Source organism: Cyprinodon tularosa, unplaced genomic scaffold (genome assembly GCF_016077235.1).
Source record: "Cyprinodon tularosa strain WSP-4 unplaced genomic scaffold, ASM1607723v1 ctg46, whole genome shotgun sequence".
Lineage (NCBI taxonomy): Eukaryota > Metazoa > Chordata > Actinopteri > Cyprinodontiformes > Cyprinodontidae > Cyprinodon > Cyprinodon tularosa.
Genome location: NW_024039185.1, coordinates 2,473,348 through 2,617,526, shown reverse-complemented (window position 1 = coordinate 2,617,526; position 144,179 = coordinate 2,473,348). Strand labels below are relative to the sequence as shown.

The following is a 144,179-nucleotide window of genomic DNA, read 5'->3' as shown; positions in this document are numbered from 1 at the left end:
ACATCTACCCAAAACACCAGTCATTTTACCTTTTAAAAATGTTTAATCTACTAACTGCCAATCTGAAGTAAGCTATTGTTATTCAATGCCCCCTCCCCCTTTATTTACCATTAACTGTTCATAAAAAAAAAAATAGCTTATGATATTTCAGTATGCATAACATTTCAGCTGTACTTCAAACCGGCCCAAGGTTAAACGCCTGTGCTGAAGCCAATAACTTCACCGCATTGCAGATGGGTGGGAAAACCGCCTGATGGTGGAACTTGATACAACTCAGGTTTTATGGAATCAATAAAACTATTCAATACTTACAGCGATGGTCTGAAGCAGAATCCGACCCCCTCTGGTGTTCTGGTATTCCAGCAGCTTCTCAGCCTGTTCTTTCTCCTTCACAGAGCGCTCCAGGAAAAACTTGGAGAAGTGTGGCAAGGCAACATCATCCCTGTCAAAATACATGCCCTGAAATACAAAGAAAGAAATATTTGTGACTACAGCACAGAAAACAGAATTAAATCCAATGAGTCAGCAAAAGGGTTAAATTAATAAGTTGTTTTAACAGTTAAGAGTAAAATAGACTTACTAGGGCAAGGTAGGTGTAAGAAGCAGTGAGTTTCAGATTGATGAGCTTGTTGATGTCTCCTTCAGTCTCCGCATGATAGTTTTGTTTCACGGCAGTCTGCATTTCTAAAAGACAAGCAAAAGAAAAAGCGACCTTGTGTTATGTAAAACCCAAAACAACTGGTTAAACACTATAATAATAGCAAACAAAACAGAATGATTTAAGTAATATTTTTCTGTAAAAATTTCTTAGTCTCTATGTGAAAATGAATAGGTTTACCTAAACGTCTGGTCCGTTTCTACCTGAAGCCAGTTGACCAGGCTTTGACAGCATCAGTATTTAAAGGCTCTCTGTGATGCTCCCACCCAACAGGAATCATGTGTGCTTGATTGATAACGATTTTAGCAATGACGTAACGTTAGCATACACTGCTAACTGTCCTTTTGAGCTAGACTAGGCTAACGCACTCTACTTTCAAACTTACAAGTGGGAGTTTAAAATAACATAAAATTAACATTATACTAAATCAACATTTGAAGCAACTCTAGACAGTAGCTCAAGCTATCAACGTTAGCACAAACAAAAGGCTAATTCAGTTTGTGAATATTTTAAGCAGATAGTTCACTAAATGAATTACAGACGAATTTTCGTTTAACAACTGGCAAAACTATCGTAAGTAAAGACGATACTTTTATTCTCTATAGAGCTGAAAAAATACTTACTTTCTGGCGTCTTGTTTACCTCACAATACAAAGCAAGCTAGCTTCTTCTTTTAAAGGTTACGGCTGATTACATACCGTTGCCGCCCTCTAGCGTTCGTACTTGTCCATGAACATTCCAATAGTTCTTCTTCTAGAATTTATTGACGGTTGGCAAACAGCTATATGGTGCATTACCGCCACCAACCAGTAAGGAGTGTGGATCAGGACAAACATGCTCAAAAAAAAAAAAAAAAGTATTATTTTCGCTAAGCCTGTTACCAATATATAAGTGCTTGATATGTGCATTTCCATAAAATATGTATAAGACAATACTGCTCTTTAATCTTTTCAAGACTCCCTATCAACTGTGTTCTTTGTCTTTGATATTTCCTACAGTTATTACATAACATGTTCTATCAATGTGGATTCCCCATATACATTGCAACTTCCTGTTTCATGTTTTCTCATTAACTGTAATGTTGAATTAAGACCTGTATGTCCCAACCGTAGTCTTGTTATTATCCTTTACTGTATTCTGTTCCTCCCAATTTTCCATCAAACTTCCCCAACATTTTTTTGTCTTCTGTAAAGCATCCCTTTATATCTTCTTCCCACTGTTTCTACCATTTTTCTTGAATTTTTCTTTTAATAATGCTTTTAACCTCTGATTTACTCATGTTAATTCTTATATCACTCTAACTTTTGTTTATCGACTCTTTAGCTCTCTTATCAGCCATTTCATTACCTTTTACCTCTATATGTGCAGGAGCCCAAAGAAACACTTCTGTTAACCCCATCATTTGAATATGATACAATATTTGTTGAATTTCTAATTAAATATTTGGACGGCTTTCTGAATGATTTCTTTGTAAATGATTAATGAAGAACTCTAATCTGAACATATAAAAGCTCTCAGTGGTATTTACAATAGTTTGAATTAGCGATCCGATAAGGTTTTTTTTTTTTTTTTACATTAAGCATACCTTCTTTAAACGATAGCCTTTAACATCCCAGCTAAAAAAGGGTACTTTATCACCAATCCCTCTTAGATAAGATGAGAGAGAAGGCGTACATTTGTACAAGCTGCTCTTTTTCTTTATATCCATACAAACATCTTGTGATTTATTTTACATTGTTGATTGGACTTTAGATTACAGCATAAACGATGGGGAAAAACATAGTCAAATTACTTTTTTTTGCACTCAAACAAGATTATGCCCAATACATTTGATTCTGATTTGTATCATATAATGTAATAGAATCGTTTGGACACACCTTCTCATTCAAAGAGTTTTCTTTATTTTGTATAATCACCCTGAAGGCATCAAAACTATGAATTAACACACTTGGAAATATATACTTAACAAAAAATTGTGAAACAACTGAAAATATGTCTTATATTCTTGGTTCTTCAAAATTGCCACCTTTTGCTTTGATTACTGCTTCACACGCTCTTGGGATTCTCTTGATAAGCTTCAAGAGGTAGTCACCTGAACCTGAAGATAGTCCTTGAAGGAGTTCCCAGAGATGCTTGGCATTTGGGTTAAGGTCCCTCACTGTCTGTTCATTGGCAGTGCTGGGCACCCTTTCTCACAAATCGTATTTCATGCTTTATAATAACATGTCTATGCATTAACCTCTCTGGTTTTGTTCATCTTATTCTCACAGACTGTGTGATTACTTAAACTGCTTGAGGAAATGAGTCTTTAAACGTAAACCTCTGTTGTTACATTGATAACTGGAACATGTTTTACTACACTTATGAAGTCCATCTGATAGCACAGTTCAACTTGACATATTTTAAGGTTTGTAGTTCCTTATAGCTTCTTATCACAAGGAAGTCATAAAACTGTGACCAGGCATAAAACAGCAGAAAAAAATCTTTGGTAAAATCAGTTCAAACTGTGATTTTAAGTGACAAAATTAAAAAGAAAAATATCTATGTTACAAGATGTATAGAAAAAAAATCCATGTTTATAAAAATCCAGGAAAAACATGTTTTCCTTAATTTAGTGATTTCCTCAATATTTCCTTAATAGACATAAGCGCCCAGCCAGTCACAAGCTGAACTGTGACCATATAATGTTATAAACACTAGTAAATAAGCGTTGATAAGGAAGTGTTACTTTTGTCAACAAATGGGCCAGACTAGAAGCAGACAGTTTAGGTTTATCTGAGAGCAGAAAAGTGTCTCTGTGTGGTTCAACATTTGAGATTTCTCTTGAGTATAACCTGGCCTCCACAATTCTTCCTCAGTGTATCAGTAAGTACAACTCTTTCTTTGACATATTTTGTACAACAGAAGGTACATTACCTTGTTAGAAGTCAGTCTTGGTTTATCTACTGAGAATTGTTTCATTGTTTCTTCTTGGCCGATTTATTAAACTGTCGCCGTATCCTGAACCTTCATCAGCTGTTGTACTTCATTTGGGGCACACCCAGGTTTTACGGGCCTGTTGTTGTGTTGATACGCCATTGTGTATGTAGGTTAGGAATCAATAACAAAGATGAAGCTTTTATCCTTCAAATTCACATTGGGATCCCTGTTGCTGTGTGTTTCCTTCAGCCTTCTTTGGGTAAGTGCTTTTTATATTTCAACGTAAACTATAAAAACATGCTTAACCACATTTAAGGCCGAGCTCATAATAGTCATCGCTGTACTGAAGTCCAAAGAGGAGCTGCTTAAAAGTCAGTACAGACAGAAAGTAGCACCAAGAAAAAATATTTTATACCTCAGAAATAAGGACTTTCTCACATTGTGAGAAATTAGTCAATGTCAAATGGGTTGATATAATTATTACTGCTTGCTTAAAAGAAAAAATAAATGCATAAATGACATAAATAACATAAAAAGGTTTGTTTTCTTTTAATTTTCTTTTATTACAGCGATCTTACTCATGTTTTCTAAAGTATTATAGGATTATTGAGAATGTTGCCTGTATCTGTTGTTTACTGAGACTTTTTACTAAAAAATCTGCAATATATAGTTTGAATTTGACTTCATGATTTCTGTGTTTCCTGCATATCAATCTCAAAATGTTTAAGGGCTTCGAAGTTAAACGATGTAGGCGTGATTTAGATTGTAGCAAACAAATGATCCTATGTGCTACGGAAAAATGTTAAGGTAGAGAAGAAATTACATCAATATTAAGTAATAGATTGCACCATGATGTTATTTTTAAAGCATAAAATATAATATATTGTGTAATGATAAAGTTTTAATCCTGTTTCAGATTGTAGCAGACTGTAATAACATGTTAGAAATAGAAACAACAAATAAGACAGAACTGACATTGATGGAAGCAGCATCCGGTTAGTATGAACTGCAGATTTATCTTTCCTTTTTTAAAAGAAATAATAATAGCTCAGTAACTAAAATGCTTTATGTTATATGACATTTTCTGCTTTTTTAACAGCCCCCCCTGCGAATGTAAGACAAGTAAATGTGGTGAGACAGAATGAGTACTCTATAACTTTCGAGTGGGACAAAGTGGATAACATCCCGACATACAGACTGAAGATGAATGATGGTGATGCTATAGATGTAACTGGCACTGTTGATGATATAATACACTATGTGGTCTCTGGTCTGACTGCTGGGACAAGATACAGTTTTATTCTTTATACTGTGTTACATGGAATCAGCAGCTCTGGATATAATTTCACTGCTGTGACAGGTAGGTGATCTTTTAGTGCTCATAGTCATATGTATCAAAATAAGACAGATAAGAAGGATCTTAGGATGTGCGGAAGATTTATTATTTTGATTACATTTTCAGTTTATATTTTCACACGTTAACACTGTGGGCTTGTAAAATAATTCAAATCATTTAAATTGAGAAAGCTATATTTATAGTAGTAGGAGATTTTTTTTAAATGATGAAATGCAATAAATTAAATGTTAAGTGCAATGAAAGGCTCTTTTAATTTGATAAGAAATATCAGAACCAGAGGCACACATTTAATCCTTTATTTTTAAAATTATTTCTATGAAAATATTATATATCTGTTGTCTGTAATGTTAGCTGACATTGAAGGACTGTTTAATTATATCACTTATTCTTTCAGTTGAAAACATTTTCCTTTTCTTTTAATTGTTAAATAAGTAAGTAAGGAGGTGGGGAAGGAAGGAAGGAAGGAAGGAAGGAAGGAAGGAAGGAAGGAAGGAAGGAAGGAAGGAAGGAAGGAAGGAAGGAAGGAAGGAAAATAAAATATGTGATTGTGTTAATATTTCTTCTCATTCTTGTGTAGCTCCTTCTGATACTGAAATGTTTGAACATATCAACCAAACTGAAACCAGCATAACTCTGCAATGGACCAAAGTGGGAGACAACAACAATTATACCCTTTCCTACAATGGAAAGGAGGTCAGCATAACTCACTCTGAAGGAAATGGAAAACGCACAGTCCCAGATCTGACTAGTGGCACTAGATACAGCTTCACTCTCTTTACTGTGTTTTATTATGCCAGAAGCAGAGGAAAAAGCATCACTGCAGTCACTGGTAAGATGATTGTTGTCTGTTTATTCATAATTGTGCTCCATAGCCACAGTCTATACAAAGTCTGCCAGATTCATTCATATTCTAATTAAATTTTTTTTTTTTGATTGTTCAAAAATAAGTTATAATAAACCTCAAAAAATGACAACTCAAATATGTGCTGTGAAATATATCTATTGTACTGTTGTCTCAAATCTCTTTGCAAAATTCTGTCTTCAGATAATTTTATACCTCGTTGCTACTTCTAAACATAACAAAAATAATTTATATCGCTTAAGGACGCCCTAAATGCAAACCACTTTACAATGGCATCAATAAATATTTGGGGTTCTTTCTTTTAACTCCTCCTATTAGATGCTTCACCCAAATCTAGCAAGTGTGATTAGTTTCACTACATTAAATCTCTACCTCAGTTACTCAACCATTGTTAACGTGTTTGCTTTTAATTTTGTTTTGATTTTTCCACTTTATATGAAAAATTTATAATAATTAAATAAAGATTTATTGTAAACTTGTATGAGATAATTATGCATGTAGCCTTCTGACATGGTAAAATATGCAGTATAGTGGAAAAAATTATTAGATCATCATTGTTTTTTTTATTTTCTAGTTCTAAAGGCAAAATTACTTAAATAAAATGCATCGAAAAAAAGAAACAAGGGTGGTCTAATATTTTTTTCCAGGGCAGTATACATTTTTAAAAATATTTCTTCTCATTCTGGTGTAGCTCCTTCTGATGCTGAAAAGTTTGAACATATCACACAAACTGAAACCAGCATAACTCTGCAGTGGACCAAAGTGGGAGACATCGACAGTTATACCCTTTCCTACAATGGAAAAGAGGTCAACATAACTCACTCTGAAGGAAATGGAAAATACACAATCCCAGATCTGACCAGTGGCACTAGATACAACTTCACTCTCTTCACTGTGTTTGATTATGCCAGAAGCAAAGGAAAAAGCATCACTGCAGTCACTGGTAAGATGATTGTTGTCTGTTTATTCATAATACTGCTTAGGTACGATTTTTTTTAAATATAAAAAAGACAACCCAAAAATGTGTTGTGAAAAATATTTATTGCAATATTTTCTCAAATCTCTTTGCAAAATTCTTTCTTCAGATCATCCTATAAGTAATTTCTACTTGTAAACATACAAAAAGTTATATAAGTTAAGGACACCCTCCTTGCAAAAATAATTTTACAATAGCATCTATATATGGTGCTCTTTCTGTTAATTCTTTTAATATTGTAATAATTATAGACAATATAGATACAGCTGAAGTATGACACAAATAACTTTCAAAGTAGGGAAAAGACTAGTGAAAATGATTAATATGTAAAAGAATATAATATAAAATAAACAAAGAAACAAGACAAGAAGGAATTAATTATTATTGCAGTACTTTAGTGAACATAAACAACAGTTAAGTTATGAAAACAGAGAAAATGAAGGACCCTGCAAAACATTACAATTAAAGGTCAATATACTGTGCTGTCCATTCTGTTTGTGTAGAAACTGTATTATCTTGTTGCATTTTTGTTTTGTTCTCTTTAACATGTTTTACTGCTGTTCTAACTGCTCAAGAAGAATGATTGGTTTGATTAATAGAATTAATGTGACGATAATGCTATTCAGTTTGTTACCAATGTAATTTTTTCTAAAATTTTCTTTTGTTTCTTATGGGTTTTTTTGAGCCAAAAAGTAAAATTAGACCAATTTTATTGCAAACCTTATTTCATTAATCATGCAACTAGCCTGTTTTCAGGAGTAAAACATGTGCTAATATTTCTTCTTGTTCTTGTGTAGTTCCTTCTGATACTGAACATTTTGAAAACTTCACACAAACTGAAACCAGCATAACTCTGCAGTGGGCCAAAGTGGGGGACATCAATGATTATACCCTTACCAACAATGGAAAGGAGGTTAATATAACTCACTCTGAAGGAAATGGAAAATACACAGTCCCAGATCTGACCAGTGGCACTAGATACAGCTTCACTCTCTTCACTGTGTTTGGTTATACCAGAAGCAAAGGAAAAATCATCACTGCCGTCACTGGTAAGAGGACTGTTGTTTGTTTATAATAATCAGTTTAGATCATAAAGATCAAGCTGAAGTAAAAGTTTTTAAAGTAGGGAAAAAGTCTCACAAAAAAACTGAGAACCCAGCAGGGTTAAAGTCAGCTGGACAGACTGAGACCAGTATAACTCTGCAGTGGAAAGGAGTAAAAAACATCCAGGAGTACACAGTTTCCTTTAATAAAAGGACAATAACTGTTACATTAATTAAAAATGTTACAAACACTTTCTCACACCTGGAGAGTGGGATGTATGTTACTGTATGGTTTACTGCTCATCAGTGTGTTTGATTATATAGGAGGCAGTGGGACACACATAACTGTACCTATTGGTAAGATATTATGTTATATGGAATCCCCACAGAGGAATACTGTCATGCTGCAGGTCTGGTGTCTGTGTCTCTCTCTTCTCTGCAGGGTGTGATGGGCAGGTGCAGCTCATCTCGGTTAATTTTGGAGCCTACTTAAGGAGCTGGGACCAGGAGGAGGGCGTCAGTTCTTTCTCGCTACCAGCGTGGTATATGACCGACCAGCTTCCTAGATTTGTGTTCAAACCTGATCTAATCCTGTGTCTCTGTTTTTCCCTCCTAGCCACCAACCCAGCCAGTTTGCCGCAGCCCTCCTCCAGGAGCCCACCTGCCTGTCCACCCTCCTACAAACCATCACCTGAGGAGTGCAGAGTCAGTTGCCCCTGGACCCTGGACACATCCTTCCTAGCTCAAGACAACCTCAAGCCCCGTGAGTTCAGCATCCTCCGCCTTCCCTCCACCTCAGACCAGTTGTTCACCATCACCCATCTTTTCCCTAGGCTGTACCAGGAAGATCCTGCCAGACTCCATTTTCTGTTCCCTGTTTCAATAAACATTTTCTTAAACTGATCTAACTGTCTCCGTGGTTGCCCTGATTCAGAGTCGTTCTTCTCACATCATGACAAATACAGCGTCAGGTTTACAAATACTAACATTTATTCTTAAGGATTGTAAAAAAAAAAAAAAATGCTAGATAATTTATTTATTCTTATGTATTGAGAATTATTTTTAATTAATAGGGCACAAGAAAACCAGAACTCCTTACTAATACAGTGTCTAAACTTACCTTTCATTTTTATCACTGCAGGTGATTAAAAATTATGTTTCTGTCTTTTTTTCTTTTCCTCAGTTCCCAGACAGGTTTCCTCAGTCAGTGTTACAGAGCGCTTTGAGGACAGGGTCACTCTACAGTGGGATAATCAAAATACAGAATGGGAATACCAGCTAAAAGTTAATGACATTGATACCGAAATTATTCCAAATGATCAAAATATTGTATCATATTCAGTCACTAATCTGAAGCCTGGAACAATGTATTCATTCAGCATCACCACCATCTTCTCTGGACTCCAGAGCACTCCTTATCATGTTGACACAGTGACAAGTAAGTAAACCGGTCTGTACCTTAATAGACTTTTAAAAACTGATGTTATACAAAAAAAGAATTAGAATAATAGAAATGCATGGCCTGTTTCAAATGTGTGTTATTACTGTTTTGTTAAATGCATAAATTCAAACCTCTTTAAAACATTTTTATTTTCCTTTAAATTTCAGAAATCAACTGTAATAGTGTAACCTGGCATGTTACGAATTCATCAATAAAAGGAACAGTTGAAGGCCTGTTTACTAAAGCAACTGCCTCCTATGAATCTGAAAAGCATAACAGTACAGAAGGGAAAGACGTGTCATTTACTGGTCTCTATCCTGGTGCAACATATGAGATTTATCTTGAGTATAACCTGGCCTCCACAATTCTTCCTCAGTGTAGCATCAAAATACCAATCAGTAAGTAAAACTCTTTCTATGACATATTTTCTACAACAGAAGCTACATAACCTTGTGAGAAGTCAGTCTTGGTATATTTCCCTACATTGGTGGAAAGAGGTAGACTCCAAATTATGTTATAATTTTTTCATTGCCCACATATTTTGTTTAAAGAAGTATTTTTCATATTTTGTATACATAAAGGTTCTTAATTTGAAAGCGTTTTAATTTAGCAGAGCTATCAATGCAATTTTCAGACCCTTGTGCATAACATGCAGCTGAATATATTCAGTTGTTCTAATAATTTTATTAATAACTTTTTGTACTTTATATTTTGATAAGCTTTATGATTCTTTCATCCTCAGTTCCTCCTTCAGTAACTGCTGACTGTAGCTACTGGGCCTCTGGTTATGGTGCTAAGATTAACATGAAACGACTCGATGGTGTGCTGACGGCTGTTGAAGTTATAATAGATAAAAAAACTTTAATAATAAAGGAAACAGATATTAAAACTGGACTCATTGTAAAGGGACTTCAACCCGCCAAAAGATATGAAGTCTCTTTGGTTTCACTCCTGAAAGCAGAAAATTTGATCAGACAATCTGAACCATCAGTTTTTTTCTGTTCGACTGATAACAGAGGTGAGCTTAAGTATTCTAGTATTTTATTATTTTATTTAGTATTTTAAAAAAGTATATTTTAAGTTTTTACTCTATGAAGGAATTATTTAGCTAAGCTAATGGATTGATCCTTTCAGGAGTCATTGCAGGATCATTGGTTGGTGTGCTGCTATTTGTTGTTCTGATCTGTTTGATCGTATTTATCGTCCGTAAAAGACCAGATTTTATCCGGTAGGTGATTCCTCTTTCATCGAATTACAATGGAATTTTGCTATTAAAATTCAACAGCAGTGGTGATTGAATCAACTAAGCACCATTTTTTATTTTAATAGAAGAAAGAAATCCTTTCTTTCTAAATCCCAAAGGTCAGAGTCAAAGTGAGTCTGAAGTTTTTTATCTCCAAATAAACTGTCAGTTAATGTAAATGAAAGACTAAAATAATGTACATCTCTGTCGTGAAGTATTTATCAGTTCTGAATACTGTATTTTTTCTGTTTTTGTCCAGAATAATTTCTGTAGTGGAATTCCCAAAACACTTCTATCATCTTGGATTGGATGAAAACAGAGGTTTCAGTCAGGAATATGAGGTGCACAAAAATAACTAACTTAAATCTTTTCTTCTTGTACATATCTTTATGTAGGTTATAATCGAACAATGCAGATAATTGAGTTATAGATTCTTATATTGTGTGTCATATTTCCCATTCATTCAGGGCCTTGCGTCTGTTGGCACAAAGCAGACATGTAAGGCAGCTGTTCTACCAGAGAACAAAGAGAAGAACAGTTTTAACATCTTGCCCTGTAAGTGCAATCTTATTCTTGACCCACGTTTTACTGAAAACATGAGCTACTGGTGTTTTTAGGACATTTTTACCTTTCTATCTGCATTGAAAGCTTCTCTCTATTTTCAATAGATGACTGGTGTCGGGTGAAGCTAAACACATCAACTCCCAATGAGACCTCAGACTATATCAATGCCAGTTACATACCAGTAAGTGTCCACCTGCACAGAGCAGGAGCTGTTTTTCTCCAGGACTTAAAGTAGCCAAGAGATGTTCATTGTTTAAACATATTTCAATTCTCACTCTATTTAATTAAGTCTAACACATACTTATAAATAATACGCACAATAAATACACAGAAAATTTACCTTATAATAGTTCATGTTTCTTAGGTTCAGATTCAGGATTTTGGTTGAGTTTCTCTCTTTATGTCTAGATATTATATGTAGTTCCTTTTTTTTTTGTTTTATTTTGCTCATACTAAACCTAATTTCTTGGGAACAAATGTATTATTTAGGCAAAAATTCCTTTGAATAAATACATTTTTTATGAAATAAGACAGATGTCCACTGAAATAGCAATGAAAGAAAGCTTCACATTTGGGTCTTTACTAGAGGATTGCAAAAATCTGGCTACCTTTTTTTTTTAATATGGAAAGTCCCTCCATTTGTTGTTTAGATGTTTTTCCTCTTATTTTTCTATCCCTTCAAACCAACAAAAATTACTAGAATTTAGATATTAGCATATTGAGAAGAAAGCTTTGTCTGTATTTAAATAAGTTGAACAGATGTTACTGGAGCAAGAGAAGGAAGCTGTTTTTTCACAAAATCAACATAGTCTCTGTAGCTTCAATTTCTTGGTCTTGCTTTATCTACCTCCTTCTTCAATGAGCTCCCTTCCCCCTTCATCTCCAGACCACCACCAGTGTCCAGGCCCTGGGGGGGGGGGAAGACATCTCTATTCTCATAAATCTGCCCATTTTATCAATGTCAGCGACACTCAGCTCTGTATCTTCTCTAATTACCTCCTAACTAAACTCTCTAATTGCCGCCTTGTGAGTCTCTCCAGGTTGAAATTCCTCTTAAATTTATATCGAGTTAAACACCTGCAACATGAAGTGCGAAAAAGGTATTTATCTTGTTCCTGAACATCATATAACCTGACTAAATATGGAGCCTTTTTCTTTAGGGCTACAGCAGCAACAGAGAGTACATTGCCACTCAGGGTCCCCTGCCTTCCACAGTCAGGGAATTCTGGAGGATGGTTTGGGAACAAAGAGTGAAGTGTATCGTCATGGTTACCAACTGCATTGAAGGAGGACGGGTAGGTTTTTAAAAATGAAAGTTATTTCATTGCCAGATTTTTTAAAAAGTATTAACAAACCTGTATTTTTAAATTGTCATCAGAAGGAACAATAAAGTAATGCATATCTTTTAGAAAATAACTTAGCAGTTAGTTACCCATCTGTTGAAGCACAACATGGATAAAACCAGATGCTTTGTGTTGTTTTTTTGTTTTTTTTCACAGACCAAATGTGAGCGATACTGGCCTGAACGGACCAAGTCGCTTCATTATGGGGACGTGTTTGTCACTGGAGTGTCTGAGCTGAAGCAACCTAAGTGGACTCAAAGGGAGTTCAGACTGAAGCATGTACATAACATCTCCTATATTTCAAAAATAAAACAATCATACATCTGTCCATACACAACTAGCCAATCAGCATTTAAGGGGATGCTGCCGTCTAACTAGTTTATGAGCAACAGCAGGCTATAGGAGAAACAATATGTGTCCTTCAAACTTCCAATAAGAGGAATGTTTTAACTAGACATGTTTATATATTTTAATGACAATAATTTTAGCTCACCTTTTTTCTTTACAGGTATTAAAGTTATGAAGCCCATTTATGAGGCCAAGGCAAACCAACCTAGTACTTTGTACTTTGAAGAACAAAGCTGCAAGCTGTTTGGAGTATGTCTATCAGCTTTGCACATCGAGAGACTAAAATTTTTGCCCATTCTTCCTGCAAATCAGCTTGAGCTTAGTGCAGTGGGATGGAGAATGTTTTCAGCAGTTTTGAGTTCTTTTTGAAGAATCTCGTTTGGATTTAGATCTGGATGTTGGCTTGGCCATTTTAACACCTGAATATGTTTATTTGCGAACCATTTCATTGTAGATCTTGCTTTATGTTTTGGTTCATTGTCTTGTTGGATGATAAATCTCCCTCCCAGTCTCAGGTTTTTTTGCAGACTCCAACATGTTTTCTTCGAGAATGGTCCTGTGTTTTTCTCCATCCATCTTTTCATCAGTTTTAACTATCTTCCCTGTCCCTGTTGAAGAAAGGCAGGCCCAAACCATAATGCTGCCACCATGTTTCACAGTAGAGATAGTGTGTTCAGGATGATGAGCTGTGTGCAAACATTATGTTTTTTATTGTCGGCAAAAACTTTGATTTTTATTTCATCTGGCCAGGGCACCATCTTTAACATTTTTGCTGTCTCTTAGGTGGCTTGTTGCAAATGTTAAACTAGACTTTTTATGGATATCTTTAAGAAATGGCTTTCTTCCATAAAGGTCATATTTGTGCAGTATACAACTGATTGTTGTGCTATGTACAGAGTCTCCCACCTCAGCTGTAGATCTCTGCAGTCCATCCACAGGTTTCATTGGACTATGGCTGCATCTTTGATCTTCTTGTTTAAGCTGAAAGTGTAGATGGACGGCCGGGCCTTCATAGATTCACAGTGGTGAACTTGGGAAATCTTTTTGTATCCAAATCTGGCTTTAAAATCTCCACAACAGTATCTGGGACCTGCCTGGTGTGTTCCTTGTTCTTCATGATGTTATCTGTGCTTTAAACAGACCTCTGAGACGATCACAGAGCAGGTGCATTTGTATGGAGACTTGATTAGGTGGATTTTATTTATCAACATCAGTCATTTAGGACAACATTGGATCATTCAGAGATCCTCACCAAACTTCTGGAGAGATTTTGCTACCCTGAACTTAAAGGGGCTGATTAAATTTGCACACCCCACCCTTCTGTTTTTTTATTAGTTAAAACAGTTTAAAACATCCAATGGGTTTTGTTCCACTTCATTAATTTATCCTACGTGTTGTGGATTCTTCACAAAGGTGTAAATTTTATATCTTTATGTTTGAAGTCTAAAATGTGGCAAAAGGTTGAAAAGTTCAAGGGGGCCGAATACTTTCTCATTAACTGTATTTGGGATCGGGGCTGAAATGACCTCATACATAACACTCAAACATTTTTAAAACACATATGATTTAATGAATTGTTGTGGCCCTGATAAGGCAACCAGGCAAAAGGCATTCGTAAGCAATTAAGCTGTTTTCTAAAAGGCTACCTTTAGTGTTGCCGCCTTCCTCATATGACCGTGAACTTCTCCGGGATGTTGTGGCAGAAAATTTTGCAACCACTAAATTAATATTAATACAGTTATTATTGTTTGGAGATGCTTTATAGTTACTCTTAAATATTTGTTTAACCTATTATTTTATATTTTTACTGCTTCAGTGTTTCTGTGAAGCTAGATGTTTTACAAAATGTTTTTCTTTTTTTATATAGAGGAGCAGCTCAGTGGAAACAACAGTCAAGCATTTCCACTTCACTGTCTGGCCTGATCGTGGAGTTCCACAAAGCACAGAGGCCCTGATCCGGTTCAGAGGAATCATTAGATGGCACATAGAGAAAGACAGGTCTGAGGGACCAACTGTGGTTCACTGCAGGTACACAAAAAGGAATGAGTATCTTGGAGAGAAGTTTACATCCATCATAGGGGCTGTTCTAATATATGTTCTATATGTCTGATATTATCAGATTCTGCTACTCATGGTTAAAGTGATTATCTAAAACTGATAATAACATCATTTAAAAGACAAAAAGGAGTTGGAAAAACTTTTACACAGAAATGTAACAATTCCATTAGCATTAAATCTCAGATTATTTTAAAATGCTATGCTTTACTCTCCATTACTGTGGTTTTCTAATATTACTGCCACCTTTGGCCAAAACACAAAACTGCAGCACTCTTTTGCTAATTCTCATAGCTCCTGCTTAAAGTTGACAAGGTTTCCTTTTTACTTTTTTTTTTTTTCCTTACACAAAGTTGTTATTGGTATCTGACTTGAGGATGGATACTGTTCACTTCTGAGTATCCACAAAATACATCTTAAATATAATGCTTCCATTGTTTGCTAAATTTTATCCATTTAACATGGAAGCGCTTAAAAACATCACCAGAACAGTGCAGGAACTTCCAAATTGAAGTAAATGCAAGGAAACATGATACAGGCTTATTGATGCATCTATGCTGATCTACTGAAGCTGCTCATCAAACAATGTTTATTCATAAATGTAAAAAAAAAAAGTCTATTTTAAAGATATTTTTTCCTTAAAAACTTACAAAATGTTTTTTAATAGGTACATTTTAAAAGTGAGCAAATGTTCATAACCGTTTTCACTCAGTAACAGTTCATTTAGTTTTATTTTTAAGGCAAAAGATAAATATTTATCTCATTATCCAACTCATACCTCCAGATTTGTGGCGTTACCTTGTCCTGAATCCCACAAAAAGCATAAAAGAATCAGTGAAGGCAATATAATTTAGACTTGGACACACTTTATTGTCATTTTGTAGATGCAAACAAAAGCTGCATTCTGTCTTTGCAGTGACGGAGTAGGAAGGACGGGTACTTTCATCGCCCTGGACGTACTGCTTCAGCAGGTGGTGAGAGAACAAGCAGTCAACATCAAGGCCTTTTTACACAAAATGAGAGAACATCGACCACACATGGTGCAGACAGAGGTGAGCCGGTTTTTATGCTGAAGCATGCCAATTGTTTTGCCAGGAAAACAGACTTTTCAACTGTTAGGGGCTGAAATTTAACCAGAAAACAGTATTGAGATTTCTTTCAACCAAAATTCTGATTTTCATTTATTAATCAATAATTTTATCTTGTTTTGTATATAATCTGCTTTTAGTTTTTTGTCACTTTAATTCATTAGTGTCCAATTAACATTGCAATTAACATTTCTTTTCTTTTTTTTCTCATGCACAGCAATGAAATGTGCTGTGTAAATGAGCCTCCCTCGCCTTGTTTTCATAGCTTTGAATGCTGTCTTGTTCAGAGTTGACTGTAATAAGACTACCTGCTTGCATGCATGGACCTAAGCTAGCTACAATTTTCTCTTCCCCACTTATTATGGAGTGATTTTTATGCCAAAACGTTCACTCCATAAAAAGTCTGGTGCTTCTGTGATTTGGAAATTACACATATGTAAGTTGTGATTATATTGGAAATGTTAATTGTCCTGCCCTAATAAGTTTTGTAAATAGCTCTTCTACTTATGAGCAACTTTCAATCAGTGACTAAATTAGCACATTCCGTTTTAAATATGGATTCTTTTTAAATATCTTCACAGTCCCAGTATGTTTTCCTGCACCAGTGCATCCTGGACAGCCTTCAACCACATGTGACCCAAGAAGAACACATTTATGAAAACGATGACGACTTGATATACCAAAACACCATCCCACTTCAAGAGCTTCCTTAACACAAAAATAATTTCAGTCCTGCAATAAATCCAGTTCATAGTCAACTTTTTCTTGCATCAATATGGGATAGTAATATACCAAACTTTACATTTGTTTACCCAGTTTGTCCTTGTAGGCTACCTATGCAGCACAAAAAGGCCTTTTTTCTTAGATTTGACTTTATATTCTCTTGTTTTTTTATTAGTTCTTTACTCTATAGAGCACATAAAGGAAAAGTACTTCAGATATGCAGAAAAATACTTGAATTTTATTAAATCAATTTTAATTTTAAACTAAATATATGAATTTAATATCCCCATATTTATACCACAGCCATTAAAACAAAAGTCCGGTCATATTCAGAATTCAAACATCTGAAAGTACTTTATAAATGAAAGTATTACATATTGTTCAATAAATGATAAGTGTTTTTAATTGAGAGTAATTTAATTTGAATGTGCTTTACCGGAGACATCCGTGTAAAGGTGAAATAACTAATTCTTTTTCACTTTTTCCCGATGTTTTAAAACATCCAACTGCCTTCCACTTGGGCATTGTCAGTTTAACTAACTATAGCTCTCACAAATTTAAAAGGTGAAGTCCTCTCAAAATATTAAGTAATTGTTGTTGATTGCAGACATGTTTAGTAGCTCCCATTGATTTTGCTTGTGAAGTGGGGAGACTGGCGCTAGGCTTACCGCACTAGACGTCACTGCTGGAAGATGTCAGGAGTGAGGTATAACTATATTTGGGCAGTCCAAATAGTCCCAGACTCAGTGAAAATTGTTGTTTTTATTTAAATTTTGTACTGATTAATGCTTAATTTATTAAAATCACTGCAAACGTGTTAGTTTTAGCTATAGATAATGATCCATTGATCATTCATTACTGACCACACTTTTCCTTTAAAGCAAAACTCAGTGAGGCAAAGGGCATAATAAAATGTAAATGTAATAAAATAAGGAGCCATTGACTCAAAATTAATTATGCATTCTCATTTCAGAGTAAAATGATTTCACTCTCTTAATTACCCAACTGTACATAGAAATTAACAAAAAGCAGGAATAAATGTCAGCATATCCAAGGCTAAAATAACACAAAAACCCATTGCCTTTTACTGGAATTAAAACTTTTGTCTGATATAAAAGAGCAATGCCTGTGGTTATTTACTGTCCTCAACAAAGTCAAACAAGTTTGAAATATAAACTTTAACTTGTGTAGAGACTAAAATATAATGCAAATGTTTTGTAAGTTGAAGTTTTGTGCAATATACTGTCTGAGACAGAAAGAGGGGTAATGGTATATATATATATATATATATATATATATATATATATATATATATATATATATATATATTGTTTACGGTTGTAGGGGTAGCTTCTCTCTGGAAATGTCAAATATGTTTCAATTTGAATTTGGTTTTTAATTGTAATTCAAATTGACAGATCTATCTTCAGGCCTCTGATGCTGCAGCATCAGATCCTCTTCCACCAGGATAAAAATCCCATTTGGAGTTAAGATCCTATCCAGATCCGTCTGACATTACTGCTGCGAAACAAACATGAATGATGCACATTCCATAACTAGATATAGTGACTTAATGTCAAGTTCAATTTTTTTTATCACTGCTGCTTGCCTTGTCGAGGCTGCACTTTGAAGAATGAGACTGTATATAGAGCTGTTCTGAATTAAATTTATTTTTGTTAACACTTGTATATACAAAATGACGAAATAAATCTGTTTAAGTCTAAGTTTGTTATCCATGTTAATGTTGAAGTTCCGCATTCAACAATATAGAAAAATAAAAGTTAAAAATTTACACAACACTGTTTCAAGACTGAAAATTATTATATTAATTCACGGGTTAAAAAAAAGGATCAAATAAACTTAGGAAAGCCATAGTACTTCTTTTAAAGTTCCACTTACAAGTAGGCCAAACATTAAAATTGTGCTACTCTCTGTTGTTTGTCAACTTTAGATAACCCTAAGTTTAAAACAATCATTCCTGATGTTGTGTTTCAGACCTGCTTATTTTCCCTAATTTCATATTCAATGATTGATTCATTTGTGGAACCTCTTAAAGTATTTTCAAACTATCTGGGATTACACAAAGCCTCAATGTTTGCATCCAGATAGATTAGGATAACCTTGAAATTACTTGCTATCTTGTCTGCTACTATCTCATAGTTTAAAAAAAAATTCTGCATGTGGCCCATCTTTTTGTTACCCCCTGGGAATTTTGGAGAAAAGTTTTAGGTTTAGATATGTGCTGGTTATGTTCAAGAAATGTAAAATGAATGGAATTCAATGGAAAGTCCCCAGAAGGATAGTGAAACACGTGTGTATTTTCTTGTATTTGTTACACTGTTTGGGACAGCTTTCTCGAAAAATTGTACGTTATGGGGACCAACTACTCCTGTTAGGCTCCATTGCATAGACAATCTATCCATTTTCTGACACGCTTAATCCCAAGGAGGGTCACTAGGGGTGCTGGTGCCTATCTCCAGCTGTCTACGGGCGAGAGGCGGGGTACACCCTGGACAGGTTGCCAGGGCAACACAGAGACAAATTTAGAGAAGCCAATTAACCTAACAGTCATGTTTTTGGACTGTGGGAGGAAGCCAGAGTACCCACGCATGCTCAGGGAGAACATGCAAACTCCACGCCACTGAGCAGCCCTATGCCTAGACCACACGAGAGGAATTGCTGTTTTAGGGTCAGAGGTCGTCAGGATTAGGTATGAACCTGTAAAGGTTAAGTGCAGGGTAAGGGTCAGAGGTAGGCCATAGAAATGAATGGAAGTTGAGGGAAAGGCCCTCGCAAAGATAGAGAGATGTATTGTGTTTATGTGTTGGTGTCACGGGGTGGATTGGTGCTAAAGACATTCTGTTTCTTTTCTACTTTAAGTTAGTATCCACTTTTCCAGAATATCCAGCTTAGTAATATTCACCTATTTCTTCCTAGTAGGTGGTTTATTAATTTTACACAAATTGCATTCTTGGAGTTTTCTAATGATACTTGCACTTGTGGCAATACTTTATAATGTGTATCAAATTATCTGGCTCTGATCATTCTCACCATCTTTGTAATTAATAATTCTGTTTGAGGAAATTGACCAACAAACTAAAACCTCTGTTGTTATGTTGATAATTGTGACTAGGGGTGAAACAATTTGATTAATCCTGAATAATCAATTATTGAAATATTCGTCAAATAATTCAGTAATTAATTGTTAACTGGAGTATAGAGACTCTAAAATGTGTCTTTAGCTGACAGTGATCAACTTAGAACTGTAATGATACCAAAAATTGTAAAAACAAAATATATACATAAACATTTTGCATTTAAGATTAAAAAAAAAAAACGTTGTCTGTCATGTAATGTGTGCTCTATTCAGAACTCCTCAGATGAAAAAGTTTTAGTTTCAACCTGGTTTAATTTTGTAAAAAATCTTCATTAAGCAAACTTTGGCTATCCGATTATTAATGGAATAAATAATCCACAGATTAACTGATTTGCAAAATAATCATAGTTGCAGCCCTAGTTCAAATGCTTAGAGAATCTACTCTGAAAAATCTCTACACAATCCCTAAAGGGAAAACTCAATGGAAATAAGTAAGGCAATAAGTGGCTTGGAATTTATCAGTGACAGGAAACACTCAGGGGAAAAAATGACTGGCATCCTGCTCTTCTTAAACTGCTTGGGAAGGTAAATGATCTAATGTGCTGCACCAGAGGCGGGGCAGCAGGAGGATCCAGCCCAGCAACAAGCCTCCAGGATGCCCTCTGGTGGAGAGTCTGAGAAACTGGAACCAGTAGAGCAAAACAACCAACAAAAACCTTTCATGACATTATTGTTATGCATGTAGCATCTTCCCTGTCATTTAATGCTGTAATTTAACATGAGTACTGAACCTATTAATGAACTAGTACAATTAACTTGTAGGAATGGAATTCCTTACATAAGTTTCCCCTTTGAACAACCATGTTTTACTTGTCAAACCTTTTATAAAGCCCAGCTGATAGCACAGTACAACAACGCGTGGTTTGACTTTTGCTCCTCACTCATATTTTCATTTGAAGTTCCTTATAGCTCCTTACCGCAAGGATGTCATAAAAATCACAACGTGCCAAAACTGTGACCAGATATAAAACAGCAGTCAAAATCTTTGGTAAAATCAGCTAAAAAAATGAAAAAGAAAATATATATGTGACAAATGTACAGTAAAAATCCACATTTGTAAAATCCAGGAAAAGCCTGTTTTCCTTAATTACACCAGATAAAAGTGCTCAGCTAGTCACAAGCTGGAACTGGGTAGTTAAAGAGGATATAAAGCAATCAGCACTAATAAATATTGAAAACAGGGACAGTGCCTTGATCAGAGCACCTTTGACAAGCTGCACAATGACCGTTAATAAGGAAGTAACAGGCGGGGCAAAGGTCTCTGTCTTCATACAGGTTCAAAAAGGAGAAGTAGTTACTTACTTTGTCACTTGTGAGTAAGCGAAGGGGCCAGAGGTTACAGAAGGAGGACATGGTTAGGAATTAAAAGTAAACAACACTGGATTTTTTTTGCCGGACTGATTCAGCCTTAAGCTTAGGATATTTATTATTTTTGTCAACAAATGAGGTGGGCCATATTGGAAGCAGACAGCCGAGGTTTATCTGAGAGCAGAAAGGTGTCTTTGTGTTGATAGCATGTATGTAGGTTAAGAATCAATAACAAAGATGAAGCTTTTATCATTCAAATTCAAATTGGACCTCCTGTTGCTGTGTGTCTCATTCAGCCTGCTTTGGGTAAGTACTTTTTCATTTCAACGTAAACTATGGTCGGATAGTAAAGCTTTGCTCAGAAAGCAAAACCTCAACAAAGGAAAACCACATTTAAGGCCGAGCTCATGATAGTCATCGCTGAACTGATGTCCAAAGAGAAGCTGTTTAAAAAGTCAGTACAGACAGAAAGCAGCACCAAGAAAAAACATTTTATAACTTAGAAATAAAGGATTTTCTCAGTTTGTGAGATATGAATCAATCTCAAACGGGTGATGTCATTTATAACTACTTGCTTTAAAGAGAAATAAAGACATACGTTAAGAAATAACATCAAAAGGTTTGTTTTCTTTCCTTATTGCTTTTAACAGAGGAGTTCTAGCTCACATTTTTCTATTGATTGTTATTTATATTTGTTAATATGAGTCATTACGAAATAATCTCGTAATTAAAGTTTAAATTTGACATCCTCTCATGATTTCTGTATTTTTTTAATGTTTAAGGGCTTAAAATGTCTAAGGACTGTTGCACATACATTATCCTATGTCACATAACAAATGCTAAGGTAGAGCAGAAATTACATTGATATTAAATATGGACCCAACAATCTGCAAGTTAACAGTAAATATTTTATAAACAAATTTCTTTAGTGTTGTTTTTTTAATCATAAAAAGTAACAGTTTGTGTAATGATGAAGTTTTAATCCTGTTTCAGATTGTAGCAGACTGTAATAACATGTCAGAACTAGATACAACAAATAAGACAGAACTGACAATAAGGGTGGAAACTACTCCTAGGGTAACAACAACAATAAAACCTGGTTAGTATGAACTGCAGATTTATCTTTCCTTTTTTGAAAAAACAATAATAGCTCAATAATTAAAATGCTTTCTCTTATATGACATTATCTGCTTTTTTAACAGCCAACCCTGCAGATGTAAGACAAGTAAATATGGTGAGACAGAATGAAAGCAGTATAACTTTAGAGTGGGACAAAGTGGATAACATCCTGACATACAGACTGAAGATGAATGGTGGTGATGCTATAGATGTAACTGGCACTGCTGATGATATAGTAAACTATGTGGTCTCTGGTCTGACTGCTGGAACAAGATACAGTTTTATTCTTTATACCGTGTTACATGGAATCAGCAGCTCTGGATATTCATTCACTGCTGTGACAGGTAGGTGATCTTTTGGTGCTCATATGTATCAAGACAGATTGTAAGGATCTAAGAATGTTCAGAAGATTTTCTTTGCAACCTGATTTATAGAGATTGAGAGTTTTGATTACATTTTTAAAATAAGTTTATATTAATATTTTCACACGAAACACTGTGGGGTTCTGACATAATTCAAATCACTTAAATTGAGAAAGCTATTTTTATAGTAGTAGGAGATTTTATTTAAATGATGAAATGCAATAAATGAAATGTTTAAGTGACATGAAAGACTCTTTTAATTTGATAAGAAATATCAGAACCAGAGGCAAACATTTAATCCTTTATTTTTAAAATTATTTCTACCAGTAAAAGTCAATTCAACAATTGAATGACATGTAGTAATATATAATATATCTGTTGTCTGATGTTAGCTGATATTGAAGGACTGTTTAATTATATCACTTATTCTTTCAGTTGGAAAATGTTTCTGTTTACACCTTTTTTTCTTGATATTTACATTGTTAAGTAAGTAAGTAAGTAAGTAAGTAAGTAAGTAAGTAAGTAAGTAAGTAAGTAAGGAAGGAAGGAAGGAAGGAAGGAAGGAAGGAAGGAAGGAAGGAAGGAAGGAAGGAAGGAAGGAAGGAAGGAAGGATTTTAATTTTATTGTTAATTTTTCATAATCAATCTTACAACAACAAAATGTGATTGTGTTAATGTTTCTTCTCATTCTCGTGTAGCTCCTTCTGATGCTAAAGAGTTTAAACATATCAACCAAACTGAAACCAGCATAACTCTGCAGTGGACCAAAGTAGGGGACATCAAGAATTATACTCTAAAAAACGATGGAACAAAGGCTGATGAAAGTTTCTCTGAAGACAATGGAATTTTCACCGTCATAGTCCCACATCTGACCAGTGGCACTAGATACAGCTTCACTCTCTACAATGTGTTTGATTATGCTGAAAGCAAAGGAATTAGCATCACTGCAGTCACTGGTAAGATGATTGTTGTCTGTTTGTTCATACAGTAATAATGCTCCATAGGCACAGTCTATACAAATTCTGCCATATTAATTTAGACTCTTAAGTTGAAATATTTTGTGCTTATTTAGAAATAATAATAATAATATAATAATAAACCTAAAAAAATAGCACCTCAAATATGTGTTGTGAAATATATCTATTGTATTGTTGTCTCAAATCTCTTTGCAAAATCTGTCTTCAGATAATTTTATAACTCGTTTCTACTTGTAAAGATACAGAAATTATTTATGTCTCTTAAGAACATCCTCATTGCATCTATGGAACCCTAGAGCATGCCGTGTCCCTCTGATTCTTTTTCAAGGTGGTTTTCTCGAGAAAACGAGTACATTTTCTCATTATCTCATATTAACAAAAGCCGTTTTCTTGTCATAACGAGATAATTGGTGTGTGTTAAAGCTGATTAGATCCTTCAATACCACAAAACGGGAAGATGATTTATAAGCGTAAATCATGGCAGCCTATGTGTAATTCTGCAAATAATCCTGTGTTTAACTTTTAGGTAACAAGACAACGTTGTTGGTTTGATGATAAGCTTCCACTTCTGATTCATAACCGATTAGACCTATGCCTCCGGGCTCTTAGTACAGAAGCCAAGAGCGTTCGTTTCCTTCCATTCATTTTTCTTGGTGGTGTTCTCCATAAAACTAGTTAATTTTCTTATTATCTAAAGATAACGAAAGCTGTTTTCTTGTGATAATGAAATGACTGGTGTGTTAAAACTTCAATATCACAACAGCAGGGGAGGATTTATAAGTCATGGCAGCCTATGTGTAGTTCTGTATATAATCCTATGTTTAGCTTTTGGGTAATGAGACGACATTGCTGATTTGATGATTTGCTTCCACTTCTGATTCATAAGCAATTAAACCTATGCCTCCAGCACCCTAGCACCGGCATTCTGTCACCGGGTGTTTTCTGAACAGCCCCGGTGTTACGCCTGTAACAGGTATAAGATGCATTAACCCCCAAAATGCGTCCAGATTAAAGATTTTCATTAAAAAACAGTCAGAATTGTTTCTACTATATTCCATCCAATCCAATCATTCACCTTCACCTGACAATGAGTGAAAAAGAAAAAGTAACTAAAAAACGGATTATCTGTTCACACGCGGTACCGCACTGTACAACTACGGGCACCGCAGGCATGGATGGACTGGGAATCAGGGCTGTTGGCCATTAATTACTCATACAGGTTAATCATCTCGTTATCTCGAAAAATCAATAACTGTTTTCTCGTAATAACAAGATAATTAACTTGTTATCTCCACAAAAAAAATTTATGGTTTAACAGTGACAACGAGATAGTTATTTCATTATCTCAAGAAGGCAAAGGAAAAAAAAGTTGAGTATGACCACTATTGGCTTCCGTAGAAAACCACAATAAAATGTCATCAATACATATTTGGGGCTACTTCTTTTCACTTGCCTTAAATCAAACAAGTGTGATTAGTTTCATTACATTAAATACTACCTCAGTTACTCAACCCTTATTAACATGTTTATTTTTTTTTTGGTTTAGATTTGTCTGCATATTATAAAGCATAACATAGTAATTAAATATCGCTTTATCGTAAACAAGTTAAATCTTCATCTAGCCTTCTGCCATGTTTAGAAGTGCAGTATAGCAGTAGAAAAAACACAATTAGAACATTGTTTTTTTTAATATATATAACTGGTTCTAAATGCAATATTACCCAAAATTTATAATGAAAACAGGAACAAGGGCAGTCTAATATTTTTTTCATGGCAGTATAAAATGTCTCAAAGTTTAATAAGTGTGATTAGTTTCGTTAAATTAAATCTCCACTCGTCAAATCAGCCTGTTACTAAAATGTTTGTTTTCTGTGTTTAGATGTTTTCCACATTATATTGAGAACAAATTTTGATAATCAAATAAAGATTTATTGTTAACTTGTATGAGATAATAGCCCTCTAACATGTTACAAGGTGCAGTATAGTGGTGGAAAAAAGATTCGACCATCGTTGGTTCCTTTATTTTCAACATTACTGAAATGAAATACATTGAAAAAAAGAAGAAAGGGCAGTATAACATTTTTTTTTAATATTTCCTCTCATTCTTGTGTAGCTCCTTCTGATGCTAAAGAGTTTAAACATATCAACCAAACTGAAACCAGCATAACTCTGCAGTGGACCAAAGTAGGGGACATCAAGAATTATACTCTTGAAAACGATGGAACAAAGGTTGATGAAAGTTACTCTGAAGACAATGGAATTTTCACCGTCATAGTCCCACATCTGACCAGTGGCACTACATACAGCTTCACTCTCTACAATGTGTTTGATTATGCTGAAAGCAAAGGAATTAGCATCACTGCAGTCACTGGTAAGATTATTGTTGTCTGTTTGTTCATACAGTAATAATGCTCCATAGGCACAGTCTATACAAAGTCTGCCAAGTTAATTTAGACTCTTAAGTTGAAATATTTTGTGCTTATTTAGAAATAATAATAATAATATAATAATAAACCTAAAAAAATAGCACCTCAAATATGTGTTGTGAAATATATCTATTGTATTGTTGTCTCAAATCTCTTTGCAAAATTCTGTCTTCAGATAATTTTATAACTCGTTTCTACTTGTAAAGATACAGAAATTATTTATGTCTCTTAAGAACATCCTCATTGCATCTATGGAACCCTAGAGCATGCCGTGTCCCTCTGATTCTTTTTCAAGGTGGTTTTCTCGAGAAAACGAGTACATTTTCTCATTATCTCATATTAACAAAAGCCGTTTTCTTGTCATAACGAGATAATTGGTGTGTGTTAAAGCTGATTAGATCCTTCAATACCACAAAACGGGAAGATGATTTATATGCGTAAATCATGGCAGCCTATGTGTAATTCTGCAAATAATCCTGTGTTTAACTTTTAGGTAACAAGACAACGTTGTTGGTTTGATGATAAGCTTCCACTTCTGATTCATAACCGATTAGACCTATGCCTCCGGGCTCTTAGTACAGAAGCCAAGAGCGTTCGTTTCCTTCCATTCATTTTTCTTGGTGGTGTTCTCCATAAAACTAGTTAATTTTCTCATTATCTAAAGATAACAAAAGCCGTTTTCTTGTGATAACGAAATGACTGGTGTGTTAAAACTTCAATATCACAACAGCAGGGGAGGATTTATAAGTCATGGCAGCCTATGTGTAGTTCTGTATATAATCCTATGTTTAGCTTTTGGGTAATGAGACGACATTGCTGATTTGATGATTTGCTTCCACTTCTGATTCATAAGCAATTAAACCTATGCCTCCAGCACCCTAGCACCGGCATTCTGTCACCGGGTGTTTTCTGAACAGCCCCGGTGTTACGCCTGTAACAGGTATAAGATGCATTAACCCCCAAAATGCGTCCAGATTAAAGATTTTCATTAAAAAACAGTCAGAATTGTTTCTACTATATTCCATCCAATCCAATCATTCACCTTCACCTGACAATGAGTGAAAAAGAAAAAGTAACTAAAAAACGGATTATCTGTTCACACGCGGTACCGCACTGTACAACTACGGGCACCGCAGGCATGGATGGACTGGGAATCAGGGCTGTTGGCCATTAATTACTCATACAGGTTAATCATCTCGTTATCTCGAAAAATCAATGACTGTTTTCTCGTAATAACAAGATAATTAACTTGTTATCTCCACAAAAAAATTTATGTTTAACAGTGACAACGAGATAGTTATTTCATTATCTCAAGAAGGCAAAGGAAAAAAAAGTTGAGTATGACCACTATTGGCTTCCGTAGAAAACCACAATAAAATGTCATCAATACATATTTGGGGCTACTTCTTTTCACTTGCCTTAAATCAAACAAGTGTGATTAGTTTCATTACATTAAATACTACCTCAGTTACTCAACCCTTATTAACATGTTTATTTTTTTTTTGGTTTAGATTTGTCTGCATATTATAAAGCAAAACATAGTAATTAAATATCGCTTTATCGTAAACAAGTTAAATCTTCATCTAGCCTTCTGCCATGTTTAGAAGTGCAGTATAGCAGTAGAAAAAACACAATTAGAACATTGTTTTTTTTAATATATATAACTGGTTCTAAATGCAATATTACCCAAAATTTATAATGAAAACAGGAACAAGGGCAGTCTAATATTTTTTTCATGGCAGTATAAAATGTCTCAAAGTTTAATAAGTGTGATTAGTTTCGTTAAATTAAATCTCCACTCGTCAAATCAGCCTGTTACTAAAATGTTTGTTTTCTGTGTTTAAATGTTTTCCACATTATATTGAGAACTAATTTTGATAATCAAATAAAGATTTATTGTTAACTTGTATGTGATAATAGCCCTCTAACATGTTACAAGGTGCAGTATAGTGGTGGAAAAAAGATTCGACCATCGTTGGTTCCTTTATTTTCAACATTACTGAAATGAAATACATTGAAAAAAAGAAGAAAGGGCAGTAAAACATTTTTTTTTATATATATTTCCTCTCATTCTTGTGTAGCTCCTTCTGATGCTAAAGAGTTTAAACATATCGACCAAACTGAAACCAGCATAACTCTGCAGTGGACCAAAGTGGGGGACATCAACAATTATACTCTTAAAAACGATGAAACAAAGGTTGATGAAACTTACTCTGAAGACAATGGAATTTACACCGTCATAGTCCCACATCTGACCAGTGGCACTACATACAGCTTCACTCTCTACAATGTGTTTGATTATGCTGAAAGCACAGGAAGAAGCATCAAGGCAGTCACTGGTAAGATGATTGTCAAAAATAAATCATAATAAACCTCAAAAAATAACAACTCAAATATGTGTTGTGAAATATATCTATTGTAATGTTGTTTCCAATCTCTTTGCAAAATTCTGTCTTCAGATAATCTTATATCTATTTTCTACTAGTAAACATTACAAAAATAATTTATATCACTTAAGGACACCCTCATTACGAGCACCTTTACAATGATATCAATAAATATTTGGAGCTCTTTCTTTAAACTCGTCTTGTTAGCGAGATTAGTTTCAGTACTTTAAATCTCTACCTCAGTTACTCAACCTTTATTAAGATGTTTGTTTTCTTTGGTTAGATTTTTCTTCTTTATATGAAAAGTATGTAATAATTAAATAAAGCTTTTTTGTAAACTTGTATGAGTTAAATCTGCATGTGGCCTTCTGACATGAAGTGCAGTGTAGCATTAGAACATCTATTAGAACATCATTGTTTTTTTATTTATTTAGTTTATTTTCGTTCTAAATGCAATATGACCTAAAATATAAAATGAAAAAAGAAGGAAGGGTGGTCTAATATTTTTTCCAGGGCAGTATAACATTTTGTTAATATTTCTTCTCATTCTTGTGTAGCTCCTTCTGACACTGAAACATTTCAACATATCAACCAAACTGAAACCAGCATAACTCTGCAGTGGACCAAAGTGGGGGACATCAAAGATTATACCCTTTCCTACAATGGAAAGGATGTTAACATAACTAACACTGAAGGAAATGGAAAATACACAGTCCCACGTCTGACCAGTGGCACTAGATACAGCTTCACTCTCTACACTGTGTTTGATTATGCCAGAAGCAGAGGAAAAAACATCACTGCAGTCACTAGTAAGATGATTGTTGTCTCTGTGTTCATAATAGTACTTAGGTGCGATTTTTTATATAAAAAGGACAACCCAAAAATGTGTTGTGAAAAACATTTATTGAAATATTTTCTCAAATCTCTGCAAAATTCTTTCTTCAGATCATTTAATACCTATTTTCTACTTTTAAACATTACAAAAACTATTTATATTACTTAAGGACACCCTCCTTGCAAAAATTATTTTACAATGGCATCTATATATGGTGCTCTTTCTGTTAATTCTTTTAATATTGTAATAATTATAGACAATATAGATACAGCTGAAATATGACACAAATAACTTTCAAAGTAGGGAAAAGACTAGTGAAAATGGTTCATATGTAAAAGAAAATAATAGAAAAAAACATAGAAACAAGACAAGAAGGAATTAATTATTATTGCAGTACCTTAGTGAACATAAACAACATTTAAGTGAAAGTAGGGAAGCTGAAGGACCAAAGTGAGGGACATCAACAGTTACACCCTTTCCTACAATGGAACTGAGGTTAACATAACTCACTCTGAAGGAAATGGAAAATACACAGTCCCAGATCTGACCAGTGGCACTAGATACAGCTTCACTCTCTTCACTTTGTTTGGTTATACCAGAAGCAGAGGAAAAATCATCACTGCAGTCACTGGTAAGAGGACTGTTGTTTGTTTATAATAATCAGTTTAGATCATATAGATAGAGCCGAAGTAAAAGTTTCAAATTAAGGAAAAGTTCTCACTAAAAAAACTGAGAACCCAGCAGGGTTAAAGTCAGCTGGACAGACTGAGACCAGTATAACTCTGCAGTGGAAAGGAGTAAAAACATCCAGGAGTACACAGTTTCCTTTAATAAAAGGACAATAACTGTTACATAATTAAAAAATGTTACACACACTTTCTCACACCTGTAGAGTGGGAAGAATGCTACTGTATGGTTTCCTTCTCATCAGTGTGTTTGATCATACAGGAGGTAATGGGAGATATAACTGTACCTACTGGTAAGATATTATGTCATATGGAATCCCCACAGAGAATACAGGGTCAGGTTTACAAATACTAATATTTATTCTTAAGGATTGTAAAAAAAAAAAAAAAAAAAAAGCTAGGTACTTTATTTATTCTTATGTATTGTGAATCATTTTTAATTGATAGGGCACAATAAAACCAGAACTCCTTACTAATACAGTGTCTAAACTTACTTTTCATTTTTATCACTGCAGGTAATTAAAAATTATGTTTCTGTCTTTTTTTCTTTTCCTCAGTTCCCAGTCAGGTTTCCTCAGTCAACGTTACAGAGCGCTTTGAGGACAGGGTCACTCTACAGTGGCATAATCAAAATAAAGAATGGAATTACACGCTAACTGTTAATGACAAGGATATGGAAATTAATCAAAATGTTCATGATATTGTATCATATTCAGTCACTAATCTGAAGCCTGGAACAAAGTATTCATTCATCATCACCACCATCTTCTCTGGAGTCCTGAGCACTCCTTACCGTGGTGACACAGTGACTAGTAAGTAAACCCGCCTCTACCTCTAAAGACTTTTAAAAACTGATTTTATGCAAAAAAAGAAAACAAAGTAATAGAAATGCATGGCCTGTGTCTAATGTGAGTTAATACTGTTTTGTTAAATGCATAAAATCAAACCTATTTAAAATATTATTTTCCTTTAAATTTCAGAAATCAACTGTAATAGTGTAACCTGGCATGTTACGAATTCATCAATCAAAGGAACAGTTGAAGGCCTGTTTACTAAAGCAACTGCCTCCTATAATTCTAACACGCATGACAGTCCAGAAGGGAAAAACGTGTCATTTACTGGCCTCTATCCTGGTGCAACATATGAAATTTCTCTTAAATATAACCTGGCATCCACAGATCTTACTCAGTGTAGCATCAAAATACCCATCAGTAAGTACAACTCTTACTCTTTCTTTGACATATTTTCTACAACAGAAAAGGGTTAACTCCAAATTATCATATTAACATTTTTTATGGCCCACATTTTTAGTTTAAAGAAGTATTTGACATATTTTATATACATAAAAGTTCTTAATTTGAACATGTTTTAATTTATCAGTACTATGAATGCATTTTGTTTTCGGACCCTTGTGCATAATTTGCAGCTGAATATATTCAGATATTCTGATAAATTTATTAACTTTTTGTGCTTTATATTTTGATAAGCTTTATGATTCTTTCATCCTCAGTTCCTCCTTCAGTAACTGCTGACTGTAGCTACTGGGCCTCTGGTTATGGTGCTAAGATTAACATGAAACCACTCGATGGTGTGCTGACTGGTGTGGAAGTTACAATAAATAAAAAAACTTTAACAATAAATGAAACTGTTATTAAAACTGGACTCATTGTAAAGGGACTTCAACCCGCCAAAAGATATGAAGTCTCTTTGGTTTCACAGCTGGAGGCAGAAAATGTTATCAGACGATCTGAACCATCAGTTTTTTTCTGTTCGACTGATAACAGAGGTGAGCTTTAGTATTTTATTATTTTATTTAGTATTTAAAAAAAGTATATTTTAAGTTTTTACTCTATGAAGGAATTATTTAGCTAAGCTAATGGATTGATCCTTTCAGGAGTCATTGCAGGATCATTGGTTGGTGTGCTGCTATTTGTTGTTCTGATCTGTTTGATCGTATTTATCGTCCGTAAAAGACCAGATTTGATCCGGTAGGTGCATCTTCTTTCATCGAATTACAATGGAATTTTGCAATTAAAATTCAACAACAGAGGTGATTGAATCAACTAAGCACCATTTTTTATTTTGATAGAAGAAAGAAATCCTTTCTTTCTGGATCCCAAAAGTCAGATTCAAAGGCAAAGTGAGTCTGAGGTTTCTTATCTCCAAATAACTGAATACAATCTCTGTAGTAAAATTTTCCTCTCATCAGAGTTAAACACAGCATGTCTACTATTTTGTTTCAGAGCCATTCCTTTGGATCAGTTCCCAGACCACTTCCATCAGCTGGAATTAGATGAAAACAGAGGTTTCAGTCAAGAATATGAGGTGAACAATTCCTTCATAAAGATTAATTTCTCCCTTTACATTTCTTAATGACATTTCTATCATTTTATAAGGCTACATTTTATCATTTAGCCCTTGCTTTATTTCATGAGATGTTATTTTCCACTTCCACTTAGTCCCTTGCTTCTGTTGGCATTGACCAAACTCGCAATGCAGCCACTGTGCCAGAAAATAAAGCGAAGAACAGATTCACCAACATCCTTCCTTGTAAGTCCTTCATGTTCCTGTTGGTCTATGCGGTTTATTAGTAATGGAGTCAAACTGAGGCTTTTGTGGTAATTTTTATTATTTTCTAAATATTTTTTTTTTCATTCTCTTGCTAGATGATTGGAGTCGTGTGAAACTTGTTGGTTCAAATGTTACTTCAGACTACATAAATGCTAACTACCTACCTGTAAGTATGACAATTATCATAATGCTAAATATGATTTTTATTTGTAACAATGTTGAGGTCAGATCTTTTCACTTCCACCAGAATGATACATTACTTTGTGTTGCTCCATCATATAAGATCTTTATTTAAAAATGAAGTTTTGTAAAAGATCAGGGGTTAGGATTCAAAGTTGCAAGCATTGCATCAAGTGTGCAAATAGAAGAATTAATCTGTTCAACAAAATGCACAAAGATCCCCTTCAATTAGAAATTTTAGGCTATTTAATGCAAATTATGGGTGTTAAAAAAAATTTTGTTCATGCATTGTTACTAAGTTAGCTCAAAGGAAGCAGCTTTAGTGATGTTGATCACTGATGCTTGAATCCTAGTTCTGCTAGTGATGATTTTAAATTTCCCTTTTATCGATCTGATGCATTAATCAGTTGGTAACTGTCTTTTTTAATTTTCCATTTTCTTGTTCTTTTGATTTTCTAATCAGCTGTAAAACAGAGGAAGATAATTTTCTGATGATCAAAACAGTTTACTCAAAGTTCACACCACTCATGTCCCATCACTATTCAGAAAAACTTTGCAAAACCAAGATTGACATGGCACACAGTCATAAAAAAGTAAAAAACAGCAAAGGAGGAAGTTGTCAGAATAAATACAAAGTCATAAAGTAATAAACACTTCAAACAAATATCATTCAGCTCTGTTTCTGATTTACATTAAGCCAACACACCATTACATATCAATCATCTTCCAGTTTAAATTTAAACTGTTAGATAAAATAATCAACATTTAAAGGTGCAGAGCTTTGGCGTGAAATTCAACATTTTGAATGATATAAAAAGTTATCAATGTAAAAGTTCAAATTAAAGCTAAAGCTTTAGCTTTTTCTTTCACAAGGCCATGTGTTAGACTTTGAACTGTGATAAACTGGGCTTAAACTATAGAGCTTTTCTGGTAACTTCCTCTTACTCTTTTTATAGTGTTATAGCAGTCGCCCTCCTCCTCTCTGCTGCCTGCTCTCATCGTCTCCTCTTTGCATCTTTGTTCATAAAACAGTTCAAGCGTCTTATAAAATCCTCTCTTTCATCCTTTAATGATCAACCAGACAAATATGATATTTGTTTGTTTATTGTATTTACACACCCTCTTTACCAGGTATTGAGTCACATATACAGGTGTGGCTTAACCCTTCATTTTTCCTATGATTATCTGCTCTGTCTATAAGCTTACATTTTCCTGGACATATTTCCTTGTTTGAATCATTACCATATTACCGACAGTCGTCAAAAAAAAACTTTATCTTTAGTGGTTCTGCATTGTTGGTTGTAAAAAGTTACTCAGGATGTTAGCAGAAGATTGATTAAGTGATAATAGACTTAGACCGTAAAGTAGAAGTTCAAAATGCTTGGTGTGACGTGACTCTTATAGAGATCTTCCAGATTAAATAACAAGATGACCTAAATGGTCATTTTAAACCTGAACTGTGTAGGCCATGAAAAAAGGCCCTAATTGTCTACCTAATATTTTTTTTCAGGGTTACAACAGCAACAAAGAGTACATTGCCACACAGGGTCCTCTGCCCTCCACAGTCAATGATTTCTGGAGGATGGTTTGGGAACAAAAAGTGAGGAGAATTGTCATGGTTACCAATTGCATTGAAGCAGGACGGGTAAGTTTGTCTTTTTTTATGCTGTATAATTATATTTTAAGGAAGTGTAAACCTGAAATGGAAGAAAAAAAATGTGAAGCTTTAACTTCTCTACTTAACTTTAGCTTAAAAGATGACATGTGGTTTTTCTCTGAGCTTGTGGCAAGAAGAGAACAGCCACGGTGATTGTCAGATTTGTTTGTGCTTTCTTATTGTAGACCAAGTGTGAACAATACTGGCCTGAAGACAGAAAGCAGTGTCGATACGGAGAACTGACGGTCTCCAAAAAGTCTGAGGAAAAGGAATCCAACTGGATCCAGAGGGAGTTTACACTGAAACATGTAAATAACTCTTCCAATACAACTCTTACAAAGTATGAGAAAGAAAAATTTATGAAGGAATATAGAATGATAAAAAAGTTGATTGTTTTTGTTTGTTGAAATGGATTGTTTGGTGATGGCAGTCAGTGGAAGATGCATCTCAGTGTGGAGAAGAAGATTATCTCAAAGAGACTAATGCTAGGAGCCTAGTTAGTTAATTAACTAGCAGATATTTTTAAATCATAAAGCAGGTTAACGGGTTCGCACTTTCCTAGCCTCACACCACGGTTAGAGTCATTCTGCGAGTCTAAACCTATTTACAATGAAGTGTTAATACTATGTCCCACCAGCAGTCTTATTCCATGTAAAAGTCCTCTTGCAAAATAATAAAGTTTCGATTATTCACTTAGATGATTTATTGAATAAATTTTTTTTTGACAATAATAAAACCGCTTTCTCAGAAAGGGATAGTTCATTTGTTTAATGTCAATGTAAGAGGTTAAAGGCAGTGGTTAATCAATAGCCCAGATCTAATTGACCTGTTAGAGTAATATAATATATGGCTGTTAATTTGAAAGCTATTGTATAATCTTTAAACAGTGATTAAAAGAGAACAAACAAAGAGCAATAAAGGTGGAAATATTGCAGCGGTTTATGTAAACAATGTGACAATGGATTTTTGCACTGCCTTACTTTTTTGTTAGGTATTTTCTCTCTTAAAGGGGCCAAGTCATGCTTATGATATAAAAAAAAAAAAAAAAAAAAAAAAAAACATATATTCATGTAAAGAAAAATAAAAAAAACCTGCAGAGAAGCGGCTATACTCCAAGCCTCTCCTGGAAGGTAAAGCTCCTCACCCTATCTGTAGGGGAGAGCCCAGCCACCATGCTGAGAAAGCTCATTTTAGGTGCTTTCTCTTTACCACAACAGACTGGTTCAGCGTCCACAAGGTACCAGAGATCTTCAACCCTGGTCCTCAGAGCCCACTGTCCTGCATGTTTTGGATGTGTCTCTGCTTCAGCGCTGCTAGATTAAATAGTTTAGTTAAATAAATCAGCCATTTATTTAACTCAGTTGCATGGAGGTAGGGAGCACCTAAAACATGCTGCACAGTGTCTCATACCTTTTGGTGACCAACATTTTTTTTTTGTGCTTTTTCACTCTAGGTCTTGGACTTTTCCTCAATTTTTGTTGCACATGTGTTGGGCACTGCTTCCATGTTAAATCACTGCATGCATGCTCATTGTCTTACACCCAGTTTTGTGGTCTTGCTATAGGCAATACACACAAAAGCACTTCACTAATAAATAGAGCAAAAAATATGTAAAACATCTGAAATAAAAATAGGCTTTCAGGCTGCAACAATTTACTTAGAAGACATTTATATTCAACCAGAGTCAGCTACTGGCTTAGAAATTAGTAAGGTTCCCTTCTCAGCGCATATTTCACAAAGGATTGTTGTTAGTACAGTTACTGATCTATAATCAGCCATGTACGCCTAACTTCTTTAACAGAACCCTGCTTCAAGAATCCATAAATATCCCTTTAAACTTAAATGAGCATTACTTTTTGGGATTTAAGTAATTTTTTATCTTAGAAAGTATTTTTTAGACCAAAAGTCTTCAGAATAAATTTGGAAGCATGGAATTATTTTTCCACTTTTTGAGAATGAAATAGTGTCAGTTCAGCTCCAGGGTTTTTCTCCCACTTCTCCAAACGGAGTTGCTTAGATTGCTTCATTCTCCAGATAAGATGTCGACTGCTTATTACCTCCCCACCGAAACCACCATGAACTATTCCTCACATTCTTACGTGCTGCTTTGTACAATGTTTACATGGGAATTAGGAATTTCTATTGGCTATAGAAGAGATATGGTGCTATTTTTAACATTTTAACTGTGTTTAACCCTTTTAATGCAGAGTAACGACCCAGAGCAACGTACAGTGAAACACTTCCACTTCACTGCCTGGCCTGACCATGGAGTACCTACGAGCACAGAAGTGCTGATCCGTTTCAGGAGACTCATGAGACAGCACATAGAAAGTGAAGGGAGTAAAGCACCAACTGTGGTTCACTGCAGGTACAACAAAATAAACAAGGTTTTAAAATACATAAATCGGTTGTAGTAACATATTATTTTAGGTGAACCAATCTAGATATAAATGCTGACAACTTTGAATTAGTTTTTCATGACTGATACATTAAAATTGGGAGCTGAAGATAGAGTAAATAAAGGAGAAATAGCATGAACTTGAAACCTGCAATACTTGCAGATTTATTTTGAGTAAAAAAAGGAACTGGAAAAAAATCAAAGATGGACCAAGATTTTTAGTCATACTATGGAAGTTCACGTGTAGCGCTACAGTTGACTGCAGTTAAGAGTAACTTTCTGACACTAGCTTTGCCGGCTGAAAATAAACAAAACAGAATGAGTAAAAAAAGAAGAATTTTACATAAACAACAGGCCACATCTGCAGATATATATAAATAGCAGAGATAGCCATTAAAGTGTTACTGGTCTGCATCATTTTACTCTTATGGTCGATTAATATTCAGCAGAGGAAGCCTAGTATAGAGGAAATAAGACACAAATTATTTTTAAAGAAATGTCTGATGAAATATGGAAATATGGAAAAAGCATTTCTAAGGTGTTTTCATGTTTTTTCCTTTTATTGATCATATTTTCTTTGTGTTTAATACAGAAAGAGCTCATGCTTAAATGAGATTAGATTACAATAAAAGCAATAGGGACTATTTCAATATAACATTTATGCAATGTTGTCTTGCCTTTCTTTCAGTGCTGGCGTAGGGAGGACGGGCACCATTATCGCCCTGGACGTTCTGCTTCAGCAGCTTCAGCGAGAAGAGAAGGTTGGCATCAAAGGCTTTGTTGAAAAGATGAGGCGGCATCGATCACATATGGTGCAGACAGAGGTAAAGCTAACGCTTGTCAACTAGCTGTTTGTTCCAAATTGTTTTCTATATGTATTTACGCCTTCATGCTTATTTGTATTCAGTTTTTACAATAAAACAGAGTAACTCTACAGCTTAACTGAAGTGCATAAGTATTGCATAAACTTTTCACTAGGTCAAATAAAAGTGAGCCTCAGAGCCTTTTTTTTTTTGTCTGAAATGTGACATTTCTGTAAAAAGGGTTGGCTTAAATCCTCCTTACGTCTTAAATTCTGTACACTGCAAAAACGATTTAGAAATATCTAAAAGTTTCTATTATAAGGGTATTTACCCTTAATTTGAGTAGGTGAATAACATGATCTGCCAATGGAATTGTTTTTTTTCTTCTTAAAATAAGATAATTAGGGAATATGCAATACGATGCAACAGTTTTTCTTATTTTAAATATAAATTGTCTTGTTCCATTGGTAAAGCATCTTACTTACCTCCTCAATTTAAGAAAAATGCAATTAAATTAAGAAAAAAATTACTTATTTATTTTTTTTGCTGTGTATATGTGAGAAAAAAAAATCTGCAAAAAAAATTGCATTTGAAACGTTTAAAACCTTTTCTAAATGTCCTTTTTTCAGTCCCAGTATGTCTTCCTGCACCAGTGCATCATGGACAGCCTGCAGCTTCCTGAGACACAGGAGGAAAACGTATATGAGAACGACCATATATATGTCAACGCCACCGCTCTCAAAAATTTACGTTGACAAAAGATGAATCAACTCCCAGCCCTGCACTAGGATTTATTGCACTTAATGACAAACTAATAATGTTAGATTAATGGTACTGATATATATTTAATATGTATATTCAATATAATATTCAATATTCAATATAATATGAATATTTTTATTGTGAAAGAATGCTTTTATAATTTAAATTATGGCTTGTCTCATCTGCCAGCTGTTATTATTCTATTATTATAATTATTATAATTATACCCGCAAATGAGCAGAAAATATTTAAAACTGTGCTAGAATTATAGAGTTGTTAAAGTACAAAGTTGTAATTTGTACAAAGAAATAAAACCTTCTATTTTCAAAACATTTTCACGTTTCTTGGGGAGAATAAAGTCGAGTGCTGAGGATGTTGTTAGGGACACTGTCTCTTTAAAATCTGAAATGTTTTATGTTTTAAGTAGACTACTAGACTGTAAAAAAGGTTTTAACTCATATTCATGTTTAACACTATGCCAACTGTCAGTGAAAAAACAACCACAGAGAAGGAACCCTGGTTAAGGTGGAAGTCACAGAATTATGTAGATTGCTAAATATCCCAACTCACAGTGAAACTAGAAAAGCGCCAGACATTTTTCCCCTTTTTGTGTCTTAAAACCTACAGAAAAAACTTGCACAAGATCTGGATTATTACAAAATTCAAATGATTTATTGGAGGCACACTTCAGGTAAAAAAAAAAAAAAAAAAAAAGATCCATTCATAAGTTTTCAATCAATCCTGCTAACAATGTTCTCTTTTCTTTATATTTGTCTGCAGTAAAAATAATAACTAATAATTACTTGATGCTGAATCTGTCAATAGTCACCGCTAACACCGTCTGGTTTAGTGGGGAACTACTTGTTCCGCCAAATATCCCAACCTCACAATTTTAGAGTCTTTTAAAAATTCCTGCAACCAGATTATGATTTGGATCATCATCAATGGATTGTTTCTTAGTATGAGGGACATCTTATAAACGTTTCATTAAAATCCGTCCATAACTTTTCATTTCAAGTTACCTTCTACACAAACTCTCCAAAAAACATAACTTTCTTGGCAGAGGTAGAGACTTTTCTGTAATGTTGGTTCATTGGGCTTCTCTTTTTTTTTTAACAACTAATTGATGTATAAAATTTTACTTATTTAAGTCTTTTATTTTTATTTAATTTTTTTTTACAAAAAAAAAAGACTACAAGTTAGTGGATGTTGTATAAATACATGAAAACGATTTATTGTCTTTAGTGATGTCAAAAGGCAAAAAAAAACGACCTTGTATTTTTTTCCTGTGGAGAGGATACACACCCTTCTCAGCCATTTAAAAACAAAGTAGAAATACATATAAAAATAACTCCAGATAAGAGAAAATGCATTAAATATGTCCTGTTTCTGCTTGCTTGCACGGCAGATAACAATCTTACACATCCTCTTTTAGATGGTTGGTGCAAAATCACCCTTAACAGTTGGGGAAGTTTCTGTCAATCAGTTCCTGTCGGGCTCTTAGTGCCTCATGGTTGATCTCCATTGGAGCTGAATACGGCTTGCCTGGATATGGAAGCTCTTCCTTTCCGGCGGCAGGTGGAAGAGGAACTGAGAACTTTTTAGCGATGTTGTGCAGCACGCTGCACGCCTTTATAATGTTCGACTTCTTGTTCAAAGAGGTTTCCTCAGCAAAGCCAAGCTGCTGCAGACACCTGAAACGCGTCTTCATGGACCACAGCATCTTCTGCATGACTTTGTCCATCTTTGCATGGGCCTCGTTGAAGCGGACGTCCCTGACGCTCATCGGCTCCGACACAGGAGTCAAGACATGTTTGCTTAGCTTGTAGCCTTTTCCACCTTCACAGTAGACAAGAGAGAAAATTAATTTAGTAATAGAACTATTACATCTAAGGACTTATTGATAAAGTCAACCTTTATGCAAAGTCACACTTGGATGACATACCGTACATAAAAGAACCAGAAAACCACTAGAACAATGTCCCACGGAAATATGAGACAACTAAGGGAAAAACATCTTGCTTAACGTCAAACACTGTGGTGCACCACTGATAAACTGAACTCGGTTCTTTGTCACCCTGCAGTTGAGGTCTACCATGACTTCCTTCGTCAGTCACACGGTTGCTTAAACTGGGCCATTGACATACAGTGCAAAAAAATGAAATCTAAATAAGTTATTTTTTCTTTAAATAAGTGCATTTTTTCTTGAATTAAGGATTTAAGTGAGACACTTTGCCAATAGAACAAGCCAATTTACACTTAAAATAAGAAAAAACAATTGCATTGTCTTATTTCAAGTGTATAATATCTAGATACCTTATTTTAAGAGTAAAAATACTAATTCCATTGGCAAATCATCTTATTTACCTGCTCAAATTAAGGGGAAATATCCTTAGTTTAAGACATTTTTACTCATTTTTGCAGTGTAACAATAATCCCAAACACTGAGCGGAAATAAATCTACAAAAAAAAAGGTTTTGTTCTAACTCAATGAAAGTCCAGAGATACACAAGTCATATACGGTCATTGGTGCTGAAGGTGTGTCTTTAAGTCATTAAATCAAGAGTGGGAATACCTTCTTCTATGACCGTATTACCATCAAGGCTTTTATTTTTTTATTTTTCCCATAACCATAATTTAATTTAGCCCTCTAATCTCAGCCATATAATGTGCTCAGCTGTTACCGATAGGGCTGGGCAATGTGCTTTAAAGATCCAAGCACACATTTTTTTCTCCCTTTAGCTTTGTAATAAAATGAATAATAACATGCATTACTTTTTAAAAGTTAGCTTTTAATTCAATTATTCCTTTTGGAGGTGACCTTATTTAAAGGTCAACTAAACTAATGCCTTCTAATACAATTCTTTGCAACAAGCAATGAAAATATAACTAAATGTTTGCAGTTAGTGGCGTTACATAGTCAGCTAGTTTATCAGTTATAAGTACATTTAAGGACAAAAAGGGGATGAACTGATGTCACCCTGAGCTATGAAGCTAAAAGAATTTGAATAATCAGTTAATCATCCAGCCCTACTTTATGCACGAATGCTAAACTTATAAGCTCTTAAAAGTTGATTTAATCACAATGATATTTTTTCAAACATATATTGAAAAAAAACATTATTTAATGTACATGATAATCACTGTGTAGTGAACGTCAAGGGAGTGAACAAGCTAAATATACACTGAAATAAAAGAGGAACTGTCATAAATGCAAAAGTATTGCAAAATATTAGTGGCACACATAACTGCAAAATTAATTTTAAAAGCTGCAATGATGAGAACTGAGATTTATTATAATGTGCAGCTTTTAGGGAACAAACTGAGATCAGCACTAAAAAGTCATTAATTAACAAGCATGGTGGTGGCAGAGCATTTCTTTGGCTCTAGTTTGGACTCTATGAACATTTAGGAAATACTATCAAACATGTCTATATGCGTTAGTAAATACCTGAACTCCTTTTTTTCAATGGTAATGTATTTCTAATATATGGGTTTTCTTCTTCAGAATAATAATTAGCTCACCATGATGAACTGATATATAATTGGAGGATGTAGTAAACTCATTTCAACCTATAATTTTTGTAGAGCTGTTGACAATTTTGTGTCCAAAAGTTACCATTTCTGGTACATAAGCAGCACTCTGAGGCAAAATGCAGTCTGCAGGGTGCAGCTCTGTCGTAAACCTGAGTGTTACTGTTTCATAGAATAACACCAGTGATCTAAGACCCACTTTTACTCTTTGCTTTTAACAACGTGTAGTTTGTGTGGTCATTTGTGTCCTTTTTTGTTTATTTATTGTTGCTGTTTATTATTTGTTATGTACAGCACGTTGGAAACTTTTTCTGTTGTTAAATGTGTTATATAATTAAAGCGGATTGGATTGGATCTACTGTGTATGATATCTAAAGTTTAATAAATCAAGTTAGAAACTTAATGAACCTATAAAAAAAGAAGTTAAAAAGCTAATTAAAAAATGAAAAAAAAAAAAATGCATCCATCCATTTTCTGTCATGTTAAATTCCAGTTGGAGTCTTGAGGGGTGCTGGTGCCTATCTCCAGCTGTCTATGAGCGAGAAGCGGGGTCCACCCTGGACATGTCCCCAGTCCATCGCAGGGCAACACAGAGAAAAGAAAAGAAAAGGATTCACACAAACACACACCTAAGGAAAATTTAGAGAAGCCAAATAACCTAACAGTCAAGTTTTTGGACTGTGGGAGGAAGCCGGAGTACCCAGAGAGAACCCACGCATGCTCAGGGAAAACATGCAAACTCCATGCAGAAAGACCCCAGGCCGGGAATCAAACCCGGCACCTTCTTGCTGTTTCACTGAGCAAAAAAGAATTTAATTTAAAAAGTAAACTCAAAAAGTAAAACAACAAAGTTCCTGTTTTAGTATAAATATTCTGAGGGTTATGTTGTAAGAAATGTGTTTTTCTCTTTGTAAGGGTTTTTCCCAAATTGCACTTTTTTTTCTTCCTTTTTTTCAACTTATTAGGTCAAAATACTTTTTTTTTTACATAAATTAACCTCAACATTTTGCAATACAAATCCTTTTAATCGTTAAATAGCAATAAGGTCTGGTTTTGTCCTCCAATAAATCTGACTTTAATTTCTCACCAATAAACCAAAATGCTCCATGAAGATCTTCCTCCACCTCCCTCCCTTTAAACGAGGAGTCCCATAACTCCTGTTCAAACGTGCTGCCCACGCAGCATTTTTCCACGCTCAGGATGTTGCCCTCACAGTCGCAGATGAACTGGCTCACCACCGATGTGTAACCCATGACGTTAATAAAAGACTTGAACGATGGTTTGTCGTAGGGAGAGGCTCTGATCTTAAAGTGCGCTGGGGCCAGGACTCCCAGGACGTCGGAAATCCCGCACAGCTCCTGTATCTTGGACGCGGTCCTGCTTCTGGCTTCAACGGTCAGCGGGAAGGAGATGAAAACATCGGACATTCCTGCAATGACGCCGGAGACGGCGCTGAGTGCGGTGGTGAGGCTGACCGGAGGAACCTTTTGCTGCACGGCGGGGGTGAACAGGCCGTGGGCGTAGTAGTTCAGCGCTGCCATGAGCATTACATCCGCGGGCAGCGGACTCCTTTTAAAGGCGGCCGACTTGAGGCGAACGCGGACGGCTTCTGTGATGAAAGCGATGCAGGGTCTGGAGAGGTGGAAGGTCTCAAACAAAGCTTCGTCGGTGAAACCGTCGAAGCAGCTCCGGGATCCGTAGTCTTCCTCAGGCTCTATGCTTCCCAGCAGCTCCTCCTGAACTGCCAGCCATATTGGCGCCGGGAAGGCCATATCCGTCTTTGGTCTGACAAACGAATAAATTAATTATAAAAAAAAAAAAACATGTATTCTACACAATGGCTACCATGCTAGGAGCTAACCAAAATAATACTCTTCTTCTAACAATCCAATGTCTGGAAGCTCTAAAAACAGCACTTTGGCTCCCTCTACTGGTCATTCAGTGTTTCCCTCAAATGTTAATATATTTTTTCCCCCTTTATTTAACTAGGTAAACACCGTTGAGATCTGGATCTCATTTTCAAGGGGGACCTGGGCAGAGATCTGCAATACACTGCAACCTGGTTACAAAAAAAAAAAGCAATTAATACATACCCACAAATATAAAACAATAAAAACAATTTAAAAGCAATGACACTGTTTCATAGAAGCTTGTTGTCTATCTTTAAGAACCGTTTGAATAAGTCCAATGAAATAGTGTCTGACATCTTGAGCTCAGACTGGAGCTGATTCCATGCTGTAGGAGCCAACACACTTCTTCATGTTGGTGTTAGTCCAAGGAGAGATTTATATACAGGTGCTGGTCATAAAATTAGAATATCATGAAAAAGTAGATTGATTTCAGTAATTCCATTTAAAAAGTGAAACTTGTATATTATATTCATACATTACATACAAACTCATATATTTCAGATGTTTATTTTGTTTAATTTTGATGATTACAAATGACAACAAATGAAAATCTCAAATTCATCATATCAGAAAATTAGAATATTGTGAAAAGGTTCAAAATTGATGGCCCCTGGTGCCACACTCTAATCAGCTAATTAACTCAAACCACCTGCAAAAGCCTTTAAATGGTCTTTCAGTCTAGTTCTATAGGCTACACAATCATGGGGAAGACTGCTGACTTGACAGTTGTCCAAAAGACGACCATCGACACCTTGCACAAGCAGGGCAAGACACAAAAGGTCATCGCTAAAGAGGCTGGCTGTTCACAGAGCTCAGTGTCCAAGCACATTAATAGAGAGGCGAAGGGAAGGAAAAGATGTGGTCGAAAAAAGTGTACAAGCAAGAGAGATAACCGCACCCTGGAGAGGATTGTGAAACAAAACCCATTCAAAAATGTGGGGGAGATTCACAAAGAGTGGACTGCAGCTGGAGTGAGTGCTTCAAGAACCACCACACACAGACGTATGAAAGACATGGGTTTCTGCTGTCGCATTCCTTGTGTCAAGCCACTCTTGAACCACAGACAGCGTCAGAAGCGTCTTGCCTGGGCTAAAGAGAAACAGGACTGGACTGCTGGTGAGTGGTCCAAAGTCATGTTCTCTGATGAAAGTAAATTTTGCATTTCCTTTGGAAATCAAGGTCCCAGAGTCTGGAGGAAAAGAAGAGAGGCACTTCATCCACGTTGCTTGAAGTCCAGTGTAAAGTTTCCACAGTCAGTGATGGTTTGGGGTGCCATGTCATCTGCTGGTGTTGGTCCATTGTGTTTTCTGAGGTCCAGGGTCAACGCAGCCACATACCAGGAAGTTTTAGAGCACTTCATGCTTCCTGCAGCTGACCAACTTTTTGGAGATGCAGATTTCATTTTCCAACAGGACTTGGCACCTGTACACAGTGCCAAAGCTACCAGTACCTGGTTGAAGGACCATGGTATCCCTGTTCTTAATTGGCCAGCAAACTCTCCTGACCTTAACCCCATAGAAAATCTATGGGGTATTGTGAAGAAGAAGATGCAATACACCAGACCCAACAATTCAGAAGAGCTAAAAGCCACTATTAGAGCAACCTGGGCTATCATAACACCTGAGCAGTGCCACAGACTGATCGACTCCATGCCACGCCGCATTGCTGCAGTAATACAGGCCAAAGGAGGCCCAACTAAATACTGAGTGCTGTACATGCTCATACTTTTCATGTTCATACTTTTCAGTTGGCCAACATTTCTATAAATCCTTTGTTTTTATTGGTCTTCAGTAATATTCTAATTTTCTGATATGATGAATTTGAGATTTTCATTTGTTGTCATTTGTAATCATCAAAATTAAACAAAATAAACATCTGAAATATATGAGTTTGTATGTAATGTATGAATATAATATACAAGTTTCACTTTTTAAATGGAATTACTGAAATCAATCTACTTTTTCATGATATTCTAATTTTATGACCAGCACCTGTATTAGGATCATCAAATGATTGTTTCCCCGAACACTTAAAGGAGGCCAATCAGCTTTTGCATACAAATCACAATGATGTATCAAACGTCTACTACCAGTTATAAACCTTAAAGCACAATGATAAACAGTATTCAATGTTTTCAGACATTTGGTTGAAGCATTCATATATAAAACATCTCCATAATCCAGAAGTGGCAGGAATGTTGCTGCTACCAATTTACTTCTAGCTTTGAGTGAAAAACACGATCCATTTCGATAATAAAACCCAATCATTAGAATTAGACAGTTTACAATATTATTAAACTTAATTAACTAGTCGAGATAGAAACATCCTCATCTGAATTAATTTTGTCCTAGATACCAATCATTTAATCTACTAAAATCAGTGTCATGTGGGTTGAAAAACATTAAACTGTTAAATATTACTCTTGTTTTTTTTTTTTTTTTTCTTGTTCCAACCAACGTTTCTGCAGGACAGTTTGCAATCCTATGTAAACACAGGCTTGGTTTATAAAAGCTCCCCTATTGTTCTGGCCAAGTTAAAAAAAAAAAAAAAAAAACACATCTTTCTCCTTTTTATACTCAACAAGCCTTTACTAGCATGTTTACACTTCTTTTATATGACTCGTTGGTAATTGAGCAAATGAGATGTTTTGGTACATTTCCATTCAAATATATGCAAACAAAACATCCTTAAAAACTTGTTCTCTTGATTTAGTTCATACCTATGGGTGTTAATTGAATGAACCATCTACAGTGTTTTCTCTGGGTAACACCATACAGAGATCACATGTGATCACAAAGACTATTTGCTGCATCAGTCAGTAGTCTCTCCTAATTCTAATAATGTTTAATATAAAATTATCACACCTTCAAATAAAATTTTGCAATCTGTCAGCTAGCAAGCTTTAATGTTTTTTTAACAAACCCATACCAGTCCTCAAATAACTGGATGAATCTGCACAGAATTACCTTAATAAACCACAACATTGTATAATACAAAACCCAATTCACTTATACCTGAAATATATATAATTTTATATTTCCGCCTTTATTCAACAAACTCATTTTCTTCTGATGAAAAAAAAAATCTTATTAACAGTTAACTTTAATGACAGTAAAGCGCACAAGGGTATGATAAACCATTTAACACAGTGACACATAAATCAAGTATTCAAAAATAAATAATAGCTACCATAACCTAAGAATAATCCCTCTTCCTTCTGCATTCAAACAACTGTTATCATCCTCACTTATAAATAATATGGAAGTGTAACTTTTCTGTAGAGAGTTCTAAATATGTTATGCATTCATACTTACAAGCTGGATGCCTTTATTAGTACAGATTATGTTTAATACTATCCATTTCACAAACTGATCACTTAGAGATTATTATGCTGCACTGTTTACATATCAAAATTCAATTAATAATTTTTTTTTCTTTAGAACGGCTCTGAAAAATTGTATTTACTGCAACACTTACATCCATACTTTACTACACTGGATAGTTAAAAAACAAAAAAAAACAAAAACGTAAATTAATAACAAAACTTTGTATTTCAGGGACAAACTGTTCTATAAAAGAACAGATTTTAAAACAGCTGTAACCTTGGAGTGCGGATAAAAACAACAGTCAATACCAAATGACACCCAATTCAGTTTTCTGAAGCAGCGATGGCTCTGTACAGTCTGTGTTTGTCACCTATCAGAAGATAAATAGAACATTTTGTTGACTTCACTAATGGAAACGTCCTTCAGTCTGGGTATTCCTCCCTTCCGGTAGCAGTCTGACCTCTGACCCTGTGCAAACACATCTGTGAAAGAAATATAATGTTTAGCAATATCTTGAAGGCATTTTTTGCCAGGTGAGATCTCAATTTGTTTTATATTAAAGATCAAGATTTTTCAGAAACAAAATGTTCATAGCCTCATTTCACTTTTAGAAAAAACCTATTTCTATTTCACCAGAGGTAGGGGAAAATATAAACAGTAGCAACAGTAGGATGAAACCTCACCTGTGATGTTGTCCACAGAGTCCAGTGGAGCTGTGTTGTTCATGTTGATACCGAACAACACAACCACAAAGACCATTAATGCAACCAGGAGGTAGATTGGCATCGCAAGAGCCCAATATCTGAACAAGGACAAACGTTTCATGATGATCAACGTCATAACATTTACAGCATGAAGACAGCTGGTGAAATCATATAAGATATGTAACTTACTTCTGAGGCCAGTAGGTGAGTCCTACTGAATGAAGCCATTCCTCTGGTATATATGCCCACAGGCAGTACAAAACTACAGAAAGAGGACAAAAATGTTAGAAATATCACTCTCAGTCACATGTATGTATTAACTCCTAATTCTACAATTATCTAGCTCTTTTAATGCCATTAACCTGGTCTTTCAAATAAATAGAAAATTTATTTACTTTTCATTGTCATAAGATAAAAGCAAAAATAATAGGTTCAATCGCATTTTGGTCTCATAAGGTCCCTATTTGTCATATTTTTTTGGTTAATTAGATATAATAATTTAGGCGTGTGCAACAAATAGTACTAATGCTACCTTGGGTAGTTTCGAAAATTTTGTGTGCCAATTACAAGGCAAAAGACAGAGCTTCAACAGCACAGAATAATAAAACAAAACAGATCATCGCAGCCATCACTGCAACAACCAAATTTTATTTTAATATCATTGCTGGTGAGAAACCTCCATGTTTCCCACCTCCAGCTGAAAAATACCCTTATGGTTAAATCTAGTACATTTGCTGAAATGTTTAATCAGTGTGACCAATAAACGATTAAATATTCTGGTTTATTTCAGGACTTGGAAAATGGACATTTCCATAACTAATAATTGAGTTTAAATCCTGGGTGTAAATCATGTGATTCATCAAAACATGTAGGAACAATGAATAAAAGTTATGTTTTTTTCACATTTATTTAATGAAACAGGAAAGCGACTAAAACAAATTCTCTCTTGCTCTGATGTTTTGTAATATTTCATTTGATCCACATTACTATGGCTATTTAAAAACGAACTATTTATTGACTTAATACTTTTTATTAAAAAAGACGACGATGATTAAGGTACTTTTTCACAGTGAAGAACCTACTGAGAAAACTTTAAAAGATGAACAACTAAAAAGTGTTTCGTTAGTTTTTTTTGTGTGTGCATTTTTTCATAACCAAGACCATTTTAACGTCCTTTTGTTATGTAGTGGTTTTAGTCTGTTTGATGCTTCTATTATGAACCACAAAGTTCATATAAAGAACTACCAATTGGCTGAAGATCGTAATGAGATTTCCATTATATGCGAGGCTAGAGTGAAAAAAAACAAAACAAAACAAAAAACACTATGTACCTTAATACAGGCTACTAGCCATGGCTACTATCAAACCTTGAGGGAAAATAAAAACGTAATAAAAATTTGAAATCTAATTCTATTCAGAGGTTGAACATGATTCATTTAGCAGCTGTCAAAATTTATGTCATTAAAACAGTGATCAGTTTGAACTTTATAACAGAGAATATAATTAATTTAATATAATTAAAACTACTTAGCACAAAATAAGGTGCTTAAACTATACATTTTATATAATGAATTCAATCATTTTCATTTTTTCAGGAAGTGGAATGATTAAAGCTCTCAAAATGAGGGACTGACTTACAGAAACCAAACTGTGAGCCCAGAAAGAGAACAAAGCCATAGATGGCTCTCTCAGGAAGAGGAGACGGAGAGTTTTCCACCATGATCTAAAACCAAAAAAAGAAACAAAAGAAAGAGTAGGTGAAACACAACGACAGAAACTATAACACAACTATATGAGGTATTTCTTTATCAACAAGCTAACTCACAACACTCATATTTTCTACAATACTTCCAAAAACAGCTTTTTCCAAATTACCTGAGCCGAAAAAATGAGTCCGCACCTTAAGTAAATAAAAAAAAATTAAATGCTTTAAAGAATAAGCAAAGGGAAGGAATGGTTTAAACACAAAGTAAACCCCGAAGACTTCCACCATCACACTACCCCGCAACGACGTCAGTTAACAACAGTGACGTCAGTCCGTACCAGAAACGAGCTCGGAGCGAAATCTAATTCCGTTAAAGGTTCCTACTCTGAAATTATCTAAATAAAAACTAACGTTTCAACAATAAAATATGTAACTTATTAGAGACTTAGTTATTGTTAAAGTTTGTTAAAGTTAAAAAATAATACAATTTTGCGGCATAGTTTAGTCGGGGTGCTGCTGTAAATTTTAGAGGTGTTGTTTCAGCGGACGTATTTAGCTATTGCACAGTGGAGAAATACAATGCAGCATGGCTTCTGAAAGCCCACGGTGATCAAGTTTATGGGCTGTTTAAGAAAATTTTAGGGGATTTGTTTTTGTTTTACGGTTCCGTTTACTGTAAATTTGCCCCCAGAAGATATTAATGACCAGACAAGGTTATTCTCTACTTTCTAAAGCAGAATGACCAAAGCAAAGGCGAAGACAGCGCATCCCGACGCTAAAACCACCGCTAAAGATAAACGGAAGAAGTTTTGGATTAAACACAATCTTAAGCAGAAATCTGACAAGACAATGACTCCAAAGAAGCATCAAGAAAAACCTGTCCCCCCACAAGAGCCCCAACAGATCTCCGCCAACTGGAAATCATTACAGCAGGTTGGTCGCTGGTGTAGATTAATACACAAGGGTTTTCAGGATTTTTTTGTAATATCTTTCTAACTTCTCCACAGATCCTCAAGAGTAGTCAGACGGAGAAAACTCACCACAATGGCGTCATCACAAAGAAAAATCCAGAAAAAGATTTTAAAAATACTTCTACGAACAGTGCTACTCTAAGCCAGAAATACTGTGGGAGAAAAGGGAAGCTGAACATGGTTCCTGCTGCCTCAAAGGAGGCAAAGATGAAACACCCTGCATCCTCTGACTCTCAGCAGTCCACTGCTCCAAAAAGGAAAAAGGTCAAAGAAAAACCAAACAGTGAGCAGGGAGCTAAAAAGAAGAAGAATGACACATCTTTGGTTGAAGCGAGGAAACCTACAGAGTATGTATACTGATACCTGCATGCTGATCTGATTTGGGTTTTTCAGTACCTCAAGAATGCCAGAAAAGTAATAAATTTTTTTAGGCAGTTAGACTTTGAAATAACTTTTCAATAGCAATCTTATTTTCCATGGGATATAAATATAATGTCACACATGTTCCCATCTATTTTAGCCTGTATGCTGGATTGAGACCCACGTTTATTTTTATGGAAACATGACATCAGTATATTTTTTTTCCAGCAACAAACCCTTCTGGGAGCAATTAAAACCTTAAGCATTAAATAAACAGGAGTTACACCATAGTGCACCACAGCAGGGGTGTAACAAAGCCATCAGTAAAAGGATCTAACTTTGGGAGCTAATAAAAAGGCATTATATGAAATAGAGGAGCTCAAATAACGCATTTAACCTAAACTCTACTAATTAAAAATAAGGGGTAACTATACTAAGGAGACATAAAATACAAAATTCTGTTGTACACAGATGTAAAGCATCAAGTCATAATGGAGTCTTTGCCAGGTGGATTTATCTTGAGACTAAGGAGGGATTTGTGAAAAAGCAATGATCCCCACTGCTACACTGTAAGGTGATAAAAAGCATTTGAAAAATGTCAAAAAGTTGGAAACAACTGTTTAGTGGTGATTTTGTTCAAATAGAACAGTAATTATCTAACATCTTTCGGTCAGATTAGGCTTCTGCAAATAAAGCTTGTCATCAGATTTAGTAATGCATTTAACCTACAATCCTAAATCTGAGTTCTTGATATTTTTTAGGTGAATTTCTCATGTCGGATTAAATTCGGACTGAAACAATCTTATTGATCATGATGAACTGATTATTAAAATAATCGTCAACTAATTTAGTAATTGATTAATCGTTAACCGGAGTATAGAGGCTGTAAAACATGAATTTAGCTGAAAGAGCAACCAACCTAAAGCAGTAAAATTACCAAAACTAAATATATTTGGCATTTTAGATAAAAAAAAAAAAAAAAGTATTTCAACATAATCTATACAGGACTCACCAGTGGAAATGTCTTAGTTTCACTTGGTTTAATTCTGTAAAAAAAATCTTCTCTAGGGAAACTTTTCTATCCAATTTTTTATTGACTAATCAAAACATTTTTACAGATTCATCGATTTACAAAACAATCGTTATTTGCAGCCCTAGTTTGAAATGTTTAATTCCTCTAACTGAATTCTGTTAAACTTTTCATGCTGTGTGGTAATTGGGGAAGAAAACGGCTAAAAGTAGAAAGAACTAGAGTTGCTTGAATAGCAGGGGCTCAGTTCTGCATCTGTTCTTTAAAAGTTGAAATGCTTGCCAAAGACAGGTAATAAATGTTTATTCTCTTTTTGAAACAGTTCAGTACGTGTCAGACTGCAGATACGTAGAAATCACTTAACAAATCTTTTTGTTTCTGCTTCAGGGAAGACCTTTGGTTTGATGATGTGGACCCTGATGATATTGAGGAAACAATGGGAGCAGAAGCAGCAGAAATCATGAGGAAGAAACAGGGGATCCACAGCAGAAGCAAGGAAACAGATAATGCTTTGGTGAAGGATAAGTCATTTGATGGGTGAGTAATGTTTCTGCTTTAAAATGTACTTTATTACATGAAAATAATAGAATTTCAGACATTTTTATATTTGATTGAAGTGTTAAATACCTAATAGTGATCCAGAAAAAAAATTCTAATTATTTTTTCCATTATTTTTAAAAGTATTGATGCCAGTATGATATTTTGATTTAAAATCTTCTGTAAACATTTTCTTTACATTGGAATTGTTAAAATAGAAAAAGCTGAAAAGTTGTTGCTATTTCTATATGATTTGCTCACAGTTAGGACATGATTCTAGCACTGAACAGGGAAGTATAAACATTCAATGATTTAATATATATATTTGTTTATTTTGAGAAGTAGGGCAAAGGCGGTGTCAGTGTTCAACGTCAAGTAATAATTTTTGCGTATGGCAGCATGAACAGCGCCCTCTCCTGGTAGACTTTTGACTAGAAGCAACAAAACAAAAAACCCTAAGGACAACAAAAAGCAGTTCAATATTTGGATAATAATAATAAAGTATAGTTTAATGTATGTATACCTCAAACATAAAAAAATTTCATGAGGCATAAGTATATACTTTTATAGCGCATAAAATAATATAATCTGAACAATAATGTATAATAAATGAGAAATGTGACAAGTTTATTCATCTGATTCTTTCCAATTGCTGGGTGTCCAGTTCTTATTAATGTCCTATTACGATATACTTAAAAATATATGAATTCCAGGTTTAATAAAGATTTCTAAAAAATAAAGAAAATATGTTAATTAAGGACACATTTATTCTTAAAGGAATAGTACACCCAAAACATGATTAGCCTTCATTTTCTACTCACCTCCATGCTGAACAACACTCTGGAGTACTTTTTTGATATCTCAAATGCATCTGGAGATCTGGGAGGCTTCTTGCTGTCTGCTGACATTCAAATAATGGAGGTCCATGGCGCCCGAGACAGAAAGGTCCATAAAAGTCCACAAAAACGTGTCAATATTCCTCCATACTGCTCGTCCAATGTAATCCAAGTGTCCTGAGTGGGTAGCATCCAGAATTTACTCGAAACGAAGTCATTTAGAATGTTTTTAGAGCATAAACAGTAGTGTATAGGATTTCCTAATAGCGCCCCCATGCGCGCTCACGATTCTACGGAAGCCGGCAGACCAAACCGGAAGAAAGTGCGCATTCAACGTCTGGTCTGCCGATAATGCAAGCGTAGAAGAAGAAATGTGCTGTTTACCTGTGCAAAGAAAGAAACAACAAAAGAAAAATGTCTGAGGACTTCAGTGTTGAGGAAGAGCATGAGTTCTTTGCCGAGCTGAATGCGCTGGTTTGGTCTGCCGGCTTCCGTAGAATCGTGAGCGCGCATGGGGGCGCTATTAGGAAATCCTATACACTACTGTTTAGGCTCTAAAAACATTCTAAATGACTTCGTTTCGAGTAAATTCTGGATGCTACCCACTCAGGACACTTGGATTACATTGGACGAGCAGTATGGAGGAATATTGACAAGTTTTTGTGGACTTTTGTGGACCTTTCTGTCTCGGGCGCCATAGACCTCCATTATTTGAATGTCAGCAGACAGCAAGAAGCCTCCCAGATCTCCAGATGCATTTGAGATATCAAAAAAGTACTCCAGAGTTTTGTTCAGCATGGGGGTGAGTAGAAAATGAAGGCTAATCATGTTTTGGGTGTACTATTCCTTTAAGGCCTAAACACACTGGTTGCATATGGCTTTTTAATCTCTGGTCCGATGTTTTTTCCATGTAACACTGACTGCATATAGAGAGGCTCTGACTAGGCAGGGTGGGCAGATCTGTGCAGATTTTTTTCCACTTCTATGTGCTATACACAAATTGAAACACTTTCCCGCATTTGACTTGGACAGATTATAAAAAGTTATTTAAATGAATAAATAAAAATTCAGCAGCGCAGGTATAAAGCAAAGCCCCACTTAACGAGTCTGTGCATTGTCTCTCAAACCAGAACAGATAGAGAATTTTTATAGGCTTATTTTAGAGACATAATGACAACTATGTTTAAAGAAAAGAAAAGCAAAGTAATTGTCTGACTGAGGCAGTGTGAGGTGATTCTCAGAGAGAGATTTGTGAAGTTTTTTTCATAAAGAGGGGAGAGTGATGCATTTTGTATACCTGCACTGTCTGCTCCTCTGTTTTTTTCTTTTTTATGAGGCTCAAAGCGGAACACTATTTATTATATCCATTTTCTGCCCACCAGGAGTGTGATAAACTGCACTTTCTGTCCCTTGTAGCTTTTGCAGGGCTCAAATAGGATCACTATTTTATCCGTTTTCTGTCCACCTTTCATGGGTAAATTATTCTATTTTTTCATATTTCAGTGATTGTTTTTGCGAGTCTGTCCTGCTTGCTATATACACAATGTGCAAACATGCCCTTTCCCCGTGTAATTAACAGATTTTATTTTGTGTTTGCCCCCCAAGCAGATCGGTTTTACTTAGTATTTCAACTAAAGTAGACCTGGGGTCTATCCTAGTCGAAGCTACGCAAGCCCCCTGCAGAAAATCGTGTTGGGTGTGATAATCCCCGTTTACTTTTAATGAGCGCTAAACGCCCAACCTTTTCTGTTGGATTAGACACAAAATAAGATTCGGTGTGTTCTGGCCTTTATAGCAGAAAAATAATAGCAATTGGCCAAAACATAATGACCAGCAAATTAAAAACAAAAAACAAACAGCATTTCTACTGTTCCTGTGTTTTTCTGCTAAGGCTGAGCAATATGCACTTAAAATTTTAACACAATATTGATATTATGTTATCAATAAAAATTACAATAAAAAAAGCACTACTCCTTCGTAGTCTTTCTCGGGTAGCTGCGACTGCCTACCTCAGCAATTATAGCCGCACAATCACAAATAATACTCACAAATAATAATTTCTTTTCCTCACAACACCAGTTACATAAAAAATATTTTTTTACTATACGTCTTGTGGTAACACATTTAATCATATTATTTCAGTGTTTCAATGCTGCAATTAAAAAATCAAAGAAAAAGGAGGAAAATAGTAAAACTTTCTGACAATTCATCCAGTTTCTGGGATTTGTAATCATTGTTGATTTTAACTTATCGTTTGACCAGAAACTTCATGATAATGATAAATGCCTACCCTTACTTTCCTCTAACTTAACAGATAAAGTTAAATTGATCAATCTTTTGTCCATGTTGCAGTCGACATGCTTTTTATTGATAAAGTTTTTCCTGTTGTACAGTATTTCCATCTCCCACTGACCAAATCCAGCTTTGAAACACTTGTTTAAACCCCTCATGCACCTGACATTGCAGCAGCAGAACACCAGTTGATCCTTAAATAAGTTCAGCCTTTGCTCTAAAACAATTCTACCATCTTATTTAAATATATATGTTGTGGATGAAATACAAAAAGCTTATAGATCTTCTTAGTTAGTACATTTGAATTTAGATGATTTCATGTTTATGTTACGGTATATTTGTTTTTCATTCAACATGACCAATAAACAACATCCTCGGGTTCATTTACTCAGATTAGGGATGTTTCTGCACTTCTTTCCGGGGTCTTCTCTTGTTTCTTGACCCTGGTTGCTCTTCTTCCTCATAGCATAACCAAAGTTGTGGCCATTGATTGCGAGATGGTGGGAGTTGGTCCTGCAGGCGAGGAAAGCATCCTGGCCCGAGTTTCCCTCGTGAACAAGTTTGGAAAATGCATCTATGACAAATATGTAAAACCAACAGAAAAAGTGACTGACTACAGAACAGCTGTCAGCGGTATCAGACCGGAGGATATCGCAGATGGTGAGACGCCACCTGAGCTGATTAAAACTTGATTAAGGGTAAAATAGCTAGCGCTTCTTTCAGTGTGACTGTATTTATCGTCTTTGTCCATTTCACCTCAGGAGAGGATATCCAGACTGTACAGAGAGAGGTTGCTGACATCCTACAGGGGAGAATAGTGGTTGGACATGCCATCCATAATGATTTAAAGGTACAGTGTATTTTAAAGGAATAGTACACCCAAAACATGATTAGCCTTCATTTTCTACTCACCTCCATGCTGAACAACACTCTGGAGTACTTTTTTGATATCTCAAATGCATCTGGAGATCTGGGAGGCTTCTTGCTGTCTGCTGACATTCAAATAATGGAGGTCCATGGCGCCCGAGACAGAAAGGTCCATAAAAGTCCACAAAAACGTGTCAATATTCCTCCATACTGCTCGTCCAATGTAATCCAAGTGTCCTGAGTGGGTAGCATCCAGAATTTACTCGAAACGAAGTCATTTAGAATGTTTTTAGAGCATAAACAGTAGTGTATAGGATTTCCTAATAGCGCCCCCATGCGCGCTCACGATTCTACGGAAGCCGGCAGACCAAACCGGAAGGAAGTGCGCATTCAGCGTCTGGTCTGCCGATAATGCAAGCGTAGAAGAAGAAATGTGCTGTTTACCTGTGCAAAGAAAGAAACAACGAAAGAAAAATGTCTGAGGACTTCAGTGTTGAGGAAGAGCATGAGTTCTTTGCCGAGCTGAATGCGCTGGTTTGGTCTGCCGGCTTCCGTAGAATCGTGAGCGCGCATGGGGGCGCTATTAGGAAATCCTATACACTACTGTTTAGGCTCTAAAACGTTCTAAATGACTTCGTTTCGAGTAAATTCTGGATGCTACCCACTCAGGACACTTGGATTACATTGGACGAGCAGTATGGAGGAATATTGACAAGTTTTTGTGGACTTTTGTGGACCTTTCTGTCTCGGGCGCCATAGACCTCCATTATTTGAATGTCAGCAGACAGCAAGAAGTCTCCCAGATCTCCAGATGCATTTGAGATATCAAAAAAGTACTCCAGAGTGTTGTTCAGCATGGAGGTGAGTAGAAAATGAAGGCTAATCATGTTTTGGGTGTACTATTCCTTTAAAGTATTTATACCTAAGCTGCCTCACACTTTTTTCATTTTTGTATTTTACTAGTGTTTTATGTTGGTTTTATGTAGTGTATGATTTTGCATTGGAGAAAATGTCCAAATACAGATTTGAACCAAATCATATATGTTTGTGTATTTGAGCCCCCCTGAGTCAGCTGAGCTCAAGCTCAATCAAGTGGGATGAAGACCATCTGCGAGTTCAAGCCGGGATTTCAACTTTCATGCTTATTCTAACATGAATAAACTTTAATCCTAAGTATTGTTCAATGGCTTCTTGCAGCTTCTCAGTGGGTTTTCTTTTAGGGTTGTCGTATTTTTACACTAACTATTCACATCTCCACACCCACTCTGATCAGTTTTGCTTTCCTGCTAAATAAATGCAACCCCACAGCATGATGCTGCTTATGGAGAGCCAAAATTAAATAAATAAATAAATGGGTGAAATAAATAAAAAATGAGTAAAATAAATCAAAAAATGAAGAAAATGAGTGAAATAAATTTTTTATTAATCTAATTTTCATTTAACCACTTTTCAATTTCCCTTTTTCATTAAGCCAATTTTTTTATTTTTTTATTTTTCAGATTATCTATTTCTCAATTTCTGTTTTATCTATTTATCATTTGTCCATTTTTCAATTATCCCTTTATTTATTTACCCATTTTTCCGAAAAGCAGTCTAGAAATGGCGAACACAGAGGGTGCAGCACGTTCTGTATCGGTTCTTCTTAGGGAAGCTGCCGATCAAATAGATGAACTAGAACGCTGTAAGTTTAATATCCGACGTGTTTTATGGTCTGTGTTCGCCATTTCTAGACTGCTTTTCGGAGGGAAAGTCTAAAGGAACTGAGCACTGCAGTTGCATCTAACCAACCAATAGGCTGCCATTGTAGCCTGAAGACACCGCCCCTCATTATCATATTAAAGCAGAAGCGAAGAGGGGAAAATAGAATGTGATAAATTAAAAAATAAGGAAATACTTAATGAATAAGGGAAATTGGAAAATGGGAAAATTAAAAATTTTTCAAACAAATGGTAAATGAAAAATAGATAAAAGAAAAATTGGTAAATAAAAAAGGGATATATGAGAAATTGATTAATGAAACTGGGAAATAGGAAATCGGGTTAATGGAAAAAGGAAATTGAAAAATGGTTAAATTAAAAAATAGATTAATGAAAAATGGGTAAATAAATAAAGGGATAAATGAAAAATGGACAAATGAAAAATAGATAAAACAGAAATTGAGAAATAGATAATGTGAAAAATAAATAAATAAAAAAATTGGCTTAATGAAAAAGGGAAATTGAAAAGTGGTTAAATGAAAATTAGATTAATGAAAAATGGATAAAGGGATAAATGACAAATAGATAAATGAAAAAGAGAAATTGGGAAATTGATAATATGAAAAATAAATAAATAAAAAATTGGTTTAATGAAAAAGCTAAATTATTTATTTAACAAATTTTTTATTTATTTCACCCATTTATTTAATTTTGGCTGAAATGGCTCTCCATAGCTGCCATCACTATGTAACTCTGAGTTTATTAAGCATGCAGGAAAAGACAATCACCTTTGTTTTTAGCTCAGTAGAACAAAGTCCTCCACGTCCACATATTTACTGTGTCTCAGTTGTGGCATTTGGCACACAGGACTACTTTTTTTTTTCTTTGTAAAATGGGTTTCTTCTTACCTCTCTTTCATAAAGTTGACTTAGAGAGATGTTTAAATCTTTGGATCTTGTTTTAGTAACCTATCCTTGTTATAAACCCTTCTTTAATCCTCTCTGACCTGTCATTCTATTGTGTTATTTGGTTTTAATCATGCTGTTTGTTTTCTAATGTTCACTATCAATCTTCTGAAACTCTCACAGAAAGGCTGAATTTATACCAGACTGCTGAGCTGTATTTAGTAAATAGGTGGTTACTGACGGCAAATGGTTGCATAGATGGTATTTAGGGGCATTAAAGTAAATTTGGTTGAATACGAACCTGTAGCCAACTTTTCTAATCCTAATTAAAAGTTGAAAACTGTTAAATTTTCCATCCTTTTCATCATTATTCACTACTTTGCGTTAGTCCATGGTAGGTGGGTCAACTGCAGTCTTTGATGACCAGTATTCTGCACCTTTTGGGCATGTCTCTTGTTCAACGCAACTGACAGAATTACCTCATAGACACTTTCGAGTTCTGCTTATGATCTTATTGTATGATTTAGGCATGTTGATCAGAGATGCCTCTTTCAGTTGCAGGACACTGGTTCTTGAGGACTGAAGCTTGGTACGTGAAGTTTAGGGTTGTGAGGTAGCAAACTGGGAAAACATTTACAGGAGTGTGAATAGTTTTGTATGTTCTTAGCTAAAAACAACAAGGAACACTTAGAAATCAGGTTTAAACAATGTTTTAACCTCAGAAAATGGTTTCAGATTCTGCTCCTGGATCATCCAAAGAAGAAAATCAGGGACACCCAGAAGTATAAACCTTTCCGAAGGATTGCCAAGGTAAAAAAAACAAAAACAAACATGAAATTGTCATGTCATCATGATCACATCATCATCATTTAAAGTTTCAAGCACAGTAAAGATGTGAAAACAAACTCATGAATCTCTATTTTTTAGAGTTGTCGCCCCTCTTTGAAAGTCCTCTGCAAAGAAGTCCTCAATGTAAAGGTCCAGCAGGGGGAACACTCATCTGTAAGTAATCAGTGAATGAAGCATTTACTGTAATATTTTAAGTAATATGCAAATTAAAATCTAAATTAATTGTTTTCAAATATTTACAATAAGCACTTCCTGTGTTTTTAAGGTCCAAGATGCACAGGCCACCATGAGGCTGTATACACTAGTGAGAAAACAGTGGGAAGCAGAGATTAAAGCTGGTAAGAAAAGCAAAGATTCAGGGGAGAAAAGAAAGAGGAAACCGAGATAAGTACGACACCAGGGTAACAAAACCAACATGGAGGAGAACAACATCCCCAGAATCAGAGCAGCTGGAATCAATCTGGACTTGTTTTCATAAAGAAGAGAATCCAGTGGCCTTCTTGGCCAACTATTGAGAAAACATGTGTCTGAGCCAAACATTACTGATGGTTGTGAAAGAAAAACAAAAAACTTTTTGTTGGCGACTCAGTTCAATGGAAGTCAAAATGTTCCAGAAGAGTTTTTGGGTTGAGACTGTTTAGCTTTAGGCCTGATATGTTTCTCAGCTATCTCTCCTTTAACTCCAGTAGATTGAAATGGTCTCACATTAAGTCTGTGTTACAGATTATTTTCAAAGATTTCCCTTTAAATGGTGTCTAAAATGTCCGAGGGTTCTTTGAAACTGTATTTCTTACAGCAACCCCATCATTATTAAAGTCTTTAGTAAAGATGTGTCCAATAAGATGTCACTTGTTTTCTGAAAGAAAAATCATATTTCAATATTTTTTCTTGTTTAAATATTTTTCCAGCATGTTGTTCCTCACAGTGAGATTCATATTTCTAAATATTCCTTATCTTCCTCTTTAGATCTTTCCACAATCATGTTGGTTGTGTATATTTCCCCTTTTAAGACTGTTTTTTTTTTTTTTTTTTTTTAAATCAGATGTCTATCAAGGACTTCTTTATGTGTAATGGTTTTGTTTTTAATATTTGAAATTAAACAAACCTGAATAAAACATCACTAAAAAGAAACCACAGAAGAGTTTCTTTTTAAATAAAATGTTATTTGCTTTCAAAAGTTGATACACAGCAGCTTTATTAAATTACAAAGTGAAGCTTATATCTAGAATCATTACAGATATAACCCATGCATTTTATTCCTCATTATTACTACATGTACCTCAAATTAGTTAAAAAAAATATTAGATAACATTTCTGTCATTTATAATTTATGTCAAAATAAAGGCAAGACAAGTTTATTGTTTTAGCACAATTCAGTACATGGACAATTCAAAGTGCTTTACATGAATTGGATAATGGAAGAAAAATAAAAACGAGGATCGAAAACATGTGTAAAACACATAAAACAATTGGACCCCAACCTTAAACTGTTAATACATCAATTGCTGGTGAGGATTCTCACTCATCCAGTTCATAGTCTTTCCAAATAAGTAAAAACAAAACAATCCACTGGACTTTTGGACGTTTTCCAAGTTTGAGGACTTGGATGACTGATAATCTTCATCAACATATTGCATTTCAGTTTGGTAAAGACACCCCTGGAATAATGTGAGTATAAGAAATTGCTTTGGAAACAAGCAGAATATAGATCATATAAATCATCTTTGTTTCAATCATAGAGGCATAGACCAGTATCAGGTTTTGCAGGATAACAATGACCTGACTTCCCTTTAGGAATGGGAATGACCTCGCATTCCTAAAGCGGGCGGCCATGTTCTCCTGTTCAGGTTGCAACTTTCCTAAGCCAAAACAAGCCTTTGTTTGGGCTACTTTATGGAGCTTGGAACTCCACGCCAATTCTGACATTTTGGGAAGTGAAACGTCTTCAAACATGGAAAACAAAGTCTAGCGGATTGTTTAAGTTTTTTGGAATACCTCAGTTATCAGTTTAACCTCCACAATCAAAGGCAGCTCTAAATAAATGGGTTTTTAAACTTTTGACTTTAAAGAACTCAGGCTTTCAGCACTTTTACAGTCTTCTTGGAGTTTGTGGCAGATCAGTGGAGCATAGGAACTATATGCTGCTTCTCTATGTTTGGTTCTAGTTCTGGGTGAACAGAGCGGGCTGAAATTAGAAGACCTGAGTGGTCTGGGAGGTTGATACACTGACAACAAATCTGTTATGTATTGAGATTTGATCCATTCAGTGATTTATAGACCAACAGGAGGATTTTAAAGTCTATTCTCTGAGCTACTGGGGGACAGTGGAAGGACTTCAGAACTGGGCGGATGTGCTCTATGTTCTTAGTTCTAGTGAGAACATGGGCAGCTGGATTTGGATGCAGCTGTCTGATTAACTCTTTAGGCACACCTGTGAAAACACTGTTGTGGTAATCAATTCTACTAAAGATAGATGCATCGATTAGTTTTTCTAGATCCTGCTTAGACATTAGTCCTTTGATCCTGGAGATGTTTTTCAGGTGATAAAAGGCGGACTTAGTAACTGTCTTGATGTGCCTCTGAAGGTTTAGGTCTGAGTCCATCATGACGCCAAGATTTCAGCCATAATCAGTGGTTTCTAGCTGTAGTAGCTGAAGCTGTGAGCTAACTCTGGATCTCTCCTTTGGTCCGAAGATTGTTACCACAGTTTTCATTTTTATTCAGTTGTATAAAGTCTGCTTAAGGGTAAACCACAAAAAGTCCTGACTAAAGAAGCTGTATGCAGGTATAATAATGGAAAGCTGAGTGGAGGAAGAAGTTTTGGTAGAAAAGGATAACCGCAGTCCTGGAAGGATCTTGATGGAAAGCACATTCAGGAGTTGGTCGTCAGAACTTGGAGTCACCAATTTAAATATTAATATATGTATGTATACAAACGTTCTCCAAATACAGACCTACTCATGACTTGGGCTACAACTGTCTCCTCATAGTAGGCCTCTTCTGAATCAAACACAACTTTATACAAATTCTAGCTGGGCTAAAAGCAAAATGACTGGATTGTTGCTCAATGGTCAAAAATACACTTCATATAGTCTGAAGGAAGAGTTTAGAGACACACAATCCCAGCTGTTCATCAGTAACTATGGAGTTTCCCCAGTTGGTGATGCTGCTGGTTCACTTCATTTAATTAAATCTGAAGTCATGACAACAATCTGCTCCAAGCTCCCTGGAGATACTGATTTCATCATCTTATAGGATCTAGAACAAAGTGCTAAATTACCAACACCTGCTTTATTGACCATGGTATTACTGTGTTTGATTGGCCTGATCTGACTTAGAGAATATTTGGGTTATAGAGTAGCAACAACAAAGCAAAAATTTCACATCAGAGCAGCTTGAATTTTTAAGGGAAATTTATTTGAATGAATAAAACTTTTATCAGAGTTTTCTGAGCTCATATTACTGCTCAATGTTGCATCCAAAAGATAAAACTATTTGTCTAAAAACTTTTGGCTCTTAATGACTTTGAAAAGTATGATTTAGATTAAGGATGCCTCAGAATAATGTCTGTCTTATGTCCTTACATTTTTATTAAATCTAAATATGCTCTAATTCAAAGGAAGCAAGTTTTCCAAAATACTTGAGCTTAGACTTTTATCCACATGTGATATTGAAATACTGTTAGGTCTTGAAAATGTGTGTCTGACCTGGAAACATTTTGATATAAGGAAAGTACTTCATTCTGAGCTTGGGTAGACCTGTGCCTAATAAATAAGGAAGTCCAGTGCAACCATTTAACCCCTAGATCTCAATGTTAGACTCATTCATCATGCTGCATGTCCTGGTTTCTTGGAAAGGCACCGTTTACAAAGTGATTTCAGGTAATTGTTTTATGTCAAAAGTTATAGCCTTGATCAAATACATCCTTAGTGCTGAATGATGTCATGAGCGTTAATAAATGGAACATTCCGTTTTATTTATTGTTTTCATAGATGCTTCACACAATGACTTTAAAGAAGCTGCATGCAGAGTTATGTTCAGGCCTGGTCTGCTTATCTGTTAAAACGATATTGACTTATTATATGGGTTTGTTTGTAGATAATGACTTTAAAAAGTGCATCAAAGAAAGTGCAGAGAATAGTATCTAAACCTGCAGGAAATAACATTTATGTAAAATGATAACACATTGTCAGACTGTAGGAACCATTGTTAAAAGTGTTCTGATTTTCTGTGGTGCTTTTCTTCAACTAAACAGGTTTTTAGCCTTGAATGGTGAACACTTTGAACATTTAATCGCACCAATATCAATCTCAGAGTCAGCCTTTAGATAAAACAAGAAAAGAAAAAAAAGAAGCATGTCATAAGGGACACTTTAAAATTTGATTTCTGCTTCTTATAATTTCAGTGTCGATAAATAATCATGTAGACTGCTGTTTTTATCTGTGAAAATACTGATCAGCCTTAATATTTTCATCTGCCACTGAGTAGAATCTCAGCCCTCACCTGTTGAGGATTTTAATTGACTCGATTATTGAAGGTCTCTGGGATTTAATTTTACAGCTAATTCTCAATCTCATTTTTTTTTTTTTTTTACCTTATGATCATTTTTGTTTTTCTTCTTAAAGAATGGTAACATGATGGGTTGTGCTTTGTCTGCAATGTGTTAGGTTTTTCACCCCATGTAAAATATAGCTGTCTGCACCCATTGGTTTCAATTAAAACAGTGAGTTAGTGCTGCTTCCCCTGTTAGAGGTGGTTTCATCAATAGATACCGACCAGCATTGGCAGCTATACTCTGTGCTTGTTCAAAACTTTTACATTCATTAGCTGACAGAGTTGGGTGATGCACATTCTGGTGCTGTTCTCTGTGCTTAGTTATCTTTCAAGGGTGTAGCATATTTCTTTTATAAAAGCTCTATGAATACTTTAGATTTAATATTTAGCAAAATGTGAGGGAAGTCCTTTTGCAGGATTCCCCTTATGTAGTTATCTTGGTGCATCTTTCCATGCATCCAGCCAACTAACTGAACAGGAGCACCACAGGAGATGGTACTCTCGCCATTCCTTTTTCCTCTGTACACCTCTGACTTCCATTGCAAGATCAAGTCCTGTTATCTGCAGAAATACAAGGATGCCTCTGCAGTCATCTGATATGTCACAGATGCAAGAAGCCAAACACAAGGAGCCAGGGAACCACTTTGTGGCATGAAGTGAAAAAAAAAAAATCTGATCCTGAATGTGAATAGAACAAGCAAGACGAATACAGATTGCAGAAGAAACAGGAACAAGTCCAATCCTATTAAAATCATGGGAGAACAAGTCGAAGTGGTAGAAGAGTCTAAATATTTCTATGTTCACCGCAAAAACAGACTGGACTTCAGGCACAACTGTGAAGCCGTCCACAAGAAGGGACAGAGCAGACTGGATTTTTTAAAGGAGATTAGGTTCTTCAGTGTTTGCAGCAAAAAGTCTGCAGAGTGTAATTTATTTTTCCATTCTGTTAGATAACAGCATCAGAGCAAATGAGTTTGGGGAGTTCGTTCTATTATTGATGCTCCTCCAAAGCCTCTAGAGATGACTTACCAAAAAAAAATCTGAGGAACATCATGGAGAATCATGAGTATCCTCCTATCAGACTGTTAAACACCAAAAGAGTCTCTTCAGTCAGAGGCTTCTCCCTTTTAGCAGTTATATAGACTGCTACAGAAGAGCCTTTCTGCCTACAGCCCTTAACATCTACAGCAGTTCATTGAATAAACCCGTGTAATATAAGTTGTATCACTATTCATTTTCTCTTTGGGATTAAAAAAAGTAATTGGGAGTTGAATCAGTTAAGACTCTTTCAGTTAAATATGCCAACTTTCATCTTTTATAACCAAAGTTCTGCAAATAGACTTTCTCTTCTGCTTTTCACTCTCAGTGCTCCTTCTGATTGAAGAAGGCTGTAACAGGACTTGAGGTTAGACACCTCACTTCGACTGTAGAGTGTAAAAGCTAGCGTCACATGGTGGTTTGTTGTTTTATTTCTACTGTTTTCTGATATTTTTATATCCTCTATTTTTTGCATATATATATATATAATTAATTGGTCAGATAAACTGTAATAAATATGTTTTAACTTGTTACTGTTTTGCATGTGTGGTTAAAGGATGTTAATCTTGAAAATAAGACCTCATATCCAAATTTACCGCTATAGAAAAAGGTGGAAAAAAAATTCTACTCTGACCTTCGAAATACACTATATTGCCAAAAGTATTTGCTCACCCATCCAAATTATTGGAATCAGGTGTTCCAATCACTTCCATGGCCACAGGTGTATAAATTCAAGCACCTAGGCATGCAGACTGTTTTTACAAACATTTGTGAAAGAATGGGTCGCTCTCAGGAGCTCAGTGAATTCCAGCGTGGAACTGTGATAGGATGCCACCTGTGCAACAAATCCAGTCGTGAAATTTCCTCGCTCCTAAATATTCCACAGTCAACTGTCAGCTGTATTATAAGAAAATGGAAGTGTTTGGGAACGACAGCAACTCAGCCACGAAGTGGTAGGCCACGTAAACTGACGGAGCGGGGTCAGCGGATGCTGAAGCGCATAGTGCGAAGAGGTCGCCAACTTTCTGCAGAGTCAATCACTACAGACCTCCAAACTTCATGTGGCCTTCAGATTAGCTCAAGAACAGTGCGCAGAGAGCTTCATGGAATGGGTTTCCATGGTCGAGCAGCTGCATCCAAGCCATACATCACCAAGTGCAATGCAAAGCGTCGGATGCGGTGGTGTAAAGCACGCCGCCACTGGACTCTAGAGCAGTGGAGACGCGTTCTCTGGAGTGACGAATCGCGCTTCTCCATCTGGCAATCTGATGGACGGGTCTGGGTTTGGCGGTTGCCAGGAGAACGGTACTTGTCTGACTGCATTGTGCCAAGTGTAAAGTTTGGTGGAGGGGGGATTATGGTGTGGGGTTGTTTTTCAGGAGCTGGGCTTGGCCCCTTAGTTCCAGTGAAAGGAACTCTGAATGCTTCAGCATACCAAGACATTTTGGACAATTCCATGCTCCCAACTTTGTGGGAACAGTTTGGAGCTGGCCCCTTCCTCTTCCAACATGACTGTGCACCAGTGCACAAAGCAAGGTCCATAAAGACATGGATGACAGAGTCTGGTGTGGATGAACTTGACTGGCCTGCACAGAGTCCTGACCTCAACCCGATAGAACACCTTTGGGATGAATTAGAGCGGAGACTGAGAGCCAGGCCTTCTCGTCCAACATCAGTGTGCGACCTCACAAATGCGCTTCTGGAAGAATGGTCCAAAATTCCCATAAACACACTCCTAAACCTTGTGGACAGCCTTCCCAGAAGAGTTGAAGCTGTTCTAGCTGCAAAGGGTGGACCGACGTCATATTGAACCCTATGGATTAGGAACGGGATGTCACTTAAGCTCATATGTGAGTCAAGGCAGGTGAGCAAATACTTTTGGCAATATAGTGTATCTAATAAACTCGGTAAAGGTTACCTTCTTAACACATCCTTATTTTTTGGTTTAACATACATGCTGCCAAGGATGAAAAACTTTCACTATTTTTACTGAATTCCACTTTTTGAAGGAGACCAGGCTGTAATTTTGACAGCTCAAATGACCAAATAACTCTTGAAAACAGCCCCTGTGTATTTCCTGTGCTTACATGCACCACTGCTGAGCTCTAAGAGATGGAAGTAAATGGCAAACATTTGGTTGCGAAACAGGCTTTGGTTTCTCTTTTTTTTTTTTATCAAGTTGCATGAAATAGTATCTGCATATAAAGCAGTTTGAGACCAAGAGAGTCTCCAATAGTCACATTATGTTACAGAACATCTTTCTTCTTATTAAAACCTTCCAGCAGGTAAGAGCTCACTGTTAAAGCTTTTTGACAACATGTTTGCTATAAACTAGGGAATCAGAGAGATAAAAACAGCAGCACTCAGAAATACTTTAATTTATTCATGAGTGCCCATAGTGTCTGTTTGAGATTTATCTGCAATATTTACTTTTAAATCGTATCTATACAGACAAACCTTTAGTTTTGTACAAAGTGTGTTGTAAACCACAGATTCGCTATGATGCACACAAAAAAAATCTCAACTTCATGAGATTTGTGAGAATGGAAGAATTTTCTTTATTTTATCATCTTTAGATCATGTTCAGTAATTTTAAGCTTCACATGTTTCCTTTTCACTTCATTTGTCTGTCTGCACTTGGCTCATTCGGGAGCTTCCTGTGGTCAAAGCTAAATGTTACAGGCACTGATGGAATGGCCATTGGCCATTCCTGTAAATTTCATGAGACTATCTTGCACTCAGTTTCTCATCAATAAGCCCATCAAGAAAACTGCTGGCTGGCTGTTTTAATAGCCGGCAAACAATAAGACTCTCTAAAGCCATTTGGTTCATTCAGCACCACTTATACAGTGTTGCTTCAGCATCTTGGGCTAAAAAAATGCCTGACAGTAAATGTCATGGAATAAAGGTTCAAAATCTGCAATATAGGAAACAGATTTCAAGTTTATAGGATTTTAGCTTGACAGAAGAGAGTTTATGCAGGAATTGGGTATAACTATTTAAATTTTCATACTTGTTGCTTATTTTTTATTTATAAGACCTCTTCCTTGGATTTCAAAAAGGTAACTCTGAACATTTAGAGCACTAAATAAATGCATTATTTAATTAAATACTAAAAATAAACTATTTTCATTGGTAGGACCATCATTTTAAACACACAAAAACAGATAAAGTTAACTTGAGTTCATTAATCTGTATAGGTGAGCAAGAAAATTCCATGTCAAATATTGTGTCACGCTCTCAGTTCATATAAAAAAAAAACACAACAACAAAGAATTCAATTTAAACCACAATTTTATTCTAGAAGTAAACATTTGCTGAGCTGTAAGGCAAACAGACAAACATTCCCTTCAAGGAAGGCAGGTTTATGTTGATACTAAAAATAATCCATCTCATATTTTTATTGGCACCAGTAATCCTAATGGGGAGGGAGGCAGAACATTTTCCAGTAATGGTGACATCTTCTCCTGAACTACAGAACTGTAATAACTTTAATTGATGTCAGGGGTGAACTAAATAAGCCTGGAAGCTAAAACTAAATCAAAAGCTCTTTAAACAATAAAGTACTTTATCATTCCTTTTTGTTATTTATTATATTTAGCCTTAATGGTTCATTTATGTTCTTTCATTTTGAATTGTATAGTGGTGCAATGCACATGTAGAGATCCAGGGATTTTATATAATATAAATATAATATAATATAATAAATATGTCAAAGCTTTAAAATAAGAGCCAGTAAAAATGCATTTTCAGATTTTTTATTTATTTTTTTAATCTTACTGATTTTATTGCTATTACACTTCTTTAATAGAATCCACCTGCTCCTCTTAAGCCACATGACTACTGATGTCACCAGAGCCACAATCAAAGCCAGGAACCTGTAGACAAAATGGTGTTTGTGCGTCCAGAGCAGACCGAGTCTAAGTGGGGATGAAATGGGGGTTGAAAAAAATTCAGACAAAAATACAAATCATCACAGTCTTTTTTTTTTTCTGTTTTACTGCATATGTATAAATGAAGTTCAAAAGGCAGATGGGAAAAACATTAGCCTCTCTATTCACCAGGGTCCTCCCACCCTTTCTGTCTTGCCCTGTTATCCACCCACATGTACCGTCTGAGAAAAAAAAAAAAAGTGCATGAGGTGACGCTCCTCCAAAGGAACAGAGAGAGGGGGGGGGGGTCTACAGGCTGCATCTCATCTGAAACATTTGGATGAGGGGGGAGACAGAGGAAGAGCCTGAATGGTAGCTACACCCTGCGCCTGGAAGCGTAGAGAAAGAGAAATAGAGAGGCACTGTTAAAAAAAGAAAAAAGAAAAAAAAAACAACAAAAAAGCTGGCAGTTATTTTTCTTTTTTGGCAATAACAAAGAGGTGGGAGAGAGAAAATAGCACATATAAGAGGGGGACTTCTGCTTCATTTCATCCGAAAGACTCCATCCCTGTGCCATCATCAGCATGACCATAAGCTCTATAAGTAACATCCGGCAATAATAACAACGGGTATCAATAGGAGGTTTCCAGCAACAGATGCCCGCTATTTCATTTTGATTGGAGAGAAAAAAAGACCTAAAAAAGATCAACTGAATGCCTGCGAGAAACTGGACTCTGAAAGCATAAGGCAGAGCGATCAAACAGAGAAATCTACATTTTGATTGATCCTTTTTTTTTTTTTTTAAAGCTTGATGTGCGTGTCTCTGCGCGCACTCGAAACGAACCTGAGCCAAAAGCAAGTGAGTATTAAACCGTATCTGTGTGTATCTTTATATCTGTGTGTTTCTATCTTGGTGGCTTTGTGGAACGGAGTATTCTTTCATCCAGGAGTGTAGAAATAAAAACAAGATGATAATTGGAGCCGTCGCTACATTCAACAAGTCTAGAATACCCACCAAATATATTCATCTATTGTGTGTACCGATTAAAAAAATGACCAAAAGCACGTAGAGTAAATTTAAGCACTTATTGTAAATTTTACCTGGAAAAATTATTAATGCAATCAGCCTGATTTTTTTAATAATAATAATAAAAAAATTGCCTCTCATTTCCTACTGTCATTAAAATGAAGCTTAAAGATTTCACCCCTCATTGCACAAATGGTGGGTGTTTCCCCATCTTCACCACTAGATCAGAGCAGTTTCATGACTCTCTGAGAGGAATGAGTGCATGCAGACATTCCCTCCTGCATCATTCTGCCTGCACGAGTTATCATGTTGTGTGTGTGTGTGTGGCTTTGTGCTTTTTGCAGGAATGCAATTAGGAATGCAATCAGGAATGCATTTTCCTTTGCATGTCAGTTTGTGTATGTGTGTGCGTTGTTTTATATCACATCCTGTCAATTTCTGGGAAGTGTAAAGGCCTGAAATGAAGGTTTGATATAGGTGAAGACGTGAGGAAGGGATGCAGAGGACGGAGGCAGAGGATGGTGAACAGGAAGGACATAGGGTCTCTGAGATCTCATCCAGGAAGTCTGAAAGATATGGAGGTGGGAGGCGGGATGTTAAATGTCTAGACTTTTTTTTATTCCCCTCTACAACCTCCAGGCACTGCACATGCCATCGTACACTGACATTTTTCTCCATCTGCATTCCACTGCGTTTCACACACAGAGTATGCGGTTTCATAACAGCTCTTCTGCCAACTGGCTCTAGTGCGCTCTTCTTCTAATGGCAACTCTCTGCCTCTTTTCCTCCATTTGCTCTCCCTCTGTCACCTTACCCAGCCCCTCTCTTGGTCCTGCATTATGAATCTACTGCTGGTACTATTTTTAGGTCCAGGGTAACCCAGAAAACACCCATTTCAAATTTTGCACAAAGAGGAAAAAGAAAAACTAAATGCAAAAAAAGAGACTGGTGTGCAGTGGGTGACTGGTGGAGTAAATAAGAGGGGCTTATAAAAGGAGGGCACTGCTGTTTAAATCTATTTTTGAAGCTTTGATTGAATTACACATCTATCGAGCCTTGTGTTTGTGAGCGTCTCTGCCTCGGACCCCTCATCTCCTCCCGGCTCTGATGGTTTCTCTCTCATCTATGGGCTTCAGAGCTCAGAACTTCAACACCTCTGTCCTGATTACATGATTGAGAAAATCCAGCTTCCTTCATTTCCAATTTACTTCCCACATCTCCTCTGTTTAGCTTCTGTACACTCAACACATGTGTAGGCCAGGTTTCTGGAAGTAAACATCTGTAAAGGTTTGATCACTAACAGTTTCCTTTGTTAAAGTAGACAGATGTTCTCTGGGGTTTTGAAAACAAAGGAGCAAAATACGACAAACAGCACATCCATTTAAAAACAACTCAAACTATTGTTATTAATGAGATCAAGGGTTATATTCGCGGTTATCAATCACCTTTAGAAAATACATCTGTTAACTTTGTTGTTATTTTAGGTAAATATATTTTGTGTTACAAGGAATTGTTACACGGTGAAAGAAGCAGGCTGGTTACAAGTTTGTCAGGATAATTTCCAAACAAAAAATTGCATGACCTGGAGAAGCACAGAAACATACTATATAAGATTCTGCTGCGACCGGGGACAGCCCTGCACAAAAGCCAAATGTTAACTTCACTTTTCCACACTGTGAACTCATTAGGTAGACTGATACCGCAGCTAAGCTAAAGCTCAAACTTTAACGATGATCTCTTGTAAAAAAAAAACTGAAAAAGTTAATATCACTATAAAACCAGATGTAAACATTTTCATCTTGGGTTTAAAAAAATATATTAAATAAGTTATTTAAAACTAATAGTCTGTCTGCCTGATTGATAACCTTTTCCAGTCTTTACTTTTCCACAAACTATTACATGATGCAGCTAAGACAGAGAAGGACTGATGATAATTTAACTTCATTTAAAAAAATCTGAACTGTTCCTTAAACATCATAGCTCAGGATTTTTTAAGAAGGGTTTTTTGTAAAGTGGTGGCTCTCTTGGACTTTTAACGACTATTAATCAAAAAAAGGGACTAAAAACAAACCAAGCATCTATAGACTTAAAACAACTTCAGTCTCACAACCTTTTTGGGAAACACAATTTATTAATCCTTTGTACCACTCCCTATTTATTTGAGATAAAACTGAAGTATTACTTTGAGAAGTGTCTGACTGCAGGGGTCATTTTGTAGTGCTGTCAAGGTCAGCCCCTTGCTGGATCATGAGTAATTTAGCATTCTGTCCCTATTCCGAAATCTAACCCTAGACCAGGAGTCCGAAACCTTTCCAAACCAGAGAGCCATTTAACCTTGAGCCCAGCTAAATAAAAGTAGTTTAGTGCAGCAAATATTACATGACCTTTAAATAAAAGTATATATATATATGCAATAGGAAATATTTTGCCATTTTAAACAGCAAACATCTAATTTGCTATTTGTATTTTTTGAAAGAAAGGATAAAACATAAAAGTTTCTTTAAGAGGAAGCATTGATGTTAGGTTTTGTTCGATAGGATCCAGACTTATGACAAGAATTGTAGATCTACAACGTATTTCTGATTCTTTAATGTCATTCTGTAATGGAAATTAAAATCAAATATTCTTTAAAAACATGCTTAACTTGTAGGAATGGTATTTGTTGTTAAACTATATTAAAAAGCTTTACTGGGCTCTTTATCAGTTTTAGCCACTGTTAAGAGCCTTTGCAGAGGGTCCAAAGAGCCACTTGCAGCTCCGGTGCTGCAGACCCCTGCCCTAGATCTTACCTATAACCTTTTACTACAGTCATTAACTGCCTGACAAATGATTTTTCCACATGTGAATCAGGGCAGGCAAAAATTATTTAAATTATGCTCTGAGAGTAACTTTGATATTTATGTTTTTTTTCTGTCCTAAGTTAACAAGATAAAACACCTATAGCAGTAAAGCGATAAAGGCCTCTTTTGCAAGGGTAACACAAGGGAAATACAAACAGCATTACTTCATGGTGAACAGGACAAAAATTTAAACAAAAGAAAACTTAGGAATACACAAGCAAATATAACAAATAAAGCACAAGAGCTATTGTTCTAGTATAAATGTATATTTTCTGAGTTTAACGCCTGTTTGAAGGATTTCCGTTGTAGGGTTAGCGTTAAGGTAGATTAAGGTAGATTGTAAAGCTTTCAGTGAAACCTGTTCAACAGTTTAGGGTCAGAATGGCAGGGCTTTTAAGCAGAGGTGGCAGAGACATTCAAATCTATTTTTGCCTGTTCAGTTCGAACACGTCGAATAGCGAAATACAAAATGTAATTTGGGCAAAGGCATTATGGCTTTAAAACTCCAAAGAAACTGCATAAATAAGGAAGGTCAAACCTACAAGAGCCCTGTAATTCAAAGCCTTCCAGTGTAGCCTTACATTCTAGGGTGGTATGCAACTTTCAGAAATGTATATTGATGAGTGAGGGGGGGCTACATCTATGGATTTATTTCAAAACGCAATGGCACACAAGAGTCAGAGACTTAAAGGGGTCATAAAATGATTATATAGGGTATTTGGTGCTGGTCTTTAAGGTCTCTGAATAGGGTGTGTAACATTGGTTGGGCTGAAAATAGCATATTTGCTGTTCTATGAGCCCTAATGCAAACCTGGTTAAAAGACCTAGAATGAAACGACAGGTTTTCATCCTTTTGTGGTATGCTCATGAATATTTAGATGAGCTGTGCGCTGATTGGTTGGTTTACAATGAGCGAAACTGCAGAGCAAAGACGCATCATAGCAACAAGCACTCACTCAACGAAACATTGAGATTGTTGATATGGTAGGGTAACCAGACGTTCTCTTTTTCCCGGACATGTCATACTTTTCAGACCTAAAAAAATGTCCAGGGTTTTTTTCAAAATAGATCAGTATTTTGTTTGATTACACTGCAGCAGACCTGAGCGCCGGGGCTGGTCTGGCGGACATGTGCAGGGAGCCAGTGGGGGGACGGAGCGACCGAACCCGACCTGGTGATGGTAGTCTGGACACACGCGGCCCCGTGCTTTCCCCTGCCTGCCTTACCGGCCCCCAGCCCCCTTCCTCCAGCTGAGGAAGGCGGCTCATGGCTCTCTGCTAGGGTCATGTCCAGTCAGCGGCCCAGCAGTCGACACTTTATACCCATCCCCCCCCCGGGGCATGACAAAAGTACAGGCCAGAACCAAATAATTTAACATCCCAGAGTGTACGTCAATTTGCGGCTTCGTTTGGATTCGCCCGTTTTATGTTGGAAGTTTAGAATGGTGAGATTTACAGAGAAAGGAGGTGTCGAGGTTTGAACTTCTTTGTACGTCCATTTCACCCGCTGAACTACATTATTCATTGATGACAATGTAAACTCAGTTTTGCATTCTATGACTTCTTTAAGGTAGATTGTAAAGCTTTCAGTGAAACCTGTTCAACATTTTAAGTTAAAAATGAAATGAGTTTTAAGCAGAGGTGGCAGACACATTCAAATCTAATTTTGCCTGTTTAGTTCAAATACGTGGACAAGTGAAATACAAAATGTAATTTGGGCAAAGGCATTATGGCTCTAAAACTCCAAAGAAACTGCATAAACAAGTAAGGTCAAACCTACTAGAGCCCTGTAATCCAGAGCATCCAGTGTGTATATCGTCTCACATTCTAGGATGGTATGCCAGTTTCAGTAATGTGTAGTAATGAGTAAGGGGGGCTACAACTAGTTATTTATTTTAAAACACAAGGGCACACAAGAGTCAGAGACTTAAAGTACCGACTTAAAGAAAGGAATAAGTAAAGATCATAAGGAGTGTTCTTTTAAAGCCCTGTGTTCCCTTTTTAACATCACTTTATATTTAGACAATTATTCTGACTATGAACAACGGACAGGTTATGTTTTTCGTACGTTTCACACAGGAAGTACATTATTGGAATTATTGCCTCCTTCCTCAGTTTTTCTTGTTAATGACCAGCAGTCCATGTTTTAATAACATAATGCAGCTGTGCAGACAGTTTGAAAGTTTATGAACTAATATGGCTTTTAGTGACCATGTTCATCTAATCCAGCTAACCTGGAATTATCCCCTATCCATACTAAACTAGATTTTTGCCGGTACACAGAAGTGCAGATTTTCTGCATATGCAAACAGAGCTTATATTCATTAAAACTAAAATTTTATACCCACATAGTTTTTAAAATTCTATTTTTTATACATTGACCAAAAGATTCTATATAGCAACGGAATGAAAGTCCAATTTAAAAATGCTCAATATGGCGGAAACCGTAACAGCAGTAAAGCACTTTTTTTCCTTCTTTTTTTTCCAAAATCTGCTTTGACTAACATTTCAGCATGGATTGAGAATTTTAATTATTGACAGGGAAGTATAAATGTTTCAAAGAAAAAGAGTAGCAACTGCTTTGCGTGTATCTTTAGCCTAACACCGGTTTAGTTATACTGAAACCTTCTTTTTAATGTCCATGTTGTTGTAAGCATTTCTTTTCACCTGCTGGCTGAGCATAATTATAATGCCTTTCTTTATTTTATGTAAAAGTACCATCTGCAATTAGATTTTTTTTGTTTAAAAAAATGGGAAAATATAAATTTGAATACAAAAGATCAAATACAGGTGACATTATATTTACAAATCAGTATAATAAAACAGACTTGAATGCGTTATATATATTTGTGTGTGTGTTTGTTTAAAGTGCCTTAGGACAACAATACTGTACAATACAGTACTATATAAGTAAACAAAATGTAATTACTACATCTACAGCAGATATTAATTGAATCTAACCTTCTGAGTTGATTCAGATACCTTGAACTATCCATTTAGATTAAGCCTTTCCTTCCACTGTTACACCCCTTCAGCAACTAATTGCCAAGTTCTCTCTTTAATATCTAATTGTCTAGCAGGTTACAGGTCAGGAAAGAGTGTAGTAATACTCTTCCCCATGTGCCATTTTCTGTCTGGGCCCCACGAGCCGCATCACTGCGCTGCCGGATCATCACAGCCCTAATCACATCGGCAGGGTAGAGCCATTAATTAGGAGCAGGCAGGTTTAAATGACTAAGAGAGGAACTGGTGAAGGGCTTAAAGTGCTCTGCTCTAAGCACATATTCTCCAAGAAGCTGGCTTCAAAGTTGAACACCGAGGGATTTTAGCTCAGATTTACCCGGAGTCTAAAAATAGAGCTCCTTCTCAACATGACACACTATCTTGTCCCCCTTATTTCGGCATCTCTTTCAGGGATTAATATGACCTTTCCTTCGCCATTACACCATTTTCTGCCACTTTTCAATACATAACTCCTTGTGAGACTTCCACTTTCACTTAATATATATATATATATATATATATATATATATATATATATATATATATATATATATATATATATATATATATATATATATATATATATATATATATGGAAAATACTTCCTCACGTTGGGTAGGAAAGATTTTAGACACCGCTTCTAGTGCTCCTATTATAGGCACTATTGCTTCAGGTGAATTTCTGGAAGGAGCTTTATGTGTTAATAATCCCATGGCAGCTAAATGAAGCAGAGCAGTGTTGCACATGTTTAGCTTTTCATGAAAAAGGGAGCAGCAGCGGTGAGCAACCAATATGCACAGCACTTAAGACCCCTGAGGGGGAGTGATGGCTGCAGCATGTGTGGATTGGTCAGCCCTGAAGAGCTCCACAGTGATGTTGCTGAGTAGAGAAGCAGCCTCTGCATGGGGGATTAAACATATTCCTTCCTTGCCCAAGTTAATTTACCACTAGAAATCTTCATTTTTGTCTTGATTAAGAAAATAATTTTTGTTCATTTTTTTTTGTCTGAGCTCAGTATTTACTGCCTTTCTTCTATAAAATCATGTTATATATTCAGTGTGTTCCTACACTAACCAGGCCATAACAATTTCCTCCACACAGCTCCTCTCTTTAGATTTACAGCAAGAGGTGGAGAGAGGGTGGATGAGGTGGGGCGGCACGCGCTGTGGTGTGACACCGCACTAAAAGAGGAGGTGACCGCAGTGCTTTTACTGGTGCTGCAGTGCTCTGGTTTCTCCTGCTGGGGTCTCCTCAACACTAGGGATGAGCATTAGAGAGAAGAGGGAGATGATGTAGATAGGAGGAAGAAAGAGGAGTGAAAAAAGAATGTGAGAAGGAAGGAAAAGCATGAAATCTTGTGGTTGCATCCTTTGATGTGCTACAGTAGTGTGTGGAGGGAAAGTTGGTTGTGCAACACCATACATTGCTTCTGTAACATCCCGATATCTGCCGTCCCCCATCCTTGAAAATCTATTTCTCCATCCAGCTCAGCAGTGGCTCTTTTTCACCTCTTGCAAAAAATTAATATTCACTCCTGTGACACCGCAGAATGTTTTTTCTGAGCTCTCCCCCGGTGAGACTCCCCTTTTCTCTATTCCACCTGTCTCCCTATCTGTTCTTCCCTCTCTTGCTCCCCACCCCTGTTATTTCCCAAATGGTGGCTGCTAAAGGTTTTGCACTTTTCTGCCAACTGCTGCTTCTGTTCCGCATAGTCAGCATTCCTCCAAATTCCTCCCTCTCTGCGTCTCCTCCCCCCTGGATACTGCTGCTACTGCTGCTGCTGGTACCTCACAGTCAATGCATCCCATAATCTTGCGTGCTCTCCCCCCTCCTCCTTCCTCTTCTTGCTGCAGTGTTTCTGCTAATATATATTAGCGTCATCATGGTGCTGAAGCAGAGTCTGTGTGCACCTTTGAGCAGCATCATGTTGCAAAAACGGTTACCTTAGCCAAAATGCTGTCTTTTATACACGTGTGTGACTCTAGCTGTCTTTGTAGCCAGGTGAGCATGTGTGTACCGTCTTCTGCTTGCGTACTCTTTGCCCACATATGTGTGTGTACTGGCGGGTTGGCGCAGGACATGGTGGCCAGTGCAGGAAATGCTGCAGGAGAGAGAAAGTGGTAGTGCTGTCAAAAAGGTGGGGGGATTGTTCCTCTTCTTTGCCCCTCTGCAAAGCCCCGACCTTCATTCCTCAAATCTTTCTGTGTGCATGTTCTATTTTTTTCTCCTTCTTATCTTGATAACCTTCCATTCTCATTTAATTTCGACCATTCACTCTGTTTAGTGAATTGTTGCACTACTTTGAGGGTTTCTTTAGTAGAAATGTTTTCTTCAGCTTGTCTATATAAATACAGATTCAAAGAATTTGATTGTGTGCCATTCAAAATATCAACATGATACCCTGAAACCCAGAAGTAATTTTGATTAAAAATCAATAAGCTCAATATACGCCACTGCAAAGGAACAAAAAGACACATAACCACAGTTTCAAATCTGTAGTTTGCCAAATTAAAGCAACAACTGTAGCAATGAAGTAGAGATTAAAGTGCTTGGTTACAAAGTTGAATCATAAGTTGTTTTCTTAAAGAACAGTTGTCAAAAGAATTTAACTTTAAAAGAAGCTGCTGCCGAAAAGTTAAACGTCCCAGTGCTGGAGATAGGCAGAGGGTGAGCGCTGTCCATGGTGCTGAATTCTGATCCGTCCGAGAAGCAAACGCAGCTCTCTGCTGGACTGTCCCGCAGGAAAAAAGCAGTATAGGTTAGCACCTTCCCCCTCCCCACAATTTTTGTTGAAGGTATTTCTCTATATAATTATAATGACATAAAGCTGGCTACATTTTAAAAGTCTACACACAAAGTACAATAGCTTTGTAAATTTCCTTGCAACTTTCAAACTTTTCCGTGCGGTATTTTATATCATGGAAGCACGGTGATGATCCTGCAGCAAAGCATGTGAAGACCTGCGATTACTAGAGTAGAGAGAAACTGAGTTATTCAACTTTTCTCATATCTTCACCTGTGCAATAGTTGCTGTAGTTGTTATTAACTGATGCAGAATGCTTGGAAGTATTAGTCCTTACCTTGAACTGGCAAACAGAATTTCCCCCTGGTTTTGAAAAAGGAGATGTAAAAAAACTCTCCAAATATAACTTTTCCCATAAGAAACAAAACACGTTTCTTCAAGCGTAAAAGCCCAAATTAGACTACAGTATTAGATCGTAGAAAATGAATAAGAGCAAAGTGAAATAAGTTTGCTTAGGAAATGGAGTGAATCAAAGTGCGGTGCAGAGAAGGGAGGAGAAAAAAGAGGACGGAAGAGAGAGAGAGAGAGAGAGCAGTGGAGAGGAGAGAAGATAGGGGGAGTCATGGGAGAGGAATGAGATGGTTAAGGAGGAAAAAAGAAGAGGTGAAACCTTGATTCCCCTCCTTCAGTGAAATGTGACTCTTTTATGCGAAATATGAGAGCGAGAGAGGAAGAGAAAGTGAGGAGGGGGAGGGCTCAGGATAGCGGAGGAGGGAGGAAAAGATAGTGTTGCATCTCTCTGAATAGGGAAAGAAAGGTTAACAACATAAACACAGTAGGCTTTTCTTTTATTTCCTTTTTTCCATTCCTGCTGGGAACGCCAGTCTTTTCTGAAGCCCCTCTGGATGGCGAGGCAGCCCACAGGCGAACAATCTGACCCTCAGTGGGAGAACAGAGAGAGGAAGAGCGCAAATAACTCCAGCTTTTTACTGCAGCAGAATTCATTCACGTTTATAGTGCACTCTCCTTTTAATGCTCTTCCTCCTTTTCCTCCTCACCCCCTCTTTTCTCTCTTCCATTACTACACAAGAGACAACATTACAGGAGCTGTCTTCACCGAGTCTGCAGCATTCACTGCCCCCCCCCTCCCCAGCTCTTTTCCATAAAAAAATCAGATTTTTTCCCCCAGCCTCATCTTCTTTTTTTCCCCTCACCTTCTTCTCTTCCCCTTTAAGCCCTCCTCTCTCTATCTCTCTTTCCCACACACACAATTCAGTGCGGTGCATGGGAAAAGTGGATAATTGTGCATCGCCTGGATCTCGGTGCGGTCGGAGGGGGCTGCAGCAGTTTGTGTAGAGCACGCACACAGGCTTGATTGAGGAGATCTAACATTAGTACGGACACCACACTCTCAGGAGGCAATTAACACACACATATACACATGCATGTACCAAAACACACGCTCACACAGCTCTGCACCAACGCGTCACAGAGGAATTCTGGGGGAAGGTGGGAAAAAGATCCCCAATCTTCTTTTATAAACCCTCCACTTCTGGATTTCACTCTGTTTAATATGGAAGATCTTGGTGGCCTGATTTGAATGAACACTGACTCCAGCATTAACTGCATTTACAATTTAGATGTTAAATGAGAGGGTTGTCCTGACAGTCGGAGAGAATAAAACTTTCTCATCACTGGTGTCAACAAGCACCCATGCGGTTCTGACTCATGAATGTGCTCACAGCCACCTGTTTTCCTGTGGTTTCTCCATTTTTCCACAATGCTTGTGCTGCAAACTAGCCTACTTTGCATCACCTCTCTGCATGCACCCTCACCCATCCTAAAACCCTCTGCGCCCCTTCCACCAGCTTATCATCGTGTGAATTCATGTGAATCCAGATGGTATTAGCGTATAATTCCTAATGTTGATAATCCATATCTGTATTTCTCCCTTTCTGTTAAGATTTTCTGCCCTTTTTCTCTCCCCGCAGACTCCTCAGACTCCTCCCTCCTCCTCCTCCCTTCGGTTTCTCGCATCCTCTCCCTCCTCCCCGGTGCTCTATGATCAATTCGGTGTGTGTATCCTCTTTCAAAGGGCGCAAGGGTGGGAACAAGTCGTCCAACAAAGCATGTTACAGCGCAGACATGACTTGCCCGTCGGAAAGCGAGAAAATCGTGATAAACTGCGGGGGGGTGAGGCATGAGACCTACCGGAGCACCCTGAAAACACTCCCGGGGACCCGCCTGTCGTGGCTCACCGAGCCGGACGCCTTCAGCAACTTCGACTACGACCCCAAATTGGACGAGTTCTTCTTCGACCGCCACCCGTCCGTCTTCTCATTCATCCTTAACTACTACCGCACCGGAAAGTTGCACTGTCCCAACGATGTGTGCGGTCCACTGTTCGAGGAGGAGCTGGCCTTCTGGGGCATTGATGAGACGGACGTGGAGGCGTGCTGCTGGATGAACTACCGGCAGCACAGGGACGCGGAGGAGGCGCTGGACAGCTTCGAGACCCCGGAGCCGGACGCGCCGGACGACGACCCTGCTCTGGGTGGCGCGGACGGGGACTTGAAAAGACTGTGTCTGCAGGAGGACGCACGAAGAGCTGGTTTTTGGAAGACCTGGCAGCCCAGAATATGGGCTCTGTTCGAGGACCCGTATTCTTCCAAATATGCCCGGGTGAGTTCCTCAGTTCTCCCAACCTGTTCATCTGCAATGCTGTTGCATGTTTCAAGTAGAATTTATAAAACTTTCTTTAAAATCCACTATTAACCCCAATTACTGCCAAAACAACCCATCGATATTAACTACAGGTCACTAACTGCTTGCATGTAATCTCTGACAGGATTAAGTGGCGGTAGCCTGTATTGATTTACTGATGTTTAATAATTAATGCTGATAACTTGAGGAAAAAATGGAAAATGGTATGTCAGCCTTATAGTGTCTCCCTCTGAGCAATGTCTTGCTGAATAGACTTTTTGTCTAAATTAGAGAAATTGTGGTTGCAAATTAAACCCTGAGAGGTGGTTTATACAGCTGTCTTGTGTGGCTTTAATTTGAATTTGTAAACATACATATATATTGTCCCATTAATGAGATATGGTTAAAAAAAAACCAGTGTACTGAGATCTGAATGTAGTTGAAAATTAAACGTTGAAACGACTCCACATCTCTAAACATTTTACAGATGCAATGAATAAAGACAGCAAAATATATCTGCATAAATAAAGATCTGTATTGATGTCTAAAAAGACCTTTATATTCATATAGAGCTATGTCTTTTACTGGTTAAGAGAACCTTAATAGAGACCTTGAATGATTTAATCTATTGACCTTTATGTCGGGCAGAAATTTAACTTCCAAATATGAATGTGTTTAAAATGTGGATCTTACAGCTATATATGTAGGTAGCGGTGTCTACTGGAATTTAAAATTGTTTAAAAGAGGAAAAAGCATCTGCATATGGAGGTTCTTGAGAATCTAAAGTGGTTGAAATGCTAAGTGGTCAACTCAAAGACGTAGAAATACTTTTAAAAAGTGCAAAATGTTAAGGCTGTTTATTAGGTAAATGCTTCTATTGATTTTGAATTGTGTCGGATAATCGTTTAAATCCTGGATTTGGTTTAAAAGTGGAAGGTCAGAAGACATATAGTAGTTTCTAGATGGGGTTGAACAGTAGCCATTGATTGCTGATTGGAACCATAAACCTATGTTGAAGTACAGATGTGTAACAAACAGATATTTAAGTGGTGGAGACATGTAACTGAAGCCTAAATGTAGATTATCAGACCAGATGGGCCAATGACATCTTGGTTTAGAACAAGTCAGAAAACCAAAATATTTGGTCAGCAAAATAACATTTTAAATATTTTGTTTCTCCTTTTTTTTAAACAGCTAAGTATTGCCAACCTTAAATAACCATATTATTATTTTTTATTATTTTATAAATAAATAAGATAAAAAAAATACTATATATATGAGTGCATTCTATGGTATTACCCAACTGTAAATATTTTAGCATTATTATAAAATGTGTCTATATATCCTCTCTTTAAGAGCTTTATTGATCTGTTATTGTTTTAGCTGTTACCCCAGTCCCAGTTGAATGCTATGTGTTTTTTCTCTTTGTATGTATTATACCCAACTTACTACTGTGCTGGGAAGATATTTACTGCTTGAAATTCCTTCTAATATACCTTCTAAATGCCCTTGTTTTAAATGCATTTGATCATACAGGTGGGGATGTAACAAGTATCCCTGACTGTTTTTGATCTGTGCTGTTTCTTTTAGTCTTAGAGCTTTCTGTTAAAGACACATCCAGCTGTTTGATCAGAGCTGCTTTCTTTTTTTTTCTTCCTGTTTTTCTTTTAATATGAATCTGACAAGACGGTGCATCAGAACCAGTCCTTGCGATTATTTCATGAATAGGTTCAGGCGGACAAATCTGACTGCCTGCAGATTTTGTGCAAATGACCACAACACAAAATGTATTTACTTCATAACTTCCCTGCCTGCAGTTGTCTGGGACATTATAGTAAAAGATTGCTAGTGCATAATAACCTCCATTGATATATCCCAGTTTCAACATGAAAGTTTTAAAAAGATTTATGAAATTATCCTTTTACTTGGATAATAAATGGTAAGACGGCCAATGTTCCTCCTGCTGCCAAAATAGTACCGGTATAACATTAATTGTCAGTTATTACACATGTTTCCATTACATTTCAAAGCTGCTGTTATAATTTTAAACACAATGAAACAAAATTACACAATAAATACATCAATTTGCCTTTTTGTACCTCTGAGACATGGGTGTAAATGGTACTGGGGACGGGGGGGACATGTCCTCCTCAGATTTATAGTGATGCTGCATTGCTGTGCGCCATATTCCTCAAAAGAGGCTTGACAAACAATAAATTGCCCAGTATTATGTCCACCGTATGAGAGGAGGAGAGATGTTTTTTTGGTTCTTCCTTTAGTCTTCTTCTAAAAATTACATTTGTTAACTGCACTATTTGTAATTCTAAAAATTACTATATATGTCATTTAAAAGTTTCATTCCTAGTGTCCATACCTATTTTATTGTTAGTATGTTACTTCTGAATTTATACACATTTAAAAAAGAAAATTTTCATGTTTGTGATATTTTGGTTGGTGATTAATTGTTGTTGATGTGAGCACCACTTGGATCCAGCAGCATTTTCTTCGGGTATGACCTCTTAGAGTTTCCATATGATTTGCTTTCTTGAGAGCTCTTCCAGTTAATCCATAACTCTACATAAATCTAACATTTATTTTTGGTGAAAACTATTTGTCCATAGGCTATAACAGTTGTTTGAGCACTAATTAAACCCAAACTAAATAATAAAAATAACTTGGACTTCATTCATACTGTCTGTATGCTCAATTCTAATTTTTTCCTAAAATAAAAATTTTCCAGGTGGCTCCTCATGCTTCTATTCAATGTGACCAACATCAGACTATCTGAATGGATCAAGACAGCATGTGCAGATAACACAGTGTATTCTCATTATTAGTTCATATGAAATCGTACGAAAAGTTATGCACCTTAATTTCGTAGGTTTTAGACGTTTTTTTCGTTGCATTGCGTCGTATTTTTACGTCTTGCCTCGAGACAAGATATCCTTGCGCATGCGCATCTTACGCATCATTAAATAACATAGAATTTAACATACAATTAGCCCTAACCCTGACCCTACGCCTAACCCTAAGATACAAAACAGCAAGCAACCTAGTTAAAGACCTGAAGAAGTGATTATTGCACTGTTTTTCCCAGTCTTATGTCCGTCCGCGGATCTGCTTTTTTCGTCTGTCTGGCTGCGCATGCACACTGATCTTTATTTTGGAGGAAAAATGTCCAAAACGTACGAAATACAGTGCATAACTTTTCGTACGATTTCATACGAACTGATAATGAGAATATGTTGGATATCAAGTTATTCCATAGCAGCGCAATGTTAGTGGAAGAAACTGAATGAAGCCAAATTGGGGCCATAAAGTCTGTTAAAAAAAGTATCCAAAAGAAAAGTTTGTAAAAAAATATTCAAAAGAAAAACATTTAAAAATGTAAACAAAAGTTTATTTAAAAAAAAGTATCTGAATAACCAAAGGTTATTCAAAAGAAAAACTACTTTTAAGATTCAAATTTTTTTTTCGAAACTTACAACATTTTTTCCGGACTTGCAGATTTTTTTTTCAAGTTCAAATTTTTAGAAAGCTGTTGAGCAATGGGAGCCGATATGGTTAAGACCACATGTTAGCAGACAAAATAAGGTAAGAAGAACGCAGCACAGCTGCTAACAGCTGTCTTTTATGGAAAACTAATTGCTACTACTGCGTGGGCGTGTAGTTAGAGCCTGGAGAATGATGTGAAAGACAAAATACAACATGACCATTCAGACAGCAGACTCAAACATATCCAATCAGTAAGAAACACATATGCAAGTGGCACAACTGGATTTATTTGGAATGAATAGATCAGAACTGGGCTGTTCACACTGGTAAGTGACCATCATTTGCTAGTTAGTTGGACTACAGTATGTCTTAAGGCTGTCATTCTGCAGTCAGACTAAGGGTGTGCAGAATAATCGTCATGGTGATGCATCGCGATTCTAATTTTTGTGATCTACTGCATCGATTCTTGAAGGCAAGAATCGATTATAAAAAAAAAAAAAATGAACAAATAAAATACATTAATGGTTGGCGCACATCAGCCAAATCAAGTGGAATACAACTTCCAGTCCAGCAGATGTTGCTGCGGATGTGTTGACGCCTGCTGCTTTGTGTCACAAGCATTTCCGGCCGTGGGATACTGCGACTAGTCATATGAAATAAACATGGAGGACACTATGAAAAGTCGCCCCGCGGCTCCATCACATTTCAAGTCACATGCTTGGATGCATTTTGGCTTTAAAAACAAAGAAGGTAAAAACGAAATTGATATGACGCACGTAATTTGCAAAAGGGGAAATATACATTTGAATGTTTTCGTTTCATTGGTTTAAAGGACAACTGAGGCCATGTAAACGGCACTGATTATCCTTATTTTGTTATTTTAGGTTTGATGAATCCTAAGATCTTTTTGTCAGTGTGTCCACGCCAGTAATAGTAATATTTCTGTCCATTATTTGTTTTCATGGCAACACCTCCAAAAGTCATTTCAATAAATACAGCTATGTATGAATTCAGTTGCTTTCAGTTATGTATCAATTAAAGACACGATCCAGATCATACCCAGCCAGTCAGCCACTGGTAAGGGCTGTATCTTTTTCTTACAGTGTTCAGTGAAAATATCACAATGCATCGCAATATTTCAAGTATCGAGATGCATCGTGATAGAATTGTATGTGGCATGTGAATCGTGATTCGTATTGAATCCTGTCTTCTTTGCCAATACCCACCCCTAAGTCAGACCCTTTATTTTTAAGACTTTAGTCCAACTCACTGGCAAAGTTTAGCAAAATTCAGGGATGTCTACGCCGATACTTTGGGTTCTATGTAACTGGGAAAAAAAAAAATTTGAGAAAGGTTTAATAGTTCTGAAAGGTCAACTTTCTAAAACCTTTGTATACCTTGATTCTTGTAACTGGTAGAAAAATGTTATGAGTTCTCATTTATAAAAGTGGCTTATGCCATTTTCTGCTTTTGAAAGTACATAGACCATTATTATGAATATATTATAAATGAGTGCCCTTAACTGGGTGGCTTATATTCACAACTTTTGGTGGAAAGACCTGCCTTAAATTCTCATGAGTGATAAATGAACAGTTGGGCTGTCATCGTCTGGGTCAGACCACCTGATCTGTCAGTTTAGACGTGGATTCAGGCAGGAAGTGTTTTTGTTACTGTCATTTTTAACCCAGAGTGATTGATTTCTCACTACTTACAACGCCCCCTTATTTATAGATTAAAGCAGGTTTATCTGAAAACTTTACTGATATGCACTAATCAGCTGTCCAAAGATCAAAATTCGACAATTATCCTCCATCTTCTGTTGAATTTAACATTTTCAGCCTTTATCAAAATATAAAAAAAGGTTATCCTTGATAGTCCTTTGAATAGAAAATCTTTAATTGGTTATAATCATACTCAGCAGTTTAGACTTAAAGGAAAACCTAATATTAATCTTGGTCTGGAAAAGCTGGATGTATTTAAGTCTACTCTGATGTTTAATGTGTTTAAGATATATTTGTGTTTTTTTTACTTGAAACATGACAAGAACTGATGTGAATGATAGTATTTATATTGGCCATATTCTGTTGCTGAATAACTAACAAAATCTGATTACAAAAAGCACTTCCATCAATGCCATGCTGGCTGCAGAAAGTGGTGTTTGCGACACCACTGTGGGGTTATAGAGAGTGCAGAGCAGGTAGTAGGTGGAATTGATTTCAGAGGCTGCACTGAACTGGTTCCCTTTTTTGGTGAATTTAGCCCCATTTCGTTGCATCCTTTTTCTCTCATGCCTGATGTGATGTGACCCAAATCACGTTTTTCCCTCTTTTCTTTTGTCCTCATGGCCCCCTTTTATTAAATCATCACATAATGTGAGCATTTTTGATTATTATCATTTTTTAATAGAAAAAAATAACTGAATGTAAAGCCCCCCCCCAAAAAATCTCAAGGTGATTCAGATGAGAAAATGGAAAAAAAAAGTAATGCGGACATGGAAATGCATTGAAGGAAGTTGAGAAAAGAGAAAGGAGAGGAAAGGAAACATAAAGAAAGATGGAGGTGGCGCTGGTGGGGTGGCATTATTCAAATGATCTTTCTGGGGGGGTGGGGGGGCTTGTTTGCATGACCGTGATATAATGCACCAGTAATCAATGTCCAGATTGTAGTGTTCGACATATACATTTGGGGTTTTTCCTTCCTCCTTCCTAATTTCACCTTCATGGCTCCTCATTGTTTGAGGCTCACACATAAAATTTTACCGTAGTAATGCACACATGTTCAGCCGTATACACACACGCTAGTGCCTGTGCTGGCTTTTCTGCTGCAGTAGACACGAGAGAGAGAGGGAGAGAGTGAGATAGAGCTGGAGGAGGAAAAAGAGTTGGAGGGGGCATGAAACGGGAAATGGAGAAGGGGAGAAAAAAGACTTAAGCAGAAGACTGAGAACGGTACAGACTGAGTGTGTGTGTGGGGGGGGGGTATAGAGATGGAAGAAGGGGTGACAAACACAGATAGAAAGAGGCTATGTGGTGGGGGTGGGGTGCTGCCGCCTTAGCATCTTCGATTATCTGTGAAGGCTTGAGCCATCCAATCTTACCCCCCCACCCCCCCATCTGCCTGCCAATCGATTGATGCTTCATTGACTATCTGCTCTTTTTGTCTTTATGAATCTGAGAAATGCTTTGGCTCTCTGGACTTTCTCGACTTTAAAAATAAAAAAAAACAAAAGAAAAATTGTATTAGTCTCATTATTGTATTAACATTATTTTAATTGTATTAACATTTTTATAATCTCACCTCCATCTTATTCTTGTATAGATTAAAATCAGGTTGACGTGGATGTTATAGATTAATCTGGACCTTGGTTCATTTCTCCTTGTTTAGTCTTTTTACAGTCGTAATCGTAGCTAAATTACTTTGATTTGCCAGTGACATCTTATATAGTGTATTTGAAAAGCATTTTGTAAAAAAAAACTCTCTGGGGATCCATCAATTTCTAAAAAAAAATTAAATACAAATAAAAAAACAATCTGGACGTTTAACTCACTTGTTTCCCCCTTTTTTTCCCCATCACACTTAAAGTGAAATGTTTTGGTATGTTTTTTCTCAAATTCAGAAGCATCATAATTTAGCAGCTACATGCTATGCATTTTGCAGTTTTAGTGCAGAGAAGTCAAAAAGTTGGTAGAATGGATTTTCTTTTCCCCAGCTTATTCATTCAAATTGGGGGACTTCTTTTTCTTTTTAGAAATGTCACAGAGTGGCCCGAGGGCCATTTGTGGCAGAAGCTGAAAGACATTCACAAAAAAGGTTAGCTAGTTAATAAAACTGCAGCCAACATTTTCTAATAAAGAATGGACCGTACCTAATTCTTGTTCATTGGAAATGCAGAAACATCCCAAAACTTAAAACTGTACAAAACTAACATAAACATTCTAAAGTAGGAAATTGTATTTTTCAGAACCTATTTATGCTTCAGTTGTTCACTGATTCAGACATACTTTTCTACCAAAATAAAAATCTGTTTTATTGTTAATTGCATTAACTGTTTTATTTGCTTCATTTTGGAGTAAGTAAAACGATGATTACCTTGTCGGTTCATTAGCAGTATTACAGAAAAAGTAATGGATCGATTGCTGTGAAATTGTTACTACACGAGTTTTAGCCTAGAACCCAATGAATTTTGGTTGTGGACCGGATCACGAATATTCCTTGGATTAAGGAATATTTGAAATTGTGAAATAAAGAAGGGCTTTTGATAGTATGAGGCACATCTCCCTAAGGGGACACCAGAGCTTTAGAAAAGTAACTATAGACATTTAATTAAGGCTGTCTGTGGAGATCTAGTTCCTACACCTTTCTAAAAAGCACTGCAGGTGGGCATAGCCATCCCCTTCACATTTAAATATCTGTTTGACTGCAGCATTAAGAATGTTTTTCAATTTTTACATCCGCCAATGAGGTAATGCTTTTAGTAGCGTTGGTTGATTAGCCACATTACAAACAAATCAAGGGAAGGATTGGCCGAAACTTTTAGCACACGTGTTTTAGCCCTACTCTGAACTCATTCAATTTGTGTTGATAACAATCAAGATTCAGCACATTTATTTATAGGATTCCTTAATATTGTGAAATAGAGAAATGAGCTGCTTGATGGAAGTCTGTGCTCTCCAGGTGCCTGAAATTCTCAGTAAGTTTCTACAAATATATATTAAACCTAGTTCTTTTCATAGGCTAAAAGGTTTTGACTAAGAGAAAAACAGCAAATCATACCCTCACTGATTTATTTCCACCAAATTTCAAGATTTATGCTAATGTATTACATAACAATTTCACTTTTTTTGTTTTGTGTGTGTGCAATTTGTTTTCAACAAAATGCAAAAGAAAAAAGCATAAAAACAGAAATCAGATCAAATTACAGGGGTAATACATTCTAAACATGTAGTTTGAAAAAAAAAATCTATTTTAAAAGGCTTATAACATTAAGCTAAATATATTTAAAAAAAGAACACTAGAAATCCTTTCCATATATAGAACTTCACCAAAGTGTTATCAATGTACTTCCAGTGGCAGAAAATTTCCCTTGACTGTAAAAATATGGATATAAAACAATGAAACAATGAAAATGAAGACTTAAATGGGGAAAGATCAAAATGACTAAAACCAACTGAAGTTAAGGTTTCTGATATCAAACATCTTTACATAGCTTTGAGCTTCCCTTGATTTCATAAAAAAAACCCAATTGATTTAATTCCCAATTTGGAATTAAATACCTTTAAGTGTTCCTTTTCCAGGGTTATGTTTAATTCACATTATATGTCTCTAGAATATATATATATATATATATATATATATATATATATATATATATATATATATATATATATATATATATATATATATATATATATATATATATATATATATATATATATATATATATATATATATATATATATATAAAATTTAAACACAAATACCAACAGACACTTAATTGTTTTTTTGTTTTCATTGTGCTAAATTCCATATTATAGGATATCACTTACACATAACCAACTGTAACAAATACAAATAGGGAAATTATAGGCTCCTATGTATTTTTATGTAAGCAACTCCCATTTAGGGACCTTGAATTGAATGCATATGTCTATAAAGAGTAATTTACCCTATTAAAAACTCTTTTACATTATATGAATGTTTCTCCACATCCTCAGCGCCTTTCAAAAGTGCACTGAAAAGATCTTGTTTCTGCCATTCGATTGTTGTCCCTTTATCATGCAGGTAGGTTACCTCTGTTTTGGCTACATTCAGAAGGGCACAGTTGCCTTTATCAGAAATTATCCTGACAAAGCATCATTTGTAGCTCAGCATATTCCATAGATGTCCCCTTTGCCCCCTTCTAAAATCGGACACTGTGTGCCTTTATCTGATTCATTTCTAGGCTTCCACTTTCTTCCTGAAGGTCTTGTCTCAGCTGCTCAGTGGCTTGTGGTTCTTTTTCCACTGTGTTCAGCGTTATGGTCAACAATATTTTCATAAACACAACTGGGACCCGCCAGGTTATCTCCAGGTGTAGAACTAAAATAAAACCAATGATAGCACAATGCTTCCCTAAATTTGAGTCTTTTTAATCAAACCGCAAAGGAATAGTTTTTGAATGGTTAAGTTTTTACAGTAATTAAAAATTATTAAAAAAACTCCTAAAATAAACTATAACAAGATTTGTTTCCAGTTGTGGTCGGAAAAATTAAAGCTTATAACGTTGCTGGTAGTAAAAGCTATACATTTCTTTATGAAGACCAATACATTTCTTGTCCAATTATTTGTAAATAACTTATGTGCCTTATAGGCAAGACCAATTTAAACTCAATTTGGATGTATGGAATTAGCCAAGACATAAATTAAGGTACATTAAGTATCTGGCATCTTGCATGGGTCCATTCATGTCATTTAGTTAAAAATTAGTAAAATCATTAGTCTTCCTTTGACTATTGCTTTTCATACCTGCTTTCTTTGATATTATCCGAATGTAACACTATAGCTTTGCTTGTCGACCATGTTCTAAGATGGGCCATCATTACAGTTGTAAAATCCAGTTGTTGAAGTTCCTCTTCATTGTCTTTTACTGTAATGTAACTTAGACCTAAACATATTAAACAAAGTATTTAGAAACATAAAGCAACACTTTCACCCCTTTCATATTCTTCTAATTAATTTAACTCACTAGAAGGAATGCAATGCCATTATTAGAAATTTTTGATTTAATACTGGTTTGAAATGCAGCCAGAGTTCCAAACCAGGTCTATGTTTAACCCTCACTGCAGACACCATCTAAGTCTAAAATGGTTCTGTCTCATTTTGAAGTCACAAGAAGAGATATTTCTCCTTCTTGTGTGGACATGTATTTTAAAAGTGGTCTTTTGGAAATGCAGAGGTTTTAAATGCTTAGCATAGAAATTTGACTTTCAGCATTGCATCCACATCCTTTCCATTCAAACCCCGACGCTGCAGAAAGGCCTATTTCCCACTTCCATTCCTGCTCCTCTCCCTGTGGGCTGACTCTGAAAATAGCAATGAAAGGAAAAGGAGGCCTTAATTTCATTCTCTGATGGTAAATCTGTTCCTCCATTACTACTAAGAGGAGGAGAGTTAATGCTTGTATCATGCATGTAAAGATGGCATTTGCCAAATACCAAATTCTCCTTACTTAAAGACAAAACAAAACAGTATTCCATGGTGCCTAATGAGTTGTTTAAGATGAATAGTTTTCCTGGAGCAGCAGGGGAGTGGCAGTTTGTCAACTTGGCTTTCCTGTGCCTGAAATCGGTAAATATACCTCGCTCTGTTTCATTTTTCCCTGACAAAGTTTTGTTCCACAGGCCGTCTCATGTTGTGTTGGCATTGTCGGAAGTCGCTGTCCCTCTGTGTGCTGCTTTGTAATCTAAGCTCTCTCTGTTGGCAATACTTAACTGGACTGAGGCTCAATGTCTCATAACAAGGACGGACATGAGAATTGTGTTGAGTAAGCAAGAAATGGCTTGGAGGCAGAAAACTGAGGCATGGTGTTGCAGGAAGGGAAGTCAGAGTTCAATCGTTTAGATAGGTCAAGTGACAGATTACGTATGACCCCTTTTGGGGTGTGTGGCATATCAATGTGTCAGACTGCTTTAGGGTTTATGGTGGGAATTCCTATCTTTATGTAACTGTATTTCCTACCCATTGATGCTGCCAAAATGTGTAAGGGTCTTGAAACTATGTGTGTGCCATATGTAGGATAATTTGAATAACTCACAAAGCTTTTTTAGCACATGTTATCGGCTATCCCGCACCATTTTAAACATCCAGACACCAAGCTACCATGACAATGAACCATCATAATCTCAGCATGGATGCATTGTGCATGCTTAAAACAGCCTAAAAAAACGTATTTTTTTATTGCACATAGTAGGTGGCTCCCTGTGTTTGTGATGCTACTAAGAACACCCCTCCATGGCAACCTGTATTTTGTCCAATTTTCAATTTCAGGTGTTTTTCTCTTATATATAATAAAGATAAACACCATTCTGGATTTTCATTGAAATGTAATGCGGTAGAAGGGAAAACTTTATGTTTTTACATGATCATTTTTACATTACTCCTTCTAATACTAACATGCTAATGACGCTGCCAGCCTTTAACCTATGAAGATCTGTTGCCAAAGCTTTTTGGAATTTATTGAATATAAATTATCTTATTGTTTCTTAGTAACAAACCGAAAGAGATAAGCTGCCTACCAGTTTAGACATCTGCAGTATTGTTAGAATTTAGACATCTGCAAGCAAAAATCTAAGTATTAAGCCCCAGATCTTATGGGCTAAAATAGACTACAGTACTATGTGGTTAATGGTGGGTCAGTCATGAACATCCAAACGAATGAAACATTTGTCTAAATGATCTAAATAAAATCCCTATAATGAACTTATTTGTAACTATGTTTTTTTTACATTGGCCCCTTTATTTTACATTATTATATCATGTTCTACTCACCCATATAAGTTTTGTGTCATTTGGAGCTGTTCTGAAGATATTCCGTTAGGTTATATCCAGGTAATGTCTTCCTATGGGCAATGAGTTGAAGGCACAAACTAAACTATTCATAATTTATTCTTTATGGTACGCCAGCATTAATAACATGTAGGTGAATCACTGTCCCCCAGACATCCGCGGTTATAATTTTTATATTTAGATTTTACTTAAAACAAAGCTGAGTGTGTATGACGTCATCCGCGTGCCGGACTGGAGTTGTGACAGGAAGCCCGGGCCACAGGCGGCTATGCTCTACCCCTTTTATTCATTCGGCTTGCTAATCTGAATCGTTCAATTCCATTTAGAGAGTGAGATCATCTGTGGTAGTAGCACTAGACATCTTCCAGGCATGTGAGTAAAACTAACAGCAGTTAAGTGGACAAGATGAATGAATGGTAGCGGGCGCGCGCGGATGACTTCATACACACTCCGCTTTGTTTTAAAAAATATAAATCTAAAAAATATAAAAGCGGATGTCTGGGGGACAGTGATTTGCCTACATGTTATGAGTGCTGGTACCATAAAGAATAAATTATGATCAGTTTAGTTTGTGCCTTCAACTCGCTGCCCATAGGAAGACGTTACTTGGATTATAAAACCGAATATCTTCAGAATAGCTCCAAATGATATGGGTGAGTAGAACATGATGTAATAACGTAAAATCAAGGACCAAATGTAAAAAAAAAAAGAGTGTTCCCCTTTAACATGCAAAAAAAGTTGCATGTGCAGTTTGATCCCCTTATTCAGAATCTTTGAAGAGCAGGTCCATAATGTCCCTAAAGCCATGCTTTATTAGCAATTTTAAATGTTAGGGAGCAGAAAACATAGCTCTCTATAAATAGCACACTATGTGACTGAAGGTGTCGATATTAACAATAAAACCAATACTGCAGTTGCATGAACTGAATGATGTGGTCAACAAATCTTTTTAATATACTGATTTTAGTTATTCAGTTCACTCAAAAGAACTGCTGCTTCTCTTACCAATGTAGTCGTTTTATTAGTTCTATTTTGTTTTTTTACAAGCGCAGTCTACATTTTTTAGTTGATCTTTTTATTTCACTTTATGTCTGGTTAGCTACGATGAAAAACATTTTTTTAACACCATGTGAAGGCAGGATTTGCAGCCCTACAATAAATGGCATGGTAATTCTTTTTATTTATATGTTGCACTTTATATTTGTTTCCCATATTGTTTTTGATTCTTTTTTGCTTATGATTTGGCATTGGTTAACATTTTAGGTGCACACATTTTGCTGACTCATTTTGCTTGTATGGTTTATTTTAAACAAATACTTTTATTTTGAGTTGCCAGTTCCTGGGATGCTGCTGTTTGGGCTTAGCCTGGCCAGTGAAGGAAGAGTCCCAGCTGCAAATAATCTCAGTGGCAATGAGACGTAAGCCAGTATATATTCCCCCCTTGTGTGTCAGTTAGGTAGGTCAATAATACTTTAGTTGCTTTAGTTAAGTTTGGTTTGAGTGATGGCATTTTCTTTTTGGGCCCAGATTTATGTTTTGAGTTCAGAATTTTGTAGTAACTGAATTTTGTTTCCATTTTTCTTCTCAAACGTCCCTGTTCTTCTGATTATTTGTTTGTCTCTGTCCCTCACACACCATAACAAAATGGCTGATCCTGTTTATCCTATAGTTCATGATGTAGTGAACAAGGTCTTAATATGAACTCAGCTCTTCCTGCTCTGTATGTCATAAGTATAAGGGGGCACAGTTGGATGTATGTACTTATTTTTGTACTTGACAGCTCCATCTAGTTGCTTTGGTTGCCTTAATTAATATTAACCAATTTACAGACTATCCATTTGTTGGCTCTTAACTGAATTGGGAAATGAACTGACGTTGAAAGCTATATAATCCCTTGAACCCTATGGTTTTCTACAGATATTAGCTTTACATAGGACTTGACAGTATAGCCAAAACGTATAATGTATATAAAAAATGTTTTATTTTTTCAATTGATGCAATACAATTTTTTTACTGATGTATACAAGAAAAAAAAAAAAAAACTTGGAAAGACTGTCATAAATGCCCACAACAGAATCCTGTACAAAATTATAACTATTTTGCCACGTTCATGAAATTCCTTTAAAATAACTTTTAAAAAGCTAAACACATAAATCTATGTAATTTGTGGATCAGTCTGCGATATATGTTGAAAAATAGTAAATGTGCCTGAAAGTAATTTCACTTTTATCAAAGAAAATTGTATTGCAGTATATATTGATGATGTGTTATTATCCACCTATAGTTTTACACAATTTCAAATTAATTAGTTCTTATAGGTGACCTTTATAACTGCTAACAGGAGAATTGTGTTTCTTATAGATGGGCTTCTGAAATATACTGGTTTGTACCCTAAATGCAACAGGGAGCGTTATCACAGATCCTTCCTCCCAGCAGCTGGAAGACTTTATAACCACCACTGTTCCCAACAACCTCAATAAGTTGTTACATTCATGCTGATTTTACACCGTTTCTACCTTAGTCAGTTAAATAACATGCTGCTGTCATTTTGTACATCCCTGATGTTGCTGCTATTTTCAATTATCCATTACTGTAAAAATTTCCATAGCTGGATATTGGTTATTTATTCTCCAGGTGCACAATTTTATATGTACAAACACTTTACAGTACAGTTTTCTGTTGTTTATCTCTTAACTGTTAACTAGTATGTTGTTCTTATAAATTTTTCTAGGGTCCACATTGGTGTGACCATTTTTTCTAAAATCTTTTTGCTGCTGTAAACAACAGAATTCCCCCATTGTGGGACGAGGAAGGGATTCTATTCTATTCTATTCTATTCTATTCTATTCTATTCTATTCTATTCTATTCTATTCTATTCTATTCTATTCTATTCTATGTTGCTAGATATTTATTGTACACATATTCTAGGCAATCTATTTCCATTTCAGGGAGAAGCTTTGTAAAAACAGTGTCGTTATGTTGCTTCTCTTCATGTCCGGCTATGTTCCCCTAACACTTCAGCCCATTTACTGGTTAAGTGCTGAGTCAGCGCTCTAAAGCTCCATGCAGACAGTCAATTAGGTGGACGTTCTGAAAAACCCTGGACATTTTGCTCTTATGCTCTGGACTTAAAATGATCCAGCACACTGGGCGTAGTAGAAAGAGCTTGTAGAGTGCCAGAACCCATTACAGTGGTGGGAGTCTGCATTTCCAAAATGGGGCAAGTTTTGTCAAATGAGACGAGGGAGCAGGGTATCGTGAGCTATAATCATTGAAACAAGAACATGGATTGGCACATGTATCTAAAATCGTGATGGAAAAAGTTTGTTTTAATTCTTATTACACAAGAAAGTTAGAAAACGATCTTTGCATATGCAGAAGGATTTAAAAAATAAATAATTCCCCCTCTCTTCCTTACAAATGTCCTCCTATATCTGACCGCCTTCTTACAGCATGTGAAGCATAATTCTTTCTCTATTTGTTTACTCTTCTGCATCGGCCAATACATGGGCAAGTGTAGCTGCCCATAAACCATTTGGCTGAGCTTTCACACCCACACAACACAGATAAATCACTTCATCTGACGTACAGTGTCTCCTAATGTCACCATCCAGACAGATGGGAACATCATGTCAGAAGAGGACGTTAGATGTGGCATAAACCAACACAATCAAAGTGGAATGTACCAGTTTCAACTTTAGGTAGTTTTTGTATCTTGGAAAAAACAACAACATTTTTTTACATTTACTGTGTATTTTTCAGCACATGACTCGTGACTGAACAAAGATGAAAAAAAAAATTATTCACTGAGAGAAATTTTTCCATTTTAAAGGAGAAGTTCGGTTTTTTACACTTTAAGCCCATTTTCTGTAGTGTCCAGGATGAAATCGAATGATCGACACCAAAAGTTTGACAATTGCTCCTGTCTCTGCTTTTTGGCTCATTTAGAATCAACCCCTGGCTGCTTTAGAATGGCTAGCATAGAGCATGTCCGATAATGTCCTTAAAACAACCTTAAACGTTCTTTTTTTAAATATGCTACTCACCGGGTCGTCAGCGCTGTTCAATGACGTTCCAAAAAAAGTTTCGTAAAGAAAAAACGTTCCTGTAGTGTTTTATTTAGCATTTTGTAAATCCCATTGAGTTCTGTAGGAATAGTCAATATTCCGCTGCCACCGGAAACGGAAATGGGGCCTGTTTACACAGTTGTAGTCTTTTCGCTTCACTCTGTGTACTCCGACGTCGAGGTGCTAACGTCTCTGTTAAACACTTTAAAAAACTCTGAAAATGGAATACGAAAGGTGGATTCTTGATTCTCGACGTCGGAGTACACAGAGTGAAGCGAAAAGACTACAACTGTGTAAACAGGCCCCATTTCCGTTTCCGGTGGCAGCGGAATATTGACTATTCCAACAGAACTCAGTGGGATTTACAAAATGCTAAATAAAACACTACAGGAACGTTTTTTCTTTACAAAACTTTTTTTGGAACGTCATTGAACAGCGCTGACGACACGGTAAGTAGCATATTTTAAAAAAAGAACGTTTAAGGTTGTTTTAAGGACATTATCGGACATGCTCTATGCAAGCCATTCTAAAGCATCCAGGGGGGGATTCTGCATGAGCCAAAAAGCAGAGACAGGAGCAATTGTCAAACTTTTGGTGTCGATCATTCGATTTCATCCTGGACACTACAGAAAATGGGCTTAAAGTGTAAAAAACCGAACTTCTCCTTTAATTACATACAGAAACACAATGAATTAAATGAAAATATTTGAAACTAGATTCTTTTGACATATTTTAGTATTTATAATTAGAGGTTTTCTGATACAACTTTATAATTTCCAATACGATACTGGTATTGCAGCATTGAGTATAGTCCAATCGTGATATTGACCTGATCAGCACTAATCAAAAATAATTTCATTAATCCATTCATTAAGTAAAATGTTAGAAAAGGCTTGATCAAATATTGCTCAGAGACAATGAGTTAACAACAATGGGCAGAATAACAACTGACCCATGTGATCAATATGTTATATAAACTTTGAACAGGAGCAGAGTGTTTCTTTTTAATGTGATTATATTAGATATTTAAGATGCAGGCTGATGTCTTCTGGCATTTATTTATTGACAGACTGATTTCTGATATTGCTGATATCGGATTGGGACATTCCTATTTATAATGCAAGAAGCTGATATCCCTTCTTAACGTAATGCATAGTAGATGCCTCGACTGTAAAAACCAGTTTGCCACAATATGAAGCACTTCAGTTGAAGGAGTGATAATAAAAAAAAAAGTCAACTAAAAAACAGAGTTTAGCGTATTTTGCTGGAATTTTATGTGAGGAACAAAGACAAAGCAGCACCAAACTGTACATTTGAAAATGATACATAGTTTTTAATTTTGTTCTACAGTAAAGGTCCATATTAATTTTTGTAGCTTCATAAACACCAACAAACACAATTGACAGATCAGAAAGAAAGTTATGACATTTGAAGAAGGGTTAGATTCTAAAGCAAAACCTAAAGGTTTGGCAGTCTAACAATCTGTTTATACAATCTAACATGAAGATCCAACTAAAGTAAAAGGACAATGAAGGAGAGGTTTAATTAAAGGAGCAGCCAAGAGGACAGTGGTGACAGTACAGAACCTGAAGGGTTTTATAGCTATGGTGGGACAATCTTTTGACCAAACAACTAGTATTAGTATTAGTTGTGCAATTTATTTTTTCAAAAATGACTTTATGGAGGCAAAGAGTTTCAGTCTCGGTTGCAAAATACTGACTCGGCTGAGTTTGGCTGAATACAAATAATGTGAACAGCTTAATATTTGAGAAAACATTAAGAAATGTTTATGGTGTATTCATGATTTTGTAAGCCATTATACGGAAATTAAATCAAAGTCTCTGCCAAATCTTTAAAACCTGATCAGCATCCAAGCATATCTAGATGGAACTCCAGATCTAAACAAGCAGTAGGACGCATCACATATGCATTAAACCCTAAGGCCTTGTGTTTACCTGGCTGTTACTAATGCCTGGACATGCCTGGCAGGCATCATGTTATGATGTAGCACTTAAACAGTCAGACTTGGTGCTTGCTCATTCTCTTGGCAAATGACATTGGATAGTGTTGCTGCGATGAGTCCTGTGTGACCATCTGCTTCCCGATTGTCCCTCCTGTCCCTGTGGCATTGGAGTAGAGGTGTACAAACAAATGATGGCTTCATACAGAAAGCTGATTAAGAAAGATATCGGAGGACTTGATTCAAATTTCACATGTTATATGACTTTTCACTGTCTCCTCTGCAGCAGGGCAGCAGGATATATTATAGACAGTTACTTAAGCGCATGGGGACAAAGACAAAAGAGAAAGGACGGAGAGGGTTTTAAGAGGGAGGAGGAGGCGTAAAAGCAATCGGTCATCATAGCTAATGGAATAGAAGTGAACATCTCGAAGAGAGCATGCAGGACAAGAGAGGACAAATGGAGAAAGGGTTGATAACTATATAAAAGAAAAGAAGGAACATGTGCATATACGTTGCAGAGATTTGGATGGAGCACATTTCTGACAAGAAGGAAGGGACATGTGTACAGTTCAGTCACCTGAAGGCAGTGTTTGTTTGTCTTCAGAGCTGTTGTGACAGGACTGCAGTGGAAATAAAAAAGAAAGGACCTGAGCACTGCAGAACTCATACAACACACTGACATGTCGACTTGAGTCAGTATGTGTGTTTGCTCGTGTGAGTGAGTGAGCGTTTTTGAAGTGCATTTATTCAGCTGTATCATGTCAAAACGTTAAGTCATTGGGGGAATGTCTAAAACAGAAGCTCTTCCAGTGATTGAAATTTTACCAGGATATCTTCCAGGAGTGCTGACCTCAGAGAGTAAGTGTTGGAAGAATGTAAGTATAGCAGTCTGAAAGTAAAATATATGCCAGGATTACCCAGAGCAGGAGCTAATTATATCTCGCAACCTTACTTAAGCTCCCAGCATTCCTCTTCATTCATCTCCTACAACTCAAGTGCCTCACAAATTTGCATCTCCTTCCACCAACTCATGTCTCCTGTGTTTCAGATTCTGGGTATCCCCCAATGGAGGCTTACAAAAGACTGTCTTGGCTTGGATATTTGCCCTCACACATGCAGAATGCATTATCTAAGAAACGGCAGCATTTCATCCGCAACAGACGATGGCTCATAGAGGAAGCAAGGGTTACTAGAATTAAACATTTCTGCCAGTATTGTGTTTTGCCATTTGCCCTTGAATCCTTCCTTACTAGAGCTGATGTGATCCAATGACATCTTAAAGGCTTTGTTTGTATGCCTCTGCCATTACTGTGTGTGTTCAAAAGCCCCTAAAGAGATGTTATTGGAATGAAAAACCACAAATGTCTGACTTCTTATAAATTAAGTATTCCCACATTAGCCAACAAATTTGTAGATACTGTAATCCATAGGTCTTCAACAGGGGGTCCGCGACCCCTAGGGAGTCCACGGAGGTACTGCATGGGGGTCGCAAAAGTTTTGGTTAATTTGACTTTTTATATACCCCCCTGCAATGTTTTCAACTAATTAAATTGTCTTTAAATGCACATTAACATGATTTCAACACACTATAGTAAACAGATAAATGGAGGCAGAAGATGCCTTTCAGTAATCACTGCACACATTCAGCGACAGGAGCTCTTTCAAGGTGGGCACCGTTTAATTCACTGCACCTGTCCCATCAACCAGGAATCAGAATCAGAAATAGTTTAATAATCCCAGGGTGAAAATACTTTTGTTACATTACTCCATTGGTAATAGGGTGACTATAGGACCAGTTTGATATAACACAATTTCATACAATATATATAATTAGGGGGTCCCCGCTCTATCCATCCTTGGCCTGGAAGGAACGTTGAAAACCCCTGCTCTAATAAGTAATATATCAAAGGCTATTTGGTCCACATTTAAAGTCTTTGCATGTGGAACACACTGCAAATACAATGGTAAGTTGCATACTGACTAGACAAGCAAACCTGCATGCAGAATGCTAGGATGCAAGATTTATAGCGCATTGGTTCTTAGTCTTTAACAAAAAAAAAGTGTAATCATTTGTGAGATAGTGAAATCTCTGTTGTGGAGAGTGAAAGAGTTGCTCCGTGTGGTGAAATAAGTCTTAGTCCTAGCTATAAGACCTTCATATACATGTCTGACACTCTTCATCTGAAATTAGAAAGGAAATAATTTTTAATTTGATTTGTTGTTTATTGCATATCTATAATACCTATTTAAACTGGGATTTTGTTTGTCTTTGTTTACTTAGTTAATAGACAAATAAAGAGTGATTCTTTTTAAGGTTGTTAGAAAATCTTTAAAATACAGTAAGCTGCTTGAAACGTTTTATTAACTTTAAACCTTATTAGTGGTGGGCTTTTGAATGAATTAGTGCTTTTTAAAGCCTAATCATTTTACTCATTTATGTATGCATTTATTATCTTTGTATACTATGGTGGACTGCAATGTGTCTGTGAAATGTAATTCCTCTTCTGACTGCAAAATAAAGAGATTTTGACTTAAAAAGGAAGGAAACAATGTTCTCAAAACCTTTCCAAAATCTTGCCTCATCTCGCAGCATTCTTCTTTAGTGTTAACCTTACTGATGTTAATTGACCAGTAAAAGCTATTATTGTGACTCAGTCAAGCTACTGCTCACCCAACACACTTATCTTTATTAAGTATCTAAAAGTCTGTCCCACTTGATAGGATAATACACTCAGCAGCTTTTCCTGGATTTGAAATGATGGCTTTGGTGAATGCTCGGTATTGCCTATTTTTAAAATGTTCACTTTTTAAGCCTCATTCATGTGTTGGTTTCAGATCATCCTTCAATGTATGCTTGTCGTTGCTGACTCTGCAGCACTCATCGCCCATTTGCTTCGCCCTCCAGTAGAGCCTCTGCACAGTCTGCCGCACTGGTTGCTGCTAGTCATACTAATGCCGATCAAACATCAGTAACATCTGTGGGGGTGAAAAGAGAAATCCTAAATGAACAACTGTCTTTAACATATCTTTTTATGTTAGATCTATGTCAAGGTCACTTATTGTTACCGTTACCATTTCTGATTTTGCATTCATCAAACAACATCATCATTATCAGCAAACCATCACGGTTTTGCTCTTGTTCCTCTACACTCAGCCCTTTACGCCAGCTGTAGGAGCAGTATTTGGCTTAGTCTTGTCCTTGGTGCCTGAAAGCAGAGGCTAACGCAGTGGTTGTCATGGTGACAGAGAGCCAGGCAGGACTGTAGTAATACTGTAATGATAAAGCTCTTCTGGATGGTGCCGCAGTAAACACTGCGCCACTAGAGTCCCGTTAAAGAAGAGCAGCGCGTACTGCCATGCATGTAAAAAAGGACGTCTGTAGAGCTAATATCAGCTCTGACAATCTCTACTTGATTATATCACTCACATTTATGCTCTCCCAACACCTCCTTCTGTCTGTATTGCAGTCTCACTCCCCGATGCCCTGCACCCTCCCCCCCTAATTTGTGTAGATTTTCAACGATCTCTTCTCTCTTCTTCTTTTCCTTCCATTCCTTTAGACTTGCTTCCTTATTTGTCTATCGCTACGCAATTAACTCTCCCTGTGATCACCATCTCTGTCTCAAAACTCTCTTTCTCTCCGTTTTCTTCTGCTCTTTGAAATTTGTGGTGGTAATTGTTCCACATCTAATTTCAGAGTGAAGCTGTAGATATTGTGGTGAAGGGGAATGGGGGTAATGGTGGTGGGGGTTCGGTGTTGGACCTTGAAGGTCACCAGACTGCAGGTTTCACACGTGGCAGTGGTACTGTCGAGCATTCAGCATGCCGCGGCTAAGCGTGGATGTTACATCAAGCCTTTTCATTTGAATATTCAAAAGTGCCGACATGGCTGTTCTGTCACACATACCTTTTCGGTACAGCGCAGAGCAGGATGGCAGGAGGCTACAGAGTGCTGAAGGAGATATATAAGTGTGAAGTGACAGATTGATACTTCTTGTTTTATCATCTTCCTTCACCTCTCTCCATCTTCTCCATCCTCTCGTTGCTTACCATCACTTCGATTCAGAGCTCCTGCAGCTTGTGCTCGCTCTCCAGAACCGGAACATTCAGCTTCTGTACCCATAGGCTGTTTGTCTACTCGCAGAAACTCATCTACTGTACACTTGTAAGCTACATGCAGGCTCAATGAATATCAGATATTTCTACTTCAACTGTTGCTGTATGGATTAAAAATGGACCTATTGTTAAGATCCAGATTCTACTCTCCCAGTATTAAAGTGCTATTAGATCTAATTACAAAAACAATGCTTTTCATCTCTGCCAACATTTCATTGTGGCTATTACTCAATCATGAATACATTAACTCTGGTTTTTAAAGATGCGCTCTAATTTATAAAACAGCAGAATTCAAAAAGTGAGTGAGCTTAAATTAAATGGCATCTTTTACAGGTGAAAATATCACAAAGTTTTAATGACTCAGAACAGAGGGACATAGTATTCAGACTAGACACAGATGTCTTACTTAAAAAGCGTTTATTTAATAAAAGCTGTTCTGCAGTGGCAGTGGCTAGAGTGTTTAAGTCAGCAGCCTCTGCAAGAGAGAACACTTACAATCTGACAAAGGATGATTGTGCACGTGAGTCCCTAACCTGATTTTACAGTTCAGTCCATCACCAGAGAATAAGGTACGATCCAGCCAGTGGGCTGCCAACAAGATGCGGCGGGTGCTGCAATTGCTGCGGCCCCAGAGAACATGCAGGGGTCAGAAGTCAGGTTAGGCAAACAGACCAGAACAGAAACCGGCAGGCTCAGTGGTCCAGAAGTCAAAAAGCCAAGTCAGGCAAACAGATTAGAACAGGCACAGACAGGCTGAGTGGCTGAGAGGCAGAACAGGTCAAGACCAGGAAATCTGAAACACCAAGGAACTCTGAAAAGACTCTCACTGCTGGCTAGCAAGAACAAAGTAATTTGGCCCTGCTGACTGGATGCAAGCACCTTAAATTGAGGTAGGAGAAGGTGTATCAGATAAGCAGTGATGAGAAACCAGGCAGACTTAGAAAGGTGAATGAAATGAGTAATTAAGCCAGTCATCAGTACCAAGATAATGACAAAAGTGTTTTACAACAATGCAAAAATCTTACAAGCATAACCATTTTAAACTGCTTCCTTGAAGTAGAATGCTGAATTTTTTCATTTACTGAGCCTGTGTAGCTAACCTGTTAAGGTGGAATACTCTACTGCAGAACCTAAAGCTATCAACTTTAATTTTATAATAGATTAATGTTTTAGGAAACTCTTTATGTTTTTGTGATATTTCATTAGCAGGGGATAAAGTCTTTTACTAAAATATTGGCATCAAATCATAGTTTTGTAAGAAAGTGCATCTGAAGTAAAGACTTTTCCAAGTCTGTTAGCAAGTTGTAATGACTTACTGTGGGTAAACTTTATATTGGAGCAGCCAATAGGACACAAAAGTTTCCATGGCTTTTAACATAGTCAAAGGTTGTGATTATTTTGAGATCTTGGATCTTAATAAGAATACATTTATAAGTAAAGGTTATATCTAAATATAGTTACATTTATATCTTAGGAGTCAAGCTGGTTGACCCAGATTGGTAATTGAAGGATCGGAAATAAAAAAAATCAAAACTCTTTACAATAAGAGAAGACAGTACATGCTAATATTTTAACGCTATGTTTGTTTATTATTATTTTTTATTATTGTCTACTTGTTTAGTTTTGGATTGTTGTTGTTCATTTCACCCTCGGGCAAAGGACGACCTTCCGAGTTTACTTTCGGTACAGGGCTTAAAGTTCTACTTATGTACGGATGCTTTAGTTCTCAATGTCCATATCATGGTTCCAGTCTTGGCTCCATGAACTTTGCTGCATGCCTTCGCATGCCCTCTTTTATAATCCTGTTTACCTGTCAATAGAGCTTGTGAATATATGTTGCGAAGCAGCCATTTTGTACAAAATTCCGTCCGAAGCAAACATAGGCAACAATTGACCGTGAGAAGGGCAAGTCTCAGATTCCGTATTAAAACTAGTTAAAAAATGCCAGCGAAACGGTGGTGCTTGGAGAAAATAGTGTAAATTAACAGACTGATCCCTATTAACACAAAAGTGTTACGTTTTCTGTTCTCAATTTCTGTATGTCTGTACTTTTCTCTTTCTTCTTTTTCATTTTCACCCACGCCAGACTTCTCTTCAGCTCAATCCACTTCCACACTCAGTTTTGTTTCATTCATGTCTGCCACCTGACCTGTTCCATCCTGTGATGCTGCAGGTGCAGAGATCTCCCCTCTGATAGCTCTCTGCCTTTTTCTCCTGCGTGCGAATCACCCAGGAGGTGTTGTTTTAACTTCTGCGTGTCTAGGATGTAAAAGAGGCAGAGGAAATGCTGTCGTAGGTAATGTTAGTTTGCCTTACCGCTGCTGCCGAGGCTCCATGTTCTCTTTCACGCTGGAAAGCAAAACAAATGCACATCTGGTGGGAACCATTTTCCCTTCCGATTGTGAGACTGATTGTAGCTGCTTACTACACCATGGCTGTTTATCATTCGAGTTTTCCTTTTAAAATTATGTGATAAAACAAAACTACACTGCTCCTACAGTAAGGCCTGTATTTACTAGATTCCATATCATATTGCCCCAAGATACACTGCACTCCTAACAACATATGCACAAACCTTATATGAATTTTGATATTCTATTTATTAATCGCACTAAATCTTACTAACATTACTTTGTATTCAAAAAGAGCTTCTTCCTTGGCTCCAAATGAAAAAAGCAGAAAGTAACAGCGCTCTTCCCCCTTATTAATTTATTGGAGCACTACATTTGCAAAACCCTGGCAAAAACAGGTACTTGATCTCGAGGTGAGAGAAGTTGTGCCCTTGTATATCTGTGAACTTTTTCCACTAAATGATATTCCAGCTATATTAATATGTGACTTATTTTATTTAATTGGACCTTATGGACATGTGAAAGAGCAATCACCGTCAGTTGGCTCATGTCTAATCAATATTCGCTGTTGTGGGCTTAAAATTAAACTGTTATTAACGTAAACAAAGTGTGCCAATGTCTAAAATCAAATACATTAGCATTTTGTGTTAAAAAATGGTGTGATTGGTATGGCTAGCTTTACTAAGGCTAGGGTGACCAAACGTCCGTATTTCCCAGGACATGTTCGTATTTCACGTCCTGTCCTGGGCGTCCCGGTTTTTTTTTATAAAGTGAGGAAATGTCCTGTTTTTTTAAATTACCTTCATTGGACCACTAAATTTACAGACGCTAGGGCACTGCGCACGACGCTGCGTGTGACATCACCCCTGAGCCGCGCCAGTGCGGGTGCCCCGTTCTTAATCAGAATATAGATTGCGTGGCTGTCAGTGCGCCAACAACATGCAAAGGCACAAATGTATGTTTACCAACGATTTACAAAAGAGTTTCCCCCCTTTCAGAGCGGGTCGAGACAAATGGGAGGCCTTGTGCACAGTGTGCAAAGCAGGCACATATGTATCAGTGTCCAATCGAGGTGCAAGAAATCTCAAAAGCCACCTGGACTCCGAAAGTCAAGATATTCTATTGATATGTTTGTTCGTTTTTGGTACATTTTGAATTATTTTTGCTACAAAAGAGGTATTTTTTGTTAATTAGCTCATTTGTTTATTTTTTCCAATAACCTACAGAACAGACATTATTTCGTTCATTGCTGAGGCTGAGTATCATCATATTGGGAGTTGAGAGTTATTGTTAACTTTTATTGTTAAGTGAGGGATGTTTAGATGAGACATTATTTCTTTCATTGTGCTATTCATTCATTACAGGAATTGTTAAGCATTTTGAATAAATACATTTTGAATAAAATTATCGTTTGTTATTGGAGTTATTGCTGTTGACTTTTACTGAAAAGCATTTTTAATAAATCAACTGTTAATATCATGTTATGGTAGGATTACCTAGGCCTATGCATGAGAACAGAGATCCCCCGCCGCCGCCCCCCCGCTCCAAGGTGTCCTGGTTTTTCAAAATGAAAATATGGTCAGCTTAACTAAGGCAACATTCTTCATAAGCATTGTTAGAAGTAGATCCTTCTACGAACTTTGATATTTGCAAATATCTTTCAATATTATCATATCCAGCATTTTCCAAGCATGTTTTTGTTAAAAGCTCAAAAATATGATATGGATCAACATTCCTGGTCTTCATTTATCCTTCCTGCTATCTGCTAAACGTCCTGCTTTCTTTTGCTGTCTTGAAGCCCGAGTGAATCTGAGTCTTGGTTTGTCGTAAAAGAATTTCTTAATATGAAGGAATTTGTACCTTTGCTGTAAACACGGCCCGAATACTGAAAGCAGCTAACTTTGGAAATAGTTATCACCTACTTGTGAACACTTTCTTTGGCAAACCTCTGCTTTTTGCAAAAAACATCTTATGCATTCTAAACTAATCTATGACTGGAGATTTAGAAAAACATAAATGATGATGGTGATGATATTTTTTTTTAAGCATGCAGCTATTATATTGTTCATAAATTTCTGGCTTTGGGATCAAGAGATTTTATGAGGCAGCATGTCAAAGAAGACTCACAGAACTCCCTGTCCCTCTGCTTGACAGAAGTTGCTTTTGTGGCTTAGGCCTGTCATTCTCCATTAACCTTCAGTCTCCTGATGTGTTTGCTTCTTTTTCTTCGCCATCTTCCTCTTCCTCTTACTATCATCCCTGTCATATTTTTCTGTCCCCTTTTCAAAACACTGTCGCTTACTGTTGAGATCATTGGAATGACGAACTACCTTTTTTCCAAGTTTGGTGGAGCCGATATTCACTCTGGATACTCTCTTCAGTTTGAATTTTGCTGGTTTGTCGGGCTCTTTTCGTCATGCATGGGTCCACATTTTCCTACTACCTGTCAACTCCCCACTGTGTGCCCACCTGTGTAACCTACATAGAAGATCTAAAATTACAGCAACTTACCTTCTTTTATATCTCATTGTGTGTTCTTGGACACTTACTATGTACAGTATGTTTTGTAATAGACCTTTTTCTTCTACAAAAAACACATATCTGTTAGAGAATACCTTTCAAAAGGGTTTATCCCACCTTGAATGTTTTCCTTTTGTGATTTTCAACCAGACTTTAAAGTATTTTGATTTTATCTGACAAACACTACTTAGCACATAATGTAAAATGGAAAGAAAAGGTTACAAACGGTTTGCATTAAAGGTTAGAATGTAGTAAATTCCATTTTGTTGCTGTTGCAGCTGTATAGGCTTAGCACAATCCATTTATTAGGTTAACCTCTGTCTCTTTGTAGCCTTTAACCAATTACATGAGTTTTGAATGGCAGTGGTTGGAATAGTGGCAAAATAAATAGAGATTTCTGGGTTTACAGATTACATATTAAATATTTTATTGTAATATAAAAAGTAGATTGTTTTGCACTACTTAGCCCTGATATATTCACACAAAATGCAATACAGTTTGATATTGGAATACCAACAATAATATCAGATGAAGACAGGAGAGCTATGACAAAGAGCTCTTCATTGGCTTTATTTGTGAGTGAGATTCTCTTGTGTTTAGCCAGTAGAGGGGCCCGCTGAGCTGGTCCCATTGGTGCTATCCCGCTTCATTGGGACAGGAGAGCTGGTAAGCGGGGTACAGGCAGGGGGGTGATTGAGAACCTCTGTGTGTCTATGTGTGTGTTTTCACGATGCAGAGAGGAGCACTGCAGCAATTGGAGAAAGTAGGTCAGACACCGACTAGTGAGAGAAATCGAAGAGGAGAGGTTGATAGGAGAGATGGAGTAGAAAAGGGAGGAAGGGAGGAAGATGAGGGTAAACTGCCGAAGAATGTGGAAAAAATGAGGACAGGTGTTTTTAAAAAAATAAAATAATTCTAAAGAAAAGTTGAATGGTGTAACTGCAGAAGATCCAGCTACAAGAATTTTTTTTCAACACACTATTTAAGCAAACTTTTTTGCTTCAGACTTAACAATGATTGTCTGACCACTCCCACAGTGCTGCAAGAGTAAAATATATCTAAATAAATAAATAAAATCCTTCAAAAATAAATAATTAAAGCAATGCTGTGCCCTTTCAATTAACTTAGAAGTAAAGAAATATGCATCAATATAAACACTGATAAATATAAGTATTCAGCCACACTATGGCTGAAGTAAACATTTATACTAGGCAAGGCAAGGCAAATGTATCTGTATAACACAATTCAGTACAAAAACAATGCAAAGTGCTTTACATGACTAAAATATAGGAAAATAAAACAGAATCAAAGCAAGTAGGAAAAAATAAATAGAATAAAATAAAAAATGCAGAAACGAAAAAGAATATTAAAAACAGTTGGACTAAAGAGAATAAAAATGTTGAACTAATGATGTTACCAGGAGAGGTAACTAGAGCGGCAGCACCTGGGCCACGCATTGTTTGTCCCACTTCCATCTGAAGAACCATTCGGGATCATCCCATCAGAAGCAAACACATTCAAGAACAGTTTCTTTGACTGTAGTTGCAAAGGCAATCATCCCACTGAGACCGACACTATACATCCCTCCTGAAAATCCACTAAACCTCCTGTCCATTTTGTGGACTGTTAAAGCACCAGCTGCACTTGATGTAAATACTGCATGTTGCAATCCATGAAAATATGTTCTTATTTCATATATCAGGTCTCTATGGATGCTGTTTTTTTATATTTTCTATGAGCGCTTTAGCTAGCAAGCATAAGGATCAGAAAAAAGTGTTTCTCTTATGCTTCTGAGTAACTCATAGTTTGTGTTTATGTGTGTGGGAGGAGCGGTGGGGAGCAGAGAAAGAAGTGAAATTAAGTTTTGGGTGGTTTCACTCAAGTTTCTTCCATGAGGCTGAGTTACAGTGCTTGGTTCTGCCCCTTGCACTCCCTCCCTACCAGCCAACCCTGCAAGCATGAATGTTTACTGTAGTGTTGACTTCAAGTCTTCCAACAGAAATGATTTGTGCTTGTATAATTTTCAAATCAAAGATAGGAATAATAGAAATTTGGCCACCAAAGTAAGAAACAACAAAGCAAAACCATTATCAAAGAAACAGTTTGCAGTTTATGGTGGGAACAGCTGATCTAAAGGGGAACCCACCCCTCTCCCATGACCGCCCATGTTACCTAGGCTAAATTGCAGCTGAATTATATGATACAACCAAAAAACTCTAAAATTGGAACTGTCTATTAAATTAACATTTAACTGCATAGTGATTTTAGTCCAACACTTCAGTCTTCCTCTCTGAGTGGTCTTTTAGCTTTAGTTTCCTGTGTAAGTAGTCTCTTACCACCTTCATCCAGCATCTTCTGGGGTTGATATTCACATTATGCACCAAAGTACAGTCTTCGTAGGGATGCAGAACCCATCTCGTCTTATACAGTAAGAGTCATTTGAATTAGATTTATGAAATAATCCACCAGAAGTTGTAGAGTTGTAGAGCCATAGCACAATCATGTAAGTTTTCCCAAATGGTTTACAGTAATATTAGTACATGTGAACTCCTGAATTTAAATACTGAGAAAATTAAATAAAATAATTGTCTGCCTTATTATTTGATAAAAAAGTGTAACTGTACCTAAAAGCAAAATCTTAGTCTTTTTTTTGTCAGATGTTGAGAAAAAAAAGTTTCATCCGTAAATTCATATCTGGTTTAAATTGTGTTTCTTTGCTAATCTCCTATTTAAATGCTTGGGCTTAGAATGTTAAATCTGCTGCTTTGTCTGTCTGTCTCTGTCATAAGGGCAAATAGGAAATAGTGTGTAGGCCTTTATTCAGTTTCCAATTCAGAGAAACTAAAAGAAAAAGTGAGACTTTTAAGTGAAAGAAAGTGAAAGTGGCTTGCTCCATTTGTTAGAGATCTGGCCTCTTCTTAAAAGTATTTTCCTCTTCATGTTACATAAGTCCATAATGTCAAAAATACATGCATCACACGCATAATACACTTAGCCTTCCCTATATATATGGACTCCACTCAAGTATGAATTACCTCTCTGTTCTGCTCCTTGGGCTATGCTTGTATTTTTTTTATTATTTATCTGAAAAAGCACAAAGTATACTGCATCTATAAATATACTGCAGGGCTTGTGGGAATGGGCCACAAACTGGAAAAAAGCCTGGCCGTATACAATAAGCACATACGAAAACTCAGAAGATCCAAAAACAGAGTTGGGAAAATGAACATCAGAGTTGGAGCTTATTATTTCTACTGCAACTAAAATTAAATGTTGGGTTTCAACCAAATTTTCATAGCCTTTATTCCAACAGCCAAAATTATCTTTGTTGCATCCAAGGTGAAAAGAAATGTAGACTTCTTTTAGCAGGCTGACAGTCTTTGCACAGGGGGAGCAAAGCATTAGCATGTGTACCATACAGCAGAGGAAAACTCTGTTCATCCATGCATTTTTCTTGGCATCCTCTGACAGAATATCTTCACATATTTTAACCCTTCATCATCCAAGTTACCATTTGTGGCATATTGGATATAAATACCAATTTCTAGCAAACAAGGCAACATCGTGAGGTCAAATGTTCTCTCAAGGGTCTTTAAAATTCAAAGCATTTCACAGAGTGCACTATAAAAGGTTGAAACAAGTCCTTTTTATAACATAAGTCTAAGTTGATACAGCCATTTTTCCGGCTGTTGTTAGTGGTTTAAAAAGTAATTAAAAGATACAAGGATCCCCAAGAGGTAAACTCACCCTTAAAAATATCGCTTTAGGATGTTCTTTGTTCTGCCAAGCAAAAGAAATAAGATTTGCAACAACTGAAAGTAACATAAAATACACTGGCATCACAGCGTTTCTGTATGCAGGTGGACAAGTTTATAAGAATTCTGGTCAGTTTGGAAGGAAGTATATATTTTTGATAAAAAAAAAAAAGGTTTGTAAAGATTGATATTTTTTCTCTCAATCATCTGTCTGTTTTCTGTCTCCATCTCTCTCTCTCTGTAGCTTTGCCCTCACTCATTTCTTGTTCTTGTCTCACTTCTTGTGTTGTTTACCTAAATGTAATAACAATTAAAATTATTCTTTCTCCCCTCTACCTCCTTTTCTTCCAGTATGTGGCATTTATTTCCCTCTTCTTCATCCTCATCTCCATTTCGACATTCTGCATGGAGACGCACGAGGCCTTCAACACCATCCTAAACAAGACAGAGAACGTCACGCATGGCAACACAACCCGTGAGGAAATAGTGTACGAAGTGGTGACTGACAGCTGGTTGACATACGTTGAAGGTGTATGTGTCATTTGGTTTACAATTGAGGTCTTGCTGCGAGTCATCTTCTGTCCAGACAAGTTGGAATTCTTCAAAAGTGCCCTCAACATCATCGACTTTGTTGCCATCCTGCCCTTCTACTTGGAGGTTGGCTTGAGCGGTCTCTCCTCCAAAGCTGCCAAGGATGTCTTGGGGTTCCTCCGTGTTGTCCGATTCGTCCGTATCCTTCGAATCTTTAAGCTCACTCGTCACTTTGTGGGTCTCCGTGTCCTCGGCCACACCCTTCGTGCCAGTACCAATGAATTCCTCCTCCTCATCATCTTCTTGGCCCTCGGAGTCCTCATCTTTGCCACTATGATCTACTATGCTGAGCGAATTGGGGCAGACCCAGAAGACCCTACTGCCAGTGCCCACACCAACTTCAAGAACATCCCCATTGGATTTTGGTGGGCCGTGGTGACAATGACCACATTGGGTTATGGTGATATGTATCCGGAGACATGGTCAGGAATGCTGGTTGGTGCGCTCTGTGCCTTGGCTGGTGTGCTAACCATTGCTATGCCCGTACCTGTCATTGTCAACAACTTCGGCATGTACTATTCTCTGGCTATGGCCAAGCAAAAGCTGCCCAAAAAGAAGAACAAACATATCCCTCGTGCACCTCAACCAGGTTCACCAAACTACTGCAAGCCGGACGCCCTAGCAATGGCTACTGCATCACCACAGAGGATCTTGGGAAATGTCTTAGGTGGAGTGATGGGATCTGGTGGTTTAGGGGGCGACTGTCCTCTTGCTCAAGAGGAAATCATAGAAATCAATAGAGGTGAGAAGTTTTTTTTTCTTGTTATTTATATTTATTCTCCTCCCATTTTCTTCCATTCACAGATACAGTTCTGGTAAATTGACTCTTGAGTTCTTGTGTTCTTTAGACTTAAAGCATTAGAATCTCAAGAGAAAGAAGTGGGAGTGATATCAAGCAGTGATGCGGGGGTGATTCTCGCACCACTCTAGAGAAATCACTGGCCCATCAGAACTGATGTTTAATTTATGATCAACTAGTAGGTTCACAGTTGCCTTAAGGCTTCCATCTGCCATGATGCACAATCGCAATAGGAGGAAAATGAACTTAATTATCTGTTAAAACAGCCTAATGCATCTCAGTTTTGGCTGACTTCACAGTTTTTTTCCTCTGCCATTAGCAGTAAAACTGCCTCAGCATCAAACTTCAGGCCCATGCCCCAATAATCCACCTTTAAAGCATTAGCATGAGTTGTAAAGTGGCTGTTTCCTCAGTGCTCTCTGAATATCTTGCCAGCAATGGCTGGAGTCAAGAATATTAAGAGCTCTGTCTATCCGTTGGTTTTGTTTTTTTGAAACAGAAACTTCCCAAAAAGTCTACTGGATGTCTATATCTTAGCACTAAGTGATGCTCGTGTTTTCATTGTCTTTTTAATCAATGTTTGGTCTTATAAAATGTTGAAATTTTGTAATCTCAACTTTACATCTTCAGTGTGAAGATCAGGATTTTTAAAACATGAGCAACCAAAAACTTTTAGAGAACTATATTGATACATTTGGCCACAGGTTTGAAAGAAATAACAATGTGTATGAATGAAGTTAGGGTAAGAATATTTTAGTTTTGGCTCCAGGTAACTGGCGACCTCACCATCCCTGTGTCACCATTCCTGTTTCCATTTTGAATCAATTACCAAATCAATTATTAGCCATATATTTAAGCAAATTCCTATCACTTTATTTATTTTAAATAACTTTGTCAAAGTTATAGTATTAAATATACTCTTTCCATGAACATTAGTTTTATTCAGGGTTTAGAACATCAGAGTGAAATGACATCTGAAGCTCAATATACGTCTCAAAGTAGTTTTGATATCATTTATTTGAGAGTGAGATATACACCCATGCTTTTGCCTGAGCTTAAAAAGACATAACTTCTTCTAACTGCTTTTTAATCAGACTGACCTTTTTCTTTTTTATCAAATTATTTTTATTTGTTAAGAGCTAGAATTTTGAGAGTTTATTTTTCCATCATGTTTCAGTAGCAAAAAAAGTTCAAAATGCTGCACATAAAAAAAAAAAAGAAATAAAAGGTAAACAGACAGAGGCCTGCATTGCAGTGACAACATAGATTATAGTTACCTTTACCTTTAAGTATCCTATTACATCTATGCAAAATTTTTGGCATCCTTAGAACCATTTTCTTCTACTTGGTTGATGTTGAAACAGTTTTCTTCAATGTTTGCACACAATGTTTTCCGTTTGATTTCTATTTTGTGACGTCCACAAGTAAGTTTGTTAAATAACCCCACAGAGTAGTGATGCCACCCCTCTTCTTAGAATGGTCTCTAAGCTTGCATGTTTTCTAAACAAAATAAGGCTTTGATGGGCTATTGTAAAAAATCTCAAACTCAACGCTATTCTTGACATTTTGAATTGAAAAAGCATCCTGGATGGGAAGCGAAACGTCTTTAAACTTGGAAAGTCCAGTGGATTATTTTTTTTTACTTTCTTTTAAAAAACTTTTTTGGAATAGTTTCTAAGGCTTTCAAGCTCCCCTTTCCCCTTCAAACATAGCAGTGCTCATTTTAATCCAACACTTAAATATTACTTTTATCAGATAAACAGGCAAATTTGAATAAGATTTGAACTGATTCATATTAATGTATGCAGAAAAAGACACTTGTTTTTGAAGCAGAAAAAGTCAGATATGGGAACACAAAAAAATAAAGTTATAAACTGGTTTTACTTATATACTTTTATGTATTACTTATAGGTTGTCATGATGTAAAAATGACTAAAAATATATTCACAACTTGTCTCTGTTTTTCACTGCTATTTTTTTTTTTTTACTATAATTTTCTGACAATAAACCTCCATTGCTGTGAATTCTTACCTTCCTCCAGATTCTAAGCAGAACGGTGATGCAGCCTCGGCTGCTTTGGCTAATGAGGACTGCCCAACCATTGATCAGGTGCTGAGCCCGGACGAACGGAGTCCCATTGGGCGGGGCCCCACTCGGGAACGTTACCAGCAGGACCGAGCTTGCTTCCTACTCAACACCAGGGAATTCCGTGCCACAGATGGGAATGTGCGGAAAGGTACGTTTCGCACCAGGAGACGGAAATGTGAAATGCAGTCCTCATGTAAACATGTCCACACAGCAAGATGCCAGGCACAGTATGCCGTGGGCATAAACATTATCCACTGTGCAACCACTAAAGATAAAGTGCTTGCAGGGAGCTATATGTTTATAAGACTAAGAAGAAATACAGCGCATGGATGCAGATTCCAGTTCAACAACCCACACACGTATACAGTCATATGGTTGCAACACATGCATATACATCTTGCTCTTCTGCTCTGCTATCTTTGTTTCCACCTCTTCATATTCATGTTGTCTGTTTTTCCATCACCGCTTTGATTCACATTTGATTTATTCTGTCACATAAGATTCTTTTGTGATAGTATTTTTCCTCTTTTTTCCTTTATACATGGCCTTGGCCATGTTCTCCATCTTTCTGTGGTGTCTCTGAATCTTTTTGTCCCATAATATGTCACATTCACTCAGACTCAAAAGTGATCTTTCCTTCTCTGTCTTCTGGACTCAGACAGTTGACCATGCATTAATTTACTTCTCGTCACTTCTGTTTCTCCCTGTCTGTTTCTCTCTCCCTCTCGCCTCACACTATTTTATTTGACTGCCCCCCCCCCACCACCACCCGTTTTTCCATGATTTTCCTTCCCTAACCCCCCTATTAACCCTGCATCCTCCCAACCCCACCTGGATTACTCCCTGCCTATGCTTTCCTCTTCCCTTTCCCTTGTCGCTGCACCATCCCTCCTCTTGTTTCATTTTCCCCCCAACTTGCATTATCCCCATTCAATTCTGGCACTACCATTCATTTAATGCTGCAATCTGACCACTGCCACCGATCTGCACCGACAAAACACTCCCTTTCAAACTTCCAATGCCCCCCCCCCCCCCCCCCCCCCCCCTTCTTGTTGATAACAAACTACTTTAGAGGCAGCAGCCCTGGCTCCCAGCCCACACTCCCCTCTGACTGAGGATTGGTATAAGATGGAGGGGTCTCTGTTACAGCAGGACCTCAATGCAAACTCCACCTCCTCCTGGATCAAACCATAGCCCAGAGGTAACACTGAAATCAGTTTAAAACTTACAAATGAAAAGCCCATAACCTGGTTCTTTTTTAGTGAAGGTATTTAATTTGGCTCCCCAGAAGAGTGGCGCCCCCCTTTACTCAGGGCAACAAAATCAATGTATGACATGAAATCCCAGATACACAAATATTTAATCTTTGCTATGTTAAGCTGGAAGCCGCTTATCTGTGGCTGAAAGTGTGTTTCCCTATGAAGGTTCATTCCAACAGGTTAGCAATCTTAGCCCAACATCCTGCCTGCAAAAACTTGTCCTTTATGGTTCCATAAAGTCAGGAACCATTTCGTTACAATATATAAGGTGCAAAGGAAAATGGGATTTGCAACACCCAAAATGACTGCAAATGTTTTGTATTTGTGTTTGTGAATGTGTGAGTGCCTTAAACCTGCAGTCATGAATGCAGGATTGCATCTATATAGGTATGCTAAACACATCCAGCAGCTCAAGTGAATATAACCCAGTTATTGTGTTCTGTGTTAGTATCTAATCTTAAAGAAAAAAAAGAAATGAAGCGGGAACAGCGGGTCACCTTGTTGTCTGATGTGCCTCTGTGTTGTTGTTGTCTCTCTCTTCAGGTTGTGTCATATCACGCGTGTGTATGTGGGCTTTTTCATTCTTACGTGTTTATAGACTGTGTCTCTGTCCCCCCGGTGGCGTCCGAGTGTCGTGTTTGTGTTCTCGTTTGTGGCTCTACTTCTTTTTTCCCTTCTAATGTGTTTATTCACATTACTCCCTACCTCACAGACCTGCACCCTGGTAAACAACAGCACTTATTAAAATCTAATGCTCCAAACCAAAGCACAATATACATGGATGCAACAGAGCATATACAGTTATGTTTGTTTTATAATTCTATCTTATGCACTTTTATATTAAAATATATATTTTAATGCATGTACAGTACAGTACAGGATTGTAAATCCACCCTCCAAAAAGCAAGAATTTCTTTTATTCTTAAAAAAAAACAAAAAAAAACTGGTCTTGCTTATAGTTTCTCCAGGTTTTGTGAAATTGTTTCAGATTCTGGCTTTAGATAGTTTCTGCTCTGTTTCTATCCATAGCTCATACAAAGCTTACAATATAGGGTTGCTTTAATCAAACAACTATGACTGGCAGAAATAAGAGACAATATGTAAATAATATTAGTTGATTTACATTGAACCAGCCTGAATTGGATAGTACGGAAGAGGATTAGGGCCACTGGAAAAGAAAAAAAAAAAGGTTACTGATTTTTTTATTTTGTTTCAGTTTAGTACGGAAAAAAGTCTGAATTATGACTTTAATCTCAGAATTATGAGATTAAAGTCAGAATTCAGACTTTAGCTACATTACACTCAGATAAAATTAAAAAATCAGTGAACTTCTTTTTGTGGTCCTAATCCTCTTCAGTATGAATGTTTTTTCCACCTTTAAAATCATTTGAAACTGCATTTTGTACTTAATCTAATTATATCTTTCTGACCTTAAAACTTTATATTTTATGTCGGTTTGTCTATATGGTCAAACACTTTACTACTTGTTTATCTTTGACCTGTACAATGATACCCTGCTTTAGTAAATAACATTTAAGGATCAACCTTCTATTTATCTGATACTATAATAAATTGTATTTGACCCCTTCCAAGACAAAGTTGCTATAGATCATCTGGACATGACATGCCCCAAACATAATGACACAGTGATGTCATTTATACCTCATATATACAAGACTTCTGTGCAATTTATGATCAGCTATGTAAAGGCCATGATTTTTTTACTTTAATCTGTTGCTACATAGTGTGGATCCTCTATCTTCACTAATTATATTTTTTTCCTTAGAGAAAAATTGGACTAAACTCATGGGTACATGCTTAAAAACTATAAAATGTGTTGTGATGTAGTACATCGGTCTGCAAAAGGGGTAACCATACACACATTTTCCCCTTATGCATGCAGTAAAAGCTAATCATAAATAATAGACATACAGACAACAGGTAGTACTTGTGTTCCACACAGGACTTGATATTTCACAAAAAATGCTTCATTTATTCTCAATTAGGCAGCTGTAAAATGTCTTTTCAGATGTGACAGCATATGTAGCAGGATTAAAAACAGTGTTACAGAAGTTAAAGAGATTACAAAAATATAAATCCTTTAAAACAAGTAATTAAAGGAGGACTAAAGTCTTTGGACTGTACTGTACATGCTGAACATTTAGTAGGATTTTACTACTTAAAAACAAATAATATCGTGCTGTATGTCAGTTTCCCATGGCTTAAGGTTACTGGGGTCAGTGGAGTCATCCATGTCAAGGGATAGCATCTCTGGACCCATGGCACGCTGTAAATGAGCAACTTTGCTGCATTTTAATACGTGTATTAAACAGTAACAAAATATGTCCACTACAACACTGACTAGGTAACTTACAAAGTATTTTGCCATGAGCGTGTGATGGATCTGAAATACTATTCGCTAGACGGTGTGAGAGTGCTTTCAGTGCCTGGTGTAGTGCAGACCTTTATAGAAAGTGAAAAAGGCATATATGCTGCACTCGGCGACTGAAACACTTACTGAATCTTACTGACCAGACAGACAAATGCTGTGACAGGTTTGACTAACAAGTGGCTTCATGCTGTCTAAGGTAAGCAAGCCTTTCAACTGTCCAAGCTTTTAGAGGGCGCTAATAATGCTGTCATTGTAAATGGTTTTTCTGTGCAAACTGCAATTTAAGTGACACAAAAATCCCCCTTTAAAGCAAATCAGGAGCGCATTGAGGAAAATAATTACTTGACTCATTAGAACACCACTTCAAGGCAACCTAGAGACAAATTGCACGCTTTAATTTGCACCTTTAGGCTGGAGATCTAAAATGGTCCATGTTCCTTAAACTACTAAAACTTATGCACTAGAAGAAGTGATACCACTTACTGCTTTACAGTTAAAATTGAAACATAATTGATCTAATCCTTGCTTACCTTGAAACCTGATTAACTTTTACATTTTGTGATCTCACAACCACAAAGAATTTTTTTCATGGTTCAGACCAACACAAAGTAGTGCGTAAATGTAAAGTAAAACAGAAACGTAGCATTGTCATAAACCTTTTTTTTTTATTATTATTGAAGATCTGAACTGTTAGATCGGGATAGGGGAGTGGCGGCCTAGTGGTTAGGGCATAGAGGGCATAGAGCTTGGAATACTGAGGTTCTAAGTTTGAGCCCCACTGGTTCTCTGAGCAAGATCCTTAACCCCACACTGCTCCCCGGGAGCCCAATGATGGCAGCCCACTGCTCCCCAAAGGGATGGGTTACATGCAGAGGTAAATTTTCCAATGTGAGATCAATAAAGTTCAGTTATAAGGATTCAACTATTTTGAATCAATACTGTAGAAACAAATTTCACTGCAGGAAAAACTGCAGTTTTTTTTGGGAGTATGCCTCTCCATTTTTTGTTATCTAGTCACTAAAATATTTGCACTTCTTTCTTTTAATAAAACTCCGAAACAGTCAGATTGGATGGAGTGCATCTATGGACATTCGGTTACAAGATTTATCGCAGATTCTCTATTTGATATTTTCCCTAGACTTGGACTAGGGAATTCTAAACACATCATCTTTTATTCTGAACTATTCCATTGAAGCTGTGGTGGTATAATTGAAATATTGCCCATCTGGTGGGTGAACCTCTGCCCCCATTCCTTTCTCTTTGTTGCGGTCTCTTAACTAATGTTCTTAACATAATTTCTAAAAGAAAAACAAATCCTATTTTCCTTTTCCATTTACCACACTGCTTTGTGTTGATCTACACATGTGAATCATAGATTCTACTATAAAGTTTGTGATTGTGAGAAGATATATTTCTTTTAAAATAACAAAACATCAAAGGAGTATGGGTGCTTTTTGTGGAAATTTATTTGAATAATATGATCACATTTCTATGGAATTTTGATAAAATTCCTTATAAGGTTTTATAGAACATTTGATTAATAATAATGCTAATTGAAAAGACTTGTTACAGTTCAAATCCATAATTAATGAGAAGATATTTTATCATGAAAAGCTGGCCAAATTTGAGAGATGTTCTCTTTTAAAATCTGTTGTTTTTAAAGAGGGATTGTCCTGCTGTCCAAACTCCTTCTTTTGTGCCTATTTTTATCTTTTTTAAAGTATAATGTGTTTTTTTTTCTTTTTTTTTCTTAATTTCTGTGCGTGTCATCTTTTTTGAATTATTGCCCATTTAGATTTTCTGTGCTCATAGTGCTGTATGCATGGCTGACAAAGGGCAACCAGTATATCAGCCCTTTGACTCCTCACTCCTTCAGATCTTCATCGAGGACATCAGTCCTGTTTGGTTCAAACTCAACTTTTTGGTTTCTGTTCTTCTTGATTCATTTTAACCAACTATGTATAAGTTTTATTTCTATTATTTTTATTTTTGTGATTATTTGTATTTTTGTTTCTAACTTGGTGTGTATTGTTTTCACCAAATATTTTTGTGCAGTATGTTTCAGTAATTTGTTTAATATTTGTATTTTTGTGTTGTAGTGTTAATTCTTTCTTGTTTTGATTCTGTTAAGATCTTGGAATTTTTTTTCTTTACATTTTCATTTAGGTTTTGTGCAACGGTGCCTTATTGTTGTGCTTTGATTTCCCTCGTGTTCTTCCTTTGAGTCGGAAAGAAAGTACGTAACAGTGAACAAAAAAACGATAATCTAATTGGATACTATTACAATGAAGCGTCAAATTTAAAAACCCAAGTTTTACAATGTAGTAAAAATGCTTTAAAAACTTTTACCTGTCATGATGTGATGCTTGTTTTGAAAAAAGCTACTAATAATTTCTTTTCAGCCACACTTAATTCCACACTTACTGTTTACTGTTTCTGAGTAATACGTTATTTAAATTATGTAAGCCATGAAGGTCCTTATGTGGAATCCTACGCACATTCAAACTCTCTTAATATTTTTTTGATTTACTAAAGTTACTACAAGATCATATTTGGTAACACTTGTCAAGCTTCATTGTCATTTTCTTGGGTTCGCTCACTATTTAAAAGCTCAACGTTGTCATACATTCTCTGTTGTGTCCTATTGTGTGTCTCTTGATCTGTCTCTTTACACAAACCCTTGCAAATATTCTGTCTGAGCCAGGTTTAAGATGTAACAAATCACAATCCATGTTTTTGTGTACAGTATGCACATATGATTGATATTCAGATATGTGTATGAAAAGAACAAATTGGAAAACATGAAGTAGTTAAGCAGTCAGTATCTTACCTGCAGGAACACAAATAGAGAGTTTGCTAAACAGAGATCCTCTGGTTCATATATATCTTTCTCACTAATGCTAGTTCTTTTCTTTGTTGAGGCCTTTTAAAAGTTTCAATTGCGATGTACTGATACATACTGGAGGTAAATAGAAATGAGGACATAGGATTACTAAAGAAAACAGGCATTTAGCCTTGCTCTTAGATTTGCAGAAGGCTGTTTTTTCCAAATTCAGTACATTTTCTTGTGTCAACAGAGACGAAAGGTCGAAAGAATAAGAGTAACTTTGGTTTACTTTGTTCAGCCCCCCTTTTGTCTGCTAAAAGGCTTGCTCTATGGGAGGCTTTATAAACTGCAGACATATTGAAATGCAGAAAATAAAGTTTACTCTTAAATAGTTCCTTAAATCTCTGACTTTCCACTAAATTAAATCAAAAGCAGTTCATTGATGGTGCAAAATACCTTACTTTGAGAGGGCAGCCAAGCTGAAAATTGCCCAACGAGAGATCGGCTGATAACGGTTTTCAAGGCTGATGACCATACCCTCATCCCTGATCCTTGATATGTACTGCCGCTTGTTTGGGGCCAATTCTTTAGGCCCATATAGCTTTTTCTTTCTGTATTTACTTGATAAAAAAGGTGCAATGATAGCAAATGTTACATAAGTCTAAATTAAAACAAATGGAACAATTTAGTAACACAAAGGAAAACATATTAACAATGGATAGCAAAATGGAGGGTGTGGCAATTTATCTGATAGATGAACACATATGGCTTCTTGCTGATACAAGAAAAGAACACTAACATACATTAGGCCAAAAATATCATTCAGCTAACGGAGCGATCTAATGCCAATCAGATTCAAACCAAATTTAAAACCATGAAATGACTTTAATTTAGGTGTTTTAAAAGGTTTTTGCTTTGCATAGACTTTTACTGTAGTAGTAGATCTAAGCTTGATTCTCTCATAAGGACTTGAAATTTTCAGTTTTTATTATAGTATATATTACTATATACTATATTCTGCAGATATGATTCTGATTTATTCTAATTACGCCACAGCCCACTAAAAGATGGAACTATCCCTTTAAATCAACTAAAGCAACTTTAGCTTTATTAATAACAACTGGCAGTAACTCTACAGGCTTCTGTGACCTACATACTCCTAATGAGAGGACGAGACACACAGTTACATCTAGTTTCTCCAGCAGACATGTCAGACTCTATGTACTGTATGCACATACTGTGGCTTTGGTAATCATTATGAAAAAAAACAAAACTCTATACATTTAATTATGGGTAACAGGAGATAAACCAATCTTTAACAGGCTATTGACCACATGTAAAGTGATACTGTAGATGGGCAATCTAAGAATAGAAACTGGGCAGTCAGCAAATCCTGTGGATCAAACATGCCAAGGAAGGTTTCCAAGTAGTCCTCTTTACTGTGCTGCTATAAAATACATCTAAGAATAATTAAATGTGTATTTGAAACCACTTTACTTGGTATAAACAGGCTGGCCACAATATTTGCTTTTCTTCTCTCTTCCTCTGAGTCTTCCCTCTATATTACTGGCTCCTTCTGTGATTAACACTCATTCTTCATCCCATCCCCAGGCCGCCACTGCAGTGCAAGTGTAACTAAAGTCTGACTCTAGGTAGGTACATGCTCCCTCCATAGTGTAAATTAAGTGTGACTTTGGGCAGAAATTATGTCATCACTGAATACAGTGACAGCCAGACTCAACATTTCCCCTGACAGAGAATCCCTGAGCAGCAAAGCCCTGTTGGTGTTGTTGTAAATGCAGCAGATAACTCAGAGGGGCGATGAACAGACTGTGACAACCTGCAGTGGCTGAGACATGTTTAGCTCTACCTGCATTCCTTTTCTCATAATTATAAATGTTCATTCTCATAAAAAAAAAACATAATTATTTTATTCACTAAAAAAGATGAACGAAACAACCAACCTCATCTAACATCCCTTTTCTTTTTTGATTTAGATTTTTTTTATTATTTCATTTGGCAAGTGTAAAGAAAGCCTTAGGATTAAAAGTACCAAGCTTTCTCTTTTCAGGACATTTCTTTGGGTGCAATTCTTTACAACATTGGAACATCTTTGGAATTGATCCAGTATTGAGCGAGAACACAAACCACAAATGAGCAATGAACCCCTGTCTAAATAAATAATCTTACTTTACCTCCATATGTGTGGAAGTTATACTGGTGTAATATGAAATTCAGAAAAAATAACTGTTTACATCAAGCTTAGCATTTTATTTCCATGTGAACTAGGGGTGGGTATTGGCAAAGAAGTCACGATTCGATTCGAATCACGATTCACATGCCACGATGCGATTCTATCACGATGCATCACGATACTTGAAATATTGCGATGCATTGGGATATTTTCACTGAACACTGTAAGAAAAAGATACACCCCTTACCAGTGGCTGACTGGCTGGGTGTGATCTGGATAGTGTCTTCAATTGATACATAACTGAAAGCAACTGAATTCATACATAGCTGTATTTATTTAAATTACTTGTGGAGGTGTTGCCATGAAAACAAATACTGGACAGAAATATTACTATTACTGGCATGGACACACTAACAAAAAGATCTTAGGATTCATCAAACTTAAAATAACAAAATGAGGATAATCAGTCCGGACATGCTTATGACACAAAGCAGCAGGCGTCAACACATCCGCAGCGACATCTGCTGGACTGGAAGTTGTATTCCACTTGGTTTGATTGATGTGCGCCAACCATTAATGTATTTTATTTGTTCATTTTTTTTTTTTTATAATCGATTCTTGCCTTCAAGAATCGATTCAGTAGATCACAAAAATTAGAATCACGATGCATCGATTTGACGATTATTTTGCACACCCTTAATGTGAACTGCCATTTCTTTCTTCTTTTATTTGATTGAAATGACATAACAACTGTTAGACAAGTCTCAATTTCAAGACAATTAATAATTTATTAACAAATCAATAAAAAACATATTAACATTGATAGCAAATGGAGGTACCGGTAGTAGCAACCCATGCACCTTATCTGAGCTGCATCCACTAATATATCGGCGAACACAGGTGTGTATACTTTGTGTTGATCCAAGAAAACATATATACTGTACCCCTACAAGGAGAATATGCTACAAAAGGTAAGGCTATTCATTATAGCTTTATGTCCAAGCAAATTCATATAGAGTTAAAGGGAAGGACAACATTTGATTGAAAAATAAAAGGCATTTAGATTGAAGTTTAACATTTCAGTGCAATTTTGAGGAAAAGTGGAGAGAAACAGAACCTCAGCGGGAAATTTTCATAGCAAAAATGCATGATTGGCCAGTAAAATGACCTAAGAGGAGCTGAGCCAACATATCAGATGAGCGGAAAACTGTCATTAAACTAAGATGGACTTCCCGAAAAGCTGATGGCTATTGGTTAGAGAGGAATAGTTGAAAACCCCACAGACCGCCATTGTTGCTGCCTAAGCAAGAATCTTGGCCCCAGGTTGGCCCATAATTACAAATGAAAATAATTTTTTAATTATTATTATGATGATTAATTTAATCATTATCTGATACCACAGTGTATCAATGCAACTAGGTGTGCAAAGGAGCCCAGAACAAATTTTGATGCTGTTAAAGTACATATAGATCATTTTCAGCAGGCTGGATTTTCTTTTTATTGATTTTTTGTCATACTTAATATTTTGGGGAAACTCAATTTGGTGCTTTAATTAGTGTAAAGTTTGATCACTATAGTTTGTGCTTAAGAACCTGGAAGTGTGGATTGTTCCTGTGCTTGCTTTCAAGCCTTATTTACAGGTGGTAATTAAGCATGTCTGCCTCAAAAAGATTGCAGAAATTAGACACATTTCGTCAAAAGTGCAGAGATACTCATATGTGCATTTGATTCCTCATGCATTGATTACTGCAATACCCCTTTCAATTGGCTACCAAGGAAAAGTTGTAGAGGTTTGCAGACGGTTCTCAAAAGCGACCTTTCATGTCTTAAGGCAATCTGGGAAACATATGAAGTCAGCTCTGAAACAGATATGCACCTTCTTACCTCTTGGACCCTCTTCACTTATATGTACCTCCTCAAGCTCTTATATCTCAAGACAATAGCTTTTAAAAAAATCATAAAGAAAACTGTTGGTAAAGGGGCCTTATCTTTAAGTGTCCCTTTCCTGTGGAATAACCATCCTCTGGATATCAAGGTTCTGTGGATCTTTTTAAAGTTAATCTAAAGACCCACTTGTTAACTCAGTCCTAGTCCCCTTAAACTGTACCTTTAGTTTAGTTTTTTAATCAATTTTTATTTTAAATTGCCTCATACTTTCTTATACTGGTCATTGCTTTATAGCAAATAAACAGAAATACTTCACATACTTTCATCTGTGTTCGTCGGAAGTATTAGTTTTTTTTTTTCTTAAGGAAATAAATACCCCTTGTAATAATATTGTAATTTATTTAGATACACCTGCAGATTAGATAAAGAGATAAGGTGTGAGAGATCCACAAAATTGTTTATAAGGAAAAAGACGAGCTCTTAACTCTAGTAGAAGATGGAATCTTGAAGAAAACAGACAACTTCAGCTTTTATGAAGTCAACTAATTGCAAAATGATAACCAAAATCTGCAAGATAGGAACTAAAGAACTGATTGTGATTGCACAACATGAATTTCGGCAGCAAAATGACACACAGCACTTTGTAAAGCTTTCACAGACTGCCTTCGGGGGACTCAGGGATGCTCAAATTGCAGCAGCTGTAGTTGTGTTACAAATGGATGAAAACACTCCTGTCCATTTGCTGAGCTTTGCACTTCTGCTCAGTGAACATTTTGACCTAGATGACTGCTTTAAGTGAAATAGGAGAAGAAATATTTTGCCAACAGCATGTTTCTTTTAGGTAAAATATTTAAAACAGGGGAGATGACTATAAATTAATATTACTGTTGGATGTGTTTGTGGGAAGCAAAAAAACTTTTACACCTTTGATTACACTGTTCCCTGCTGCTACTTGTGGTATTCTCACTCAATACTGAGTTCATGCCAAATATCTTTGATCATATTAATCTTTAAAACAAAGATTAAACAAATGCACATAAAATATACTAATATGAAATAGCAATATATTTGTACAATTAAGTGTTTTTGCACCTTTTACCAAATCAGTGTGTTTCATCTCTCTCATTATTCATCTTTCGGTCAGCTGTCACTCACAGCATGATATTACATTAACTTATTTAGAAAATCAGATAAACTGCTGTTACATAGCCTTAAAACCTGAGCTAATCCAGCTAAATTTATTTTGGCTGTACCAGCTAATAGCAAATATAATTTAAGGCATAAAACAAAATACATACACAAATAGATGCAATTAATATCCAGTAGTATAGAATCAAAGTCTTTTCAAATACAGATCAGATCAATCCCGTTCATTTCACTACAATAAAAGTCTTTTCAGTTAAGCTTTTTTTAACATGAAAATTATGATCAGGGCCGAAATATTATTAAGACACAAATCAATAAGTGAAAACTAATCTGATGGAAATTCATGAACCTTTGGGGGTGTAGTGGTGCACATAATTAAAAGCCATAGAGCAAAATAAGTTATATTAAAAGTTGGATTTTTCTGTTTTATCACTTTTTTATGATGCTAAGTTATGTTATTATATTCTTCTGACAGCTTTTTCATTTTCGAACAGTAAAATCTCAAATCTAACAACAGCCTTTCACATTTTTTGTAGCATAAGGAAATGTAAATAATAAATATATTTGAATCCGTTCTTAAAATTCTTTGATCCAGAGCAACTTACAAATGAGGATTTAACTTCACAATTTGAAACATAGATTACAAATAAATAATGATACAGCTATAGATTGAATGTGTAGGTTTTAATAATGATTCAAAACTGAAATTTATATAGTAATATCAATTTAATATCGAAATATGTAAAAGTTTAAGAAAAATAATAATTTTAAACAATAATAACACTTTTTGTGGTAATTTTAGTCAGATACAGTGGCACTCTATGGGTCCTTTTTTTAATAATATGACCTTACAGGTCATATACTAAACAAATATTTTCATTTGATTAAAGGTACTCTTATATTTGAAAACATCAAAGCAAGTAAAACATTTTGAGTTAATGCCTTGGACTAATGCTTAATATTAAGCACAGAACTAAATCACTTCTGGGTGGAAATATTAAATTCTCAAAGGAGTATTTAATTGCTGTGTTAAATCTGTCCAAGAAGATTAAATGGCACAATGGCTTTCCAAATTCCCAGCACTCAAACTCGCTGCTGTTTAACTAAAATCATTTGCACAAAGCTTATTTCACCACAAACATATGTGCAGTTGCACACCCTAGCGAAAAACATGCTGAATTACATGCATGCATTTATTACCAGGATTTTCTCCAGTATATAAAAGAGTTTTGCAGATTTGAAGAAATTGTTATTTTCTAAATGGTTGGTTGAATTTTATTATTTATCTATCAGGTAAGCACTTAAACTAATGAATTTCATAACTAATGCTATAAGAACTTCTTTTACCTCCATTCAAAAGCAAGCATTACTCTACGTCAACAATGAAATCACATTTTACAGCGGTGTATTCACTCCTTTTATAGTCAAACAAAGCAAGTACTATTTTGGCTATTCTAAGATCCAAGCTGGCACTGAAAGAGTTGCTCCAGAGATTGAAGCAACACTGCAGAATTGGCAAAGAGCTTCCTAGGAATCATTTTTGTGACGTCAGTGTCTTCAGAGCTCCGTGAAGATGCATCATAAATATTTTACCTGTCAGACCCAAAATAAAAAAAGGACATTTGTTCATGGTTGACTTACAATGATGTGTTGTCCAAAGTGGTAGAGCTGGCCACTCTGCACAACACGACATTGTCCTATTTTTATTTTTATTTTTTTTACCAGTTTGCTTCTCGGCAGGAAGACACAAAGGGCATCAAATTGTTGCAGTGAGTGTTCCTTGTTGTCTGTATGTGATCATGTGATGGTTGGAGTTTTCTCAGATTGTTGTTATAGTAACTATAATCATTATAGTCATTCCCATAAGAATGTAAAGCTCCAGCCATTATATGTGTTAGCAGTTCATTGGTACAGTACATAGTTACCAATGGCGTGTTTTTCACAGTACCTGATGCAACATCACACCGTCAGCACAGCCCTTTGTTCTCTGTGGCTCCGTCCTGCAGGGAAAACTCAATATCTGCATGCTATGTTTACCAACTAAAATACAGCGGGAAAGAACACAAAGGATGTTGTGCCATTTATAAGTTCTTAACTCACCCTGAGAAGTGCAACCATCATGCTTTGCACAAAGTCACTTGCGCAGCTGGATTTAGCCACCAATCACTCTTCCTTTTCATGTGTCATTTCCCACTGTAACTAAAGTACGACGTGATTTTGTTACAGGATATTTTTACAGCTGAATATGAAACATACTTCTTAAATGTTTCTGTTTAACGTTGGCCATTTGAAGTTTACACAAGTCAAAAGTAAAATAGGGACTGTATGCGGGTCTCAAAATTGGACTGACTCCTGGTAAAATGCAAATGCAAAATAGGAACACAAATAATTTTTTCAAGGGCTCCACCTTTAATGCGACATGGATCCTGCACAGAAGCCTGCTTGCAAAACTGTGCACACTTAACTAAGACTTTTTCCTTTCCTTGTCTTCCTGAGTTCAAAACTGCCATTAGTTTTTCCATCATATAATTTCCTGGCTTTTGTTCATTTGTGAGGCTTTATTTACAAAGGATCAAAAGTAGATCTTTGTACAAAGCTATCAGTCAAAAGATGGATAGAAAAAAATGTAGGCTTTCATGTAAGTATATATCATGGTGGAGTTAGGACAGTCACCTATAGTTGCATAACACTGAGGGAGGAGTTTTTGTGAATATTTTTTGATTATTAAAAAAGCTATTTATAAAGTAAAACATGTATACTGAATTCTGAAGTATCCTTCGTAGCCTTCCATGATTCATTGAGGATCAAAGCAGGTTGGTCAGGCTCTTACAACCGTAGCGGATGACAGTGGTGAAAATGTAATTTTAAATGCATATTTTATGCTCTCCATTGTCTACAATAAAGTTTTAAGATGATTTTAGGTTAGAATGTAGCCTTCTTAAACTAAAATATCAACATTTGTCAAGGTTTCACTTGATTTTAATAAAAGAGCTTTGTTGATTTCCTGATGTCTTAAAGGTTTATTTGTAAAACCTGAGATCTGAAAACTTTTTGCTGTCACACTAATAATTGCAAAATAATTGTGTAGGGTCACTTTTCTTTGAGCTGAAACTATTTTTTTAAGCCAAATGAAATTCTGATTAATTGCAAGGCCCAGCAGTAAGTTTTGATCTACAGCTTTATGCTAGAGGAAAGAAGGAGGGAGATTTTGATTAAACTTCAGAGATTTGAAATAAATTCTGTGAAATATCCTCTGACAGATTTGGAGAATGTTATAAAAGTTGTTGACACTAACTGCACTTTATTTTGTAATATTTTGTAAATTGCCTTTTACAAAATTTGTGTGATAATTAACTACAATTTTGCATTATATTTATCACATTAAAGGTGGAAACAAGTTCAATAATTTATTTCAGTATCATTTTCTTAAATCACAAAACATTTGCATTTAACAGGACTTTGCACACAATGAAAATCTACTGTAACTAGATTGACAATATTTTTTGGTGCTACATAACTAGATTTTTTTCTTTAAAAACTTTGCTTGGTCAACTTCTCTATGTCAAGGATTTTCAATTCTATGTTTGTGTTTAATTGTGAAGTTCAGGCCAGGTTTGCCTAAAACACCTGAATATAAAGCATACTAAATGAGGTTTTAAGACTTAGGTGATTTATGCAATCGGCCTACAATTGCTGTTAAGTCTCTAAATAACCTTTGTACTTTGATTAAAAAAAAGAGAAAATTACATGTCATAACCTGCAATTCTTGTTTTGTCTTGTCCTGTCTGTCTTGTCTCTGTCTGTCCTTGTGTGTCTTTTATTTGATTTTGATTTTTTTTTAAAACACATTTATAATCAATAACTTTATTTCTATTTTTCATTTCTGTGCTCCTTCATGCTTAAAAATCCTCTTGTAAATGTATACACTGCAAATTCATGTTTCCAATTTTTATAAATCTTGTAAAAAAAACAACTTTTTTCTGGAAAATGTCTTTTCTTTTCTGCACATGCATTTCATATATATCATTTTTGTTAAATTTTTATGGAACATGTTCAAACCCACAAATGGTTGTTTACATTTTTGGACCATAAAGCAACTGGCCAAGAGAAATCTCGCAGTCTCAATAACATATCGGGAATGGCTGGGTCGTCTCTACGGCTCGCTCCCATCACTAGTCCACCATTTGAGAACTTTGAAACCCCTGGGCAGCTACGCCGCTGTCGCTCTCCTATCCCTTCTATTTTGTAGCAGAAAGGATGCTCATGATTGGATGATAGAGATACGCACAAAAATATATCATACTCTATTGTGCAAACAAATAGCAATAACGTTAAAAGAACTCGAATGTGAAGTGACCCTTTGGAGTCACAAGTTCAAGGTTGCGATGCATGCATCGTGTATGCAAATGAGGTAAAAGTACATACTGTAGCTTTAAATTAGACGAAATGATAAAATAGTTGGATGGGCTAAATAAATAAATTAGTTTCACAGATATAAGGAAAAAAAACTCAATGAGCTGATATTGTAAATGTTTGATTTGTAGATAGACATCTATTTTGTGTTTTGAACCACACAAAACTAAGCTAGGATCTCCAGCCAGAGAATAAACATGAAACAAGAATCTATTCACTTCGCCAAAGATGAAAAAATCTTTGTACATTATGTTAATGCTAAACTTTTTTCTCCATTTGTCATTTGTGACTAATAATGTGAGGATAGTAGAAATCATTGTTGTTTGTTCTTTTCTCCTGCAAAGTATGTTAACATCCTGTCATCATAGGAACATTTAAACATGAAGTAAAAAATGTCTAATGTTTAAAAAAGATGACTTGGAAAATTGTGAGTATAAATAGGTCTAACCTTATTAAAATTGGGATGGAATCCCATACATGCAAATAGTAACTTTCTTTTGGTAACAGATGGAGTAGGGAAGGATCTTGTGTAACAACATAAACTGAGGATCTGCTTAAAGATCTAGTTAGTTTTTTGCAAAAAAACACTTTGGCATTGGGCTTTATGAGATTAAATTGCTATGGATTCCTGGCTAGAGACAAGAAAAAATAGATCTTAGGAATAATATCAGTATGTTTGCTATTTTGTCAAGGAAGTTAGAGCCAAATTTTCCTGGCAAAAAAATGAAAACCTGCTATATCAAACTGCAGTTGTTATTATAGCTATACTTGTAAGATGTTTTTTTTTATTTTTTTTATTTTCTAGCCAGGTTATTTCAACCTATTCTCATTATGAGTGCGTATGAAATCGTACGAAAAGTTATGCACCGTAATTTCATACATTTTGGACGTTTTTTTCGTCGTATGCGCATGTGCATCTGACGCACCATTCACGAACATAGAATATAAATTACAATTAGCCCTAACCCTGACCCTAACCCTAAGATATAAAACAGCAAGCAACGTAGTTAGAGACATGAATAAGTGATGATTGCACTGTTTTTCCCAGTTTTACGTCTGTCCGTGGATCTGCTTTTTTTTTCTGTCTGCCAGCGCATGCGTACTGATGTGGTTTTTTGAGGAAAAATACGCACTGATAATGAGAATTATTTTGGAGGTCCAAAAAACCATTCACAGCTCTAGAGTCACTGGGTGCAGACCCCTGGAATAGAAGCCAGAACTGCTTTGTAAAGTTCTATTAAATGTATTAGCACAGTGTTGGAGAAAAAAAATCCTCAGAGGTTTGGGAATAATAAATAGAATATTACCATGGTTAAGTTTAAATATAATGAAATGTAAACTAATTTAAAAGAAAACAGTTTTTTTTAAACAATTTTCTTGGCAACAAACCTCACAAGCTATCTCTCTTTTAATAGAAAAAAAAAAAAACAATATGGCCTACAGTTTAAATAGTGTGGACCTTTGTTTGAAAAGTCAAAGGTTAGAAGATGTCCATTAGGCAAACCAAGCCAGGCTTTAAACATGCTTTTTTTAGGCTTTATGTTTTACTGGCAAACCTGCATAAGGCTGAATAAATGGATTAGAATTATTCCACTCAAGATTAGAGCAGAATAATCAAGATTAGGGGTGACCAGAATTGAAAGTGATGAGGGAGTCTAGTTACAAAATAACACAGAAAAATATATGTCTTATAGAAATCCTTTATATTTATTTTATACTCTTACTACCCACTTCGCGTTTGGTGAAATTAAATGGCTGATTTGATCACTAGAAATAAAATCCTTATCAGGATATGAGTAAAGTATTAAATATTAACTATTTTATTTTTTTAAGAACACTTCAGTGCAATGTATTTTAAAAGCTCCTTACTGAGTAATTTTTTTAGAAAGTCAAATTTAAAAGATTGTGTTAAACTATGAAGTAAAATCAAAAACAAGCACTTTACTAACAATCTCTGTTAATAACTAACGCTTGCAAATAGGCATAAGGTATGGATTATATATAACTGGTGGGATACAAACCCACATCATTAAACACGCTTTGCTCATTGTTTGTTTCACCTCATCACTGTTAGATTTTTTTTTGTTAGTTTTAAATGTTTTTTTATTTTCATTTGACTGAAAATCAATAATCTGTTATAGTTAGATATTGGATTTTAGATAGACATTAGATAGACATGTTTAGATGTATCTATTTCATGTACTGTATGTACAATCTGTATTCAGCAACAGATGAGCAAAAAAAGGCCTAAAAAAAGTCACATTCACATATGCAATAAATGTGCAATATTTCTTTAATGCTGGAAGACATGCTGTGCAAATGTAAATATGCAGATATATTTTTACCCTAAAAAAAGTGCACATGCTTAAAAGGCAGACTACATGTTAGCATGACTCACAATCCCCCTTGTAAATAAGTGTAGAAACATTTTAAGAGCTGAGACTTTTATTTATTTTCACTTTTATAGCCAGAGTAGCCCACGTTGATGTTATTGTGGTTGTTTTAAATGGTTTTAGGTGAGAAAAGTCTTTCATATTTTTTCCTTTTTCTGCTGCATTGCATTGTAAAAACCACATTGCTGTACCACTGGTGGATAAATATAACAGAAAATTTAAAAAGAATCAAAACTGATTTAGGATCACAATTTTCATGTATAAAAGGAGATCATTTGTATGCTTGTTTAGGTGTTAAAAACAACTATAACAATCTATGGTCCTGGTACCATTTTTTTTTTTATCCATGTGCTTCCAAAGTTTTTGCTTAAAGAGCTGTAATTGAAAGGTGCAAGAACTTGTGTTATCACTTGAATGTTTGCTGCCAATTGACTGGAACAGAACTGTCCTCTGTCAGACAGATTAAAAAAGAAAACAGAAAAACTTGGATTATAGATTTTTCAGAGCCATATTGAGTGTTTTGCTTTATGTTCCCATTTTCATGTGAAAAAAAGACTAGTACAGTAATGTCTGAAAATTAATCGTTCAGCATGCTGAGCAGTTGTGTAATTTTCAGTGTATAATGTGAAATTAAACCTGGTAATTAGTTTTTCTTTTAAACAGAGATAAACATTTTTCATCCATGTTATGAGGTGACATGCATGATGATATTTTGTACAGTGATTGGGTTTTGGAAAATCATAGTTGATATGAGAAAAATGTATCTTTAGGATTTGTCAGCATCATTTCTTTCTTTATTTACTTTCTTTGCTTAGTATCTCATTAGCCCTTTTATGCACACTTACCTGTTGTAGAACCATAAATTAGTTCTATAGGAGGATGTTACATTTAGGTTATACTTGTAAATAAAGTGTATATTTTATAATTTAGAGTAAATTAAGTGTGAAAATATCTTTGTGGGAAAAAATTTGACAAAATGGATGAGAGGAATCAAAAATCACTGCGTTATTTTGTACATTTTCTTCTCATGAATGCTGTATTTGATTTGACCAGATTTGTGTTTTATCAGAACGGATTAGATGACTGTCATAACTGTGAGTTATTTTTTTTGTCGTTATGAGAGATCAGTCACATAGTTTTGATCTAATGTTGTAGGGGGAAAAAAACAGGCCTTGTTGTGCCTCCATGAGGTCCCTGTAGACGTTGATGTCATTTATGAAGCTAAACTTGGCTAGATTTAACTAGCTAAACCTTTGATGCATTGCTTACTATGTCAGTGATCATTATTGTAGAAAATGTACATGTGAGTGCATTAGTCATTTGAATTTAGTCGTTTTTGATAATTTATGTTTACTTCAAGATTGTCTTCCAGATTGATATGTTCCCAAAATGTGTCTAGATTTGATGTTTAGGTACTTAAAGATCTTACTGAACTTGATTCCATAATCTGAACATGGAAAGGGTGTAAAGCAGGTAAATAAAACATACCAAACATAGGTGTCCATCTGAACTGACAGAGCGGTTAAGAAAGCATTAATTAAAGAGGCTCATTGTAACTGCAGAGGAGCTGCAGAGATCCACAGCTCAGGTAGGAAAATATGCTTTGCATAACTATAATTAGTGGGTTTACAAATCTGGCCTTTATGGAATAATAAGATTCACAAATTGGTAAAAAAAAAAAAAAAAAAAAGAAAAGCTATGGGTTGCAGAAAACTCAAATTATCCCCACAGAAAAACATATTTTAAATCAAGCTAGATTCATGTAGAATGGCCATGAAGAAGGCTAGACCTTAATCTGATCCGGACTTTTATTTCAGGACTTAAAGTATTTATAAAAGAATGATTAGAAAAAAGAGAGTCCCCATTATCTAGATTTTAGCTGTTAACCCCGGTTTACCTGGAAGTAACTAATGCAACAGTAGCTCAACAGACTATTAAATAAGGGGGCTGAATGAGGAGGATGCTGCTCTTTTCATTCTATTTTTTACTAAATTTCAGAAACAATGCACCATTTTTCTCATTCCGTCGTATTGCTCAATAGCAACAAGCACTTCAAAGTACATTTTAAATGTTTTTTTTTTTAGATTTGTAGTTTAGTCTAAATAATTTTAGGGTGTATGAATACTTATGCATATTTCACACTGTGGAATGTGCACAGTAAGTAATTTGGTGTTCTGTCAGATGAGAATACCCAGTCAGACCAGCATACCCATAGTCAATACCCGTTTATCCCTTTAGTTTATCTGTTGAGTTTATCCCTTTAATTTTGTACTATAATAGACTTTAAACTAAGTCAACTGTGTCCCTTTAGTCATGTACAAAAAAAAAAAAAAACAATTTAATGACTTACTTTTTGGTGTTTTTTGAAGCATATGGTGATCTCACGCAAATCTGACTTCACCCATGCTTATTGACTATGGGTATGCTGGCCTGACGGGGTATGCTCATCTGACAGGACACCCGGCTGTTCCTTGAAACCGTTTGGTCTATGTATATAAACTACATTTGTAACAGTGTAATAAATCCAACACAGGTTAATATGTTAACACAGCAGCTACATGTTAGTGCTACTGTAGCCTTCTACTGAGAGAAAAAAATATTATTATAGAACAGTGGGGATAGTCTGGAAGAAAAAACATCCCAATTTTATTTTGTGTTTTGATTTTCATTTTGATCTCATGTTTTGCAGCATTTGTAAGGTTTTATCCAGGTCTCGCGATAGTTCACTTTGCTTATATTTTGAAGGTGTTTAGCTTTCTACACTCCAAAAAATGTTTTATTTAAATAAGTCACTTTTTCTTAAAATTATTTTTTTTTCTTGAATTGAGGAGGTAAGTAAGACATTTTGCCAATGGAACAAGACAATTTATCTTTAGAATAAGACAAAAATATTCCATTGTCATATTTCAAGTGCATGATATCTAATTATCTTTTTGTTTTCAGATTAAACATGCTCATTCCATTGGCAATTCCACTTATTTACCGACTCAAATTAAGGGTAAATAAAGTTAATGTAAGAAATTATTTCTGTATCATTTTTGCAGTGTAGTTTAATCTTGGATCGTTATATTCCGTAATGTCTTGTTTAGTCCTGATTTATAGTTTTATCTGTTTGATTATTTCCAGTATCCTTGCTTAGCTTTAATCATGCTTTAGTTGCCCAACTAGTACTATCGTTTCCAACTGTTTCACACAATTAGTTCTTTGTTTTCATCGACACTACAGTTTATTCTATTTATGTGGCTCTGTTAGATTGAACACTCACGGGTGAATATGTTTACTTCGCCACACTATTTCCACATCCGGTACCAATGAATAAACACCTTCACTCACAGAGCTGCCTCTGTCTGCCTGTTTGCACCTTGGGTCCGCTCCAAAGTACTCCTCCATGATGCGTATTGAAGTTATCCTCTGAATTAAAATTGACTTGCTGTTTAGCAATTCAATTTGGGTGAAGTGGCTGCTATTACAATTTAACACTCTAGTATTGTACCTTGGCATGACTCTTGCCCTTTTCATACATCTGTATTTCTAGAAAAACTAAATGTTTATAACAGAATTTTATTCCACTAAATACTGAATGCTCTACCGCCTTCTGAAAAGGATGCATCTAACGAGAGAATGTGTTAAAGAACATCTGTTATACAACACAAAAGAAGCACACTTTGTCGGCATGCTAACACTGTGCCTACATATGTCTGCTACTTTAGCAAAGTGATAGCATACAGTTGCATTTAGAAATAAGGGTTAAAGAACAATTGTTACACAAGCGAATATGATGTTAGGAATTGTAAAATACAGTATATTACTTTTGAATTAATGGTTTACTTCTGTTGTCTATTTTATAATGTCTTGAGTATTACAGTAGAAAAGTAATGACAATAACCTTCTGATACTATATATCTATTTGTCTACCTGTTGCTGTTTATTAAAAATGTAGAAAAACATTTCTATAAGAGGGTTTTGAAATTTATTTTAGTTTTTTTATTGCATACTTTTATTTAGTTTGGCAGGAAGGATTACTTATTTATGTATTACTGGTTCGCTGAAAAATGATAGAACTCTGTTTCTGACTAAGTTTGAAAAATGAGTTGTGTTTTTTAAAATGTTGTCTTTTTTTTAAACTGCTGTGAGAGGAATACAAAATGTGCAAAAATGTAAGGATGGGATTCTGGTTTAAAACAACTTTTAGTTATTCAGTAAGACTATTTTCACAAGCATAATTTAACTGTAGGTTAAGTTGTTACTTTAGTCAAAACAATTGATTTATTTAGATGTACCAACTCAAAGATCCATACCTTTGAACTATATTGAAGCAAAATATGTTAAAAATAATCTAGAATAGTTTACGAATTGTTGTGGTAAGGCAAACCAAATCATAACTTGTTCCCATGGTGAATTGAATATTCTTCTAATTGTAATTTGATTTGAGCTTTTATCCTAATTTTCCACAAATACATATAACGAAAGACAAATACAAAAAAATAAATCAATGTCTGCTTAAATGTATTTGCTAACAAGCTTGGAGCACTTGTTGCTAGCTGCTAGCTTATTTTACATTTCAGAGCATGACCTTAATGTGTCAGAACTTTAGATGCTTAAGCAATAATTTATTGGCTTTTAGCAATCATAAAACAAAATAATCAGCTACAATACTTGATATTTTTTGGATGAGTTTCTACAAACGGATGTCTTCAGTTGACCAAATTTGTGGTCAATTTTGAAAGTATATCACATTAAAGGTATAGTGGAGGATATTCTTTTTCCGGGTGGATCATCAAGATAAGTGGTCCTCCTAACTGTCAATCATTCTGGTGATATGCTTATGTAAGTTCGTCCTACGTGCTCGTCCCCATTTTGACTTACCCGTGGTGAGTGTGACATAGTGGAAAAATTGCAAATCTTCTTTTGGAAAGTAAGCTTGTATAAGCAATGAAAACAGCAACTTTTAAACAGAGCGTGCACAAGGAGAAATGGGATTTTGCACGCTCTCACACATTTAATAGGCATTCCCTCTTGGGAGCGGGTACAGGGTTGTGCATGTGCATTTTCTTTTAAAGTGGAGGGGGTGGGTCTTTTCAAAAATTCGTCAAAATCCTCCACTATACCTTTAAGACATTTTATTTGAAATACGCTGTGGCCAAAAAGTATTTAGTCAGCCACTGTTTGCGCAAGTTTTCCTGCTTTGAAATGGAACACTTCAACTATGAGAGACAAAATGAAATGAATAACATCCAGGAAATCACATTTTAGTATATATTTTTTTTTTTATTATTTATTTGTAAATAAAGAGATTGAGGGAGTTTATCAATGGCTTTATATGTCTTCCATTTTCTTTCAGTTTCTCCCTTTTATTCACACCAACCTGTTTGCTTATAGTAGGTTGACTCTTCCCTGCCTGGTGCAAGTCTCTTTACACAAATAGCAAGTTTAAGCAGGTGCCATTAATACAGGGAACAGGTTGTAACAGGATGTCCGGCCTATTCCGTCTTAAAGAAAATGTTACAGCCAAACATCTTGCCTGTTTGTGGCTAAACAAACACTTATTTTTCACCATAATTTATCTAAGAAAGTTTTTAAAAACCTACGATATTCCTAGATTTTTTTTCTGATATTGTGTCTTGGAGTTAAAGTGTTACTATGATGCACTATTACAATTTCTCTCATATTTTTAAGTAGAACTTGCAAAATCTGTGGCTGACTAATTATGTTTTGGTCCTAGTTCAATTTCTAACATGAATCAGTTTTAAAATTAAAAGAATAGTCGATTTTACTATAACTAAAAGGTCCAGAGTCCTGTTTATGTACTAGCACTGTAATCAGAAAAAAAAGGAAAATTAATAGATATTTATGAGAGGTAATACAGGTATAAATACTGTATAACAATTCATTTTGAAAAAAATATATAACATTTGTAATTACATAGCTAAATAGAACATGAATATAAAGAAAATATTTATATTCTCTAGAAAAAAAAACATGTTTATTTCCAAATTTTGTTCCATTAGAAATCACAATAAAGTCTAATTTTGCCACTAATCTACTTTTTATGCAAAAATTAGGAAAATTAGTAGTTTGGCTAAAAGGCTGTTGGCCAGTGAGCTTTAATATTAACTTACTTAATTAAAGTAAAAACAAATTTCTACTTACTTAATTAACTTAATTTATTTAACTTAATTATTAGTGCATGAGAGGATATTTGGAGAGAACAGTGCAAACATTCAATACCTTTACTGGATTTGTTGTAAGACATTCTTTTTTCATTTGACTGTTTTGACTATTTTTATACATGTTAAGTAGTTATTGTGTTTTCAAATTCTAATAAAAAAACAAACAAATTGTATATTCAATCCTTTAACTTGGGAGGCCTAGTTGCACTTAATTAATCAGTTGCTCATGGAATATGTGGACATTTTCTACACCAAATATACAAGTTTTTTATTTTATTGATCAGGAGGAGTGTTAGAAATTTAGCTTGAGTCTCCAATCCATCCAGCCTGCCATCGTTTGGACAGCAACACAGAAAATGTGGGATGAAGAGCATAAAGAAGAAGTTATAGCGCTACAATAATAGATGTTGTCTTGTATCTATTTGTATTTATGTAACACAGGATTAGCATTCCATGATTTAAAAACAAAAAAAACCTTTAAGAAATGTTTTTATGTACCTTGCACCTTAAGCTTACCACTTTGCCCCTTTCCTACATATGTACTACATCTGTCATATCAATGTCATGCCACTATGTGGTTTTAATTCATTTGTCTTTGCAGTTTATGGTTTTAATAATTGTAGCAATAAAGGTTCATATATGCTTAGTACTGATGTGATTTCATTTAACTGTCACCCACAACTGACTTTACCTATGGTTCTGATTCTTTTTGGGCCTTTATACTCTTATAAAATACAGTATGGCAGGCTTAGGACCTCTGATCAGAACACAGCAACTCTAAATAATATTCTACTGGTATATGTATATTGTTCATAGGAGTGTTATAACCACATTTTCCTACAATAGTGTACAAGTTCACTATTGGCAGTCATTTTAAAGCATCAACTTGAAATTGAGAATGACAGATTTCTCTGGTAAATATGAATTGATGTGCAACTGATGTGAATACAACCTCTGTAGATGGCACTGTTTAATACTTGAAAAAGCAGAGCCTAGAACATGCAAAAGTACGAAATGTGAAGGAGTGATTTTACCAGGACATGTTTTACACAGATATTTTGCAAAATATTTAATTGACATAAAGGAAAAAGCTTTGTGAATGTTTCTTTTTATAAAACTACAACTATTCTAAAGCAAAAACATTCCTTTTTTTGTGTGTTATTTTGCTTTTATCTAGAGGTTAAGTGTGAGGTATACATGCTACTTTACAATTGTACTGCACAGGTCAGGATGCAATTATTGTTTATTTTGAAAAATATACCTTTTTTTGCATTTATTAATGTTTTAATGTCATGATTTTGCTATTTGGGATTGATTCATTTTTACAGTATATTTAAATGTTTGTTTGTGTCACTATAGCCTGTTGTTGAAGCATGTTATTTGAACTTGTGCACTTCATTCTGGCACAGTTAAACTGCAGTTGACAGGTAATAGTAACTCCTGATTATTTCACTCTTGATTTTGCTGATATTATGAGGATGTGTTGTCAGAATCTGAATAATTAAGTAAAATTTAGATTTACATTTGAAAATCTTTAGCTAACCAAATGTGATATGATTATTAAAGCAGTAAAATGTTGGTGTGACTCTATGAGAGTATTTCAAATGTAAGTTAGATGCTGTGAACCTAACATTAATGGCTCTCTGTTTTTCTCTTTGCAGTGTTAAGTTTCTAGCATTCGCCTTCTCTGTTAGGAGGAGTCAGTAACTGGTAAACATAATTGCGGCGGGAGCCACATAAGCAACAGGCTTTTCACGGATGGACAGTTGAAAGGAGATCTTTGAGGTGACGAGAGAGACCAGAGGGTAATCACGATAAAAAACAAAACATATATATAAATATATATCACATGGTCTGCTCCTCACATTGTTACCAAAGCAGCCTCTTGGATCGCCGACCACAATTTTTGACAACAGTTCACCTGCCCCTGACCCAGTTCTCCTCCCTATACCCCCTTACCCTTTCCTTCAAGCTGACTGAGCATTGCACTGACACACTTTTGGAGAAAAAAGGACTCCTGATGACACATTCCAGACAACATCTCTCTGACAGTGTTAGGAACGCCATCCTGCTTATAGACCAAATCAGCACCGTCTGCAGTGCTGAAAAACTGAGCAAGTTTTCCAGTTAGCACTTGCTATCACCTGGACTCACTGAACAATGTAGCATTTCTGCTAACACACTGTAGCATCTGTTGGTTGGGAAATACCTTGTCTAAAAACCAATCTATCCACAGTTCATCGAGAGAGAAAAATTATGCATTCAAGGGATCTTCTAGATGTCACTCTTGTATTCCTTACCAGTGAAAAAGAAAAAAAGTCATTTAGGGAGCACATGAGAGACAAAGGATTGGTCTTGTTCAATGCACAAATACCAGAAGAATCATAAATGCAGTCTTTAAAAGCACACCCCGATCGTCCCTTGTTAAAGTTTAGCACTTGTATAGTCTTCCATTAACTTCTATTAGACTGAAGTACTGCCCTGCTCATCAAACAGCACTAACTCTGAAGCTGAACAATCAAAGCACATGTAGCATTACCTGAAACAAGTCATAGAAATCCATTTTATACTCGCCCAAAAAAGTCTTTATCACTAAATAGTGTGAAAAGACTTATCCTTATCTCTTATGTACTGGTGTGGGCTTGCACGGAAATCTATGTTGAGTACCAAAGGTCTTTTAGCATGCACTTGCTGAATGACCCTCTGTAATGTCAAGTAGATTAGTAAAGGTATTTGATATAAGGTGAGGCTGCTACTCTCTCTCATACTAATCATCGTCTTTTGGTCCTTTTACTGCCAGTAGCTTCCGGTGCCTCACTGCACATGAAGGAAATGTCCCCATACATTGGTGACACAGACATGAGAAGTAAATAGACTGACTCAAAGAGTCAAACCCTGTTAGGTTATTGACCTGCCCTGCCTAAATTACAGCGTTGTTGTGAAGGGGACCAATGTGATTACAATTTCCCCAACACTGCCGTTTAGGCACAAGACTCCTCTGATGCATACTGCCCTGCCTCTCTCTTGTCCCTCTTGCTGCCAACAAGTGCTTCACTGGCAACACAATGTCACGGTGAAGTTCAGGAGGGAGGAGTCCTTTTCGACCAAAAGGAGATATTCAGTGAAACAGACCAAGTGCAGAGCAAGCGTGGACATGTACAAAGAGAACAAATCTATATTTTGATAAACAAATCTACGACGCTCCATGGCTTTGGAGAGGGTTTCCTGTCCGGGAAGAGTCCAGTGAGAGAGAAGATAGAAAAAAAAAAAGAGTCAAGGTCTCATACAAGCTGGAAAAGAGAATTGCTGGTAGAAAAGATGCAAGAAAAGAAGCTTCATGCTGGGGTGTGCAACATAATTTACCCCACAGGGTTTGGAAAAAAAGCTTTTTTGAAAGAACCTAAGCAGAGACTGACTCTTGCCTATTCATACATGAAAAAGGAAAAAGGATGAACAATAAGAACAATGGGAAAAAAAATGCATTTTTGTAACTTTGTTTACCAGCATGACTACTTTGCATGACTGTCTTTTCTGCAAGCCCTTAGTTGAAGACAAGGGTGCTAGAGATACAAAAAAGTATATATAAAGTAAATTTAAAAAATGTTATATGCAATTAATGTTTTAAAAAAAGATTATAATTAAAGAGAAGAGCTATAT

The 144,179-nt window shown here is 36.1% G+C and overlaps 7 protein-coding genes and 2 long non-coding RNA genes across 23 annotated transcripts in view; 5 read left to right on the top strand and 4 right to left on the bottom strand.

Moving 5' to 3' along the window:
- The window catches only part of zgc:56095 (uncharacterized protein LOC406286 homolog), a 2,843-nt gene extending 1,423 nt beyond the window's left edge, over positions 1–1,420 (bottom strand). The window contains exons 1-3 of one of the 2 annotated variants that reach the window (XM_038301050.1): positions 1,282–1,420; positions 581–684; positions 313–459 (exon numbers count right to left, since the gene is read on the bottom strand). In XM_038301050.1, the coding sequence (XP_038156978.1) occupies positions 313–459; positions 581–682 (249 nt within the window). In that variant the 5' untranslated portion in view covers positions 683–684; positions 1,282–1,420. Of the gene's footprint in view, positions 1–312; positions 460–580; positions 685–838; positions 972–1,281 lie in introns of those variants that run through there. The other variant, XM_038301051.1, reaches the window with a different exon arrangement.
- Positions 1,421–3,378: 1,958 nt separating this feature from the next.
- LOC119793818 (receptor-type tyrosine-protein phosphatase H-like) lies at positions 3,379–17,323 on the top strand. Its single transcript, XM_038301093.1, has 20 exons — positions 3,379–3,523; positions 3,748–3,836; positions 4,494–4,572; positions 4,677–4,937; positions 5,512–5,763; positions 6,488–6,739; positions 7,570–7,821; positions 8,999–9,253; positions 9,424–9,654; positions 9,999–10,274; positions 10,391–10,484; positions 10,586–10,630; positions 10,759–10,840; positions 10,967–11,054; positions 11,168–11,244; positions 12,224–12,358; positions 12,563–12,685; positions 14,622–14,782; positions 15,726–15,861; positions 16,479–17,323. The coding sequence occupies exons 2-20, from the start codon at positions 3,768–3,770 to the stop codon at positions 16,608–16,610; spliced, it is 3,000 nt and encodes a 999-aa protein (XP_038157021.1). The 5' UTR covers positions 3,379–3,523; positions 3,748–3,767; the 3' UTR covers positions 16,611–17,323.
- Positions 8,262–8,685, top strand: LOC119793704. The gene is made up of 3 exons (XR_005282126.1): positions 8,262–8,357; positions 8,432–8,578; positions 8,649–8,685. It is a non-coding gene; the product is annotated as an uncharacterized LOC119793704 (long non-coding RNA).
- A 3,896-nt stretch (positions 17,324–21,219) lies between the features above and the next one.
- LOC119793817 (receptor-type tyrosine-protein phosphatase H-like) lies at positions 21,220–38,578 on the top strand. Its single transcript, XM_038301092.1, has 22 exons — positions 21,220–21,253; positions 21,309–21,391; positions 22,079–22,184; positions 22,288–22,548; positions 23,265–23,522; positions 25,657–25,914; positions 28,051–28,308; positions 28,914–29,165; positions 29,643–29,822; positions 30,435–30,689; positions 30,858–31,088; positions 31,388–31,663; positions 31,772–31,865; positions 31,967–32,017; positions 32,121–32,202; positions 32,337–32,427; positions 32,544–32,614; positions 34,139–34,273; positions 34,471–34,593; positions 36,493–36,653; positions 37,372–37,507; positions 38,116–38,578. The coding sequence occupies exons 1-22, from the start codon at positions 21,220–21,222 to the stop codon at positions 38,239–38,241; spliced, it is 3,522 nt and encodes a 1,173-aa protein (XP_038157020.1). The 3' UTR covers positions 38,242–38,578.
- An 850-nt stretch (positions 38,579–39,428) lies between these two features.
- si:dkey-197c15.6 (putative nuclease HARBI1) lies at positions 39,429–43,679 on the bottom strand. The gene is made up of 2 exons (XM_038301063.1): positions 42,870–43,679; positions 39,429–40,087 (listed from the first exon to the last, which is right to left on the bottom strand). Exons 1-2 carry the CDS (start codon positions 43,552–43,554, stop codon positions 39,705–39,707), a joined length of 1,068 nt encoding a protein of 355 aa, XP_038156991.1. The 5' UTR covers positions 43,555–43,679; the 3' UTR covers positions 39,429–39,704.
- Positions 43,680–46,568: 2,889 nt separating this feature from the next.
- On the bottom strand, positions 46,569–49,754 carry LOC119793796 (phosphatidylinositol glycan anchor biosynthesis, class P). The gene is made up of 5 exons (XM_038301062.1): positions 49,598–49,754; positions 49,361–49,445; positions 47,912–47,984; positions 47,702–47,820; positions 46,569–47,500 (listed from the first exon to the last, which is right to left on the bottom strand). Exons 2-5 carry the CDS (start codon positions 49,440–49,442, stop codon positions 47,385–47,387), a joined length of 390 nt encoding a protein of 129 aa, XP_038156990.1. The 5' UTR covers positions 49,443–49,445; positions 49,598–49,754; the 3' UTR covers positions 46,569–47,384.
- Positions 49,755–49,970: 216 nt separating this feature from the next.
- Positions 49,971–60,791, top strand: rexo4 (REX4 homolog, 3'-5' exonuclease). Its single transcript, XM_038301061.1, has 8 exons — positions 49,971–50,360; positions 50,435–50,745; positions 52,176–52,325; positions 55,920–56,113; positions 56,215–56,303; positions 59,658–59,732; positions 59,850–59,924; positions 60,037–60,791. Exons 1-8 carry the CDS (start codon positions 50,166–50,168, stop codon positions 60,157–60,159), a joined length of 1,212 nt encoding a protein of 403 aa, XP_038156989.1. The 5' UTR covers positions 49,971–50,165; the 3' UTR covers positions 60,160–60,791.
- An 8,753-nt stretch (positions 60,792–69,544) lies between these two features.
- On the top strand, positions 69,545–143,825 carry LOC119793695 (potassium voltage-gated channel subfamily C member 1-like). Of its 14 annotated transcripts, XR_005282124.1 has the most exons (8): positions 69,546–70,094; positions 80,840–81,530; positions 112,715–113,696; positions 115,795–115,989; positions 116,914–117,042; positions 117,644–117,664; positions 123,931–123,971; positions 142,184–143,825. XR_005282124.1 is itself a non-coding variant. In XM_038300921.1 (7 exons), the coding sequence occupies exons 2-6, from the start codon at positions 80,910–80,912 to the stop codon at positions 123,963–123,965; spliced, it is 1,854 nt and encodes a 617-aa protein (XP_038156849.1). In that variant the 5' UTR covers positions 69,546–70,094; positions 80,840–80,909; the 3' UTR covers positions 123,966–123,971; positions 142,184–143,825. The 14 variants fall into 14 exon arrangements, 13 of the variants coding, with proteins under 13 accessions (XP_038156842.1, XP_038156844.1, XP_038156849.1 ...); XM_038300921.1 differs by lacking the exon at positions 116,914–117,042; XM_038300919.1 differs by lacking the exon at positions 117,644–117,664.
- LOC119793697 lies at positions 77,100–79,900 on the bottom strand. The gene is made up of 2 exons (XR_005282125.1): positions 79,186–79,900; positions 77,100–79,074 (listed from the first exon to the last, which is right to left on the bottom strand). It is a non-coding gene; the product is annotated as an uncharacterized LOC119793697 (long non-coding RNA).
- Positions 143,826–144,179: the final 354 nt, after the last annotated feature.

Excerpts from the sequence above, each read along its gene's own strand:
- rexo4 (XM_038301061.1), top strand. The coding sequence starts at position 50,166 with ATGACCAAAGCAAAGGCGAAGACAGCGCATCCCGACGCTAAAACCACC. Across the intron at positions 52,326-55,919 it reads AAGGATAAGTCATTTGATGG|CATAACCAAAGTTGTGGCCA; the intron begins GTGAGTAATGTT and ends TCTTCCTCATAG. Across the intron at positions 56,304-59,657 it reads CCATCCATAATGATTTAAAG|ATTCTGCTCCTGGATCATCC; the intron begins GTACAGTGTATT and ends AAATGGTTTCAG.
- LOC119793818 (XM_038301093.1), top strand. The coding sequence starts at position 3,768 with ATGAAGCTTTTATCCTTCAAATTCACATTGGGATCCCTGTTGCTGTGT. Across the intron at positions 4,938-5,511 it reads TAATTTCACTGCTGTGACAG|CTCCTTCTGATACTGAAATG; the intron begins GTAGGTGATCTT and ends ATTCTTGTGTAG. Across the intron at positions 10,631-10,758 it reads TCCCAAAGGTCAGAGTCAAA|AATAATTTCTGTAGTGGAAT; the intron begins GTGAGTCTGAAG and ends GTTTTTGTCCAG.
- LOC119793817 (XM_038301092.1), top strand. The coding sequence starts at position 21,220 with ATGAGGTGGGCCATATTGGAAGCAGACAGCCGAG. Across the intron at positions 22,185-22,287 it reads AACAACAACAATAAAACCTG|CCAACCCTGCAGATGTAAGA; the intron begins GTTAGTATGAAC and ends CTTTTTTAACAG. Across the intron at positions 31,664-31,771 it reads CTGTTCGACTGATAACAGAG|GAGTCATTGCAGGATCATTG; the intron begins GTGAGCTTTAGT and ends TGATCCTTTCAG.
- si:dkey-197c15.6 (XM_038301063.1), bottom strand. The coding sequence starts at position 43,554 with ATGGCCTTCCCGGCGCCAATATGGCTGGCAGTTCAGGAGGAGCTGCTG. Across the intron at positions 40,088-42,869 it reads TGGAGCATTTTGGTTTATTG|GTGGAAAAGGCTACAAGCTA; the intron begins GTGAGAAATTAA and ends TCTACTGTGAAG.
- LOC119793695 (XM_038300914.1), top strand. The coding sequence starts at position 80,910 with ATGATCAATTCGGTGTGTGTATCCTCTTTCAAAGGGCGCAAGGGTGGG. Across the intron at positions 115,990-117,643 it reads AGATGGGAATGTGCGGAAAG|GTTGTGTCATATCACGCGTG; the intron begins GTACGTTTCGCA and ends CTCTCTCTTCAG. Across the intron at positions 117,665-131,640 it reads TTGTGTCATATCACGCGTGT|CAACTGGCCAAGAGAAATCT; the intron begins GTATGTGGGCTT and ends TGGACCATAAAG.
- LOC119793796 (XM_038301062.1), bottom strand. The coding sequence starts at position 49,442 with ATGGTGGAAAACTCTCCGTCTCCTCTTCCTGAGAGAGCCATCTATGGC. Across the intron at positions 47,985-49,360 it reads GGGCTCACAGTTTGGTTTCT|TTTTGTACTGCCTGTGGGCA; the intron begins GTAAGTCAGTCC and ends CTCTTTCTGTAG. Across the intron at positions 47,821-47,911 it reads CTCACCTACTGGCCTCAGAA|ATATTGGGCTCTTGCGATGC; the intron begins GTAAGTTACATA and ends GTCCTTGTTCAG.